We start from the raw sequence: 144,179 nt of genomic DNA, 5'->3' as shown, positions 1-144,179 counted from the left end.
ATATATATATATATATATATTAAAGAGGACTTACTATGTTCATTTTATTCTTGATCAGCTTGATGTCATCCATGCTAACAGAGCGATACACAAACCTCTTAGGCTTAAGATCAACTCCAAATGCACCTTTAAGAGGAGTCTTTGTGTCTTCCAAGAAAAAAATTGTTGCAGCAAACAAAATCATATCCACCAAACTGTTCCAAATCAGTCTCAAGATCTTCCAAATAACCAAAAAAAACCAACAGAACCCATCTGATGAGGGGCTAGTGCTAGAACCAGCCCTTCTTTGCTCAGGAATGCTAGGCAGTGCTTCAGGATCAGAGGTTTTCCGGGTACAAGCTAGGAGAAGAGACATTAGAGAAGCACCATCACCAATGGAATGGTGAATCCTGAAGACCCCAATAGCTTCTGCATCTGATGTTTTCAGGTTGAGGAGATGAACTTCCCATAATGGCTTGCAAAGGTCCATAGGTATTGTGGTGAGATGGGAAATGTAGTCTTCAACAAATTGGTCAGGGGATTCCATGTTTGGATCCAATTTTGGAACTATAATGTGGTCTTGCAGATTTACTATTGTTGGATTCCATTTCATTTTCCTGCCATCTACCACCTTTTGTTCATATGTAAAGGAAAAAAAAAAGGGGTGAAATCAAATCAATACACTATATCTCTTGCAATTCAATAGTAAAAAAATATCTAAAGTGAGTGAATTGGCACATAATAATAATTATATAACTATAAAAAGAAAGTGTTGCATCATTATCAAAGCATCTCACTTGTCGTAAGGTATTATATCTCAATCAAATTAATATCAATCTATATTAAAGCAGATGTATACCAAACAATTTTTCTTGTTCTTTATTTTCTCTAATAAAGGGCCAAACAAAACTTAATTGAATGATAAACACTGGGCCAATGCGAGATGATTTTTTAGTAGCTGTTCGTCAGTTTTCTATTTAATTTAATTGCAATTTATCTGGTTTTTTTTTATTTTTTTATATATATGATAACAAATTTAATCCCTCAAAATTTTATTATTTTTATTAATAATAGCATATGAAGTTGCTGATATATATATATATATATATATATATAGAGAGAGAGAGAGAGAGAGAGAGAGAGAGAGAGAGAGAAGTACACTAGATTAAAGACCAGCCAACATCCATAGGCTAAAGCAGAAATATTTGATGTATTTACTAATTTAAAAATTTGGTCAAATTCATTCTTGCGTGATCTTTTATCTTTGCATATTAAGTCATTATTTTATTTTATTTATTTACTTAAAGTCAATGATATTAATTGGGATAATTATTTATTTATCTTCGAATTGGATAGATATTCTGGTGAAGCGAAACAAACAAAAGCACAAACAAGAGCCAGGCATGAAAAGTCTTACAAGTTTGCTAGAAAAGCGAGGATGCTTAATCAAAGTATGCTCTAATCCAAGCTTCAAAACGATGGGATCGATGCCGGTCTTGCAACCCATAATCGCTATTATATGACAGTTGAAACGCGGTGCATGAAACAACCGAGCTGTTGGACTCAGCATCACCACCTGCTCATCAGAGCTTGAGCCTGTTGCTGTTTCCATCTCTCTTTCTCTGTTGGCTTTTTAATTTCTCTGCTCTTCAAAGGTCTGTACCTGTCATGGTAGTTTAATATAGAGTCTAGTGTTGTGGGCAGGAAAGAAAATTTTCAAGAGACTTGAGGGTTTTCTGACACGCAACTGGCTGCTTTGATTTGAATTTGTTTGTATTCTTATTTCAGTCGCTAGCGATACTGCCGCAGGTTTCGGGTCAAACTTTTTTCCTTTTTTTTTTTTTTGTTTTTTTTTTAAGATACGCCCTGAGGTTTGGTAAAACGACATTGTGGCCTGAGTCTCAAATAGGTAATATAAATGTTAATATGCCGATTAATGTGATAAAAATATTAATTTTTTATATATTATTATTGATTTAACAGTTGATGTTGTATGAATTTTAATTTTTTTTATATCATTATTGACATTGTTTAACTTTAATAATAAAAAAAAAATAAAATTTTTAACTTTTATTAATTATAACAAATTATATAGACTTGCTTTATTTATAGTTAGTCAATTAATTTTGACTTAATTTAATCAATAATTAATATTTTAATTTTTAATATAATTATTAAAAATATAATAAAAAAATATAAATTTTTTCTCTCTTCTTATTTTTTTATCGATATTTATATAATTTATTTATTAAAATATATAAATTTTTATTTATTAAAAATTAAAAATATCTTTCTATCCAAATTCTTCCCTAAAAATATCACTATATCCATCACACTCTCTCTCTCCCTCTCCCTTTCACTCTAATACACATTCACCCATATATTGATTATTATTGTATATGTGCTAAAATGATAATAATTATTATTATTTACATTTTTACATGAATTTTTAATTTTTAAATAAATAAAAAATGTTATTTATTTTCAAAAATAATTTTCATAAATACAGAAAAAAAATATAAAGGGAGAAAAGGGAAAATTTATTATTTTTATTATATACACTAAATAACATAAATATTTATTTTTTTATAATTGTATTAAGTAATAAAATATTAATGTTTGATGAAGCAAAATTACTTGACTGGTTACAAATGAAACAAATATAAAATTAGTTATAATTAACAAAAGTTGAAAATTTTGATCTTTTTTATTGATAAAGTTATGCCACATTATCAATAATATATAAACCATATTATCAATAATATATAAAATATCAATATTTTTACTATATCAACAATATAATAAAAAATTAAAGTTTATACTACATCAACTATTATATCATACTACATCAGCTGTCACGTCAATAACAATATATAAAAAGATTAATATTTTTGTCATCTTAATCATCATATTAACGTTTACTTTACTTAATATGGGATTCAGACTATAATTAACACAAAAATTACAAAATTAAACCAAATTGATAATATATATATGTAACACCCCAAAATTTTAAATTTTATGAGCATTTTTGGTATTTTAATTTTATTTAAATTTTAGGAATTTTTTTTGAGATTTTTCGGATTTTAAAAATCGGGTTCGATTTTTCGAAAATATAAACTTTGATGAATTTTAAAAATTAATTTAAAGACCACGTGGCAAAACTAAAAATATATTTGAAGTCTACGTATTTTTTTGAGTTTTCTTGAATTTTTTCGAAATTTTTGGACCTCGTTTTCGGTTCCGAGGCAGAGTAAAAATTCAAAATTTTGTATTCTGAATCGAACCGATCGAATCGAACCGGACCGGATCGGACCGATCGAATCGGACCGGTCTTCTTCTCTTTTTCTCCTCCCTCCCGCGCGCGTCGACCCTCTCCTCTTCTCTCTCTCTTTTCTCTCTCCTCTCCCCTCCCCTGCCGCCGGCCAGCCGCCTCCCCTGCGTCCCCCCCTCGCCGGCGCCGCCTCCTAGCTGTCCCAGCCGACAGGCCGCCGCCCCAAACGGCCGGAAACGCGCGCGAACGCCCCTCCCCTATGCGCGCGGCGTTTCGGCTTCTCCGGCCAAAATCTGGCCGATCCGGCCACCAATTGGACCGAGTCTTGTGTCTAAAATCATCTACTCGGCGAGAGCTTTCCATAGACACCAAGAACGCCGAAATCCATTGAGCGGTTTGTCCGATTTTTGCTTGGGAAGATTTTAGCCCATTTCGACTTTTGGGCTAGATTTCTTGAAAACCGTGAATCCCACGAGAAAATCGAGGCTACCAGCGCGCTCCACTCCTCGAGAGCTTCGCGGCGACATAAATTTCGAATTTTTCCGACACCGTTTTTCGGTGGGTCCCACGGAACTTCGCAATGTTTTTCCGAGCATTAAATGAGTTTAGAAAATTCTGAAAAATTTATGTACTAACCCCCGTGTTATGGGCTTCGTGAAGGTATCCTCGATTCACGGAAATTCGACAGTTGACCGGGTCTGCAAATTTCGGGCCAGACAGATCCGTTATCGGAAAAGTCTTCGAATTGGACCGAGGTTTTGGCTAGCGCCCCATTGTCAGACGTCCCGAGTTTGTCCCCGAAGTCGGAATCGGCAAAGGTAAACCCGAACCTTGCTTTTTCGTAATTTTCTAGTGCTTAAATAGGATTAAAAATCCATAAAATATTCGTGGTAGCTTAGAAAATTACGATTCTTTTTGCAATAGCTTAGTAATATTGCTAAGGACCGCGGGGCAAAGTTTTATAATTTTTAGAGCTTGTTTGGGCAGTTTTTGCCAAAAATGATCAATAATAAGGACTAAATTGAAATTTTGCGTATTGTGATGGATGACTGATTTGATAGGCCCAGGAGGAGCTGTGTGATATGATTGAACTGTGGATATATGGATTGTGAATATAGAAGTGTGTTTTGAGCCATTTTGCAGGTTGGGTAGGTCCTAGGTATAGGGGAGACTCTGCCGGATTTTCGGCACGACTTAGGACGTATTTGGTCTTTTTCCTTGTTTGTATAGAGTCAAATTTCTTAAATGATTGTACTGTAATTGTCAGGTGAGCCGGGACAGCCTTCTTCCTCCGCCCAGCCGCCACAGTGACCATTGTTAAGTCTGTGAGTAGAATATTAATTTTAATTGTAATTTCGATATTATTATATGTTCAAGCATGCCCATGCATCACTTATATGCATATATTTATGTAGTTAAACTCTAGGCACGATTTTGTTGCATTCATAACTGTTGATGTGCCATGGATGTTGTTGTGGTAATTTGGAGCAGTGTGCGTGCGTTGGCGTGCGTGTGATGTGGTGTGGACTATGGATAGGACGGGGTAGTCACGGCTTGAGTAATTCGCTGGGACCCGATCCTTCGAGGGGTAGTCACGGCTTGAGTTCTTCGCTAGGACCCTCGATTTTGTTATTAAGTGGAAGTCCGAGCTTGAGTAATTCGTTGGCACCAGGTTGGATTTAAGAGAGCTGTATAGGGGATCAGCTCTCATATGTTATGATTGATACTACAGGGTGTGTGAGTGCTCCAAATTACCTTTTTGATGCTATGATGTGAATTTATTGCTGATGTTGCACTTCATTCCACAGGTTGCATTAGTTTTAGATAGTTATAGAGATTATGGTTAAAATTGATATTTTACTCTCTGAGTCGAACGCTCACTCCTGTTCAAAAAATTTTACAGGCCACAAGAGGATATTTTTTAAGGTTAACCTGCTTTCTCCCTCGCAGGTCAATTATTACTGTTTGTATAAACTTGTTAAGTCTTAGAATTTCCACATGTGTTAGAAATGTTTATTTGATTTGGGTCTGTAAACTAAATTATTATTTTGGGACCTGTAAACTTATTATGCTATGCATGTTTGATGGATTGGATGAGGGAGCTGAGCTCCCATTTATTATTATGTTGATGAGTATGTGGAGGGTGAGCTGAGCTCCCCAATTGACTATATATTGTGTTTACAGGTCGGGTGAGTCGAAAACTCCCCGTTGGTAAGTCCATTTAAGTAGGACTCTGTCAGTTTGTTTTCTTGAAATTAGGCCCAAATGGGCCTTAGAGTTGGGTAAATGAGCAGTTAGGCTTACTACGGGCCTCGGGGCTTTAGGTGGCCTGTGTCCTAGTCTTGAGTCCGGCCCATAGGTTGGGTCGTGACAGATGTGGTATCAGAGCTTAGGCTCCAGATTCATAGGGAACAATTGTCTAAAGTGTTGGGAAGAGTCTACTAGGAGTCACATGCGGAAAAATAGGGTCCACATTCGTCTTGCATTGTCGTCTTTGCTTCTAGTTTCTGCTTTATATATTGTGTGTAAATATGAGTCTATAGAGCTGTGTAATGTGCAGTTTTGAATTTTATGGGCTAATGATGCTGAATTTCAGGAAAATGCGTAGAAGGTGAGAGCCGCCATCGCACTGCAACGGATGTGCTGATGAGGTGTCGGACAGATGAGGCGCCGCCAGGAGGCGGGTAGGAGGCCTAGAGCTGCTCAAGTAGAGGAGCAGCTACCCCGATCTGAGATCGATCCTTTATGGCACAGGGTCCCATGGACCCCATGGCAGCTACTCTAGCTGGTCTGCAGAGAACCATCGACATGATGGCGCAGTATATGGTCCACCCTCCACAGCAGCAGCAGTCCACCGCACCAAGAGAGGAATCTTACAAACAGATCATAAATTTTAAGAAGTAGGTGCCTGGTACTTATGATGTGTCAGACGATGCATATCGGTTTTTGGATTCCTGCAGACAGGCAGGAACAGAATTATAGTTGACTGATAGAAGACTGATAGAGTGTATGCAGCATGTCATGGGGCCTATGCCTAGACAATGGATGAATGACTACGTGTTACCCCGGATGGAGGGTTTGACATGGGCTCAGTTTGTGGAACTTTTCATCAATCGGTTTGTGCCAGAAAGCTTCAGAGATCAGAAACAGTGGGCCTTTGAGGCCTTAAGACAGAATGGCAGGTCTGTAGATGAATATGCTACAGAATTTTTGTAATTGAGCAGATATGCCCCTACAGCAGTATCTACAGAGACTATGAAGGTGAAAAGATTCCTAAAGGGGCTTGACAGGAGGTATGCGAACCTGGCCATGATGTCGGATCAGTCTTTTGATGTGGTGGTTGATCGAGCCAAACAGATTGAGATTAGCTATGCTATGGATGACAGCGGAAGAGCAAAGAAAAACAGAGCAGAGGGTTCTTCAGGTGTTCCCCAAATGGGCACTCCGGATAGTGGTGGCCAGAGTAATTACAGAGGAAAGAGTAGGAACAAGAGAAGTGGTTTTAGACACAAACCACGAGGATTCAGACCAGGGTACGGATCCAGCAGTGGTCACAGTTCGGGGTACAGCAGTTCTGGGTCTGGTTCAGGATCCTCTTTGGCACCGTGTGCACAGTGTGGAAGAGGACATTCAGGACCTTGTTTGATGGGGTCAGGAGTATGCTTCAGGTGTGGCCAACCAGATCACTTTGCTAGAGAATACCCCGTGTTCAGCGAGCCACAGATGGGGTCACAAGGTTCTGTTGCGAATGTTCCTCGACAATTGTATTCGGGTGCTTCCAACATGGCGTGATCGATTCGATGGCCAACATTGTATGATAAGGGGCGTGGATTTGGAGACGGTCGGGAGGTAGAAGTCGATATCAAGGTTACGCCACTCGGGGTAGGGTCAAGCTCGGGTTTTCACCCGACCCACCAGGATGCTCGAGCTTCCAATGCGGTTGTGGCGGTATTCTTACAGTGCATTCTTATGAGGCTCGTGTTTTGATAGATCCGGGTGCTACGCACTCATTTGTCTCCCCTGTGTTTGCCATGAGGTTGGGTAGAAACCCTACAACTTTAGAGTACCCTTTGTCAGTAGCTACCCCACTTAGTGACAACATAGATGTAGATATGGTTTTTCCGGGTAGCCCAGTGGTAGTGGATGGAAAGATCCTCCCAGCAGACTTGGTTCCTCTACCGGTAATGGATTTTGATGTAATCCTGGGGATGGATTGGTTGTCAACTCACTATGCCACTTTAGACTGCAGGAACAAAAAGGTGTATTTCCACATACCTGGTGTGGAAGAGTTTAGCTTTGATGGTGACAGGAGCGTGGCTCCATATAATTTGGTGTCAGCAATTAGTGCTAGAAAAATGTTGAGGCGTGGATGCCAAGGGTATTTGGCATTGGTGAGAGATACATCTGTAGAAGGTGTCAGCATGGAAAATGTTCCTGTTGTCAGAGAATTTATGGATGTCTTCCCTGAAGAGCTTCCAGGGTTGCCACCAGAAAGGGGAATAGAGTTCTGCATTGATGTTGTTCCGGGTACAAACCCCATATCCATGCCACCTTACAGGATGGCACCAGCAGAATTGAAAGAGCTGAAGAAGCAACTACAGGAGCTTTTGGACAAGGGTTTCATACGTCCGAGCACTTCACCTTGGGGCGCTCCTGTTCTATTTATGAGAAAGAAGGATGGGTCATTGAGGTTGTGTATCGACTACAGACAGCTGAACAAGGTGACTGTGAAGAACAAGTATCCACTTCCTCGGATCGATGATTTGTTTGATCAGCTCCAAGGAGCTAGATTCTTTTCCAAGATAGACCTGCGATCAGGCTACCATCAGTTGAGAATCAGGGATGAGGACGTGTCCAAAACGGGTTTCAGGACAATGTATGTTCATTATGAGTTCTTGGTGATGTCTTTTGGACTCACTAATGCACCAAAGACCTTCATGGACTTGATGAACAGGTGTTCAAGCCATTTTGGACCGTTTGTCATCGTATTCATAGATGACATTTTGGTATACTCGCATCGAGGAAGAACACGTGTGGCACTTGAGGATGGTGTTGCAGACGTTGAGGAGCACGGCTATATGCCAAATTTTCAAAATGTGAATTTTGGCTAGAAAGCATCTCATTCTTGGGACACGTGGTTTCTAGTAGCGGCATTCAAGTGGATCCCAAGAAAATTGAAGTCAGAATCGATTGGCATAGGCCTACAACGATCCACCGAGGTGCGAAGTTTTCTGGTTTAGCTACTATAGGCGTTTTGTGCAAGATTTCTCGGGATAGCGGCTCCCTAACTAAGTTGACCGGGAAGAATGTTCCATTCATTTGGACGGATATTTGTGAGGTGAGTTTCGAAGCTTAAGGAGTGTCTAACCACTGCCCCTGTGTTGACACTACCTGTGAGTGGTGAAGGATACACCGTGTATTGTGACGCCTCCAGAGTTGGCCTAGGGTGTGTTTTGATGCAGAGTGGAAAGGTAGTGGCTTATGCTTCAAGGCAGCTGAAGAGGCATGAGCAGAACTACCCCACCCATGATTTGGAAATGGCGGCTGTAATCTTTACACTTAAAATCTGGAGACACTACCTGTATGATGAAGTGTGCGAGATATACACCGACCACAAAAGTTTGAAGTACATCTTCCAGCAGAGGGATTTAAACTTGAGACAGAGGAGATGGATGGAGCTTCTGAAAGACTATGATTGCACCATCCAGTACCACCCTGGGAAGGCCAATGTTGTAGCAGATGCCTTGAGCAGAAAATCTTACAGCGATTTGGCGCACATTTGATGAAGAGAGAAGAGACCATTGATTCAGGAGGTACATGAGTTGATGGATCAATGTTTAATCCTAGATCTTTCAGATGAGGGGGTATTGTTGGCTCACTTTTCAGTGAGGCCAGACTTGAGGGACAGAGTTAGAGTTTCCCAGCACATAGACCAACAATTGATGAAGATCATAGAAAGAGTACAGCAAGGTGAAGGTGGTGAGTTTGGATTTGCCAATGATGGTGCCCTAGTACAAGGTTCTAGGATATGTGTGCCCGATGTAGACAACCTCAGGAATGAAATCATGCGAGAGGCACACTACACACTGTACAGCGTCCACCCAGGTTCCACCAAGATGTACCATGATATGAAAGATAGCTATTGGTGGAATGGCATGAAGAGAGACATAGCAGACTTTGTGTCCAAGTGCTTGACTTGTCAGAAGGTGAAGTTTGAACACCAGAGACCGTCAGGGAAGCTGCAAGAGCTCCCTATCCCAGAATGGAAGTGGGAAATGATCACTATGGATTTTGTGGTAGGTTGCCTCGTACCACGCGAGGATATGATTCGATATGGGTAATTGTAGACCGCTTGACCAAATCAGCTCACTTCTTACCTGTGAAGACTACATATTCTGTGGCACAGTATGCCCGGCTCTACATTCGAGAAATAGTCAGATTGCATGGAGTTCCGACTTCCATAATATCGGCGAGAGGCCTGATTCACTTCTCGGTTTTGGAGAAAGTTGCGAGGCACTTGGCACCTGATTGAACTTCAGTACGGCTTTCCACCCTCAGACAGACGGACAGTCCGAAAGGACAATCCAAACACTGGAAGACATGCTTCGCATGAGTGTTTTGGATTTTGGAGGTCAATGGGATGAGCAGCTAGCTTTGGTGGAGTTTGCCTACAACAACAGTTACCATTCCAGCATAGGGATGGTACCCTATGAGGCACTACATGGAAGAAAGTGTAGGTCTCCTCTGTGTTGGACAGAAATGGGGGAAGCGAAGGTGCATGATATAGACCTAGTGCAGTACACTTCAGAGGTAGTTCCTTTAATCAGGGAACGACTGAAAACAGCCTTCAGTAGACAGAAGAGTTATGCAGACCCCAGACGAAGGGATGTGGAGTTTGCAGTGGGCGACTATGTATTTCTGAAGGTTTCTCCAATGAAGGGAGTCATGAGATTTGGAAAGAAGGGCAAGTTGGCACCTCGGTATATTGGACCTTTTGAGGTTACGGATAGAGTTGGAGCAGTTGCCTACCGGTTGGAGCTACCACCCAACCTTTCTCACGTTCATCCCGTGTTTCACATCTCCATGCTCAGGAAATACATTCCCGATCCTTCTCATGTACTGCAGCCGGATGTGATAGAGCTAAAAGAGAACTTGACATTTGAGGAGCAGCCTGTAGCCATAGTGGACTACCAAGTGAGACAGCTGAGATCCAAACAGATCCCTATGGTTAAGGTTTTGTGGAGGAGTCAGTCAGTGGAAGAGTGCACTGAGTCGAGCGGGACATGCGTAGCAAGTACCCTTATCTGTTCAATGTATAATCATGTGCTTTATTCTGCCTTGTGTAAAATTCGCGGACGAATTTTCTGTAAGGGGGGAAGAATGTAACACCCCAAAATTTTAAATTTTATGAGCATTTTTGGTATTTTAATTTTATTTAAATTTTAGGAATTTTTTTTGAGATTTTTCGGATTTTAAAAATCGGGTTCGATTTTCCGAAAATATAAACTTTGATGAATTTTAAAAATTAATTTAAAGACCACGTGGCAAAACTAAAAATATATTTAGAGTCTACGTATTTTTCTTAGTTTTCTTGAATTTTTTTGAAATTTTTGGACCTCGTTTTCGGTCCCGAGGCAGAGTAAAAATTCAAAATTTTGTATTCTGAATCGAACCGGCCGAATCGGATCGGACCGGTCGAATCGGACTGGTCTTCTTCTCTTTTTCTCCTCCCTCCCGCGCGCGTCGACCCTCTCCTCTTCTCTCTCTCTTTTCTCTCTCCTCTCCTCCTCTGCCACGGCCGCCTCCCTGCGTCCCCCTCGCGGCGCCCACCCACTGTCCCGGTAGTAGGCCGCCGCCAAACGGCGCGAACGCCCCTCCCCTGCGTGCGAGGCGTTTCGGCTTCTCCGGCCAAAATTCGGCCGATCCGGCCACCAATTGGACCGAGTCTTGTGTCTAAAATCATCTACTCGGCGAGAGCTTTCCATAGACACCAAGAACGCCGAAATCCATTGAGCGGTTTGTCCGATTTTTGCTTGGGAAGATTTTAGCCCATTTCGACTTTTGGGCTAGATTTCTCGAAAATCATCAATCCCACGAGAAAACCGAGGCTACCAGCGCGCTCCACTCGTCGAGAGCTTCGCGGCGACATAAATTTCGAATTTTTCCGACACCGTTTTTCGGTGGGTCCCTAGGAACATCGCAGTGTTTTTCCGAGCATTAAATGAGTTTAGAAAGTTCTGAAAAATTTATGTACTAACCCCCGTGTTATGGGCTTCGTGTAAGTATCCTCGATTCGGGGAATTCGGCGATTGACCAAGTTCGCAAATTTCGGGCGAACAGGACCGTTCTGGAAAAGTCTCCGAATTGGACCGAGGTTTTGGCTAGCCCCCCATTGTCAGATGTCCCGAGTGCGTCCCCGAAGTCGGAATCGGCAAAGGTAAACCCGAACCTTGCTTTTTCGTAATTTTCTAGTGCTTAAATAGGATTAAAAATCCATAAAATATTCGTGATAGCTTAGAAAATTACGATTCTTTTTGCAATAGCTTAGTAATATTGCTAAGGACCGCGGGCAAAGTTTTATAATTTTTAGAGCTTGTTTGGGCAGTTTTTGCTAAAAATGATCAATAATAAGGACTAAATTAAAATTTTGCGTATTGTGATGGATGACTGATTTGATGGGCCCAGGAGGGGCTGTGTGATATGATTGAACTGTGGATATATGAATTGTGAATATAGAAGTGTGTTTTGAGCCATTTTGCAGGTTGGGTAGGTCCTAGGTATAGGGGAGACTCTGCCGGATTTTCGGCACGACTTAGGACGTATTTGGTCTTTTTCCTTGTTTGTATAGAGTCAAATTTCTTAAATGATTGTACTGTAATTGTCAGGTGAGCCGGGACAGCCTTCTTCCTCCGCCCAGCCGCCACAGTGACCATTGTTAAGTCTGTGAGTAGAATATTAATTTTAATTGTAATTTCGATATTATTATATGTTCAAGCATGCCCATGCATCACTTATATGCATATATTTATGTAGTTAAACTCTAGGCACGATTTATGTTGCATTCATAACTGTTGATGTGCCATGGATGTTGTTGTGGTAATTTGGAGCAGTGTGCGTGCGTTGGCGTGCGTGTGATGTGGTGTGGACTATGGATAGGACGGGGTAGTCACGGCTTGAGTAATTCGCTGGGACCCGATCCTTCGAGGGGTAGTCACGGCTTGAGTTCTTCGCTGGGACCCTCGATTTGGTTATTAAGTGGAAGTCCGAGCTTAAGTAATTCGCTGGCACCAGGTTGGATTTAAGAGAGCTGTATAGGGGATCAGCTCCCATATGTTATGATTGATACTACAGGGTGTGTGAGTGCTCCAAATTACCTTTTTGATGCTATGATGTGAATTTATTGCTGATGTTGCACTTCATTCCACAGGTTGCATTAGTTTTAGATAGCTATAGAGATTATGGTAAAAATTTATATTTTACTCTCTGAGTCGAACGCTCACTCCTGTTCAAAAAATTTTACAGGCCACAAGAGGATATTTTTTGAGGTTAACCTTCTTTCTCCCTCGCAGGTCAATTATTACTGTTTGTATAAACTTGTTAAATCTTAGAATTTCCGCATGTGTTAGAAATGTTTATTTGATTTGGGTCTGTAAACTAAATTATTATTTTGGGACCTGTAAACTTATTATGCTATGCATGTTTGATGGATTGGATGAGGGAGCTGAGCTCCCATTTATTATTATGTTGATGAGTATGTGGAGGGTGAGCTGAGCTCCCCAATTGACTATATATTGTGTTTACAGGTCGGGTGAGTCGAAAACTCCCCGTTGGTAAGTCCATTTTAAGGCCGGACTCTGTCCGTTTGTTTTCTTGAAATTAGGCCCAAATGGGCCTTAGAGTTGGGTAAATGAACAGTTAAGCTTACTACGGGCCTCGGGGGCTTTAGACTGGCCCAGGTCCTAGTGCCGGTCCGGCCCATAGGTTGGGTCGTGACAATATATATATATATATATATATATATATATATATATAATTGATAAAACCAGTTTTTGTTTTTTACGATTTGGCCTATTTTTTTTATCTTATTATTATTTTTCCATTACTGATTGTTTTTATATTTTAAAATAATTATAAAAATATTAACTTAAGTAATATTAGTATTTTATTGTATTAATATGCATTTACCAAATGGACCAAATATTGATTCAATACATAATTTGTTGAGATCAAAATAAAAATATAAAGATCAAACATGTCATAATATATATAAATTGAAGGGCCATAAAACTTTTCAAATAAAATTCTAATAACAATTTGTGTATTTGATATTAAGTAATTAAAATTACATAAAAGGGTGCAATTATTAGTCAATAATATAAAGGCTAGCTAAATTACATATCAATTAATATTCTGTCATAATATTTTTTTAATTAATTTTAATTAAAAATTTAAATTTAAAAATTTAAAATCATAAAAATAATTTCAGTACCACTAAAATTAAAACTGATTGATTTCGTATACTCATCTTTTGCGCTCATGCTGATATGCATATATTTTCAGAGCTTTGCTCCTCCTAATCTACCGAAAATAAAAGGCCAATTTTATATTGCTTCACGAACAAAATATTTCTGGCAAACAAAAATGTTTGGAAGGATGGGACTTGTGGCGGGGGTGTAGCTCATATGGTAGAGCGCTCGCTTCGCATGCGAGAGGCACGGGGTTCGATTCCCCGCACCTCCATGTCTTATTTTAAAGCTTTTTCTTCTGATTTGGTCCATTCCATTGTCAGATCCCTTTGGCCCACTAAAACTTGCCTGATCGAACAAAGCTCATTCACTGCTTCTCCCATCTCCATTCCATGCTAATTCTCAATTCAATACTATTACTCTTAAAGGGTCACCAGGCCTCCATAAAAAAATTTTTAAAAAAAAGGCCCTTTTTTTGTCGTACATACCTGGTGGCTTCCTTGTCTGATTGCGAATCCAGCCGATACCATTTGCCAAGAGTACATTGGGCATTTTAGCACATGAAGATGGAGGAGATTGGAACTGGGAAAAATTAAAAGATTAGAGGCTCAAAACTCTCTTCAGAGCCATTGGGTCTAATTCTACGAGCATATTTGACTGTAAACGTTAGTGCGTCTCCAAGTTATCAGCAAGCTCATGGAGTCCTATTTCAAAATTATATGGAGTCCTATTTCAAAATTATAGTTATGACAAATAGCAAATTATTAATCAAACATATCATTTAATTCTATTTATATATATAAAAACTTCTTTAGAAAATAAAATCTTTATATGTAGCACATTAAATTAATTATAAATAATAGAAAACTTTCATTATAATATTAACAAATATATATATATATATATATATATATATATATATATATATATATACATATGTTCTCAAGATAGTCATTCATTATTATTAAACCAATACATGGACTAAAGTCCAGATATAAGAGGCAATACAAACGTATCTAGTAGGTAGAAATTCTAATTAAGCCAAAGCTCATATAATAGTTTCAAACTCATGACTTAAAAAAAAAAAAAAAAAGGCTAAAAACTCAGAAAGTTCAAGCCCATACCTAAACCTAGTTAGGGCAAGAGACGTAAAGAAGAAGCAACTGTTGGCCTATCATCCCCATTACCACCTGTGGGCAATCACTGGGAATCTTAAAACGCTGATGAGAGCAGAGACCCAAGTAAAGTCGAAGCCAAATGAAGGGGACATTAAATCAACTAGTCTAATAACAAACGGCTTGCTAAATCTTGAGCTCCATCAAATTAAGAGAAAAGCACAAATTCACAGAAGTGCCAAGGAATAAAAAAAGAGAGAGGTGATGTAGAGCTCTTAAGCTTCTTTCTTACCTTTGAGAGTAGGCCACTGCATTGTTGGTGTGTGCTCTAAAGATTACACAGGTCAAAGAAAAGGGAACCTTTTGGAATCCAACACTAAGAAACCACAACCAAAAGAGAAACACCTAATTTCAGCCGTTACAACCCAATATAGCTAGAGGTATTGAAACATAAAAAACAAGCCAATGTGTCGGATACTTATTTCTTTAAGCTCTCACTTTGCACAAAACTAAGATGAGTGTAACACCCCTAATTTTTAAATTTATTATTTTATGGGTAATTATTAATATTTTATTTTATTTAAATTTTGAAAAAATTATTTGAAATTTTTCGAATTTTTGAAATTGGGTTCGATTTTTCGAAAATATAAAACTTTGATGATTTTTAAAAATTTATTTAAAGACCACGTGGCAAAACTAAAAATATATTTAAACTCTACGAATTTTTCTAAGTTTTTTTTATTTTTTTTTGGAATTTATGGGACTAGTTTTTTATTCCAGGGCAGAGTAAAAATTCAATTTTGAGTATCTTGAATCGGACCGACTGAATGGAACCGAATCGGGTTGGACGGGCCCTATCTTTTTCTTCTTCCTCCCGTGTCGCGCTGACCCTCTCTTCTTCTCCCCCTATTTTCTCTTTCCTCTCTCCTACTCACCCCCGGCCACCGCCACCCAGCCCTCCCCCACACGTCGGCACACCACCTTCACCCTTCCTCGCCACAGATCGCCCTCCAGATCGCCGAAAAACTCTCCCTTTCTCCCCTTACGTGCGTAGCGCGTCGCTTCGACTTCTTGGGCCGATTCCGGCCAATCCGTCCACCAATCGGATCGGGTCTTATCCCAAAACACATTTACACCTCAAGAGTTTTTCATAGACACCAAGAACACAAAAATCCATCAAGCGGTTTGTCTAATTTCTGCTCGGGAAGTTTTAGCCCATTTTGACTTTTGGGCTAGATTTCTCAAAAATCGCAAACTCCACCAAAAATCTGAGAGTACCAGAGTACTCCAGTCGACGAGAGCTTCGCGGCAATACCCATTTCAAATTTTTCCGACACCATTTTTTGGTAGGTTTCATGAAACTTCGCAATATTTTTTCAAGCATTAAATGAGTTTAGAAAATTTCATAAAAATTATATACTAACCCCCGTGTTGTGGGCTTTGCGTAGGTACATTCAATTCACGAAAATTCGATAGTTGCTCGGGTCTGCAATTTCGGGCTTGGCAGGCAGATTACTGAAAAAGCTTTAGAACCGGGTTGAGAGTATAGGCTACCCCACCATTTTCAGACGTCCCAGACGTGTCTCCAGGTTCGGAATTGGCATAGGTAAACCTGAACTCTCATTTTTCTTAATTATTTAGTGCCTGATTTCGATTAAAAATCTATAAAATATTCGTGGTAGGTTAGAAAAATATAATTCCTTTTGCATTAGCTTAATAATATTGCTAAGAACCACGAGACAAAGTTTTAGAATTTTTAGAGCTCAATTTGGTAGTTTTTGCAAAAAAGGGTTAATTGTAGGGACTAAATTATAATTTTTCAAATTATGCTTGTTGACTATTTGGGTGGGCCCAAGAGGGGCCATGTGATGTGATTGAGTTGTGGATGTGTGAATTGTGGATATAGAAGTGCATTTTAAACCCTTTTGCAGGTTGGGTAGGTTCTAGATATAGGGGAGACTTTGTTGGATTTTCAATATGATTTAGGGTGTCTTTGGTCTTTTCTAAACTTGTATTGAGTCAAATATATCAAATAATTATAATAAAATTTGTCAAATGAGTCGGGACAGCCTTCCTCCTCCTCCTCCTAGTCGTCGCAGTGATCTCGGTTTAAGTCTGTGAGTAAAATATTAATTTTAATTATAATTTCAATATTATTATACGTTCAAGCATGCCTATGTGTCACACCTTACCCCTCTGTTAGGCATAACATGATCCCATAGAATACCTAATGAACTACCGAACTTCACCTACCGATAACTCATTAAGTACCCTATAAGGGATTTTAAAACAATTTTCTTATTTTTGATAAGTGGTGAGCATTTCTAATAAGTATTTTAAACATGTAATTAAGTTGAAAGCTAGTTGGAAATTTTAGCCCATTTTATTTTTCCGTAAATTTTATAAAAATTTTGACAGAATTCTCTCTGTATTTTGAGAAAACAGTTCTTCAAATACCTGTAAAAAGCACTTCTAAAAATTTTCTCAATAACTGCTTCAATTTCATACGCAATCTCAATCAAGTTCTCAACACATTTATCAACTTTCAATTTCAAATCCACTATCCAATGATCATCAAAATACTAACAATCCATTTCATTCAAATTAAATAAAATAGTTCCATTCATATTTTGTTAGAAACAAAACAATTTAAATAGATCATTACAAAATTTACATTAAGAGAATTTCAAACTACAATATATATTACAACTTTATACAAATTTATACAAACTGCTCAAGACCCATTTTTATATGTCCATACATTTATGTGCAATATATATATCAAAAGAAATATTTACAGTTAGGGTATAAATTATACCCGAAGACTTCAAGCTGAATGATCCTCAATCTTCAAGACTCGATCGCTTCTTCTAGTCTCTAAATCATGACAAGAATAAAGCTATCGCTGAGTACTAGGACTCAGTGGTGCACAACATACTAAAATAATCTTTATGCAAAATTTAAATCACATTTATTCAAAAATTTGACTAAACCTAAGCATTAAACACAAAACATGAATTATGAAATTTTAATGCAAACCAAGTTCATTTCGAAGTATCAAAACACATTTCATAAAACCCACAGTTAGATCATGCCATTCGAAACAAATAGAATCTCAATAGCCAGAGGCTAAAGAGAAATCACATCACAAGGCTAGCTAGCTCAAATACATGGATATCCATTCACATCCTCTTCTACTGGCACACCTCAACACTTCTCCAGAGAAGGAATCAAAATTCAAAACTAATTAGCCCCACTAGTCGTGCTAGTGAGGTGTTCAAATATATGGTCATGACGCTGTGGTTTCAAAACTTATCTTAACAATTTGCTAAACATTGCTATTTCAAATATACACAATAACTTTCACAGTTTAAATCAAAACATCATAAATAATGTCACAAATAAACTTTCAACAATTCCAAATCACAAGTAAAATACATATTTCGTTCACTTTATCAATAAATTTTAAAGCATGGAGATGTTGTGCACAAACCTTAAGCGAGTCGTCCCTTAGCCTCGACTTGGTTCCTCGGGTTCCTTCCCGATATTCTTTTCAACTGAAACACATAATTTTACAATGTTTTAGTACTATAACTTAACACAAATCCAAAATAAAATTAGCTTCACATTTACCTAGTTCTAACGTGTTAAATTCGACGTTCTCGAAATTTTTGTGTTTCGGGTTACTATTCACTACACTATTCAAGTCAAATATTTGACTTTCTAAGGCTTAATAGGTATGGGAACTCCAACTTCACCCACATACCACATTTTGGTCATTAAATTTGTTGGTTTTGGTCATTTTCTCAAAGCTTAGGTCTTTTAGGTAAAATTGTCAATTTTCGGTTTTGAAGTCCTAAGTTGCACTGTTTCATTGGTCCTTTTACTGTTGGAATTTGGCAAACCTTCCTTCATAGAAAATGTTCCTCATTGCCTTAAGTGTATTCTCATTTTTGAATCACTCCAATTGGAGTTTTGTATCTCAAGTTATAGCCAAAATACAATTACTGTTCACGTGCACTGTTCATGCTGCAATTTTAGTTCTGGCAGATTTTTGATCCAACTTCGTGTAGTAATTTGATCAAGTTAAGTCCATAATTTGGTCTAATTTCCTTCATACAAAATGTTCTACTATGTCTTAGGTTTCCATTGGTTCAAGAATCGCCTAAATCGGAGTTTTCTAGAGAGAGTTATAGCCATTGGAACTTTACTGTTCAAATGGCAATTCTGCAGTTTTGCAGGTTTAGTAACTCAACTTTGCTCAATAATTTGATTAGGTTAATGGCATAATTTGAGTTGGTGTCCCTCATGAAATTTTTAGATCTATATCTTATCTAATTACTGGTAAAATTTCAGGTCATTTTGACCATCCTAGCTCGAGTTATGACCAAATGAACAATTACTGTTCATTTGGTCAGTTTGTGCAGTGGCAGCCTGCTCTCATTTCACTTTGGTCAATTGGTTCACTAAGTTTTGGTCAGTTTTTGGCCATGGTTCCTTAATGAAAATTGTGCTATTTTATGTCTATTTTCATCCCCAATTGGTGGCATATCAATTGGACTTGTAAAATTTCCGTTTTGGTCCTTCAAAGTTGGCTTGGTCATGCTGCCAGCAGCATGACCATTTGCCCTACGAATTTAACTTTCATTCTCACAATTTCCACACATCTCTTTTGGTCATTATTGACCATTTTTCAGCTCACAATAGACCAAAGTCATCATTTAAGTCTTTCTCCAAAATTTGGTTCACAAACCCTAACATTCAAACCCTAACTCATTCATCTCATGCATTTAACTACATTTAATGGTTTTAATGCTAATCATTCAACTAAGTAAGGTTTCTTAACTCATTCAAAACCCTCAAGCCATACAATTGATGTCCCCTCTTCAACAGGCTGAAATTTCAGTTTGTTCCTCCCCATATATTTTTTTTTTAATTTTAAGTTTATTTACAAGTAAATCAAGTTATAAACACAACTACTAAAGTTCAAATTTACAAATGGATGTGCTTACCTCACTTGAATTTGAATTCTCTATTTTCTCTCCTATTTTCTTCTTTCTTTGATGATCAATCTCCTTTTCAAGTAACTAAAACAAGTTTTTATGGGTGAATTTGGGGTAAGGTAAGATCAAATAGGTGTTTAAAAGCTTGAAGCAAGCTTTAATGGAGTTTCATCTATGGTGAGATGAGGGAGAGGGTTTCGGCTAGCTTGAGGAAGATGAGGGAAATGACTTTTTTTTTCTTTATTTTGGATATTTAACCTTTAATTGACTTAGTCAAAATATTAGGTAGTTAAAAATTATTTATGACCTCATAGGTGATGTCACCATGATGATGTCACTACCTTTTTAACTTTTCTTTTTCTTCTTTTTTTTTCTTCTATTAGTTCTTTAATTTAATTCTCAATTTTGAAATTTTCTTTTCTCCGATTTTATTTGACAGTTAGGTCAGGAGTCAGCTCTCAGGGTCAATTGACCAAATTGCCCCTCGCCGGTTCATCCCGGTTTGCAAATAATTCCATATTTCTTTCTGTTCCCTGACCTAATTATTTGACTGACTTAACAGTTCTTTTTCGTGATTTTCTCTTTTCCACTGTGTCCATAAGGGTCCTAAGGACCGCAACGTCACTTTTTACGGTTCGAAATTTGAGTTTAAAATGACTTCGCAGTCGTTCCCGAGAAGGTCACCCATCGCTGTGACTCTCGGCTCGTTTAACTTCTTATGTTCTGTTTTTCTTGTTTATACTTAACTAATTGAACATTACTAATTATTTGAGTTTATGGCTTCTCTAATTGTCTTAAGTGTGGTTCTAATCCCCTTAATTATCCGGACCGACACCGGTCACCGGAACAGTGAAATCTACCAGGCTATGCAAACGGGGTGTTACAATTCTCCCCCCCTTAAAATAAATTTCGTCTCGAAATTTTACAGTATCAATCTCTCGAGCATTGTGGTGCTGTCTCCTCATGTTCTCCTCTCATTCCCAAGTAGCCTCTGGCCCGAATGATGGTTCCACAACACTTTTACCAACGGTATCCGCTTGTTTCAGAGTCGCTTCACCTCATAAGCCAGAATCTCTATGGGTTCTTCTTCATATGTGAGGTCTGGATTTACTTTAATTTCCTCTACTGGTAGTACATGAGATGGGTCTGATCGATACCTCCTCAACTTAGACACATGGAAGACATTATGTATCTTTTCCAACTCTGGAAGTAGTGCCAACTGATATGCCAAAGGACCCACTCTTTCCAGAACCTCATATGGCCCAATGAAACGAGGACTCAGTTTCCCCTTTCTGCCGAATCTCATAATTCTTTTCCAAGGAGAAACCTTGAGGAAAACTTTCTCACCCACTGCATACTGAATATCCCTTCTTTTCAAATCAATGTAGGACTTCTGACGGTCTGATGCAGTCTTAAGTCGACCTCTAATCACCCTGATTTTCTCTTCAGTTTGCTGAACGATTTCAGATCCAATCATCTTTCTTTCACCCACGTCATCCCAACACAATGGGGTTCTACATTTCCTGCCATACAACGCTTCATATGGAGGCATCCCAATGCTTGATTGGTAGCTGTTGTTGTAAGCAAACTGAATCAAAGGCAAGTGTGTATCCCAACTGCCCTCAAACTCAATCACACAAGCCCGTAGCATGTCCTCCAAGATTTGAATTACCCTCTTAGACTGGCCATCTGTCTGTGGGTGGAATGCAGTACTGAAGTTCAATCTAGTTCCTAGGGCTCTCTGAAGACTACCCCAGAATCTAGAAGTAAACCTAGGATCTCTGTCTGACACGATAGATACTGGCACTCCATGCAGTCTTACTATCTCATCGATGTATAACTTGGCCAATCTTTCCAAACTATAATCCATCTGGACTGGCAGAAAATGAGCAGATTTAGTCAGTCTGTCAACAATGACCCAAACTGCATCATGACTCTTCTGTGTCCTTGGAAGTCCGATCACAAAATCCATCGTTATTCTCTCTCATTTCCATTCTGGTACTGGTAGTGGATGTAACAACCCAGTAGGTACTTGATGCTCTGCCTTCACTTGCTAACAAGTTAGGCATTTGGATACAAACTCTGCCACATCTCGTTTTATACCCATCCACCAGTAATGCTCCTTTAGCCCTCTATACATTTTTGTGCCACCAGGGTGCATGGCAAAAGGAGATTCATGTGTTTCCTTCAAAATAATCTGTCTCAAATTAACATTACTAGGAACACACATTCTGCCCTGGTGTAATAGTAAACCATCATCTCTGATTGAGAACTCTGGTTTCTTGCCCTGTCGGACTTCTTCCATCAACTTCTGATACTTCTGATCATTCTGAGCAGCCATTCTAATATGATCAATCAACACTGGTTGTACATGCCATGCAACTGCTGTCTGCCCATCATCATTAATCTCTAAACTGGCATGTAATGATCTCAACTCATGTACCAAAGATAAAGGAGTAACTTGTAGACTTGCCATAGTCTTGCGACTTAGGGCGTCAGCCACAACATTAGCTTTCCCTGGCTGATAGTCTATCAGACAATCATAGTCTTTTATCAACTCTAACCATCTCCTCTGTCTCAAGTTCAGCTCTTTCTGGGTGCCCAAATACTTCAAACTCTTATGATCTGTATAGATGTAGCACTTCTCCCCATACAAATAATGTCTCCAGATCTTAAGAGCAAACACTATAGCTGCAAGCTCCAAGTCATGTGTCGGATAATTTCTCTCATGCGGTTTTAGCTGGCGTGATGCATAGGCAATGACATTTCTATCTTGCATCAATACACAGCCTAACCCATTGTGAGAAGCATCACTATATACTGTATATTCTTTACCCGGAGTAGGTAAAGTCAGGACTGGAGCTTCAGTCAAACATCTCTTCAATTCATCAAAACTCTGCTGGCATTTGTCCGTCCAATGAAATTTTACATCTTTTCTAAGCAGCTTGGTCAATGGAGATGCCAACATGGAGAATCCCTTCACAAATCTACGGTAGTATCCCGCTAAACCCAGAAAACTACGAATTTCTGTGACATTTCTGGGTAGCCTCCAATTAAGGACAGCTTCAATCTTACTTGGATCTACCTTAATACCCTCTGCTGATACTATGTGTCCCAAAAAGGATATCTCCTTCAGCCAAAATTCACATTTCGATAATTTGGCATATAGCTTTTTCTCTCTCAAAGTCTGCAGTACAATCCGCAAATGTCTATCATGCTCTTCTACATTCCTCGAATAGACCAATATATCATCTATGAATACCACAATAAACTGGTCGAGGTATGGTCTGAAGATAGTGTTCATAAAATCCACAAAAGCAGCCGGAGTATTAGTTAACCCGAATGGCATGACTAGGAATTCATAATGGCCATAGCGGGTTCTGAAGGCAGTTTTGGCAATACTCTGCTATTGTACTTTCAACTGATAATAACCTGATTCAGGTCAATCTTAGAGAACACAGTTGCACCCCTTAGCTGATCAAACAAATCATCAATGCGGGGCAATGGATATCTATTCTTTATTGTCACCTTATTCAACTGCCGATAATCAATGCATAACCGGAGAGTGCCATCCTTCTTCTTTACAAACAACACTGGCGCTCCCCAAGGTGACACACTAGGGCGGATAAAGCCCTTGTCAAGCAACTCTTGCAATTGTACTTTCAACTCTTTTAATTCTGCAGGTGCCATTCTATATGGCGTTATGGAGATTGGGTCCACACCAGGCATAACATCAATCTCAAACTGCACCTCTCTTTCTGGAGGTAATCCTGGCAATTCATCAGGAAATACATCCGAAAAATCACAAACAGTAGGGATGTCCCTTAGTGCTGGACTCCCCACTTGGGTGTCTATCACATTTGCCAAGTATGCTTCACACCCCTTTCTAATCATCCTTCTGGCTAATGCAACCAAAATGATGTTTGATGGCAGTAAATGCCTCTCCCCATGTATTACCACATCACCGTACAAAGGGAGACCAAAAGTGATCGTCTTCGCCATACCAATCATGGCGTGATGCCTGGCTAACCAATCCATGCTCAAGATAATATCATACTCTCTGAAGGGCATTTCAATCAAGTCTGATAGGAAAACATGTCCTTGGATCACCAAAGGACAGTCTCTATAGATTCTGTTGACCCGGACCTCTTATCCTAACGGACTAGTTACTAGCACTTCAAAATCCATTTGCACACATGGAATAGCAAGTGAACTAACTATGCTAGCACTAACATATGAATGGGTTGAACCCGGATCAAACAACACAAATACTTCTTGATCAGAGATAGAGAATGTACCAGCTACCACATCAAAAGTCTCAGCCTCTTCTCGCTGTCTCATTGTATAGATTCTGGTTGAAGCACTTCCTTGTCCTAACTGACCAACTGTGCCCTGACTGCCTGAAGTAGTGCCTCTACCTCTACCTCTTCCTCTGCCAATTGACTGTGAACCTCTGAGAGCAGGACTCTGAATAGATTCCTCGGCAGTAGTAGGAGCTGGACTATATCTCGGAGCACTAGTACCGTCTTTAGCTATATGGCCCTTGCCATCGCAGTTAAAGCAGGCTCCAGTGGCCCAATAACATTCCCCCCCATGAAACTTGCCACAAGTCTCACAGGAGCGGGCAGAATGTGAACCCCTGCTCGACTGCTGACCAGACCTAGGGGGTCTCTGTCCGGAAAATCTGCCTCTACCAAATCTTCCACCTCAACCCCTGCTAGGTCCACTAAACTTCTTTTTCTTTCCAGAGGTAGCACCAAAACTCTGTTCAACTGATTTTTCCCCCTTGTCTTTTTCTGATTTCTCAGCTTTTTCAGATTTTTCTTTCACTGGGGTTGCTTCTGATTCAATTCTCTCCAGTTCAAGTGCTTGAGACATAAGCTCTGAGAAGTTGCTGTGTCGAAATCCCACAACTTGCATCCTTATACTAGACTTCAAACCCGTCTCAAATCTCTTGCATCTTGCCTTGCTGGTAGTAAGGAGGCTCCCAGCATAATGACTTAAGCGGGAGAACTCCCTCTCATACTCTGCCACTGATCTATTGCCTTGTTTTAGACTCATAAACTCTTGTAACTTCTTATCAATGTATGCATCTGGGATGTATTTCTGTCTGAACTCTCTGATGAAGTCATCCCAGGTCAGCACTGGTGGTTCAGCCAAGCTGTGGGGGATGGTCTTCCACCAATCATACGCATCCCCTTGCAGTAGCGACACAGAATATTCAAACTTCAGCTCATCTGGGCAGTGCAGTTTCTTAAACACTCTGTCCATTCTTTCAAGCCATTGCTCTGCCTCTAAAGGGTCCACTGTACCCTTAAATTCAGTAGCCCCATACTTCAATAACTTGTCATACTGTCTGGCTGGAGGCAATGGTTGTGCCACAGGTGGTTGTGGTGGAATTTGAATAGGCATACCCCCAGCCATTTGTTGAAACATTGCCGCCATCTGCTGTGCAAACTACGCAGGAAACTGCGGCATTTGCGGGGCTGGTGCTACTGACCCACTGACATTCAGTAAAGCTGGGGCTTCCTCTTGTGCCTCAGCTTCAACAGACTGCTCAACTGAGCGATCCCCTTCTTTCATTTCAGTCTGAAGTTAGGGTATCTTCTGAACAAGTAACACATGGAGATTTCCCTCCGTTAGTTCATATTCATGATGTAATGCACTGTATGTAACAATTATGGACATTGAGCAGTTGTACTTAACAAGAAAGACACAAATTTATATGTTAAAACATACTTCAAAATTTTTCTCTGATACCACTAAAACATGTCACACCTTACCCCTCTGTAAGGCATAATATGATCCCGTAGAATACCTAATGAACTACCGGACTTCACCTACCGATAACTCATTAAGTACCCTACAAGGGATTTTAAAACAATTTTCTTATTTTTGATAAGTGGTGAGCATTTCTAATAAGTATTTTAAACACGTAATTAAGTTAAAAGCTAGTTGAAAATTTTAGCCCATTTTATTTTTCCGCAAATTTTATAAAAATTTTGACAGAGTTCCCTCTGTATTTTGAGAAAATAATTCTTTAAATACCTGTAAAAAGCACTTCTAAAAATTTTCTCAACAACTGCTTCAATTTCATGCGCAATCTCAATCAAGTTCTCAACACATTTATCAACTTTCAATTTCAAATCCACTATCCAATGATCATCAAAATACTAACAATCCATTTCATTCAAATTAAATAAAATAGTTCCATTCATATTTTGTTAGAAACAAAACAATTTAAATAGATCATTACAAAATTTACATTAAAAGAATTTCAAACTACAATATATATTATAACTTTATATAAATTTTATACAAACTGTTCAAGACCCATTTTTATATGTCCATACATTTATGTGCAATATATACATCAAAAGAAATATTTACAGTTAGGGTATAAATTATACCCGAAGACTTCAAGCTGAATGATCCTCAATCTTCAGCAGCTCAGTCTGCTGCTCCTCTAGTCTCTAAATCTGCGACAGCAATAAAAGCTATCGCTGAGTACTAGGACTCAGTGGTGCACAACATACTAAAATAATCTTTATGCAAAATTTAAATCACATTTATTCAAAAATTTGACTAAACATAAGCATTAAACACAAAACATGAATTATGAAATTTTAATGCAAACCAAGTTCATTTCGAAGTATCAAAACACATTTCATAAAACCCACAGTTAGATCATGCCATTCGAAACAAATAGAATCTCAATAGCCAGAGGCTAAAGAGAAATCACATCACAAGGCTAGCTAGCTCAAATATATGGATATCCATTCACATCCTCTTCTACTGGCACACCTCAACACTTCTCCAGAGAAGGAATCAAAATTCGAAACTAATTACCCCCACTAGTCGTGCTAGTGAGGTGTTCAAATATATGGTCATGACACTGTGGTTTCAAAACTTATCTTAACAATTTGCTAAACATTGCTATTTCAAATATACACAATAACTTTCAAAGTTTAAATCAAAACATCATAAATAATGTCACAAATAAACTTTCAACAATTCCAAATCACAAGTAAAATACATATTTCGTTCACTTTATCAATGAATTTCAAAGCATGGAGATGTTGTGCACAAACCTCAAGCGAGTCATTCCTTAGCCTCGACTTGGTTCCTCGGGTTCCTTCCTGATATTCTTTTCAACTGAAACACATAATTTTACAATGTTTCAGTACTATAACTTAACACAAATCCAAAATAAATTTAGCTTCACATTTACCTAGTTCTAATGTGTTAAATTCGACGTTCTCGAAATTTTTGTGTTTCGGGTTACTATTCACTATACTATTCAAGTCAAATATTTGACTTTATAAGGCTTAATAGGTATGGGAGCTCCAACTTCACCCACATACCACATTTTGGTCATTAAATTTGTTGGTTTTGGTCATTTTCTCAAAGCTTAGGTCTTTTAGGCAAAATTGTCAATTTTCGATTTTGGAATCCTAAGTTGCACTGTTTCATTGGTCCTTTTACTATTGGAATTTGGCAAACCTTCCTTCATAGAAAATGTTCCTTATTGTCTTAAGTGTATTCTCATTTTTGAATCACTCCAATTGGAGTTTTGTAGCTCAAGTTATAGCCAAAATACAATTCATCGCTCACGCAATCGCTCATGCTGCAATTTTGGTTCTGGCAGATTTTTGATCCAACTTCGTACAGTAATTTGATCAAGTTAAGTCCATAATTTGATCTAATTTCCTTCATACGAAATGTTCTACTATGTCTTAGGTTTCCATTGGTTCAAGAATCGCCTAAATTGGAGTTTTCTAGAGAGAGTTATAGCCATTGGAACTTTACTATTTAAATGGCAATTCTGCAGTTTTGCAGGTTTAGTAACTCAATTTGCTCAATAATTTGATTAGGTTAATGACATAATTTGAGTTGGTGTCCTTCATAAAAGTTTTAGATCTATATCTTATCTAATTACTGGTAAAATTTCAGGTTATTTTGACCTTCCTAGCTCGAGTTATGACCAAATGAACAATTACTGTTCATTTGGTCAGTTTGTGCAGTGGCAGCCTGCTCTCATTTCACTTTGGTCAATTGGTTCACTAAGTTTTGGTCAGTTTTTTGCTATGGTTCCTTAATGAAAATTGTACTATTTATGTCTATTTTCATTCCCAATTGGTGGCATATCAATTGGACTTATAAAATTTCTGTTTTGGTCCTTCAAAGTTGGCTTGGTCATGCTGCCAGCAGCATGACCATTTGCCCTACGAATTTAACTTTCATTCTCACAATTTCCACACATCTCTTTTGGTCATTATTGACCATTTTTCATCTCACAATAGACCAAAGTCATCATTTAAGCCTTTCTCCAAAATTTGGTTCACAAACCCTAACATTCAAACCCTAACTCATTCATCTCATGCATTTAACTACATTTAATGGTTTTAATGCTAATCATTCAACTAAGTAAGGTTTCTTAACTCATTCAAAAACCTCAAGCCATACAATTGATGTCCCCTCTTCAACAGGCCGAAATTTCAGTTTGTTCCTCCCCATATAATTTTTTTTAATTTTAAGTTTATTTACAAGTAAATCAAGCTATAAACACAACTACTAAAGTTCAAATTTACAAATGGATGTGCTTACCTCACTTGAATTTGAATTCTCTATTTTCTCTCCTCTTTTCTTCTTTCTTTGATGATCAATCTCCTTTTCAAGTAACTAAAACAAGCTTTTATGGGTGAATTTGGGGTAAGGTAAGATCAAATGGGTGTTTAAAAGCTTGAAGCAAGCTTTAATGGAGTTTCATCTATGGTGAGATGAGGGAGAGGGTTTCGGCTAGCTTGAGGAAGATGAGGGAAATGACTTTGTTTTTCTTTATTTTGGATATTTAACCTTTAATTGACTTAGTCAAAATATTAGGTAATTAAAAATTATTTATGACCTCATAGGTGATGTCACCATGATGATGTCACTACCTTTTTAACTTTTCTTTTTCTTCTTTTTTTTTTTCTATTAGTTCTTTAATTTAATTCTCAATTTTGAAATTTTCTTTTCTTCGATTTTATTTGACAGTTAGGTCAGGAATCAGCTCTCGGGGTCAATTGACCAAATTGCCCCTCGCCGGTTCATCCCGGTTTGCAAATAATTCCATATTTCTTTCGGTTCCCTGACCTAATTATTTGACTGACTTAACAGTTTTTTTTTGTGATTTTCTCTTTTCCACTGTGTCCATAAGGGTCCTAAGGACCGCAGCGTCACTTTTTACGGTTCGAAATTTGAGTTTAAAATGACTTCGCAGTCGTTCCCGAGGAGGTCACCCATCGCTGTGACTCTCGGCTCGTTTAACTTCTTATGTTCTGTTTTTCTTGTTTATACTTAACTAATTGAACATTACTAATTATTTGTGTTTATGGCTTCTCTAATTGTCTTAAGTGTGGTTCTAATCCCCTTAATTATCCGGACCGACACCGATCACCGGAACAGTGAAATCTACCAGGTTATGCAAACGGGGTGTTACACCATGCATCACTTATAAATATGTATCTGTGTAGTTAAATACTAGACACGTTTTATAATGCATTCTTAATTGATGAAGTGCCATGGTTGTTATTTATGATAATTTGGAGTAGTGTGCGTGCATTGGCGTGCATGCGGTGTGTGGTATTGGATATGGATAGGATGGGTAGACGCGGCTTAAGAGACACTCGCTGGGATCTGATCCTTTATAGATAATTCGGGGTAGGCACGACTTGAGAGATACTCACTGGCCCTTGCATTTAATTTATTAAGCGAAAGTCCGGCTTGAGAGACACTTGCTGGCAGAGGTTAGATTAAGAGAGCTATATAGGGGATCAGCTCCCATATATGTACCGTTTGAATATTATTGGGTGTGTGAGTGCTTCAAATTGCCTTTTTACTTTTATGATATGATGTGCATAAAAATTTTGATAGTGTTGCATTCCACTTATTAGGATGCATTAGCTTTAAGTAGTTATAAAAATTATAGTTAAAATTGGTATTTTACTCCCTGAGTCGAACACTCACTCTTGTTCACTTTATTTTTTTCAAGATACAGGAGATTTCTTATTGAGTTCTAACCTGCCTCTCTCCCTCGTAGGTCATCCATTAATATTTATGATGTTTGTATAATTTTACTAACTCCTATAATTTCGCATGTGTTAGAAGTACTTATTTGATTTGGGTCTGTATTATAATTGCTGTGTTGGATCTGAAAAATTGTTAGATGTATGTTTGCTGGGATTGAATGAGGGAGCTGAGCTCCCAATTGAGTTTATGGCATTATGATTATATGGGGGGTGAGCTGGGCTCCCTAAATTATTATATATTGTATTTACAGGTCGGACGAGTCAAAAACTTCATGTTGTATGGTCCATTTTATGGCCGGATTCTGTCCGATTGAATTCTTGAAATTGGGCCCAAATGGACCTTAGGATTGGATTGAGGAATAGTTAGGCTTACTACGGGTCTCGGGGGCTATAGGCTGGGAAGAGTCTAATAGGAGTCACATGCGGAGAATAGGGTCCCCATTCGTCTTTGCATTATTATCTTTGCTTTTAGTTTCTACTTTATATAATTGTGTATAAATATGAGTCTATAGAGCTGTGTAATATGCTGTTTTGAATTTTTGTGGGCTAATGCTGTTGAATTTCAGGAAAATGTGTAAAAGTAGAAGAGCTACCACTGCACCAGAATGGGATGTGCCAGATGAGGTGTCGGCACAGGATGAGGCGCCTGCCCCGAGTAGGTGGGCCAGGAGACCTAGAGCTACTCAAGTAGAAGAGCAGCCACCACTAGTTCAGGAACAGTCTTTTGAGGCCCAGGGTCCTATGGACCCAATGGTAGCTACCCTGGCCGGATTATAGAGAACTATCGATATGATGGCACAATATATGATCCAACCTTTACAACAGTAGCAGCCCACTGCACCAAGAGGAGAACCTTACAAATAAATAATTAATTTCAAGAAGTTGGTCCCTGGTACTTATGATGTGTTAGATGATGCCTATCGATTTTTGGACTCCTGCAAACAGGCAAGGATGGAGTTGCAGTTGATTGATAGGAGACTTATAGAGTGTGTGCAACATGTATTGGGGCCAGTGCCAAGGTAGTGAATGATAGACTACGTACTACCTCGTATTGAGGGATTATCTTGGACCCTGTTTGTGAAACTATTTATCAATAGGTTTGTGCTAGAAAGCTTCAGAGATCAAAAGCAGTAGGTCTTTGAGGCCTTAAGGCAGAATGGCAGATCCGTAGATGAATATACTATAAAATTTTTAGAAATGAGTAGGTATGCCCCCACAGCAGTGGCTACACAAAGTATGAAGGTAAAAAGGTTCCTAAAGGGACTGGACAGGAGGTATGCAAACCTGGCCATGATGTCTGATTAGTCTTTTAATGTGGTAGTTGATCGAGCTCGACAGATTGAAATTAGCTATACAGGAGATGACAGTGGAAGGGCAAAGAAGAATAGAGCAGAGGGTTCTTCAGCTGTTCCCTACATAGGTACCACAGATAGTGGAGGCCAAAGTCACTATGGAGGAAGGAGTAGAAACAACAAGAAGGGTGGTTTTAAACACAGATCTCGAGGATTCAGACCAGGGTACAGATCCAACAGTGGTCACAATTCGGGTTACAGCAGTTCTGGGTCTAGTTCAGGATCCTCCTTGGCACCTTGCACTCAGTATGGAAGAGGACATTCAGGACCTTGTATGATGGGTTCAAGAGTATGTTTTCGGTGTGGCCAGCAGTGTCACTTTGCTAGAGAATGTCCCGTGTTCAGCGAACCACAGATGGGGTCATAGGGTTCTGTTGCAAATATTACTCATCAATTATATCCTGGTACTTCCAGCATGGCAGACAATCAATTTAGTGGCCAAAAAGGCCAAGGACAAGGAAGATGTAGATTTGGAGGCAGGTCAGGAGGTAGAAGTCAATTTCAGGGTTCTGCAGTACAGGGTAGGGGTCAAGCTTAGGTTTTCACCTTGACCCACTAGGATGCTCAGGCTTCTAATGCAGTTGTGGCAGGTATTCTTCTAGTCTGTTCCTATGAGGCTCGTGTTTTGATAGATCTGGGTGCTATGCACTCATTTATCTCCCCTATTTTTGCTATGAGATTGGGTAAGAACCCTACAACTTTAGAATATCTCTTGTCTGTAGCTACCCCTATTAGCGACAACATAGATGAGGATATGGTTTTTCTGGATAGCCCAGTGTTAGTGGATGGAAGGGTCCTCCCAGTAGACTTGGTTCCTCTACCAGTAATGGATTTCAATGTAATTTTGGGAATGGATTGGTTGGCAACTCATTATGCCACTTTAGACTGTAGGAATAAAAGGGTGTACTTTCATATACCTGGTGTGGAAGAGTTTAGCTTTAGTGGTGACAGGATGTGGCTCCATATAACTTGGTGTCAGTAATTAGTACTAAAAAAATGTTGAGGCATGGGTGTCAAGGGTATTTGGCATTGGTGAGACATGCATCTGTAGAAGGTATTAATATTAAGAACGTTCCTGTTGTCAAAGAATTTGTAGATGTCTTCCCTGAGGAGCTTCCAGGGTTACCACCAGGAAGAGAAATAAAGTTCTGCATTGATGTTGTGCCAAGTACAAACCCCATATCAATGCCGCCTTAAAGGATGGCCCCAGCAGAATTGAAGGAACTGAAGGAGCAACTACAAGAGCTTCTGGACAAGGGTTTTATCCGCCCAAGTATCTCCCCCTAGGGTGCTCCTGTTCTATTTGTGAGAAAGAAAGATGGGCCCTTGAGGTTATGTATTGACTAAAGACAACTGAACAAGGTGACCGTGAAGAACAAGTATCCACTTTATCGGATCGATGATCTGTTTGATCAGCTCTAAGGAGTTAGATTCTTTTCCAAAATAGACCTATGAGGATGTGTCCAAGACAGCATTCAGGACAAGATATGATCATTATGAGTTCTTGGTGATATCTTTTGGACTCATTAATGCACCAGCGACCTTCATGGACTTGATGAACAGGGTGTTCAGGACATTCCTGGACCATTTTGTCATCGTATTTATAGATGATATTTTGGTATACTCTCGGACCGAGAAAGAACATGCGTGGCATTTGAGGATGGTGTTGTAGACTTTGAGAGAGCACCAGCTATATGCCAAATTTTCAAAATGTGAGTTTTAGCTAGAAAGCATCTCATTCTTGGGACACGTGGTTCTAGTAAAGGCATTCAAGTGGATCCTAAGAAAATTGAGGCTGTAACTGATTGGCTTAAGCCTACAACAATCACTGAGGTACAAAGTTTTCTAGGCCTAGCTGGCTACTATAAGCGTTTTGTATAGAATTTCTTCAAGTTAGCAACTTTCCTAACTAAGTTAACTCGGAAGAATGTTCCGTTCATTTGGATAGATGATTGTGAGGAGAGCTTCCAGAAGCTTAAGGAATGTCTAACTACAGCCCCTGTGTTGACATTACAGATGAGTGGTGAAGGATATACCATGTACTGTGATGCCTCTAGAGTTGGCTTAGAGTGTGTTTTGATGCAGCATGGAAAAGTAGTAGCTTATACTTCAAGGCAACTAAACAGGAATGAGCAGAACTACCCTACCCATGATTTGGAAATGGCGGCTGTAGTCTTTGCACTAAAGATCTGGAGACACTACCTGTATAGTGAAGTGTGTGAGATATACACCGACCACAAGAGTTTGAAGTACATCTTTCAACAGAGGGATTTAAACTTGAGACAAAGGAGATGGATAGAGCTTTTGAAGGACTATGATTATACCATCCAATACCATCCTGGGAAGGCCAATGTAGTAGCAGATTCTCTAAGCAGAAAATCTTTTGGCAGCTTGGCCACATATCAATGGAGAAGAGACCATTGATTTAGGAAGTACATGAGTTGATGGATCAAGGTATGATCTTAGATATTTTAGATAAGGGGGTATTGTTGGCCCATTTTTCAGTGAGACCAGACCTACGAGACAAAATCAGAGTTTCCTAGCACAGAGACCCGCAATTGATGAAGATTATAGAAAGAGTACAGCAGGGTGAAGGTGGTGAGTTTGGATTTGCCAATGATGGCGCTCTTATGCAAGGTTCTAGGATATGTGTGCTCGGTGTAGACAATCTCAGGAATGAAATCATGCAAGAGGCACACTATACACTGTACAATGTCCACCCAGGCTCCACTAAAATGTACCATGATGTGAAAGATAGCTACTGGTGGAATGGCATGAAGAGAGACATAGCAGAACAAGTGCTTGACTTATCAGAATGTGAAGTTTGAACACCAGAGGCCATCAGGGAAGCTACAAGAGCTCCCTATCCCAGAATGAAAGTGAGAAATGATCACTATAGATTTTGTAACTGGATTGCCTCATACCACGCGGGGATATGATTTGATATGGGTAATTGTAGATCATCTAACTAAATCAACTCATTTTTTGCCTGTGAGAACCACCTATTATGTTGCACAATATGCCAGGCTCTATGTTCGAGAAATAGTTAGATTGCATGGAGTTTCTGCTTTCATAACATCTGATAGAGGGCCCTAGTTCACTTCTAAGTTTTGGAGAAAGCTACAAGAGGCAATTGGCACGCAGTTAAACTTTAGTACTGGCTTCCACCCTCAGAAAGATAGGCAGTCAGAAAGGATAATTCAAACACTAGAAGACATGCTTCGTATGTGTTTTCTGGATTTTGGAGGTCAATGGGATAATCAGCTATCCTTGGTGGAGTTTGTCTACAATAACAGTTATCATTTCAGTATCGGGATGGCGCCCCATTAGGAGCTATATGGCAGAAAGTGAAGGTCTCCTCTGTGTTGGACGGAAATGAGAGAAGCGAAGGTGCATAATGTAGACCTAGTACAGTACACTTCAGAGATGGTTCCTTTAATCAGGGAACGATTGAAAACAGCTTTCAGTAGGCAGAAGAGTTATGCAGATCCCAGACGGAGGGATGTAAAGTTTGCAGTAGACGTTTACGTATTCCTAAAGGTTTCTCCGATAAAGGGAGTCATAAGATTTGGAAAGAAGGGCAAGTTGGCACCTCGGTATATTGGATCTTATGAGGTTACTGATAGAGTTAGAGCAGTTGCCTATCGGTTGGAGTTACCACCCAACTTTTCTCATGTTCATCTTGTATTTCACATCTCCATGCTCAGGAAATACATACCAGATCCCTCTCATGTGCTACAGCTGGATATAGTAAAGCTGAAAGAAAACTTGACATTTGAGGAGCAGCCAATAGCCATAGTGGACTACCAAGTGAGCAACCAATGTAACACCCCTCACCCGACTACAGTGTAGCCGAGCAAGGCGTGCTACATTCGGTGCCGGAGCACCCTATCTTATCTTACTTTATTCCTTTAATAATTTAATCTCGTTATATTTTAATATCAATTATTTTTCTACGGAGAAACTAACGGAGTTTTCCATATTTTATTATCGTTTAACGTGTTTTACTATTCACCTGTTTGAAATTCGACATATTATTTTAAAATAAAAATCTCATCAATTATTCTCATAATTATCTCATATTTCAAATCTTATCCATATATTTCAATTTCATTATCATTTCCATACATTTCCATTCATACTCAATTCATATGTAAAAATTTTTAAATTATATAAATTTACATGATTTATAAACTAATTACACAAGTTCATAATTTACATAATATACAAAATATATAAAATAACTTATATGGGCCCTATCTACATGCATTGCTGAGGAGGTGACAACCTTGAACCCTTCAGACACTTCTGCAGATCAGAACTCCAAAATCTCTGTTTAATATTCGTTGGGCTTTATCTTCAATACCTGTGCAAGGAAACGAATCTATCGCGCTAAACATTGCTGCTTAGTGGTGCAAAAATATAACAAGAAAATAATATATAAATACAGATGGAAATAAAACATGATTCAGATAATTTAGATCTAATTATGCTTCAATAAGGTTTCTAAAATTTAATATCCCCTCTTTTTTTTTATCATCAGTCTAGTTCATTTCAATTATTTTTAGCATTTTATTAATCGTTTTCTTGATGATTTTGAGCCTATTTTTATTGTAATCATTCTCGTTCATTATCTTGATATTTAATCTCCTTAATTCCTTTAATAATCAATTTAATTACATTTATACTTTTCCATGCCCAAGTAATCTATACAAATTGACCAGACTGGATAAACAGGTAAACTAGCACTGGGTACCAGGTGCCTCGGGCCGTCACACCATCGGTCACAATGTGTCTCCCGGTATGCAGACAGAATGGCTAATAAGCCATAAAAGCAATAAGGCATAAAGCCATATATAACATCATAATCAGTATAGCCATAGGCTATCATATCACAAAATGGTATGGAGCCATACATCATACGCAGTACTGCTATCAAAACCCTATTGGTATACCAACCTATCCAAACCAATCACATTAGGCCTACTAGGGCATATTACAAAGTTATTTCTTGAATATTTGTACTTAACATGTAAGGTTACTATTCATTTGGTCATTTAAGTCAAAATATTGACTTTCTCATATATAATAGTTACATAAGTTTTAATCACATAGATTTACCACATTTTGGTTCCTAAAAGTATTGACATTAGTTGCCAATCCATACTTCTAACCAATGGAGAATAAATCAAAAAATTTCAGTTTTGAATGCTAGAGATCACTATTTCATTAGGCCATCCTACAGTGAGAATTTGGCCAAATGTTCTTTATCAAAGTTGTTCCTTATTGTGTCTAATTATATTTCACTTTTTGAATCACCCCATTTGAAGTTTTCTAGCTCAAGTTATGGCTATTGTACCATAACTGGTCGGATTGCCTTTACCCAAAATTTCTGGGCAATTTTTGGATATTGGCAATTTTTGTACACTGACTACATTTGAGTTTTTGGATAGGTTATGGTCAAAATTTGAGTTTGTTTTCTTCATGAAAGTTGTAGGGCTATGTCTCAGCTTTCTATCAGTATAAAATTCAGGTCAATTGGACTTTTCTACACTAAGTTATGACCAAATGAATGAATACTGTTCATTTGGTCATTTTCTAGGGAAAGCATATTGGTTACCTAGATTAGGTCAATTTTTAAGGCCACTTAGGTTAGTTTTCTGGGTAGGGTTCCTTCACCAAAGTTGTGGCATTATGTATCTAGTTTCACCTTTAATTGGCCTTACACCAATTGGAGCTACACAAGTTCAGTTAAGGCTCTTTAAACACACTGGACTCCAGGAGTCCAGACTGCAGCACACAAGGCAGCCTACCCTGTTCAACATTCAATGACTCAATTCACTTCATATTAAGTTTAAAACTTTCCAAATGGTCACTAATTGACCATTAATATGTTCATACACTATTGTATGAGCAAACCCTAATTTGGTTCAAACCCTAATTTGTTAAAATTATAAATCTCATGCAAGTTCATTCAATTTCAATTTTATTCATATATATACACTTTAAGTAACATAAATATACAAGTTTAATTTAATCAAATACTTCAAAACCTTAACCCTCTCTAAGGGACCGAAATTTCCACTTCCTCCTTAAACCTAGATTCCTTTCCTTTTTGATAAAGTTTTAACTTCCATCAACTCATTTGCAAGATTCAAATAACAATTTTAAAGTTTTATGGCACATACCCAACCTCTATTCCCTTGGCACCATTCACTCAATTTCCTCATGTCACTCATTTCTGGACCAGAAATGGGCCTCCACCTTATTAATTTCTACATATAACTTCATTAAATCAAAGCATGCTTAATCATTTTTCCTCTAAAATTTCCAGCTCATGTAATATACATGTTACTAGAATGAATAGTGCACTCAGTGCACAATCAACATGCAGAAATAGGGTGCAAAAATAATCACCATAATTTATAGAAATAAGATTTCAACACCATATTTTTCAGAACTCAACCTTCATATGTCTAACTCAATCTCCAATTGGAATCACATCAAAATCAGATCGGAAATTGCAGAACTAATTAAAAAGGTGCAACCTGTCTAGAATCCAGTACATGCAGGATAGTAGTAAGGAAATGTAAAAATATCACCAAGCAGCTACCACAATGAGCTCTTGGCCATAACTACAAGGTTTTAGAGCATTCAATAAGCGTTTCAAGGACTCAAGAATCACATCATTTCGAGTTTTGTGGCTCCAGTTATGATTTATTGAAAGTGGCTATCCTGTTGTAGGAAATCAACAGAACAGAGTCCACATCTGAGCAATAAAATGTTTTGTCCTCAAACCCTAACCTAACATTAGAATCAGGTCTGACATAAAACTACAAAGTTTTAGAACATTCCTTAAGGTTTCTTTTGACATAAAAATCACCCTGATCTTAGATCTCTAACTCCAGTTATGAATTTTTAAAATTTACTGTTCATGCATATATTGTACAGATTCCAGATTTTCACTCATCTGCAAGTTCCTATGGCACCTATTTGTAGGATTTACTAATTTTTTACATAAAACACAGAAATAAACATATGTTAAAGCACTAACCTTGGTTGAAAATCTAGCTAGTCACTCCCTTTTGCTTCTAATCTCTCAAGCTAGGTTAAAAATCAAGTTTTTGTGTTTGATGATTGAGAAAATATGAATGATTTTGATGGGAAATTGGAGCTTCAAAAAGCATCCATGGAGGAAAGCTCAAGAAGTGGTTCGGCTAACATGAACCAAATGAAGAAGATGAGCTGATTGGGTTCTATTTAATCTCTTTTTAATTGGGTTTTAGTGGCTTGTTGCAAGATGATTGGGTGGAAATGATTTAATGACATCATGTGATGTCAAAATTCATATTTTCATCCATTTTCTTTTCTTTTCATTTCTACTCATTTTCAATTCAATTTTTAGCAATATTTATTCATATTTTATGTCATAATAATTATTTATTTAACTAGACAAGTTGGTCAAAAATCATCTTTGAAGACGAAATGACCAAAATGCCATCCGTTTGGCTTATTGAGTTTTCATCCATTTTCTTTTCTTTTCATTCTACTCATTTTCAATTCAATTTTTAGCAATATTTATTCACATTTTATGTCATAATAATTATTTAATTAACTGGACAAGTTGGTCAAAAATTATCTTTGAAGACAAAATGACCAAAATGCCCTCCGTTTGGCTTATTGAGCTAAAATCATCTGTACAGATCGAAAAAATTTTCTAAGCCTTTTCTTGGCATTCTAATGCCATCAAAACCTTAATGACTCTTCTCTGGAGTCTAAAAAATTCTTTTATGAATTTTCTCCTAGGTTTAGGGCTACTAGCTGTGAGGACCGCAACTTCCCACTGGGTTACCCATCGCTAGGGTACCGGCACAGTTAACTTAGTTGTATTTTATTTCTAAAATTTTTCCTAAATTTTTCTTATTATTATTTGAGTTATTTAGGACTCCTCACTCTAGTCTAAATATTTTTCCAGATGTTTTAGCTGTCCAGACCGACATTAGTCACCGGAATAGTAGAATGTACGAAATTGCTACAGTGAGGGTGTTACAATAAAGGTCGAAATAGATCCCTATGATTAAGGTGTTGTGGAGGAGCCAATCAGTAGAAGAATGCACCTGGGAGTCAGAGCGGGACATGGGTAGCAAGTACCCTTATTTGTTCAATGTGTAATTTTGTTCTTTCATTTTACCTTGTGTAAAAATTCGAGGATAAATTTTCTGTATGGGGAGAAGAATGTAACACCCCTAATTTTTAAATTTATTATTTTATGGGTAACTATTAATATTTTATTTTATTTAAATTTTGGAAAAATTATTTGAAATTTTTTGAATTTTTGAAATTGGGTTCGATTTTTTGAAAATATAAAACTTTGATGATTTTTAAAAATTTATTTAAAGACCTCATGACAAAACTAAAAATATATTTAGACTCTACGAATTTTTTTGAGTTTTTTGAAAATTTTTCAAAATTTTTTAGCCTCGTTTTTTTGTCCCAGTGTAGAGTAAAAATTCAATTTCTGATATCTTGAATTGGACCGGTCAAATAGAATCGAACCGATTGAATCGGATCGGCCCCATATTTTTCTTCTTCCTCCTATGTCGCGCTGACCTTCTCTTCTTCTCTCCCCATTTTCTCTTTCCTCTCTCCTCCTCACCCTCGACTGCTGCCACCTAGCCCTCCCCCACACGCCGGCGCACTACCTCCACCCTTCTCCGCCACAAACCACCCTCCAGATTGCCGGAAAACTCTCCCTTTTTCTCCTTACGCATGCAGCGCGCTGCTTCGACTTCCCTGGCCGATTCTAGCCAATCCGGCCTCTAATCGGATCGGGTCTTATCCCAAAACACATCCACACCTCGAGAGCTTTCTATAGACACTAAAAACACAAAAATTCATTCAGCGGTTTGTCTAATTTTTGCTCGAGAAGTTTTAGCCCATTTTGACTTTTAGGCTAGATTTCTCGAAAACCATAAACCCCACCAAAAATCTAAGAGTATCGGAGTGCTCCACTCATTGAGAGCTTCGCGGCAATACCCATTTCAAATTTTTTTAACATCGTTTTTTGGTGGGTCTCGAGAAACTTTGCAGTATTTTTTTGAGCATTAAATAAGTTTAGAAAATTTCGTAAAAATTATATACTAACCCTTGTGTTGTGGGCTTCGCGTAGGTACATTCAATTCGCGAAAATTCGACAGTTGCTCGGATCTGTAATTTTAGGCTGGACAGACAGACTACTAAGAATTTTTCAGAACCGGATTGAGAGTATAGGCTACCCCACCATTTTCAAACGCTCCAGACACGTCTCCAGGGTCGGAATTAGAATAGGTAAACCTGAACCCTCATTTTTCTTAATTATATAGTGCCTGATTTCGATTAAAAATGTATAAAATATTCATGGTACGTTAGAAAAATATAATTCCTTTTGCATTAGCTTAATAATATTGCTAATGACTGCGGGGCAAAGTTTTAGAATTTTTAGAGCTCAATTGGGTAATTTTTGCAAAAAGGGGTAATTATAAGGACTAAATTATAATTTTTCAAATTGTGGTTGTTGACTATTTGGGTGAGCCTAGGAGGAGCCATGTTATGTGATTGAGTCATGGATGTGTGACTTGTGGATATAGAAGTGCATTTTGAACCCTTTTGCAGGTTGGGTAGGTCCTAGGTATAGGGGAGACTCTGTCGGATTTTCGACACGACTTAGGGTGTCTTTGATCTTTTCCAAACTTGTATTGAGTCAAATATATCAAATAATTGCAATGAAATTTGTCGAGTGAGCCGGGACAGCCTTCCTCCTCCGCCCAGCCGCCGCAGTAACTTCGGTTTAAGTCTGTGAGTAAAATATTAATTTTAATTATAATTTTAATATCATTATATGTTCAAGCATGTCCATGCATCACTTATAAATATGTATCTATGTAGTTAAACACTAGGCACATTTTGTAATGCATTCTTAATTGATGAAGTGCCATGATTATTCTTTATGATAATTTGAAATAGTGTGCGTGCATTGGCGTGCGTATAGTGTGTGTTATTGGATATGGATAGGATGAGTAAGCCGCGGTGTGTGTTATTGGATATGGATAGGATGAATAGACGCGGTTTGAGAGATACTCGATAGGACCCGGTCCTTTATGGATAAGTCAAGGTAGGCACGGCTTGAGAGATACTCGCTGGCCCCCGCATTTGGTTTGTTAAGCAAAAGTCTGGCTTGAGAGACGCTTGCTGGCAGAGGTTGGATTAAGAGAGCTGTATAGGGGATCAACTCTCATATATATACTGTTTGAATATTATTAGGTGTGTGAGTGTTCCAAATTGCCTTTTTGCTATTATAATGTAATGTGTATGAAAATTTTGATAGTGTTGCATTCCACTCTTTAGGATGCATTAGCTTTAAGTAGCTATAGAAATTATAGTTAAAATTGATATTTTACTCTCTAAGTCGAACGCTCACTCCTGTTCACCTTTTTTTTTTTTTTCCAGGATACATAAGATTTCTTATTGAGTTCTAACCTGCCTCTCTTCCTCGCAGGTCATCCATTAATATTTATAATGTTTGTATAATTTTACTAACTCCTAGAATTCCGTATGTGTTAGAATTACTTATTTGATTTGGGTATGTATTATAATTACTGTGTTGGATTTGAAAAATTGTTAGATGTATGTTTGTTGGGATTGAATGAGGGAGCTGAGCTCCTAATTGAGTTTATGGCATTATGATTATATGAAGGGTGAGTTGGGCTCCTCAAATTATTTTATATTGCGTTTACAGGTCAGGTGAGTCGAAAACTCTCTGTTATATGGTTCATTTTATGGCCGAACTTTGTCCGGTTGAATTTTTGAAATTGGGCCTAAATGGGCCTTAAAATTGGGTTGAGGAATAATTAGGCTTACTACGGATCTTAGAGGCTTTAGGCTAGTTCAGATTTTAATGTTGGTCCAGCCCATAGGTAATCGTGACAATGAGATAAAAAAAAAAAAAGGAAGTTAAAAAATGCCCTCCTTAAAATCGTCATACTTCAACTACAGTAACACAGCAAAAAGATTTCTACAACCCAACCGGAGTTGGACAGAGCAAAATCCATGTCGGATTGAGGAGATGCCATCCCTTGCTCAAAAGGGACAAGTGACAACCACAGAAAATCGACAAAAAGCAAAATATTAAGACCCCAATAAAACATTTAAAGAGAAAAACTTCTCTCTTAAAAAAAACTGAAAGAGTGAGAGGCTACAAGGTATTTTTATTCTTTTTTTTATATATATAAAAAGCGTACATAAATCATGGATTTTTATGTTTAATTTTTTTCTAATTTGCATAATATTTGTTAATCTATGTATAAAATAAAAGGATAATTAAAAAAAATAATATATTTTAATAAGTTTTTTTATTTAGTTTTTCTTAATAGTCAATATCATAGAAAAAAGTATTTGAGTTCAAATTGCAATAATTTTTTGAATAGAAATTAATTTAAAAATTACATTAAATTAACGGTTAATTTATAATTATTCCAAAAATAATAATTAAAAAAAAAAACTAAATGTAATTTGGGCTAATTTTAATGCAGCCAAACAGGCCGAAGACGAGTCCTCAATTTTCCCATAATTAGCAGAAAAATTTTTTACCCAGAACCCTAACAAAAACCTCTTTATCATTAAAATCCCTTCTCTTATATTCTCAGATCCTGCTGTGATTCTCTCTATGAAGAGTAAGCGACGATCAACAGAATCCATGGCCAACAATTCCACTGCTTCTCCTACTCTTCGCAGCCATGATATCATCAAAGACATCATCTCCAGGCTTCCCGTCAAATCTATTAAACGCTTCGAATCCGTTTGCAAAGCCTGGTACTTCCTCTTCAATTCCACTGAATTCATTTCCATCCATTTAGGTCGCTCTTCCGATCACCCCTCTCTTCTCATTCGCCGCTTCCATAACCCAACTGGGTCTAACTTTTCTCTGTCTTTGATCGATAATCGAACCTCAACTCCGCGCGAGATGAGGATACCGTTTTTGGGTTCTTTGATTCGATATCCGAAGATTATTGCCTCTTGCAATGGTATTATCTGTTTCGATATCTCGCCTTGCTATGCCTCCGCTTTTGTGCTATGGAATATTTCGACTAGGCGATTTAGAGGTCTCCCTCGACCCAGAATCAATGATGCCCATAAGCCAATTTGGATGGTCGCTACTGGATTTGGGTATAATCGCCAAAGTAGTGATTTTAAATTGGTAAGGATTGTGAATTTTCAGTGTAAAGAAGATGAATCGCCTGTTGTGAGGGCTGAAGTGTACTTGTGGAGTACGAGTTCGTGGAGGGTGTTGGATGGAAGAATGATTGAGGAAAGAATTGGTTTTTGTGTGATTCCTGAAGGCCAGCAGGCTGTGACTGTGGATGAGTCTATGCATTGGGTGGCTAATGGGGTTGGGAAGTTGGCAAATCACAAGTTCATCGTCTCATTCAACATGGGTAATGAAGAATTCAGGAGAGTACAATTATTAGATTTTATTCCCAGTGGAATTTGTGCTAAATTTGTAAGATTCAATGAATCACTTGCTTTGGCATTGTATCCTGCTATGCCTGTTTATCCTGGATATGGAAGACCCATCAATCGAATTGAGTTGTGGACGTTGGATAAAGATTATCCTACTGATGGTGATTGTAAGTACTGGACTAAACTCCATGCGATGGACTTGAATTCTTCAGGACTTGGTACTCCAATTGGAGTTTACAATGATTCAGAATTGTTAGTGAAGCGTGTGGAGGTACATTGTGTTACTCTATCCTTTTTTGATCCCTATAACAAAAGCATCAAGACTCTACCCATTTGCAGTTCTGACTATACATGTGAGTTCTATAGTTATGTCGACAGCTTAGTTCCAGTAGTAAATGCAGAGGAGTTGGAAGTAGAAGAGGCTCAGAAGTCAGAAATATGTTAGATGTTGAGACTCATAAATGGTTCATACTTTTGCTTAGTAGGATTCTGGTTTTATGGTACAAGACATTGCTGAGGAAGTTGGATCCTTTTCATATATAATATTGCTAGTAGGAATTAGTGCAAGTATTTTACTTTTGACTGTGAATTGAACCAATTTGAGTCTAACACCTACCTACTTATGTTTATATTGTTATTTAATGTGCAGTTGGCATACTCTTTATTTAATGCATTGTTTGAGCTTCTTGTATGCTTTCTTGATTTGGCGACTTAAATTTCAGCTAGTCAAAGGTTGTGATATTGCATAGTGGTGACCAAATTAAAGCACTGGACTTTGATTTCAGGTAGTTTTACCTATGATAGTAGGTTTTTGAGAGCTTGATTTTGACCTTGTACTTAGAATCAGGGCTACTTGATTTATTACCATTTATAGTGCTTATTTCCTACTGACTTTTGCCTTTTGATTGGTGTATGGTCTCCCACTCCTACCATTCATCCTACCATGTTATCAGTTTTGAAGATACTGCATTCATTTAAATTTGTACTGTTTAACTTGATTTCTAACTCAGCACTATTTGCTGTACTCTCTGTGGGTGTGCTTTCTTTTTTAAGGCAGAGTGAGCAAAATCCATTTCATGTCACTGGGTTAGTGCCCAAGTGTTGGATTACATACCTCAGTGTAGGAAATTTAGAATTCAAGCCTTGACAATCACCTTTCCTTTAATAATTTCCTAAGAAAAAAGGAGATCCATTCCTGATAAGCTACAAGAACTTTTCTTCTTCAGATCATATACAAATTACACAAAATGCTACGCATGCCTTCTGAATTCGAGTATCCATATCCATCTCTCATTCTAATTTTATGTGAAATCTTAGTAACAAATTGATTTTTTTGAAAACAGACACATCATGTGTCAGATTATTATAGCACAAGTTTATATTTTTAGTTTTATATATCTTCTTTTGCCCTTCAAAAAAAAGTTTTATTCAATAGTTTTTTAATTATCTTGAAAACCATAAATCCCAAATTTAAATTTTAATTAGAATTAAATGAAAATAAAATAACACAACAATTTAGTTTAATTATCTAGGGCACATTTTCTTTCGCCGACTTCTACTTGCTTCTTATGGCTTTTATGCGGATGGCTTAATTTGCCGGGCAGGTTCAGTGCAAGTTTGAAGATCAAACGTGCATGAGAATTTTCTTTCTTTACCTTTTTTTTTTCTAGATAAGCAAACAAGGGAAAGAAAGCGTCAATATCTGCTCTCCAAATTTCTGCCTATACAATGCCGAACCATAATTCCTTACCCTGTGATATCGTCATAGACATTCTATTAAAGCTTCCTATGAATTCCTTGATACGATTCGAGTCCATATCCACACGCTACTCCACTCTCATTTCATCCTCTTTCCTTGCCACTAAACACCTCCGCTTATCGTCAGCCCACAACTCCATTCTCCTCAGCCTATACCATCCCATCCCGCCACCCCTTGTGGGATATCATGCATCCATGACCAACAAATCCATGACTTATCCACGCCATTCACCTGCAACTGGAAAACTAAAATTGTAGGTTCTTGCTGCGGGATATCACTGTTGATAAGATATTGGTTGGGTTTGGTTTTGATCTATCTGTTAATTATTTCAAATTGGTGAAATTTGTTTATATGAGATGCGATGAGACAAATGCATGCATTGTTAAAGTTGAAGTCTTTGCTAGGAACAGAGGTTCTTGGAGGGAAATTTATGTGAAGAATGCAATTGTGGGTTTTATATTACAAAAGCAAATATTCGTTCGCATTGCCCATCAGCTGTGTTGAATGGAGTGATTTACTGGGAGGCTATTGGGAAAGGAATGTTGAGAAGAAACTACATTGTTTCTTTTGATGTGGGTGATGAAATGGTTAGGAAGATACCCGTGCCAAGAGATTGCGACAATTCCTTGTCTTGGAACCTTATGGCATGGAGGGGATCACTTGCAATCTTCTTGTGTGGAAGGAGAGGATTAAGCCTTCGATTTGATATTTGGCGAATGTATAATCAATTTCACAGAGCCTGTAGTGAGCCTTTGACTAAGATTTTCACGAGTGCACTTTTTTCTGAAGTTACAGAGCCCATGGCAATTTGGAAAGGAGATGAAACGGTAGTGCAAGTACTAGAAGCCTGTGATGATGAACTGCTGTTGCATGATTATAACAGTGGGGAAATGAAAAATTTTGGAGTTAATGGAGCTCGTTATGATTATAAAGCTCATAATTATGTGGAAAGTCTAATCTCTGTCCACGAATCAAATGAAGTTCAGGAGTGAGAGATACTAATACTAATTCTGACCCCTTTCATTGCCAGTGTCTTTTGTACAGAGAACATTTAGATTTCATATCACAAGCTTTGGTTGAATAGTTTAATTTTCAGCCTTTGTCTGTGTTACAAGCATAATTAAACAAGTAGCTATTAGAAGTAGTATGTGTATTTCTTTTCATTCTGTGCATCCAGCAAGAAACTTCCTGACAATGACAATTGCTGGCAGAGTACTTACCGGGTGTTTGAGTTAATTGGTAATTCCTGGTTGTACACAGAAATTCAGATATATGAATTGTGGATGAGAATCAAATTAATTTGTATTAGAATGTGTCCAACAATTTGCAGCTTTTGTTGCTCCTACAAAATGCTGACTGAAATTTATGAGATTGATCCAAGACAAAGGAATCAATTGACCCATAATAATGGAGTTTATACAAGCCCAGCGTGGAAAGAGGTGGGTAGTTGTGGGCTGTGGGATTGGAACTCTCACAGTGAATTAAAATTCACCTAAAAATTTTCTATGCAGAGTCTCACCTCTCACACCCCAGCCTCAATGGGATGTGAAACCAACAGTTTATAAAACAAGCAGCCCAATCACTTGGTTGTGGTCATGCATTACACAAATATAGATAAGGACCGTGTCCTGCCAGGATCTTATGGTAATTAAAATCAACCATGCCAAATTGCCCAGCCAAGACGATTTTCCAAAAACCCATTATTGTTAGGGCAGGGTCCCAACAACCCAATATAGGGTTGTTTCTAAATGCTCCACAAGGGTGTGTACTTAAATGTACAAGAATATTTCATTAGTATAATCTTTAAATTCTCAACCATATTTAATTGATGCATTTAGCCCATGCTTTTGGCTAACTATGCTCTCAACAACTGGACCAAACCAGGTGAGTGATATGAAGAATTTATATATATATATATATATATATATATATATATATATATATATATATATATATATATATATATTAAATTTTATTAATGAAAAATATATTTTTTAAAGAAAAATAATTAAATTAATTGATTTAATCGTTGGCAAATTAAATGCACATGAATGACAAAGCAACCAATTCTACTGGCCCATAATTTATATATGGCCCTCTCTTAATTTCTCCCTCTTCCATTAAAAATTAAATAACTATAGATGGTGAGAGATGTAATTCCTAGCAATAAACAAGTGGTTAGAAGTAAATTAATTAATAATGGACTATGTAGCTGGAATGTCACGATTGAAAGAGGGTTGCCTGCAGTTCATGTATAATGTGGTCCATCTATATCAAACATCCTTCACATCTCAATGTCGGTTATGAATCCACCGCTCTTCTTTGCATGAAATCAAATGATCATTTTCATATTCAATTCACCTCTTTAAATTTCACCTAAAAAATTAAATCTTTTGTTATCTAATCATTAAAATGTTACCTTTTGTTAGGTAACGGTGATGAACTTATTATGGTGAAAAAAAATGAAATCATTTTATCATAAAATATATATATATATATATATATATATATATATATATGTATAAAGCTTTTTAATTAATAATTACCTTAGAGAGCACATTCATTTATTATTCAATCATGCTTCCCATGAAGTCAATTTCTTTGTTCTATATCACTTTTGTCTTTCCTATTTTGTCAAATTAGAATTGAAAGCTTGGTCCGTACATTTTTCATCCGATTAGTTAATGTGATTTGAGGTGTCTAATGACATTATTGCCTATTAATTATGTAGACACCATATTTTAGCTGACTTTCGAAGGCAAGGATCTCTTAAAATTGAAACTTTATTATCCGTTCTCGACCGATGTCCCAATCACAAGTAGCTTTTCTGAACTCACTGATCGCTCGTCCTTTGAACAAATCGATTTTACGCTCAAGTTAGATTGTTTTCCGATCTCTTGGTCTTTATCAGATGAGTTTGAGTCAATATTGGGTCTCCGGACCATCCAATCTTGCTTGCTGTTATTCTCCAATCTCTCTATGTACAAATATCGCAGAATTTTATTTGACTAATGTTGTGATCGGGCTTCTTGCTCGAATTGCCCAGATATTCCTCAAAATGAAGTTAAGGTTTTTATCCGGTCTAATAATGGTTCTGACCTTAAAAGTTCAAGTCAGTGTCAAATCTTTGTAATTCTAATATTCTAAAGTTCCATTCGATATTTGGTCATGGCTCCGTTTGATCTCATGTTCGCGTGTAATGTTTTTCCAATCTCTTGGAGTAATTTTATATCTTTTGATTAATAGTTGCTCTCAGGTTTAATGTTCAACTACATTCAATCAATTAAGTACTCAGACAATTTGGTTTGGGTGCTTCCCGATCTTATCAAGAAATTGAACATAAAAAGACTTCAATTCATTCCAAAAATAAAATATACAAGTCAATTAACAAGGGGGGTTTTCTCTGCCCTGCTCCCTGTTTACATTCCTCTCTCTCTCCTCACCCTCGTGCTCCTCATCGCTGTCCTCTTCGGCCGCTGGGATGAGTTGATTCATCCAGGAAAAGTCCTCCTCAGGATAACGCTTCTTTAGTTCGAACAGAAGGTCGTTATAGGCGTTCACATATGCCCCAACCTCTTTTGTAATGCTCTCCTCCTCCTTTGCTTGGAGCTCCTCCTCCTTCGCCCAAAGTTTCTCAGAAAAACAAGCGAGATCGGCAGATCGACCAGCCTGGGAGACTTCAAGTTCCCACTCCACTTCAGCTATCCTCTCTTCGCAATACTTCACTTGATCTTCCAGTTTAACGATGTAATTATTGGCAGTGGAGAGCTGAGCCTTTGCAGCTGATGCCTCTTGGACCGCCTTAAGAATCTCCTTCCTTAAGACGCGAGCTTTTTCTCTGATCATGTGCTGGTTTACAATAGCCTCCAAGCCCAAAGTCATTGTTTGAGTTAAAATATCGTCAATACTCTCCTCTGCCAATCGATTCCGATCTTCTTGGAAGCAGATGAAAGCGCCTATGACTTTGGCTAGACCAGGATTCCCTCGGGTGAAACGGTTTCTTTCTAGCGATTGGATAAGGAGTTGAGCTCCTCGGGAGAGCATTCTAATAGTAGGGCCAGAAGACTCCCCTTCTACATTGGAAGAGATCCGAGGAGGCAGATATTCAATCTGCTGAGATGGAAAGACGACGACCTCTACTTTCAAGATCAGCTGCTCCTGAGGTCTAGGAGGGGAGATTGGTACTTCTACCAAGTCTCATTGAGGTGTCTAAGCAGTGGTGGCAGTAGCCTTTTTCATTGCTCATACCTTTCGGGAGACCTCCCCTTTCGCTTGCGGCTCTCTTTGGAAGCGTCACCACCCGCCATACCTGCACAAAGAAGAAGTCAGTGAGTTCGCTAAAATTGAGATACTAGAGATCTGGATTGCACCGGTAGGAAAACCGAGGTCAGAAAGCTAAAGCTCGTAATCTTTGTCAGAGATCAGCTGCATCATCCACCATTTCAGTTCGGCCATGATCGCATCTAAGCACGAATATTTATGGGTGGCCGCTTGAGTTTTTAATTCTTTTACCATGGCATATTCTTCTTTATTTAAAGTAAGCTTCTTAGGGACTTGGGGGACCAAATAATTCCAATTACATGGGATCCCCTCAAAGCCGTTTCGATCCTTGCTCCTAAGGATGAAAAACCGATCCTTCCAGTTCTTCAGCGAAGAAGGGAGATCGGTGAAAAGCCCATAGTTCGGCTTTGGCTGAAAGAACCAGAATTTGTCACCCTTTCTTTGGGCAAGCCTATGTAGCTCAGCAAAGACCTTAACCATGGGCTCCAGTTCCTTGGCTCGGCAGAGGCCTCTGAAGGCTACTAAAATCTGCCAAAAGTTCGAATGCACTTAAGCTACCGAGACATGGTGGAATTTTAGGACGGCCTTGTAAAATCCATCCAAGGGAAAACGGAGCCTGGACTTCAGCTGCTTCTCGTACACTATGATAAGATCGCCTTCTTCAAAGAAGTGATCGACCCAAAGATCGCCATAGCATCTGATCAGTTCAAAAGAGTCGATCCGCAGATTTTATTCTTGACTTATGGATTGCAGATCAGTTTCTCTAAGGACTGACGGTAGTTCATCAACTGGCAGGTTCTCCTTTCTCGAAGACATTCCTCGCTTTGGTCTGGTAGCAGGACTAGTAACTAGAACGATGGCTGTGCTAGATCGTTCGCCTAGTCTAATCGCGTTGCCTTCTTTCGAGGTCCACGAAATATGGATGAAAGGCAAGCTCGCAGCTCTCTGACCCTCAGTACCACTCATTTTCACAAAATAAAAAGGAAAATTAATCGAGAAAAGATCAAAACCCTTATTAGAGTGTGAATCGGTGCCTAAAAACTTTAGAAAGCGAGATGAAGTGCTGAAATCGCTAGGGGAAGGTCGTAAAATGAGATAAGGAAACAAATGACTCACCTTTCCCCTATTTATACCCGTCTGAGCATTAAATGCTCACGAAGTCCCAAGTGACGCATCGTTTAGTGGGACCCGACCACCTCTTGGACACGTCGCAAGAAGGTTCCAGAAACATATTAAAAAAATTGGATAAGTGAGATCGGTCAACTAAGGTCATCAGATTGAATAAATTTCCAAACCCACGAATCTGCGAATGGCGATTTGTCTAGGGATCAGAATGAGTACACTTATCAGAGATCGAAAAAATAACCAATGCAAGTTAGATAGAGAGGAAAGATCAGGAATGAGAGAGATCAGGAAATAAGAGAGGACCCGATGCAAGAAATAGAGATCGAAATAATGACCCAAAAGGAGGATGGTCATAATGGGAAGGTCGGAAAAGCAAGGAACGACCCATAAAATGGCAGAACTCAGGGAGTTGAATAACTACTGATCATGGCTTTTAATTAGCTTCCCCCACTATTAAATCCGAGTTAGTTAAAGCATTGCAGGCATGATCAGATCCTCACCGCGCATCTCATTCGCAAGGACACCCTCCTAGCAGCCAGATGCCAAAATAGTTAAAACAGCCCTATACATCCTGATCTACACCATTGAATATAATTGTAAGGATGGATCTGGAGCCCTCAGATCAAAAGCAGATGACAGATTCAGCGCCTTTTATTCCCAGCCTTTGGATCCATTTCGTAAGGCGAGACCCTTGACCGTTGGATTAAGGGGAGAAAGGACAGATATTCTGAACCGAATCCCGACTCTCCATTTTGATTCTCTTTAATTCTCAGACATCAGATTATGTCCTTTTGAATCCCAGCCTTCTGTCTCCCCCTAATAAGATCCTGACCCTTCATTTTGGACACCCATTCCCTATAAATACCTGCATGCAACACTGTAGAAGAAAAGAAGGTGGTGATTATCGTGGAAAGACTCTGAACTTTGATTCAGTCTTACTACTTGTCATTAAGAGTTTTCAAAGCATTGAGAAACTTTAGAAACCAGTTTTCTGAAGTATTTCATCAAAAGGAGCTCTAAATCCTTAGATTTTCATTTTCAGTACCTATGCATTACCCTATGAAACCATCTTCACCCCGCCTCATTCCCACCACCCTAGTATCTGTGCATTACCCTCCAAGCTAAACTTCATTCCAATCCATTCCCATTACCTTGGGTAAGCTCAAGTCCTTCAGCCGTCAGCTTTCACCTCTCTAAGATTTGTGGATACCGGGGTCAGCTCGCCTGTCTCTTTAACTTTTCACAGGTAAGCGTCTAAACTGTCATTTTATTGAATATCCTTGGTTTGTTCTCTCCAGTTTTCTTTTAAAGTTTCTTTTGTATCCAGTCACACTAAATCTCATAATAGGTTATTTAGGCCGTAGTTATTTCTTGTGCCTCCTTTTTTTTTTTTATTCATTCGTAAACTCCATTTATTGTTACTTAGTTTTCATTCCTTTCGAGAGTAGATGTTCGAGTAATCGACGACTCATAAAATACTCTAAAGAATATAGGTAGGAGTACTTTAACATGAGAGTTTTTGATCTGAATAAATGAAAAATGATAAAGGAAGATAGGTTTAGCAAAGGTCGAATAGGTTGGAAACAAGATTAGGTCAAAAAAATAAGTTATGAGAACGGGTCTTGGATCGAACCTAGGCGATAAGACAATAGATCAGGAATCGAGATAAGTTCGAATCCCGGGCGAGCGACTAAAAAGAGATCGGATGTCGAAAATTAAAGAGTTCTGATAAAGCAATCATGGGGAAGATCGGCAAGGAGTTCGGCCTTTCATCCACCATTTAGTTATAAGGTCCCGTAGGCTAGGAAAAGTTTTACACAGGGGTTTTCTGTGTGTTCGGTACTTCACTCCCATAAAAATGGGGTAAAGAAGGACCCTTTACCCGAATCCTTAGTTCAAAGTTCTTATAAAATGCCATTCTAATAAATATATTAAGAGATCGGGGGAGAGTTCTTACCTGAACTCAGCCTAATTTTTTAACGCAATATATTAAGATATCGGGGGAGAGTTCTTACCCGAACTCAGCCTAATTTTTTAACGCAATATATTAAGATATCGGGGGAGAGTTCTTATCCGAATTCTCAGCTAGAATATTAATAAGGTATATAGAGATCGGGGGAGAGAGTTCTTACTTGAATTCTTGGCCAAAATCTTAATAAAATATGTGGATATCGGGGGAGAGTTCTTATCCGAAATCCGCTAAAATTTTAACAAAATACATTAAGATATCGGGAAAGAGTTCTTACCCGAATTCTCTTAGCTTAAATTCATACTAAAATATACTAAGAAATTAGGGGAAGATTTCTTACACGAAGCTCTCAAATTAAATTCTTAATACACCAAAGGATGGGCGGGAGAGGTCTTCCCAAAGTATCCCGAATACTAGGTTGAGGCCCGATGGAAAGTTCTCCTCAAGGCACTCATATTTATAGGACAAAAATTCCCCCCTGAGGATATCACAACTTCAGTATTCAAATTAACCCCCAACAAAAATCTATTACACAGCACCTATTCACTGAAGGGTCATCTCATGTACTCGTGTTCTTGGCCAACCCAAAATAATGAAATATTAAATATTCCTTTTATCCGTATAAAGGATTAACATCATCATTCTAACCCCTAAATTATCAATTTATAAAGAGCATAACATTAAATCTGCTTACCCTCATTGAGGGACCAGGTGGGGTGCCTAACACCTTCCCCACCTGTATATGGACCCCGAACCTAGAATCTCTGTTTTCAAAGTGGATTTTATTTTTTTTTTTTACAAATGGTTTTCTTTAATTTCCCTCAAAATTAAAGTGGCAACTTCTCACTTTTCCCACTTCGGTGAGAATCGTCCGGCGACCACAAAGTCCTTGCGACAGCTTGGCGACTCCACTGGGGACTTATCACTTTAACCCTGGTTTAGAGGTACAAAAGTAGATTTAATTTTATGCTCATGTAAATTAAAACCGTAACTAGGGGGCCTAACGTACAAAATTCGAAAGTCTTAATATATTGATTATTGTTATTCTTTCTAACCATTTTGCTTATTTTGATTATCTTATTTATTACAGTAGTCTTCGTTTAAAACTTCCCCCGTACAGGGAAGAGGTAAATATGTCCCTTCACACACTAATTACTTACACGATGTCCTCACACACTTCAGCCCTATACCTGGGCTTTCTTACCCTTTTAGGAAATAGGAGAGAGTTATGTAGCGGTACCCGTGGGTTTTACCCCGTTAGTATCCGTGAAGGCTTCTGCTCAAATTGGAACTTGTTCCATCTACTGTGATACCCATGGAATTCTCCCGTTAGTATACAGTAGGGACAATTTGGGAACCTTTGAGCTTTTAGAAACTCAAGCTAAACTATCACATTACCTAAAAGCCATTGCAAACTACCTCGTAAGATAATACTATCCAATTAGATAGTACTTACCCGGTATTAGGTCTCTCCCTATTCGTAGGACAAAAGGGACATAATTGCTCTTACTCCACTCCCTCGTTTACTTTTTAATTTTCTTATGTAATTTAAAGATAATTTTGAATTATATTGATAAGATAATCTGTACACCTTCCTACCTTGTTAAGTGTAAAGATATCATCACCTTAATTCAAAATTACCTAAGTTTATTTTGCTGACCTACTTTCTACAGTTATTGTAAACGGGAGTCTGTAAAGGATAAATAGAAACTTTAAAATGGCATCCTCGAGTCAGTCAACTGAAGGAGTTTCAAGGGAGGAACAGAATGGTAGACAATGATCCAAACTAATCCATTATTCAAAGTCCCTACAGATTGATGACATAGGGGCAGACATTGGCCCATTACCTCCATTGCATCCAAGTAAGGTTGAGGTTAGAATGACTGGTCTTGAGGATTTATCTAGTAGTTGGAAATCACTTCCCGATCATGTCAAAGTAAAGTTTGAGAAAAAGTATGGGAGAATTGCAACTTTGATATAGGTCAGAGTACAAATTCCTGCATTAAAGGCCATGCTATCAACTTGGAATCCCAGGTATAGGGTGTTCTCCTTCAACGATATTGATGCAATTCCCACTATAGAGGAATATCAGGCGCTGCTAAAAATCCCTTATGTGGCACAAAATCGAATTTATCTACACCTCGAGCACAGGCAGACCTGGAAACGGTTAGCGCATATACTTGGAATCTCTGTAGAGGAAGCAAAAACAAAGGCAACCGTTAATGGAAGCACACATGTTTGGTATTGCACTTACATCAAAAAGCATTTGGATCTGCATATTTAGAGCAAGCAATGGGAACAGGCTTCGTTGGCACTAGCTTTGGGAATTTACAGCCTGATCTTGTTTCCCGGGTCTTTGGGAGTTATAACTTACAACGTCATGGAAATATTTTGGGTGGTAGAGAAGCAAAATGTCAACCAATACCTGCCATCCTCGCAGAAACCTTTTTGACTCTAACGTATTACCGATGACAGGGTAAGGGAACCATCAAGTGCTGTTCCCAATTGCTGCATCTTTGGATCCTCAGCCACATCTGGTATCCCGACCAGCCTCTCATAAAAAAAATGGCTAGACTGGCAATAAGTCCAAAGAATGAACTACAATGGCAAAAGCAGATTCTAAGCTTCAACAGTCACAACTATTGCTGGAGGAAGTTATGGACTATGGGCCAGCCCATTTTGTTCAGTTCAGGGGATAATCACTCGGTACTTTTGATAGGACTGACTGGGTGTAAAAGTTACATCCTAGCTTTGGTATTGAGGCAATTCGGTTCAACCCAGTTCATGCCCAATGTTAAAAGGTTTCATCAAGCTCATTTTTATCATGAACCCGGCAGAGAGGAAGAATTGAAAGCATTTCGCAAATCCTGGGAAAAGGTCACCATGATTGAACTGTTGCCTAAAGGGCCAAGCGCCACGGAAGATTACCTTAGATGGAGTACAAGCAAATACCAGGGATATCAAGTTTCTGAACTAGTAGAGCCCAAGGAAAGCACGCCTCATCGGGAAGTTCTTTCAGAAGAAGTTAGTGTCAAGTTGGTCAACTCTCTACAGAATTCGAGCGCCAAGAACCAACAATTGCAAGAATGTATAAGGTAGTTAGAAGACCAACAATAAATCCTGAAAAAGAGGGTAAAAAGGCTTAGGGAAGAAGTGATAGTAGAAAAAGTTGAATTTGAGGGACAGGAAATACAGTGGGAGAAAGAAAAGACCTCGCTTCAAAATGCAGTGAGAGAGCCCGAAGTCCAGAATGGCAAATTACAGGAGAAACTGGAATATCAAGAAATACTTATGGAAGAGTATAAACAGGAAAGCAAAAAGAAAAAGCTTGAATTGAAGGAGTAGGCACAACTTATTAATGACATTTTGAAAGAATGTGCCAAAGAAAGGAAAGAAAAGGAAAGGCAAGCAACCCTTTATCAAGAGCTGAGAGAAAATGTTGACCATTTAGAAAGAATGATAGCACAAGGGAAACAAGAACTGCTGCTAGAATCTGAGTACGCCTTGAAAACATTCAATCCTGTCTGACAAGAAGAAAGACTCTATGAGTACCTCAAAAGATGTCATTGTATTTTAAAGAGTCTTCCTGGACCTAGGCAATAACAAAGTATGAACGGATTGTTAATGAATTATTTGAACTATGTTTAGCAAAATATGAATGAATAGTGTAACTCCCGTGGGAACTATCCTCGTTAGGGTTATACGAAAAGACGAATGCATCATATGGAAAAGTATCATAGACACGCATATGATCTCGTCATTCACTGTTGGACTATCGAGTGATGCCATGATAAAGTTGACACAATTCACTTTCAGCAGACTCCATTTTGGCGGTTATCTGCCACCGTATCTTTTGTCTAGTTAGGATCTTTAACTCTAATAGAATTTAAAACTAATATCAAAACTTTCCACAGGAAATCAACATTGCTCCAAACAAAGCAAATCCGATCGAGCAAGTAGTTCAACCAAAAAGAGTGTACTTAATAAGGTCTCGAGCAAAGAAGATAATAGAAGACCAGGAACAAGTTTAGAACCTACAAGGACAAGTTTCAGAATTGAGAGACCAAGTCTCAGAGTTGATGAAACTGATGAAGGAGATGTCCCAGAGTAAAGAAACCATTCGACCTACACCAGAACCAAATTTACCAGTACCTCCCCCACTCGTAATGACGGTTGATTCCCATCAAGCTTCAACTTCTTTCACCTTCTAGCCTCCTATTCTTGATCTGACAATAACTGTCAGTCCAACATTTCCAAATAATGACTTACCCTTTTCTTATCATCCAGCTGTCTCAAACGCTGAATTTCACCCTTCCATACCAATCCCTTTAGTTTATCCTGAAACTAATTTCCCAACCAGAGGCATGGCTTATGTAGCAGGGAGTGAAAATAAAGAAAAAGACAATGAGAAGTTATATGCTCTAGAGGAAAGACTAAGAGCTATAGAAGGTTTGAACATGTATGGCTTAATTGATGTATCTTCACTGAGATTGGTACCAGATGTAGTGGTACCACCTAAGTTTAAAGTTCCAGACTTTGACAAATATACTAGAAATTCAAACCCCCGCATCCATTTGGCCACTTACATAGCTAAAATATCCGCCCTCACAGAAGATGACAGACTTTTAGTCCATTTCTTTCATGAAAGCCTTTCCGAGGCAGCCTTGCGATGGTGCATACAGTTGGATAGGAGTAAACTATGCTCCTGGAAAGATTTGGCTGATGCTTTCCTCAAGCAGTATAGATTCAATTGCGATGCCTCCTCGACATGAAGAGACCTTCAAAATCTGGTGCAGAAAGAGAAGGAGAGCTTTAAAGAATATGCACAGAAATGGAGAGAGAAGGCAGTTGAGGTATATCCTCCAATTACTGATAATGAGCTTTGCTCTCTATGCATCGAAACCTTGAAGGCCATGTATTTCAATTTAATGATCAAAAATACATCCAATAGCTTTTCTGACATTATCTAGGCTGGCGAAAGAATTTAAACTAACCTCAGGTTAGGAAGGTTGCAGGAGTTGACTGGAGAAAACTCTGCAAGGAAAACAGTAAGTTTCAAAAAAAAGAAGGAAGGTGATGTACACTCTATCACTAGACAAGCTCAACCACCACTCTGTCAAAATAATTTTCAACCATACCCTCCAATTCAGGGTCCAATAATAGCAAATGTTCCGCCCTCTTTTCTAATTTATCCTCACCCTCGCCCACAATATCCGCCTCAAGCTGCTTACCACCCCAAACCGTCTGCTTAACCTATTCAGTTGAGACCACCTGCTCCTCAAACCAACCCAAGACCACCAAGGAATCCTGATCCACCTTTTCCCCTTCCGCTCAGTGAAATCTACCGATACCTATTGAGTATAAATCAGATAGTACCCATCCCCCTGGACTCGGTTCATCCACCGTATCCTAGGTGGTATGATGCTAATGCTCAATGTGAATATCATGGTGGGGTAGTGGGGCATTCAACTGATAATTGTGGAGCTCTTCGGGGAAGGGTACAAGCTCTGATCAGGAATGGATGGCTAAAAATTGAGGGAAATGGCTCTTTTTCCAATGTCACTTCAAACCCATTAACTAATTATGGTACAGGCAATGGCGTGAATGTGATTGAATCTTGGGATGAAAGATCAATTTTGGAGGTAGATCAGCTGATTTCACATTTTAAAGAGATTTTGCAATTGCAGTAAGAGAGGGATATCTATGCCCTTAGGGATCCTGGTCAGGAAGTGATCAGCATAATCCAAGATGCCCCTACCACAAAGGAGCAGCCGATCATGAGTTGCACAGCTATGATGAATTTAGGTAGAACGTTCAGAGAATGCTATCACTCAGAACTTTGAGATGTCAGCGGAGGTCGAGGATAGAGGGTGAAGTGAACACAGCCAGGTTCAACCGAGATGCCTCTATCTCCAATCCAAGAATAGTCTTTTCTGCTCCTAACACACCAACACACCAATACCACTAATAATGATTATCCAAACTCCACCTTAACTCCCAGTCACTAATACCCATGCAGTACCTTGAAACTACAACCTCCAAGTATTTACTCAGGGCGCATCCAGCAGCACTTCAATTCCTACCCTCAATCATACCCACACTCAACCCATCACCTCTCCTAAGCCATGCTTCGCCGCGCACGAGCATTTCAAAATGACCTACACAGGACCCTCCAATAATACTACTCCCCAACCAAACCCAAAACCTGTCACAACTAGTAACTCGCTCCCACAGGATCAGGAAGTAGAATTTATAACCAGGAGTGGGAGATGTTACGAAAATGATAAAGCAGAAAAGAAGAAGGGGAAAGTAAAAATGGGAGAACCACAAGAAAATATGAAGGAAGGGGGTGTAAGGGTTGAGAAAGGGGAACCTAGTGAAAAGAAAGAAGAAGAGGAACTGCTACTACAGATTATGAAACAAAGTGAATATGACGTCATCGAGCAATTAAGAAAGCCACCCGCTTGAATCTCCTTGCTGTCATTGATTTTAAGCTCGGAAGTGCATCACCATGCCATGCAAAAAGTTCTGGACCAGGCCTTTGTGACCCCGGATATCACACTGGGGTAATTTGAGAAAATAGTTGGGCAAATTCAAGCGTCCAATTTTGTCACATTCTCGGAAGATGAAGTAGACCCGGCTGGCTTGGAGCATACCAAAGCTCTGTATGTGACAATCAAGTGTAAGGGGTGCATAGTTGCTAAAGTCCTGATTGATAATGGATCTGCCCTCAATGTCTTACCTAATGTCACTTTGGCAAAACTACCTGTTGATCCATTAGTCGTACGCCAAAGTGCCATAGTAGTAAGAGTCTTTGACGGTACAAAGAGAGAGGTACTAGGAGACATCGATTTGCAGCTTCAGATCGAGGTATGCACTTTTAACGTCACGTTCCAAGTAATGGATATTGAGCCAGCATACACCATATTGTTGGGGAGACCCTGGATGCATTCGGCAAACGTAGTACTTTCAACTTTACATCAGAGGATCAAGTACATCATGAGCGGCAAAATCATCACAGTAAGAGGGGAGGAAGCCATGCTAGTCACTAAACCTCAATCGATTCCTTATGTAGAAACAACCGAAAGATCCTTGGAAAGTTCTTTCCAAGCACTAGAGTTACAAGGAACTACTCCAAAGGATGAAAGGGCTGCAGCAATGGTTGCAAAGGTGATGTTGAAGAGTGGCTATGAAAAAGGCAAGGGTTTGGGAGCCACATGATAGGGGATTGTCAAACTTGTACCAGCTATTCAGAAGATCGATCACTTTGGCTTGGGGTATGAAGAAGATGTTTTAGTGGATGGAAGATTCTATATGAGGAATATGCTCAGGGATCAAAGGTTTGATAGAACAGTCGGGAAAGTAAAAGTTGTCCCGAAAATCACAGATGTTTTCACCAAACCAATCATCGAGAATCCAGAAGAAAGTGAAGAGTCTCCTTTAGAACCATCCATCGATGTTATACAACTGGACTCCATGTCCAAGGCGCTGATTTCACCAATCGCTGAAGGGCAAGAGTTTGATAATTGGGAAGCAGAAGATATCCCTGTGCTTAATCTCGAGTAAAGTATATATTGTTATCAAAACTTGATCATTCTGTCCTTGATAACAAGTGTAATGCTGTAAATGGACCCTCTATTTATGATAGAAGTATTAATAAATTAATAACGTATTTTGTGTCCAATTCTCTTTTCCTTTCGCCATTAAAATTCATTTTTTTAATATACTCCACTTTCATTTCTTCAGGACCATTGACCAATCCACACCTAATAATTCAATTCACTCTGAAGTTCCTTATGTTAACTTTGAAACTCCCATAACTACCATTGGTTTGAGTGATTCTGAAGAAGAGTCTGTAGAAGAACAGGGCGAAAGAGATGAACCTTCCCTGGTGCCTTGTGGGGATGAAATGCACACCATAAATCTAGGTACTAAAGAAGTGAAAAGGGAACTTAAGGTCATGGATAATGAAGAATTAGAAAGTATGGTCAGTTTGCTCAAGGAATTTATTGATGTATTCTCATGGAGCTATGATGACATGCCCGGATTGGATCCTCATATAGTAACTCATAAAATCCCTCTGATTTCTGAGACAATTCCAGTGAAACAGAAGTTGAGAAGAATGAATCCCGACATGCTACTCAAAGTTAGGGATGAAATCAAAAAGCAGTATGATGCTGAATTCCTGGAAGTGGTCAAGTACCCCCAGTGGATAGCTAATGTTGTCCCTGTAATGAAGAAGGATGAAAGAGTAAGGGTATGTGTTGATTACAGGATCACAATAAGGCAAGCTTGAAGGATGATTTTCCTCTCCCACACATAGATATGTTGGTAGACAATGCTGCAGGGTTAGGAAGATGTTCATGTATCGATGGGGCATCGGGGTATAACCAAATCCCCATGGATGAAGGGGACAAAGACAAAACTGCTTTTGTCACCCACTAGGGGGTATTTTGCTATCGGGTGATGCCCTTTGGATTAAAGAATGTCGAAGCTACCTACCAACGTGCCATGGTCACATTATTCCATGACATGATATATAAAGAAGTAAAAGTATGTGTAGATGATATGATTATCAAATTCAGAGAGGCAGAAAGTCACGTACAGGTGTTAAGAAAGGTGTTTGAAAGGCTCAGGAAGTATTAACTGAAGCTGAACCCAGCTAAGTGTGTGTTTGGGGCCAGGTCGAGTAAGCTATTGGAATTCATAGTAAGTGAGAAGGGAATAGAAGTGGATCTAGACAAAGTTCGAGCCATTCAAGAAATGCTGTCCCCAAAGACAGAAAGGAAGGTGCACAGTTTCCTGGGAAAACTGAACTACATTTTGAGATTCATTTCCAATCTCACTACTAAAGCTGAGCCCATTTTTAAACTACTCAAGAAGAATAACACTGCCCAATGGGATCAAGTTTGTCAAAAGGCTTTTGAAAAGATTAAACAGTACCTATCAAATTCGCTAATATTGATTCCTCCAGTGATAGAAAGGCCGTTGATTTTGTACATGGCAGTTCAATAAAGTTTGATTGGATGTGTGCTCGGACAGCATGATGACACAGGGAGAAAGGAAAGAGCCATTTACTATTTAAGCAAAAAATTCAATGAATGCGAGTCGAGATACTCATTCCTAAAGAAAACTTGTTGCGCATCGGCATGGATGGCAAATAGACTCAAGCACTACATGTTGAATCATGAAACGTGGCTCATCTCTAGAATGGACCCAATCAAGTATGTATTTGAAAGCCCATTCGTGCCAGGGAAGATAGCAAAATGGCAGGTCATACTTTCTCAATATGACATTGTCTATATAACCAGAAAGGCAGTGAAAGGAAGTGTGATTGCTGATCTCCTAGTAGAAAACCCGATCTAGGATTATGAAGCCTTAGATTTCGAATTCCCCGATGAGTATGTTAATGAAGTCAGTAGCGATGACAAAGAACCGAATGACGTATGGCAAATGTATTTCGACGGAGCGGTCAATTTGTCCAATAATGGGATTGGAGCAGTTTTGATATCCCCAGATGGAAAACACTTCCCAATAGCTATCAAGCTAAGGTTCGACTGCACCAATAACATTGTAGAGTAGGAAGCCTGTGTGATGGGTTTACAGGCTGCTATCGAAATGAAGATCAAGAAATTAGAGGTGTACGAAGATTCGGCCTTGACCATTTACCAAGTCAAAGGGGAATGGCAAACTAAATACCCGAAACTGATCCTGTATCAAAAGTATCTCCTAGAATTAATCAAGAAATTTGAAGAGATTTCCTTCACTCACCTCAACCGTGATAAGAACCAATTCGCCGATGCCTTAGCCACTCTAGCTATCATGACTCAGATGGAAGAGGGACAGACAACACAGGTGTTACAAATCAAAGCAAGGAGTGAGCCAGCGTACTGCTTCATGGTCGAAGAAGAAACAGATGGTAAACTCTAGTATCATGACATCCAGGTCTATATCAAAATCAGGGAATGCCTTCCCGGGGTAAGCAGAAATGAAAGAAGAATGATCAGGAGATTAGCACTAGGATACTTCCCAAGTGGGGAAATTTTGTACAAAAGAAGCTCCAATGGCGAATTGTTGAGGTGCGTGGATGCAAAAGAAGCAAGGAGGATCCTTTTTGAAACTCATGAAGGGATTTGCACTACTCACGCTAATGGGCATATGATGGCCAAGCAAATCATGAGACGGGGATACTTCTGGACTACTTTGAAAAAAAACTGCATTGAGTACTTTTGAAAGTGTCATAAATGTCAAATTTATGCTGATCCGATAAATGTCTCTCCTCATCAACTTTTTAATCTTGTCTCACCTTGGCCTTTTGCAATGTGGGGCATCGACGTAATCGGTCCTATTAATCCCAAAGCATCCAATGGGCACAGGTTCATCTTGGTGGCTATTGACTACTTTTCCAAATGGGTTGAGGCAATGTCATATGCTCATATCACGTAAAATACATTCCTCAAATTTTTCAAGAATAATGTTATCTGCTGACATGGTCTTCCTAGCGAAATTGTCAGCGACAACGCTAAGAATTTGAATGGCTCAAAGATCCAAAGTTTATGTGACTAGTACAAAATTCGGCATCTCAATTCATCACCATACTGTCCCCAAATGAATGGAGCGGTGGAAGCCGCTAATAAAAATCTTAAGAGAATAATCAAAAAAAGACCGTCACTTATAAAGATTGACATGATATGCTTCCCTTCATCCTTCATGCTTATCGAACCTCCATAAGGACATCGACTGGGGCAACTCCATATTCATTGGTCTACGGAATGGAAGCTATTTTATCTATAAAGGTGGAAATTTCCTCCCTGAGAATTCTAAAAGAGTCAGGAATCGATGAGTCAGAATGGATTCAATCGAGGTTAGATCAGCTGAATCTAATAGATGAGAAAAGACTAACAGCAACTTGTCATGGGCAATTATACCAAAGGAGAATGGCTAAAGCATTTAATAAAGACGTTCACCCGTGCGAATTCCAATCAGGAGATTTGGTTTTGAAAAAGATCCTCCCAAATCAAAATGATCCTCGGGGCAAATGGTCACCAACTTACGAGGGACCCTATGTAGTTAAAAAGGCATTTTCTAGCGATGCACTGATCTTGACTCATATAGATGGTGAAGTCCAGTACCCGTGAATGCAGATGCTATAAAAAGATATTATGCCTAAAAAAAAAATGTAGGAGTAAAAACTCGAAAGGGCGCTCCTAGCAAAATGTGTGAAAGAGGGCGAAAGCCCATAAGGGCACTTTCTACAAAATGAGTAAAGGGTGAAAACCCGAAAGGGCATCCTGAAAAAGTGAGCAAAAAAAAAAAAAAAGGATCATCCCCTAGGGGTGAAAACCCAAAAGGGCACTCCTAGGACCAGAAATAAGGAAGGGGACCCAAGACCAAAAGAGGTAATAAGTCACCGCCCAAGACTAGAAGAGGTAATAAGTCACCACGGCACGAACATTCGTTGGAAGATTACTTGAAATAGTGGCAGTTAAGGGAATTCAAAGTTAGCTACAAGGAACTTGTGAGATCTATTCTTATACCCTTTTCCTTTGAAATTGTACCTTTGTTTTTAAGCCATAATAAAATTGTTCCTTCACTCTAATTTATTTTTCTTATATACCTTGATTTATGCGCTATTAATTCATTAAAACTTTATTATAAGATCATGATTTGAATATTGATAACCTCATATACTTTGCTATGAGATTTGCAGGGGATAAACGATGGCTAGGCGATTGGCAAAAAAAAAAGAAATGTATGAGTAAAAACCCGAAAGGGCACTCCTAGCAAAATGTGCGAAAGAGGGCAAAAACCCACAAGGGTGCTTTCTGCAAAATGAGTAAGGAGCGAAAAACCGAAAAGGCATCCTGAAAAGTGGGTAAAAAGAGGAAATTATAGGCCAAGCCTTGAGACTCATTCTGACCCTCTCCATTAATCATCTATCTTCGAAACCTTGTTAAGTACACTTTGATCGGAGGAACATCTTGTGTCAGGTTTACTTTGTGATCATTAAAGGTACAAACACAATATTTCATACCCTTAACCTCACAGTTGATTTTATTATCCTGTTATCAACCTCTGGATTCAAGATCCAAGTTTATTTTAATTTCTAGCATTTATTTTCCTGCCATTAACCTCTGGATTCAAGATCCAAGTTGATTTTAATTTTCAGTATTTAAATTCCTGTCATCAACCTCTGAATTCAAGATCCAAGTTGATTTTAATTTTTAGCATTTTAATTTACCGTTATCAACCTCTGGGTTTAAGATCCAAATTGATTTTAATTTTCAGTATTTATTTTCCTGTCATCAACCTCTGGATTCAAGATCCAAGTTGATTTTAATTTTCAGCATTTATTTTCCTTCCATCAACCTCTGGATTCAAGATCTAAGTTGATTTTAATTTTCAATATTTTAATTTCCTGTTATCAACCTCTAGATTCAAGATCCAAGTTAATTTTAATTTTCAGCATTTATTTTTCTGCCATCAACCTCTGGATTCAAGATCCAAGTTGATTTTAATTTTCAGCATTTATTTTTCTGCCATCAACCTTTGGATTCAAGATCCAAGTTGATTTTAATTTTCAGCATTTTTTTTTCTGCCACCAACCTATGGATTTAAGATTCAAGTTGATTTAAATTTTCAGTATTTATTTTCCTACCATCAACAAAAATGGGGAAAGAATTAAATTGAAATTTCGGGAAGCTTGAGAGGAGTGTGGTTTGCATGAATATGATGCAATTGAGTGAGTTTAGAAGCTTTACTTAGTTAAATGATTAGCATTAAAATTATTAGAAGTAGTTAAATGCAAGAGTTAGTGAGATTAGGGTTTCAATGCTAGGGTTTATGAACCAAAAATTGGAGAAATGCATAAATAGCATGTTTAACCTATTGTGACAGGAAATAATGGTCAATTATGACCAAATAAGTTGTGTGGGAATGGTAGGAAATTAAACCAAATTCGTAGGTCAATGGTCATGCTGCTGGCATCATGACCAAACCCACTTTGAAGGACCAAAACTCAAATTTTACAAGTCTAATTGATATGCCACCAATTGGAGATGAAAATAGACATAAAAGAGCACAATTTTCATTAAGGAACCATGGCCAAAAATAGACCAAAACTTGGTGAAACAATTGACCAAAGTGAATTGATTGCAGGCTGCCACTGCACTAAACTGACCAAATGAACAGTAACTGTTCATTTGGTCATAACTCGAGTTAGACAGGTCAGATTGACCTGAAATTTGGCCAGGGGTTAGAGGGCATATAGATCTAAAACTTTCATGAAGAACATCACTCCAAATTATGCCATTAACCCATTCAAATTATTGAGCAAAGTTAGGTTACCAAACCTGCAACTCTGCAGAATTTTCAGTGAGCAGCAATGTTTGGATGGCTATAACTCTCTCTAGGAAACTCAGATTTAGGCGATTTTAAAACCGATGGAAACCTAAGACATAGTAGAACATTTCATATGAAGAAAGTTAGACCAAATTATGAACTTAACTTGATCAAATTATTGACCAAAATTGGATCAAAATCTGCCAGAACCCAAAAGTGCAGTATGAACAGTGCACGTGAACAGTAAATTTATTTTGGCTATAACTTGAGCTACAAAACTCTGATTGAGGTGATCCAAAAATGAGAATACACTTAAGACAGTAAGGAACATTTTCTATGAAGGAAGTTTTATCAAATTTCAACAGTAGACCGACCAATGAAACAGTGCAACTTCGGAGAACCAAAACCGAAAATTGGCAATTTTGCCAAAATGACCAAAGTTTTAAACAAATGACCAAAACCAACAAATTTGGTGATCAAAATGTGGTATGTGGGTGAAGTTGGAGTTTCCATACCCATTAAACCTTAGAAAGTCAATAATTTGACTTAAATAGTATAGTGAATAGTAACCTGAAACACAAAAATTTCGAGAACGTCGAATTTAACACGTTAGAGCTAGGTAAATGTGAAGTTAAGTTTATTTTGGATTTATTTTAAGTTTTAGTACTGAAAATTGGAAAATTTCGTGTTTCAGTGGAAAAGATTACCGGGACAGAACCCGAGGAGTCGAGTCAAGGCTAACAGGCGACTCGTTTGAGGTTTGTGCACAACATATACTTTTATAATCATCTTTTGCATATCGATTTGAATAATATGAAATATTGGATTATGGCATTCTTATGATATTTGATCTAAATTGTTGAAAGTTATTTTGTATATTTGAAAAGACAATGTTTAGCAAATTGTTAAGATAAGTTTTGAAACCACAGTGTCATGACCACATATTTGAACACCTCACTAGCACGACTAGTGGGGGTAATTAGTTTTGAATTTTGATTCCTTCTCTGGAGAAGTGTTGAGGTGTGCCAGTAGAAGAGGATGTGAATGGATATCCATATATTTGAGCTAGCTAGCCTTGTGATATGATTTCTCTTTAGCTTCTGGCTATTGAGATTCATGTGATTTCTCTTTAGCCTCTGGCTATTGTTCTATTTGTTTCGAATGGCGTGATCTAACTGTGGGTTTTATGAAATGTGTTTTGTTACTTTGAATTGAACTTGGTTTACATGTAAAATCTTACAATGCATGATTGTATTTAATTTTCATGTTTAGCCAAATTTTTGAATGAATGTGCTTTAAGTTTTGCATAAAGATTATTTTAGTATATTGTGCACCATCGAGTCCTAGTACTCGTGATAGCTTTATTCTTTGCAGATCTGAGAGACTAGAGGAGCAGTGAGATTCTTGAGGTGTGTGAAGTCATCAGCTTAAAGCTTTCGGGTATAATTTATACCCTACCTGTAAATACTTCTTTTGATGTATATATTGCACATAAATGTATGGACATGTAAAGATGGGTCTTGAGCAACTTGTACACAAATCTGTATGAAGTTTGTAATAAAGTTTAGTTTGTGTTTCTTTTGATATAAATTTGTAAGGTTGTGTATAAATTATTTTGTTTTTAATGAAATATGAATGATATTGATTGACAGTATTTTGAGAACTATTGAACTTGTGAATTTTGAGAAATTGACTGAGTTTGATTGTGAAACTGAAGTAGGGGTTGAGAAAAACTTTTAGAAGTGCTTTTTACAGGTATTTGAAGAACGGTTTTCTCAAAATATAGAGGAAACTCTGTCAAAATTTTTATAGAATTTGCGGAAAACTAAAATGGATCAAAATATTAACTATTTTTAATTTCAACTAAATGTTTTAAGTACTTACTAGAAAATGCTCACCACTTGTCAAAAATAAGAAAATTGTTTTAAAATCCCTTGTAGGGTACTTAATGAGTTATCGGTAGGTGAAGTTCGGTAGTTCATTAGGTATTCTACGGGATCATGTTATGCCTTACAGAGGGGTAAGGTGTGACATTTTAAATCCTGTCATCAATGTCTGGATTCAAGATCAAAGTTGATTTTTAATTTTTAGTATTTTAAATTCCTATCATCAACCTCTGGATTCAAGATCCAAGTTGATTTTTAATTTTCAGTATTTTAATTTCCTGCTATCAATCTCTAGGTTCAAGATCCAAGTTGGTTTCAATTTTCAACATTTATTTTCCTATTATCAGCCTCTGGATTCAAGATCCAAGTTGATTTTAATTTTCAGCATTTTAATTTTCTGTCATCAACCTCTAGGTTCAAGATCCAAGTTGATTTTAATTTTCAACCTTTTAATTTTCTGTCATCAACCTCTAGGTTCAAGATCCAAGTTGATTTTAATTTTCAGCCTTTTAATTTCCTGTCATCAGCCTTTAGGTTTAAGATCCAAGTTGATTTTAATTTTCAACATTTAATTTCTCGTCATCAACCTCTGGGTTCAATGCGCAAGTTGATTTTAATTTTCATCATTTAATTTCTTGTTGATATTTGGTTCTAATATCCCAGCCGCCCAAAATATGGTTCCGAATCTTTACATGATTTCTATTCAAGAGAATTTCATTCTCTTTAATAGAAATTATGTAAAGAGGGGCAGCTGTAGACACCATATTTTAGCCAACCTTCGAAGGCAAGGATCTTTTAAAATTGAAACTTTATTATCTGTTCTGGACCGATGTCCCAATCACATGTAGCTTTTCTGAACTCACTGATCGCTCGTCCTTCGAACAAATCGATCTCATGCTCAAGTTAGATTGTTTTCCGATCTCTTGGTCTTTATCAGATGAGTTCGAGTCAATATTGGATTTCCGGACTATCCAATCTTGCCTGTTGTAGTTCTCTGATCTCTCTATGTACAAATATCGTAGAATTTCATTTGACTAATGTTGTGATAGGGCTTTTCGATCGAATTGCCTAGATATTCCTCAAAATAAAGTTAAGGTTTTTATCTGGTCTAATAATGGTTCCGACATTAAAAGTTCAAGTCAGTGTCAAATCTTTGCAATTCTAATATTCTAAAGTTCCATTCGATATTTGGTCATGACTCCATCCGATCTCATGTTTGCGTGTAATGTTTTTCCGATCTCTTGGAGTAATTTGATATCTTTTGATTAATAGTCACTCTCAGGTTTAATGTTCAACTACATTCAATCAATTAAGTACTCAGATAATTTGGTTTGGGTGTTTCCCGATCTTATCAAGAAATTGAACATAAAAAGACTTCAATTCATTCCAAATATAAAATATACAAGTCAATTAGCAAGGGGGGTTTTCTTCGCCCTGCTGCCCGGTTACATTCCTCTCTCTCTCCTCACCCTCGTGCTCCTCATCGCTGTCCTCTTTAGCCTCTGGGATGAGTTGATTCTGAAGGAACGGAAGAGTGAAAAACACAAGTTTATACCATTGAATCCAAAAATTTTCACCTAGGGTCACATGCATCATGCAAGATTTATTTTTATCTATTTGATTTCAATGATAAACAACATATTAAAACTCTTTTAATATGTTTTTGGATCTGTATTTGCCATTTAAGATTTTAAAATTAATCAGATTAATTTTAGAACCCTAGATTAAATCAAGAACGATTACACTAACCTCTTGATGCACTGCAGCGTGTCTGCGCCTTTGAGATTTGTCTTCAGGACACCAAATATTGTCCCTCTAGCTTGTCCACACCAAGAACACCTATGGCAGCCCTTGAATAGCTTCTAAAGCTTTTTCTATTAATTAGAAATTCAAGTTCTGCCTTTTAAGAGATTAAAGATGTAAACAGGACACTAGAAACAATTTCTAGTATTCTTAATTCAAGAGATTGATGGCTAATCTCTTTGAATTGATGAGAAATGAAGAAGAAGAGAAGAAAACCCTCAAAGTGGCGTGACAAAGGAGTGTGGCTGCTGGTTGTGTTTTATTTTCTCATAACAACACTTAAATAGCTAGGTTAACACATTAAACCCTTGCCACATGTCACCCTTTGATTAGCTCTAGGTTTAAGTGACCCAATCACATTGTGCCAAGTGTCAAACCTATATTTAATCTTGATTTTAATCATCTTACATGATTAAAAACATTTGGCAAGCTTATGTGTAATCCCATGTGTCACCATCTCATGGTGCCACGTGTCACACTGCAAAATGACCAAAATGCCCCTGTGTCTTAATTTTGAGTTCTCAACCCAAAATAATTATTTTTCTTCTTCTAATTAATTTATATCAAATATAAATTAATTAATTAATCTCTATTAATTAATTTCTCATTAATTAAATTCATATTTAAACACTTTAAATATAAATTTAATTTATACTACACATCCAATAATCTAGATTTGGTTTCAAGTCATGCTAGGGACTTTGCAATTTAATTGCAAACCAAACCTATTTAATTAATCAATTAAACTCTTTAATTAATTAATTAAATCATATTTAAATAGGTGATAACTTGTGTATGTGTGTGACTTACTAGGCTCATCACTAATTGGCAATGAGACATGATATCAACTCTTAATATCATCAGAACTCTTTCTTACCATAAATGATTTCTCTAAATCATTTTATGAACCTCATAGACCATGGTTAACACCTAGCATAGCATGCCATGGCCACCCAATTAGTAATAAGGTTTACCTTAAATGAACCTATAATCATATGTTACCATGCACTAGAATCTCTCGGTTACAAAATCCCAACTCAAGCCGGAGTCATGGTTTATGTCAAACTCCATTTCCTATGAATATTATGTTCTCTTTTAATTCCAGTTCTTGATTAAAAAGATTTTCTCATCGTAAACTCTTTCTCAATAAATCTATCTGTCTGCCAGAACTTGAAACATCAAGAACAATTAAATGAACATAGGATTTTATCTCTATTTACTTAGAGGAACAGATTCCATCTTGATCAACACCTACCTCCATATATAACTAGTAGGAGCCAACACATGCCCATATACCCATACACAGTACAAGTATGAAAGCAGTATCAAACTCAAACTACCTATATACAAGATAACTGTGCTATCTCAGGTCTAAAGATTATATGCACTGATATGATTTATGACAAAACATTGACAAGAGTAAACTCCATGTGCTTGTCATAAGTGTCACTGGTTCGGCCTACTTATCATTTATAAGTGCCTATCATGTTTGTCATATGGCATGAGACTCACCATTCCATCTTATTTATATCTCATATAAATAACTTGGGAACAAACATGAATACAATCTTTCTGGATAAGTCATGTCCTTATTATGAAGTATCCTCGATTGTGAACCTATTTATGATACTTTGTGCTAGAAATATTGTCACTCATATTCTTAACAACTTAAGAATAATATTTCTAACAAAATATCAATGGACCTTTTCTGTAATGGCCCGGCCCACTAGTGATATTGTCCGCTCTGGGCCAAAGCCCGCACGGTTTTAAAACGCGTCACTAGGGGTTACAAACCACCAACTTATAAACCCAGCATCTCTCCCGTGTTTTGTCGATGTGGGATTTGCCTAGGGTGTTACATTTTCTATTACACATAAATATATTATGTAAACGGAAAAGTGGAAATGCCTTTTATTAATAAAAATATATACAAGATACATACTAAATGATATGCTCTAGGGCATACTACTAACAATCTCCCACTAGCACTAGAGCCATTCATTACAATACCTTAGACCCATCTTCTCAAGATGTCGATCTAACTGAACTTGTGACAAAAGCTTAGTGAATGGATCAGCAGGATTTTTCAGCTGATGTTATTTTTCTGCATGGCTATATTGCCTTGCCCAACTATATCTCTGATAATATGGTAGTGCCTTTCTATGTGTTTGGATTTTGGTGAGACCTTAGTTCCTTAGCTTTGTATGATCGCTCCATTATTGTCACGGTGTAGTGGAACTACTGACTCAATGGAAGGAACTCTTGTAAGTTCTCACACGAACTTCTTTATCCAAATAGCTTCCTTTGCAAAGATCTCGATGCAAAGAATATACTCACGTAGTGGAATCTGCAATGTGCTCGCTTGGAACTCTTCCAACCGATTGCACCTCCATTACAAATGAACACATATCCAGAGGTAGACTTTCTATCATCGATATCCGATTGGAAATCGTAATCGATAACCATCCAATTGCAAGTCTCCACTCCATAAATCAAGAATAAATCCTTAGTTCTTCTCAAGTACTTAAGGATATTCTTGACACTATCCATGTTCCAAACTCGATTGGATTGATACCGCTAGTCAAACTAACAGCATATGCGATATCCGGCCTAGTACACAACATTGCATACATTAAACTTCCAATAGCCGAAGCATATGGAATCCTGGCCATCTTATCTCTTTCTTCAGGTGTCTTTGGCGACATCTCTTTAGAAAGATGGATACCATGTCTCACTGGTAACAATCCTCTCTTGGAATCAAGCATGTTAAACCTCTTTTACACCTTTTTCCAAGTATAGACTTTGGAATAAACCAATTATTCTTTTTGCTCTATCTCTATAGATGCGAATCCCAAGAATATAGGTTGCCTCCCCTAAGTCTTTCATGGAGAATGTATTTGACAACCATACCTTTATAGTCGTCAACATACCTGTGTCATTACCCATCAATAGTATGTCATCCACATATAAGACAAGGAAAGTGATAGCACTGTCACTAACCTTCTTATATACACATGGCTCATCCTCATTTTTGATAAAACCAAAGGATTTAATGGCTTCATCAAAACGGATGTTCCAACTCCTCGAAGTTTGTTTCAACCCATAAATGGATCGCTTTAGCTTGCATACCTTGGAACCATCTTGGGATTCAAATTCCCTAGGTTGTTCCATGAAAATGTTTTCTTCAATGTATCCATTGAGAAAAGCTGTTTTGACATCCATCTGCCAAATCTCATAATCATAGTATGTAGCTATTGCTAGTAAAATCCTAATTGATTTAAGCATGGCAACAGGCGAGAAAGTCTCCTCATAGTCGATTCCTTGCCTTTGGCGAAACCCTTTCGCTACTAGCCTTGCCTTATAGGTCTCTACCTTTCCATCAGAACCAATTTTCTTCTTGAAAACCCATTTATTCCCTATAGGTATAATACCTTCAGGTGGGTCAACAAGATCCCAAACTTGATTCTTATACATTGAATCAATCTCGAATTTTATAGCATCAATCCATTTTGAAGAGTCTATATCTGATATAGCTTCTTCATAGGTAAGTGGATCATCTCCATGATCTACTTCCTCATGAGTAGACAACTCTTGTTCTTCTTCATGAAGAAAACCATATCTCACTGGTGGGTGAAATACCCTGGTTGTTCTACGAGGAACAGCTGTAGATGTTTCATCAACGGGTATAGGTTGACTAGATGGATCTATATCCATCTGATCTATTGGTTGGTCAGAATTCTCCAATTCTAACTCTATTTTCCTTCCTTTGCCTCCTTCTTGAACAAACTGTTGTTGAAGAAATGTGGCATCTCTTCTTATCACAACCTTTTGTGAAGTAGGCAAATAAAAATAATATCCAAAACTATCTTTTGGATATCCAACAAATCGACCTTTTACGATCCGTCTCCAATTTATCGTTGTTCAGCTTTTTGATATAAGCTGGACAACCCCAAATCTTAACATGCTTAAGACTTGGTTTTCTTCCATGCCATATCTCATAATGTGTGGAAGAAACTGATTTTGATGGAATCCTATTCAGAATATACAAAGCTGATTCTAATGCAAATCCCCAAAAAGAGATTGGCATATAAGTATAGCTCATCATACTACGTACCATATCCAATAGGGTACGATTTCTCCTTTCAGATACACTATTCAGCTGTGGCGTTCCTGAAGGAGTCAGCTGAGAAACAATGCCATGCTCTCTCAAGTATTCATCAAATTTAGTACTCAAATATTCATCTCCACGATCTGATCGAAGAGCTTTAATACTCTTTCCTGTTTGATTTTCTACTTCAGATTTAAATTCTTTGAACTTTTCAAAAGATTCATGTTTGTATTTCATCAAATACAAATACCCAAACCTTGATTTATTATCAGTAAAGGTAATAAAATAATGAAAGCCCCCTCTAGCCATTTCTTTAAATGGACCACATACATCACTATGTATTAGCTCTAAAATATTTTCAGCTCTTAGCCCCTGTCCAACAAAGGGTGATCTAGTCATTTTGCCCTGAAGGCAAGATTCACAAGTTGGAGTAGGCTCAGAGTCCAATAAGGATAGAATCCCCATTTTCTCCAATTTTGTAATCCTATCTTCTGCAACATGACATAACCTTAAGTGCCAAATATATTTTGAACTTGAGTTGGTTTTCACCACGGCATTGTATTCATTTAGATTGCTATACTCTGGCCAGTGGAAACACTTTCTTACTGGCAATGGAAACACTTTCCTTTGCCTTCATCAGCTTTAGTCTTCCTTTTCTGTTTAGCTATTTTCTTAGAAGGACCAGGAATCTGAGGTTTCTTTTTCTTATTGCCCTTCTTCTTGTTGGACTTTCCAGCATAAGAAGATGCAACCAAAGCTACCTCTTTTCCTTTATTGCCTGGCATATTCTTTTGAGCAATAACCAGCATGTTGAGTAAACCAGCTAAGGTGCATTCCTGTTTGGTAATATGGAAATTTGTCACAAAATTCCCAAAAGACTCAGGAAGGGACTGAAGGATTAAATCCGTCTGTAGTTGGAAATCCATCTTGAAGTCAAGATGTTCCAACTGCTCAATCAGCCGAATCATCTTGTGGACATGATCCCCAACATTCTGTCCCTCAGACATCCTCATACGGAATAGCTGTCTAGATATCTCATACCTAGCATTCTCTTTGTGCTCACCATACAACTCTTGTAGGTGAAGGAGGATCTCACTCGCACTCTGCATGTTCTCATGTTGCTTCTGTAACTCATTACTCATGGAAGCAAGCATGTAACACTTAGCTCTCATATCATGCTCCTTCCACTTGTCCAAAGTTTCATGTTCCTCTTGTGTGGCCTCTGGAGGTAAGGGGACCAGGAACATTTGAATCTAGAACATATCCTATATGTTCAAGGTTCAGGACAAGTTTCAAATTTCTTGGCCAATCATACAGATTAGGTCCTGTCAACCTATTGTGATCAAGTATGCTTGCAAGGATATTGGATGGTGGTGGTTGTTTTGTGCTCATTTTTATCAGAAAATTAACTGCAAAAAATAACCAGATTAATTAGTAAATGTATCACGTAATTAACCAAAATGATTATGGTCTTTTAATCAAATTGGTCCTCCCACTAACTTAGCGAATCCTACACTTCCAAAGTAGAAAACGAAAATCCTAGTTGGATGGATTTCTAGTGGGTAATTGAATTCTTATAATTCTATTGATCATCCTCAGGTACATCCATTATTGGAATTACAATAAACTATAAGTAAGTAACTCTTTGCCCATCACATCTCATGTGAGGTTCAATCCTTTACCTAGCCCCTAATGCTCAAAATCTCAGGTACATCCATTATTGACTTATCTTGCATTAGTTAAGTTGATCCCATTGAGCCAGTAATTATGCAAACCAATATTGGCCACTAAACCATTTACATATTTACAACATATCATGCTTAACAATTATTCTTAAGAAAATCTCTTAAATAAATTGCATCTTATGCAACTATTTAAAATTTCTTAAAATAATTGCCCCAATGGAGGGCCTATGTTATAATTACTTTAATTATAGCATTTCCAACTTAATCATTTGTTTGGAAGATTTTATGGTCATTCTATTTACTATTAAGGTCTCACTTTGCACATTATCCATTTAGCATGCATATATCATATAATTGCATACATTCCCATACATCTCATGCATTCATGGATAAGCAGTAAATTGGTATGATCATGGACTTTCTAAGGGATTCAATTCTGAGCCACCAAGAATTGAATCAGGGCATTCCTAGGTGCATTTCATTCATTCATTTTACAAGAGTTGCTGAAGGAGTACATAATCAACACTTGATCTTGAATTCCTCCCACTGGTCTTACCAATGCTCTTGACCTCCTTGAACTTCTTGCAATCCAATATTACATAGTAATCCTTGGCATACCAAGGCGAATTTACAAGAACTTAAATAAATGAAATTACAACCCAAAAATTATTACAAACTTAATAATACATGCCCAAAATAAATTAAAATAAATTAATTAATTTACAATCCCAAAGAAACATAAAAGAAATAAATCCAATCACATTGGTATTTTATAGTCCATGATCATCCATCATGCATATCACTATTTAACAATTAAATAAAACATACATACTTAAATTAAATTGAATATCTCATATTCAACTTAAAAATCCAGATTTGAATATGATTCAAATAAATTTAAAAATTCAGATTTGAATCTCATTCAAACAAATTTAAAAATTCAGATTTGAATCACATTCAAACAACTTCAAAAATTCAGATTTGAATCACATTCAAATATTTTTTAAAAAATCAGATTTGAATCACATTCAAACATTTTTTAAAAAATCAAATCTGAATTTTATTAAATCAATTTTAAAAAATCAGATTTAAATATGATTCAAACAATTTTAAAAATTCAGATTTGAATCACATTCAAACAACTTTTAAAATTCAGATTTGAATCACATTCAAACAATTTTTAAAATTCTGATTTGAATCATAATTTAATTATGTGATAAAAACTACTAATTAAACACTTTAATTAGTCAAAGAATAGGCCTTAGATCATACAACAATTGCAGAATTAAAAGCCAAACCTTAAACCACCCATGGAAGCCAAACCATGCGCACCATTGATGGTGTTTTTTCAAGTATGCCGCCAACTTGCTTTGCAACCAGCAATGAACATTTGATCTCATGATCAAACACACAATTAAATCATATGATCAACAATCTAAATGGCAAATATAGTGGCTCTGATACCAATTGAAGGAACGGAAGCGTGAAAAACACAAGTTTATACCATTGAATTCAAAAATTTTCACCTAGGGTCACATGCATCATGCAAGATTTATTTTTATCTATTTGATTTCAATGATAAACAACATATTAAAACTCTTTTAATATGTTTTTGGATCTGTATTTGCCATTTAAGATTTTAAAATTAATCAGATTAATTTTAGAACCCTAGATTAAATCAAGAACGATTACACTAACCTCTTGATGCACTGCAGCGTGTCTGCGCCTTTGAGATTTGTCTTCAGGACACCAAATGTTGTCCCTCTAGCTTGTCCACACCAAGAACACCTATGGCAGCCCTTGAATAGCTTCTAAAGCTTTTTCTATTAATTAGAAATTCAAGTTCTGCCTTTTAAGAGATTAAAGATGTAAACAGGACACTAGAAACAATTTCTAGTGTTCTTAATTCAAGAGATTGATGGCTAATCTCTTTGAATTGATGAGAAATGAAGAAGAAGAGAAGAAAACCCTCAAAGTGGCGTGACAAAGGAGTGTGGCTGCTGGTTGTGTTTTATTTTCTCATAACAACACTTAAATAGCTAGGTTAACACATTAAACCCTTGCCACATGTCACCCTTTGATTAGCTCTAGGTTTAAGTGACCCAATCACATTGTGCCAAGTGTCAAACCTATATTTAATCTTGATTTTAATCATCTTACATGATTAAAAAACATTTGGCAAGCTTATGTGTAATCCCATGTGTCACCATCTCATGGTGCCACGTGTCACACTGCAAAATGACCAAAATGCCCCTGTGTCTTAATTTTGAGTTCTCAACCCAAAATAATTATTTTTCTTCTTCTAATTAATTTATATCAAATATAAATTAATTAATTAATCTCTATTAATTAATTTCTCATTAATTAAATTCATATTTAAACACTTTAAATATAAATTTAATTTATACTACACATCCAATAATCTAGATTTGGTTTCAAGTCATGCTAGGGACTTTGCAATTTAATTGCAAACCAAACCTATTTAATTAATCAATTAAACTCTTTAATTAATTAATTAAATCATATTTAAATAGGTGATAACTTGTGTATGTGTGTGACTTACTAGGCTCATCACTAATTGGCAATGAGACATGATATCAACTCTTAATATCATCGAACTCTGTCTTTCCATAAATGATTTCTCTAAATCATTTTATGAATCTCATAGACCATGGTTAACACCTAGCATAGCATGCCATGGCCACCCAATTAGTAATAAGGTTTACCTTAAATGAACCTATAATCATATGTTACCATGCACTAGAATCTCTCTGTTACAAAATCCCAACTCAAGCCGAGTCATGGTTTATATCAAACTCCATTTGCTATGAATATTATGTTCTCTTTTAATTCCAGTTCTTGATTAAAAGATTTTCTCATCGTAAACTCTTTTCTCAATAAATCTATCTGTCTGGCCAGAACTTGAAACATCAAGAACAATTAAATGAACATAGGATTTTATCTCTATTTACTTAGAGGAACAGATTCCATCTTGATCAACACCTACCTCCATATATAACTAGTAGGAGCCAACACATGCCCATATACCCATACACAGTACAAGTATGAAAGCAGTATCAAACTCAAACTACCTATATACAAGATAATCTGCTATCTCAGTCTAAAGATTATATGCACTGATATGATTTATGACAAAACATTGACAAGAGTAAACTCCATGTGCTTGTCATAAGTGTCACTGGTTAGGCCTACTTATCATTTATAAGTGCCTATCATGTTTGTCATATGGCATGAGACTCACCATTCCATCTTATTTATATCTCATATAAATAACTTGGGAACAAACATGAATACAATCTTTCTGGATAAGTCATGTCCTTATTATGAAGTATCCTCGATTGTGAACCTATTTATGATACTTTGTGCTAGAAATATTGTCACTCATATTCTTAACAACTTAAGAATAATATTTCTAACAAAATATCAATGGACCTTTTCTATTACACATAAATATATTATGTAAACGGAAAAGTGGAAATGCCTTTTATTAATAAAAATATATACAAGATACATACTAAATGATATGCTCTAGGGCATACTACTAACAGATTCATCCAAGAAAAGTCCTCCTCAGGATAACGCTTCTTCAGTTCGGACAGGAGGTCGTTATGAGCGTTCACATATGCCCCAGCCTCGTTTGTAATGCTCTTCTCCTCCTCCTTTGCTTGGAGCTCCTCCTCCTTCTCCTGAAGTTCCTCAGAAAAACGAGTGAGATCTGCAGATCGACCAGCCCAGGAGACTTCAAGTTCCCACTCCACTTCAGCTATCCTCTCTTCGCAATACTTCACCTGATCTTCCAGTTTGACGATGTAATCATTGGCAATGGAGAGCTGAGCCTTTGTAGCTGATGCCTCCTGGACCGCATTAAGAATCTCCTTCCTCAAGACGTTGGCTTTTTCTCTAATCACGTGCTGGTTTGCAATAGCCTCCAAGACCAAACTCATTGTTTGAGTTAAAATATCGTCAATACTCTCCTCAACTAATCGATTTTAATCTTCTTAGAAGTAGATGGAAGCGCCCATAACCTTGGCTAGACCAGGATTCTCTCAGGTGGAACGGTTTCTTTTCAGTGATTAGATAAGGAGTTGAGCTCCTCAGGAGAGCGTTCTAACAGTAGGGCCAAAAGACTCCCCTTCTATATTGGAAGAGATCGGAGGAGGCGGGCATTCAATCAGCTGAGGTGGAGAGACGATGACCTCTACTTCTGAGACCGGCTGCTCTTGAGGTCGAACAGGGGAGATCGGTACTTCTACCAAGTCTCGTCGAGGTATCTGAGCAGCGATGGCAATGGCCTCTTTCATCGCTTATACCTTTCGGGAGACCTCCCTCTTTCACTTGCGACTCTCTTTGGAACCGTCACCACCCACCATACCTGCACAAAGAAGAAGTTAGTGAGTTCGCTAAGATTGAGAGACTAGAGATGATTGTACCGATAGTAGGACCGAGGTTAGAAAGCTGAAGCTCGTAATCTTCATCGGAGATCAGCTACATCATCCACCATTTCAGTTCGGCCATGATCGCATCTAAGCATGAATATTTATGGGTGACCGCCTGAGTTTTTAATTCTTTTACCATACCATCTTTGTTTTTATTTAAAGTAAGCTTCTTCAGGACTTGGGGGACCAAATAATTCCAATTACGTGGGATCCCCTCAAAGCCATTTTGATCCTTACTTCTAAGGATGAAAAACCGTTCTTCAGTGAAGAAGGGAGATCAGTGAAAAGCCCGCAGTTCGGCTTTGCCTGAAAGAACCAGAATTCGTCATCCTTTCTTCGACCAAGCTTATGCAGCTCGGCAAAGACTCTAACCATAGGCTCCAATCTCTTGGCTCGGCAAAGGCCTCTAAAGGCTACTAAAGTCCGCTAGGAGTTCGGATGCACTTGAGCTACTGAGACATGGTAGAATTTTAAGACGGCCTTGTAAAATCCATCCAAGGGAAAACGGAGCCCGGACTTCAGCGGCTCTTCGTACACTATGATAAGATCGCCTTCTTCAATGAAGTGATCGGCCTGAAGATCGCCATGGCATATGATCAGTTCAAAAGAGTCGATTCGCAGATTGTATTCTTGACTTATGGATTAGAGATCAGTTTCTCTAAGGACTGATGGCAGTTCATCAACTAGCAGGTTCTCCTTTCTCGAAGACATTCCTCGCTTCAGTCTGGTAGCCAGACCAGTAACCAGAACGATGGCTTTGCTGGATTGTTCGCCTGGTTTAATCGCATCGCCTTTTTCTGAGGTCCACAAAATATGGACAGAAGGCAGGCTCGCAGCTCTCTGACCCTCGGTACCACTCATTTTCACAAAATAAAAAGGAAAATTAACCGAGAAAATATCAAAACCCTTACCAGAGTGTGAATCGGTGCTTGAAAACTTTAGAAAGTGAGAGGAAGTGCTGAAATCACTAGGGGAAGGTCATAAAATGACATAAGGAAACAAATGACTCACATTTCCCCTATTTATACCTATCTAAGTATTAAATGCTCACGAAGTCCCAAGTGACGCATCGGTTAGCGGGACTGGGCCGCCTCTTAGACACGTCGCAATAAGGTTCCAGAAACATATTAAAAAATCGGATAAATGAGATCGGTCAACTAAGGTCATCGAATTGAACAAATTTCCAAACCCACGGATCTGCGAATGGCGATTCGTCTAGGGATTAGAACGAGTACACTTATCAGAGATCGAAAAAATAACCAATGCAAGTTAGATAGAGAGGAAAGATCAGGAATGAGAGAGATCGGGAAATAAGAGCGGACTAGATATCAGAATAATGACCCAAAAAGGGGATGGTCATAATGGGAAGGTCGAAAAAGCAAGGAACGACCTGTAAGATCGGAGAACTTAAGGAGTTGAATAACTATCGATCATAGCTTTTAATTAGCTTCCCCCACCGCTAGATCCGAGTTAGTTAAAGCATTGCAGGCATGATCAGATCCTCACCGCACATCTGATTCACAAGGACACCCTCCTAGCCGCCAGACGCCAAAATGGTTAAAGCAGCCCTGTACATCCTGATCTACATCATTGATTATAATTGTAAGGATGGATCTGGAGCCCTCAGATCAAAAGCAGATGACAGATTCGACGCCTTTTATTCCCAGCCTTTGGATCCATTTCGTAAGGCGAGACCCTTGACTGTTGGATTAAGGGGAGAAAGGACAGATATTCTGAACGGAATCCCGACTCTCCATTTTGATTCTCTTTAATTCTCAAATATTAGATTATGTCCTTTTGAATCTCAGCCTTCTGTCTCCCTCTAATAAAATCCTGACCCTTCATTTTTGATACCCATTCCCTATAAATACCTGCATGCAACACTGTAGAAGAAAAGAAGGTAGTGATTATCATGGAAAGACTCTGAACTTTGATTTAGTCTTACTACTTGTCATTAGGAGCTTTCAAAGAGTTGAGAAACTTTAGAAACCAGTTTTCTGAAGTATTTCATCAAAAAGAGCTCTAAATCCTTATATTTTCATTTTCAGTACCTGTGCATTACCCTGTGAAACCATCTTTACCCTGCCCCATTCCCACCGCCCTAGTATCTACGCATTACCCTCCGAACTCAATTTTGTTCCGATCCATTCCCATTACCTCGGGTAAGCTCAAGTCCTTCGGCCATCAGCTTTCACCTCTCCAAGATTTGTGGATACTAGGGTCAGCTTGTCTGTCTCCTCAACTTTCCACAGGTAAGCGTCTAAACTGTCATTTTGTGCGAATATCCTTGGTTTGTTCTCTCTAGTTTTCTTTTAATTTTCTTTTTTATCCAGTCACACTAAATCTCAGAATAGGTTATCTAGGCCCGTAGTTATTTCCTATGCCTCCTTTTTTTTTATTCATTGATAAACTCCATTTATTGTCACCTAGTTTTCATTCCTTTCGAGAGTAGATGTTTGAGTCATCGGTGACCTGTAAAATACTCTAAAGAATATAGGCAGGAGTACTTTAACATGAGAGTTTTTGGTCTGAATAAATGAAAAATGATAAAGGAAGATAGGTGTAGCAAAGGTCGAATAGGTTGGAAACAAGATTAGGTCAAACAAATAAGTTATGAGATCGGGTCTTGGAACAAACTTAAGCGATAAGACAATAGATCGGGAATCGAGATAAGTTCAGATCCCGGGTGAGCAACTAAAAAGAGATCGGATATCGCAAATCAAAGAGTTCTGATAAAGTGATCATGTTGAAGATTGGCAAGGAGTTCAGCCTTTCATCCACCATTTAGTTATAAGGTCTCGTAGGCTACGAAAAGTTTTACACAGGGGTTTCCTGTGTCTTCGGTACTTCACTCCCATAAAAAAGGGGTCAAGAAGGACCCTTTACCCGAATCCTTGGTTCAAAGTTCTTGTAAAACACCATTCTAATAAATATATTAAGAGATCGGGGGAGAGTTTTTACCCAAACTCAGCCTAATTTTTAACACAATTTATTAAAAAGATCAGGGGAGAGTTCTTACTTGAACTCAGCCTAATTTTTTTTAACGCAACATATTAAGAGATTGGGGAAGAGTTCTTACCCGAACTCAGCCTAATTTTTAACGCAATATATTAAGAGATCGGATGAGAGTTCTTACCCGAACTCAACCTAATTTTTTTAATGCAATATATTAAGAGATCGGGAGAGAGTTCTTACCAAAACTTAGCCTAATTTTTTAATGCAATATATTAAGAGATCGGGAGAGAGTTCTTACCCGAATTCAGCCTAATTTTTAACGCAATATATTAAGAGATCGGGGGAGAGTTCTTACCTGAATTCTCGGCCAAAATCTTAATAAAATATGTGGAGATCGGGGGAGAGTTCTTACCCAAAATCCGCTAAAATTTTAACAAAATACATTTAGAGATCGGGAGAGAGTTCTTACTCGAATTCTCTTAGTTTAAATTCAAACTAAAATATACTAAGAAATTGGGGGGATATTTCTTACATGAAGCTCTCAACTTAAATGCTTAATACGCCAAAGGATCAGCAGGAGAGGTTTTCCCAAAGTATCACGAATGCTAGGTTGAGGCCCGATGGAGAGTTCTCCTCAAGGCACTCATATTTATAGGACAAAAATTCTCCCCCCGAGGATATTACAACTTCAGTATTCAAATTAACCCCCAATAAAAATCCATTACACAGCACCTATTCACTGAAGGGTCATCTCATGTGCATGTGTTCTTGGGCAACCCAAAATAGTGAAATATCAAATATTCCTTTTATCTGTACAAAGGATTAACATCATCATTCTAACCCCCTAAATTATCAATTTATAAAGAGCATAATATTAAATCTGCTTACCCTCGTTGAGGAACGAGGTGGGGTGCCTAACACCTTCCCCACCCGTATACGGACCCCGAACCTAGAATCTCTATTTTCAAAGTGGATTTTATTTTTTTTTAACAAATGGTTTTCTTTAATTTCCCTCAAAATTAAAGTAGCGACTCTTCACTTTTTCCACTTCCGTGTGAATCGTTCGGTGACCGCAAAGTTCTTGCGACAAATTAATTTGATATTGACTTGTTTTCTATTTATTTTTAGATAAATTATATATATATACCTGATCTCATATAAAAACGAGTTTAATAACAATTACATCAAATATTTATATTGAAATTTATATAAATTAATTAAAAAAAGGAGTACATCTAATATAAGCTCGAGTTTATATGATAATGACCTTAACAATTATTAGATTAGATACTTGTATTGAGATATGTACATAATTAATTAAAACATATATAATTTTATTTTCTTATGAGTTCGAGTTCTTTATAAACACATCCATTAAAATATTTATAAAAAAATAAATGAGATTTAATTATGACAGCTGATAAAATGTGAAGGTTGATCATAATTATAAATTTGAATAAAAGTTTAATTTATTTGAAGGATTTTATCAAATAGATTGAACTAATTATTGGGGGTAAAAATTGTTGTCACTGTAAACAATCTCCATTATGTTGTATTTTATATAGTGATGGTGCCGTTTTGGTTTGTTAATGGAAGATCCATTGTTAAAAAAAGGGGAGAATAATTAAGTAGTCAAAATAATGTAAAATATTCAAACATTCATAATGATATGAAATGATGACATTTAAGTTTAATCATATATCTTTAATTGGTAAATGGATAAATATATTTACTAAAAAAAAAAAAAAAAAACTCTCTGGAACCTTTATATTATACGTAGGAGATAAGTAAGAAGTGGTTTGTCCTATTGTGTTTCCAGCAAATAGGCATTATCTTGAAGTTCATGATGACCTCAGCCTCAGCCCTCACCCCCTCAGTGGCCACCTCATACTCTTATTTACAATCAATGCCCATTCCACTAATTGTTGCAAAAATTAAGCTTTGCTTAATTACTAAGTGTTTTTGCACACCTTCACTTTCATTTCTTCAGCTAAATAATGCAACCATTTATGAACTCAACTAATAAAATGTACCTATTATTACTATTCAAAGTGAAAGCAATAGCTAGTTTACCAGTTGACCATAAAGGAAACCCACATGCAATGGTTTGTTTCTGCAGGAAAAATCAAATGGTTTTTAAAACCCATATCGCCTTAAGAATGAAGATTCAGATGATTCCAAAATTGAAGAAAGTGAATGTGCAGAGAAACAATAGACACAAATCATGTAGCACAACATGTGATGGGCTATGAACTCTTTAGCCTGTGTTCCCTGCCACCATGGAAATACCCACATGCTCATCTATTCATGTTTTTCCTTACTTCTTTCCATATGACCCAGCTCCCTTTTTATTCCTTGCTTTTGCACTTCAATTCACTTCCTTTTCTTTGTCTTTTATCTTCTTTTCTCTTCTGGCCTAGATTTTCTCTTTAGAAACCATTCATTTTTTTTTTTCTTGTCTGGATGATATTGAGAATTGAAATTCAGATTTTATAAATTGACAGACAACTCAATTTTATTAATTTAAAATATAATCTACAAATCATAGAGAAATGATTATTCTCAAACACACCCAATGACTCTTATATTTAAGAATAATATTTCTCTAATTTGTGAATTTTTAAATTATTACTCTCAAACACCTAATTAATCATATAGCACTAACTAATAATAAAAAACAACACTCTCTAAGAGAGAATTTTTCTTTATTTATTGGGTATTTCTACGACGAGAATTGTCATTTCTTGCTACTTGTTAGAGGCTTCCCTTGCTTCTGTCGTGCAAGGGGGCTCCTCCCCAACCAGTCTAGTGGGTTTCACCCTTTCCTCATCGAGTTTGAGCTGTAGGAGTGCTGCCTTGCCTCCCTATTGAGCTCCCAAGACCTTTCCTTGGCTTCAGTTGTTTTAAGGCTTGTGAATGATTTCTGTTGTGCAAGGGATTTAGGCCTAAAATGGGCTTAAATGAACCTTCTTGTCTTGGTGGCGTGACCCCTCTGCCTATGCTTTTGAATTTGGCAAAGTGAGCTCAAGTGTCCGTTTGATTGATTACACGGTGTGCTAGTGTTGAAGGTGCTTACTGCTATCGGATTAGATCTTATGGATCAAATCCAGCTAATTATTTTAGAATAAATTAATAATATTTCTCTTATATTGACCTTTAGGGTATTATAAAGAAGCATTAACTTATCCTATATACAAGTCTCGGAGAAACAACCTCAATTAATAATTGATATTATTTTTCATATCGTCATTATCCGTTTAAACATGGAATGTTATTGCTAGCACACTCTTTGGTGAGTCGATGTATGTTATTTATGTATACAAGTGAACGTATACTCAAATTCCCAGAGTCGGATCCACATGTAATTGTCCCCCCTCCCTCCACCTTTGAAAATTTATTTAAGAGTTTGCATATGTGTTACAGCGTTGGCCCTCCCTCAAATTTTATCTTGCCCTCCCAATATGGACTCAAAGATTACGAATTACATTTCACCCTCCAGATCTCAATTTCTAGTTTCGCCCCTATAAATTCCCATATACATAAAAGCAACTCTCATGAGGTACTAGCATTACAAGGCTAAATTATAAACCACAAATGAATTTAAAAAAACCAAAAAAAAAAAAAAAAAAAAAAGAAGTTGAAAACGATGAAACAAGTATTAATTCATGTTGTATATGGCATGTTGAGTGGCTGTCCTCGTGCCATTTCCTATTATAAATGCAAAATACAAATAATTTTTAACTTGTCACTGCATGCAACCCGATTGACTGCTCTATAAAAAAAATGCTAAAAAAACATACATTATTTGATTAGACAGAAAGTGACATTGGCACGTTACGTTTTTGGGTCTAAATGGGGACCCTTCACAGTTTCCCCCCTTGCCCTACTCCTCCTCGTCTCCTCAACCTTTTGGGGCTTACCAACTTTTTGGTAGCTTAATGATGCCTTTAGGCTGGACGGTGAAGATCAATGATTAGACTAGCAGATTTGTAGGTATCTTCCTTAATTTCAGAGATCCTTTAACCCATTTGGATTCGTTGTTCCTAAGTAAATATATAATGGCAATGCAATTTCTTATCCATTTAAGTCCTTTTCTAGCTTTTCATCAATTATGTTATCCTTTTCTTCTAATAGTTAAATTTCATAGACCATATATTTAACTTTCTCTGTTAAAAAGGTTAATGACTCATTTAATAGAGTCTAATCAACATAAAAGCAATCACCGACTTTTAACTTTTATAATAATGAAGCACAAGATATCCAACAACAAGAACTCTCTTGGCTTGCCCAGCCCCAAGGGAAAATATAGTGAAGAAATTATAAATTTACAATTAAATTTTAAAATTTTGATTTATTAATAAATCTAAATGAGTGATATGGGTCCAATGAGCATATTTACAGACAAAATTGCTAAGTAGTTAGAGAATGTTAAAAAGGACAAGTTAATATTGTGGTGTAGATGCAAGTATTGCACATAAAATTAATTACCCATCAAACTAATTCACTTCTCTGCTAAGGCAGCTGTAATGTCAGCAATCACCATGAAGGAAGATAATGGAAAGTTTCTTTGCTTTTTCTAAGATAGAATAAAATTGGAAATCACAATGAGATTACTCAACTACTTAAATTTAATATTTTATATGTTTGCTTTATATTTTTTAGTTTATATATTTTCTCAGTGTATAACACTAATGAAATTATATTTTTATATTTATATAAATATAAATAATATAAAAATAATTTAATTAATTAACTTAATTTATTACAATCTCTCTTTTTAAAAAACATTTCACATCATATTATCATAGGATCCCAAATATCTTTTTCCAAAAATTTCCTGCTTTAATCCTCCAAAACATACTTCATTAAACCTGATTTCATTTTTATGGCAGTCACCTTCTCGCATGTCTCTTTCTTCTCCAACTGTCTTAGCAAATTCGTTTTATTTATAATTAAAATTCGAATTTAATATCCAACAACTCTAGAAATAATTTTAATACTATTTAGCAAATCTACTTTAATGAAATCAAAAGATGTTTTATGCATGAGAATTCTGACAGCCACATATGAGGAAAATATCTTTACAAAACAAACAGACCGACCTAAGAAAAGAAAGAAGGAAAAGTAATTGAATGAGTTGGAAAGAGAATGAAGAGAATCTCAAACCCTTTGGTCGCATAATTGGAAATCAACCTTATGATAATTATGGCTTAAACTTCTAGTAAATAAAACATGTCTTCATTAATTATCTGTCCATATGATTCCCCTTGTGTTGCCATGCAAAGTTTACATTTATCACATTAATTCTTACCAAATAGCTTGATCTTTTTAATATTTAAAAACACTGCTAATAGTGAGTCTAGCCTTGATAATTTTTGGTCATGTAATAAATGATTGTGTTCTAATGCCCCTGGTGACACGATTTATGAAACAACTTGCCTCTAGGAAAAATCACAAGTCGTGAAACATTTGGTAGGTATGTAGGGCAGCTTCTAATTTTTATGAAGAGGAAGATGCTTCGTGTGTGGCTTACAATTCATTCCTTGGGTCAATATCTCAAACTTGTCAATTAAAATTCAATTTCTTTTGATAATAATTTTACCATTTAAATTCGTTTTAAATTTGATTATTATATTAACATCCATATTATATAATTAAAAGTATTTTAATTAAATTTAATTAGATCATATATAGGAGAAAAACCAATATTAATTTTAATTATCACATAGCTAGGAAGGCCTGCCTAAATAATGTGAAAAATGTGTCAATGATTATACTTCCCTTTCACGCTAGAAATGTACCCAAAAATGAAAAGAACAAGGAAAGGAAGTTATTGACGATTCCACAGTTGAGTTGTATGCCATATACTGCCGGAAAATAAGGTCTTTCAGAGGGCAAAAAGGCTACACGTGGCAGCCGTGTTTTTCTTGATGAAGACAATATATGCCATGTACTTGAAACTGATGGTAAAAGAAAGAGTCCAAAGAATGAAAGAAACATGGTGAACCCACTTAACAGGAAATGAAATTTATCCAATAAGAAAATAGCTATTAATTAGACAGGAGATTGAAAGTGAGACTCAAATTTAAATTTATCAAGTGAATAATATATATTTTTAATTAATAAATTAAGTCAAATTAAACAGACTCAAGCTATTAATAAGGCCAAAAATTATTACTCGACAAGAGGTTGTGAATAGTAGAGGTGATCGGCGTATATATTGGTTAATTTGTGAAATGGAATTTTGTAGCGAGTGGAGGAAACGCGTGATTGATATCCACAGCTTTATTGTCAAACGGTAACGTTTCTCTTGGAAAGGGACTACAGTAGTCCACCGCCTAGTTTTAGTAGATGACCTGTTATGCAACCTTTTGTGCTTAGCTAATAAAAGAAATATTTTTATAATAAAACAATAATCAAATGATTTTCATTCATTCACAGTCATGAATGAGTACAATGAATATATTTCTTTAACTAAGCTTTTATTCGATTTGCAGAAAATATTTTTTATTTTTTTTAATATTTAAAGCATTTAAAATATTAAATAAATTTAATAAAAAAAATTAAATCATTTTAAAATAACTAAAATATGAGCGATAGCGATAGGCATAGTTTCATTATGTTAGACTTAAGTTCAATTTTAATTTCTATACAAAGTTAAAAAAAAAAAAAAAAAAAAATCTATACAAGTCAACCTTCAAAGTTGTTTTAGGTACTAAGCCAAACCCAGTACAAAGATTCGTAAAAAAGAAAGAAATATGCATAGCGTAGACATCACGCAATGCAATAGTGGCTGTTGTGAGGACCAAGTGAGCAGCAGTGTTTCTTCGGGCCAAAGTTTCTATATTCGCACAATGTAAAGGATAGGATGCATTTATGCTAATAGTTAGGATAATTTAACATATCTAGATATCTCTTAGATTAAGCAATATGGTCTCTTTCTCAGTATAATGTGTTCAATCCTTTTTAAGTCTTCAATATGCTTTTACTAGTTTAGTGTCCATTCAGCTCACAACAACTCTAACTAATAATTGGGATTCATTCAATTGGTAGGATATATATATATATATTAAAGACAACTACGTTTACAATTCTTTATAATATATTCCTTATATTGGAATGGATTTCATGTATATATATATATATATTAAAAGAAGCTTCTTTTTTGTTTAGGCATAAAATGGATTCTATGTATAAAAAAGTTTGTTATTATTATAGGTATAAATGAAAAATCAATTATTTATGAATTGTTGGTAATTAAGTGGCAAAATATTTTAACCATGGAATTATTTGGGAATTTGCAGAAGGTTCATAGTCAATCAAGTCTAGCAGAAGCACCTAGGAACAAAGAAATTCTACACTAAATCCCTAGGTTACTGTATCATTATATGTATTATATATTAATAAAAATAAAAATAAAAAAAATTAAAAGAAAAGAAGGTAGTGGAAACGAAGCGTTTGGTTGCATGTGCGGAAAACAATTGGCTGGAAGGAAGAAAATAAAGCGAGATTGACCGGAGAAAACAGAAAAGAAGATTTTTTTTTTTTTAATTTAAAAAGAAAATAAAAAAGTGTGGAAAGAAATTTTATTATGCATAATAAAACTATAAAATTGCCCTTTTGCATTTAAAGTCTTTTTAAGAAAATATAGAATAAAATTATAAATTTATCAAAAATTTTCTTTTTTTTTATTGTTTTACTTTTTTAAATAAGGAAAATAATTTTTTTTCTTTGAAATAAAAGTAAAATATATATATATATATATATATATATATATATATATATAGTGCTTTGTTTGTTTATTTTCTTTCCTTCATCACTTATGTTGCCAAACAAAGCACAAAAATCTTATGTTTCCAAACAAAGCACAAAAGAAGAGAAAAAAAAAAAAAAAAAAAAAAGCAAACAAACAAGAAAAGGAAAGCAGCACAAGCATAGGCTTGCTCACACACTCGTTACTTGCATCCAATGGGCAGTGGTAGAAGTAGAGGCCAGCTATTTTGGCTCTCGATATAGACTTTACACCAACCTCCATTACTGCTTCTACTTCCACCCCCTATCGTACCCTCTCCTCTCTTCTCCACCTTCACTCCTTACGCCCACCATTCTTCTATTTATATAATCCCAACTCCTCTACGCTCTCATACTCTTCTTTATATATACATATATATATGCACACACTCGCATTCTAGTCTCCACTCTCTTCACATTCTCTCTACCTTCTACTCCCACTGAAATGAAACCCCTAGACTATGGCAGGCTCGGACCCTCCGAACCCGGCGGATCGTCCCGCTCTCTCGACCCACCAGAACATACCACCTCAAACCCTTCCCGCAAGAGGAAGGTAATCCTCCTTTCCCTCCTCTCCGTCGTCTTGATCATCGCCTCTGCCGTCTCCGCCACGCTTCTAATCGGGCTACGCACCCGGGCTTCAGGCCATCCCAGCCCAGTTGTGGCCAGGAAGCCCACCAAGGCCATTTCTAAAACTTGCAGCAAGACGCGCTTTCCGACTCTCTGTGTTAACTCGTTGCTGGATTTTCCTGGTTCTGAGACCGCCTCCGAGAAGGACCTCGTCCACATTTCTTTCAATATGACTCTGCAGCACTTTAGCAAAGCTCTGTACCTCTCTTCAGGGATCTCTTATCTTCAGATGGATACTCGTGTACGGTCGGCCTATGAGGACTGCCTTGAGCTGCTTGATGATTCCGTGGACGCGCTTTCGCGCTCGCTCTCCATCGTCGCGCCGTCGATGGACGGGAACACTGCAGGACAGGTACAGGCTGTCGGGTCCACTGAAGACGTGGTTACTTGGCTCAGCGCCGCGCTGACTAATCAGGACACATGTACGGAGGGATTTACAGACTTAAGTGGAGCTGTAAAGGATCAGATGTCTGATAAGTTGAGGGACTTATCCGAGTTAGTGAGCAATTGCTTGGCAATTTTTTCGGCAACTGACAGTGACGATTTCTTTGGCGTTCCGATACAGAACCGGCGGAGATTGATGGACGCCGAAATCTCGAAGGAAAATGCCGATGATCTTCCGAGTTGGTTGGGGAGGAAAGAAAGGAGACTATTGAACATGCCGGTGTCGGCTATACAGGCCGATATAATCGTTTCGAAAGACGGGAACGGAACGTACAAGACGATCACGGAGGCGATTAAGAAGGCACCGGAGTACAACAATCGGCGAACAATAATTTACGTGAGGGCAGGAAGGTAAATTCATATATGAAAAAAAATAAAAAGGCTTGAAAAGTTACAACTTTTGTTAGCCTTTCCTTACGAAGTGACATAAATACCCCCACCTTGTGGGAAACTTTCCAGGTAGTGGTGATTACTAATTGACTTTGATTATAGCAAATCATGAAACTACAATTATTGACGTAAGTTGGATGCCAATTTGAAAATTTTGTGCTCATGCCGCATGCAAATTTATTTAATTATTTATTTAAGAAAAAAAAAACCTGATCTTTAAAGAGAAAATCAAGAAATGGCTATAAATTATTTGATTTGTGTGATATGCAGATACGAAGAGAATAACTTGAAAGTGGGAAGGAAGAAGAGGAATTTGATGTTCATAGGAGATGGAAGGGGTAAAACGGTGATTTCAGGAAGCAAAAGCGTTTACGATAATGTAACGACATTCCACACTGCCTCATTCGGTAAATGAAAAATTCCTTTTACCCTTTTGTTTCTGCGTGTAGAGTCTACTACTAACCATCTTGCCATTTTAGCTTTAAATACTGTGGCCTGTATGATGACGTTGCATGAAAGCTGGCTGTTTGTCTTGCACGTGGCTTGCCTCTTTATTTTTCTTTCAAAGACGTGTGCTCTCATACCCTTGTATGATTTTAGCCAGCAGCTCATCAAATTTCTTGTTCAATTAAGCTTTTTTTTTTTTTTTTTTCAGATAAAATTAGGGAACAACAGTTTTTATATGGGAAGATCCTGTCCAATGACTTTAGTTTAATAAATTAGACGTAAATTTAATATCATTCAGCAAAGTTCATTGAATTGGGTACCAATTAATGTAGTTTGTGTGGATGTAGGCATTAAAAAAAGGTTGGATACTTAGCGTAGCTTTAAACTTCACTTTGTGCCCTCCAAAGATATTATAAAGTTGTCAATTCCCTGCGTAAATCCGACTGCAAATTATGCACTTGTTGTGAAATAGAGACTTTTGGCTAATGCCCTTCTCAAATTCATCAATTGATGGCTAGAATTTAAAGAGAAAGAGAATCGCATTATTGGAGGTGGGTCATGATCATCACATGACCAATAGCTATATTCTTGGCGGTAATCAACAAGGCATAGTTGGATGATTGAAAATTTTGAAAGCTACTTCTTTCTCTTTGTTTTTTTATACGTATACTCTAATTGTTTAATACCAATTACTCCTTGTTCTTTTTCTGTCACTTATGTCAATTTATTCCACAGCTGCCACCGGAGCTGGTTTCATTGCTCGTGACATGACATTTGAGAACTCAGCTGGTCCATCCAAGCACCAAGCTGTGGCTCTCCGGGTTGGTGCTGACCATGCTGTGGTCTATCGTTGCAACGTCACTGGATATCAAGACACTCTCTATGTGCACTCGAATCGCCAATTTTACCGGGAATGTGGCATTTATGGTACGGTTGATTTCATATTTGGTAATGCGGCTGTAGTGTTTCAAAATTGCAGCATTTACGCTCGTAAGCCTATGGCTTTACAGAAAAACACCATCACTGCCCAGAATCGTAAAGACCCTAACCAAAATACAGGCATATCTATCCATGCCTGTAAGCTCTATGCCACGCCAGAGCTCGAGGCGGCCAATGGTAGCTTCCCAACATATCTAGGCCGTCCATGGAAACTCTACTCAAGAACTGTCTACATGTTAACATACATGGGTGATCACATTCATCCAAGAGGTTGGCTAGAATGGAATGCAACATTTGCACTTGATACGCTGTACTATGGTGAGTACATGAATTTCGGGCCGGGAGGGGCAGTCGGGCAACGGGTAAAATGGCCCGGGTATAGGGTCATCACATCAACTACTGAGGCAAGTAAATTCACAGTAGCAGAGTTTATTTATGGATCATCATGGTTGCCTTCTACTGGAGTGGCATTTTTAGCTGGATTATCAGTTTGAGTAGCATTGTCATTGTGTAGCATAAATAGACATTATAAAGTTCCTACCACGTCCTTAATAATTGTATGCAAGCAATTTTTTTTTTTTTCGCATAATTTAATAGCCATTATTGTAACAGTGATTGTGCCGCCTTCTTATATAGTTGTAACTTGTAACCCATGAGATGCTATAGAAAATTAAAGGAAATGTTCTCTCTTCCATTGATTCAAAATTGTTTTCTTCTATTCATGTCAATTTTTATGTATTGATCACTTTAATACCATAATGTGTAGAAAAAATATAAATAAATCAGGTTATAAAAATTAAAAATGTTGACTTCGTAACAGTGGTTTCTTGTGAATAGAGGGTGGGTGAGATGGCCGGTGTGGTGAGGGGAGGCTAATTTATTTATTTTATTTTATAGAATGTGATGAGAGGCTACAAATGGATGTATAATTTAATGGTGTCGGTGGATTTAGCAAATAGTAATGAAGAAAACCAACTCAAAGGTGACCCACATTCCCATTGATTTTAATGGTCATTAAAGGCTAAGCCCAATAGCTTTAAACTTGGCCCAACCCTAATTTTTTTGCCTACCACCGACACCTCTCCCTCTGGGGTCCAGTTGGACTGTATTATCTATAAGTGGACCCAAAATCGGATGGTTTTGTCCCCTCCCTACCAGAGGATACCTAAAAATTAATCAACTGCAGTTGGATTTGAATTGAAGTCGATAGGTTTTAAGATGGTACATGTCCAACGCTGCCTATAGTTTGTGTATTGTATGAAACTGAAAACACACTCACATTGTCTGATTTGTCAGAGTCGGCCAATAAGAACGCACATGGCCAGCGCTGGTTTCCTCATCTTTTATACAGCTTATATAAGTTGCATATGGAAATACAACTAAATAAACTTAAGTATTGTAAAATTCAATACCAAGAAAAAGAGAGAAAATTCTTTCCATCCTCAGTCTCAGCTAATACAATTTTAACAGAAATATCCATCCATCTTTTATCTCTTATTTTCTTTATTACGCTCCATTCTTCAAATATCAAATTTATGGAATCATTAACATAAACTTGAAAATTAAAGGCCTTGGAAAACAAAATTCAAAAAATTCGAAGGTTTAGAAATGGGCTTTGCTTAACTTCATTCAGAAATCCATAAACCAAGCAATGAAGCGTACGGACGTAGTATTTGCATTTGGATGAACAAGGAGCAAAGATCTAGGCAGAACCCAGTAAACATTAGTCTCCAAAAGTACATCAAAACACAATCATGTCTAACATGAACATGAAACCAACAATATCACATGAAACACGACATTTAGATGAAAAAATACACGTCTGTATCATTGTCAACACAAGTACCACAACTAACATCACGAGAACATCCACATTACAACTTCCTTCACTCACTCCTTAAAATGCCATTTCCATGTAAAAGAGGAAAGGACAGACAAGTTCAGATGCATCAACAAGATGAGTCCGTTGATGGGATTACAAGTTCCAAACACCAATCAAGATTGCACAGAACCCAATAGCAATACCATCAAAACACGAATACAATATGTTATCTTCTATAAACCATACACGAGCATGACGACAATTCCACACATATTATATATCTACAGAATTTTACTGGAGGCTTACTGGGATAGCTCATCAAGATGGCGATCCATAATTGATGATACAGCTTCAAGAAATGCAGCTTCGCTACTTCCCGTGAGCACAGCATCCCGGGCTTCTTGAACAATCTGCTCAATCACAGATTCCTTCTTAACTGTTTCCCTACACATTATGCTTCCAATGGCAAAGGGAGTAAGTCCTCTCTCTACTCCTTTCTTCAGAAGCATAGTAGAAATGCGAAGGGTGCGAGCACACTCAAGCGGCATGTCCCATCCATGAAACTTCACAAGTGCTATATCATGCTCAGCATCAAGTGCTTTGATATAGTCAACAGTGTCAGGTGAATAAGGTTCCTGAGCTTGAGGCCAGTAAAGCCAGTCAAAAGTGCAGTCTTCAAACTGCAGACACAAAGCAGTAAATGTGAGAAGAAACGACAGCCATAAATCCATGTCCTAGCGAAAGAACTTCCAATGCTACCATAAGAAAATATACCATAGAACATAAATAATAAGCTAAATTTGTTTGCAAATCAAAGTCAAGTCTTGCTTAGCAAGACTATGGAAAAAGGCTCCTATGCTTACAAAAATTAATATGTCAGTGGCAACTGTTGTTATTAGCAGGACAGGAAGTCAAATGATTCACAAGGTTTTCCAAATGGGTAGAAACATTGCAAATGACTAATTGGAAAAATTAAAAATAGAATCCAGAAAATGGCAAACAACAGAAAAAGCAAACATATACAGCCTTATCATATGATACTAGTTCTATAATAAAGGGAGAAAATAAAAAAGCTTTGTCCAAAAAGCAATACAAGGACATCCACTCAAGTAGAGAAAAGACAATTATACGGCCAGCGCAAGGAAAAGTAGATCATCTCACAATGCCAGAAATTTCTCATGCATATTTATGGACAAACTAACATCTTGCTTTATTGCTTCAGTGTGTTTCTTTTTCTTTTTCTACAGGGAAGGAAGATAACTTAGTACAAACGATCTGTGAAAGTATCATATTTTGCTTGAATAAGCTTGCTCAAAACAATGAACCAAATTGTCAACATGGGTTAAGCCAAAACTTTGTGTCCCTACTAAAGGGACCAAAGAAAGAACACGAGTTAAGAAGCATTAAAAAATACACAAACAATACTGATTAGTATAATAAAACTAAGAGAATAACATAATTAAAACCGAAAAGACATATAACAAATATACAGAGATGGAAATTAAAACTTACATTATCAGGCAAGCAGTAACCATGATCAATTGGAATGAGCACATTTCGCCCTTTCTCACCATCTTTGCTTACCAGTATATTCCCAGCATGCCTATCAGCATTTGCCAACCTTATATCCAAGACTGAGATTTTGTGTACCTCATCCACAGGGAAAGCACGAGGGCCCATATCCTCACAACTTCCATCATTTTCCACAAACATCTGTAATGAACCAATCTTTATATTCTTTGTAGCACATTCATAACCTCCTGGATGGTTGAAACCTTTGTGCAAGCACTTGATCATTACTGTGGGTGGAACACCAGCAAAACCCTTCTGATCATCCAAAAATAAGCGTGGCCCACTCTTTGGATGATCCAATATGTAAGCTGCAACTTCCCGCAATGCTCCCCCTCCTACTCGTGTGCCTTTCTTCAAACCTTCACCATTCACTGACAACGGTAGCCCCTGAGGGTTATTCACAGCCATTGGCTCCTCATCAATTGGCTTAAAAATAGAAACATATTTCTGACCAGATGAATCTTGCATGAAATATGCTCCTCCAGATCCCTCAAATGATCGAATTGGTTCATTGCCCTCCTCTAACCCATTGAATGTAGAATTGATCAACTCTTTGATTATTTGAGGCAGTTCAATTTTGGAATTAATAATTAGAGGCTCCAAAATGAAACCTCTAAGTAACTGTTTCCCCTCTATAACCCTATGTGCCACAGATAATGCCCTGCTTTGATGCTTTCCTAATACACCATCCCCCTTCTCAGTCAAATCTAATGCTTCAATAGATAATTCCAAATCTTTCTCAACAGGTTTGGCCCTTACTTTGGCAGATTTTCGAATGAGCAAGTGAATTGCAGCATCATTATTCTTGCAGATATCATTAATAAGCCTTTGGTCTTCTAGCTCCTCGCCATCAAATATCAATTCCTGGTCAATGAGATCAAACCCTTTCCCCTTCCTAGCAATCTGTTGCTTTACATAACCTACATTTCTGCCCCTTTCAACTTGAAACTCAAACTCTTTCCCACAAACAGTCCAAACTGTTATAGCTTGGAGATCTGAAAGCCTGAGCACCAAATACAACACATTCCCATTGGCAATGCCATAGTCCTTCACACAAGAATTGTTCCGTGCCAGTTCCCTACCTTCAAAAACCAATGTTTGCTTCTTCTCAAAAAAACCTTTGGAAGCCTGAATCCTCAACTTCACAGAAGCAATAGAATCCGACTCCATAATACGCATGGGAATCATAGACCCCGCAACAGATAGCAAAATCAAGATTGGGTCATTTAAGCGTGGACCATTCTGTCTGATAAAGCTTCCATGGATATCTAAAGGCCCTTCATGCAAAAGACTAAGAGCTACGCTAGCCATTGCTATAGTGAATCCAGTATATTTGTGTCTATTTCCTCAGCCAAATATGGGACTTCTAAACCCTAAATCCTACTACAAATAATTTTCATGACCTCAGCAGGGTAGGCCCACCAAATTCAAGCCTATCACCAATTACACCTCAAAAAGGCACTGGGAAAAAAGCAGACCAAAGAACAAAATCCTCATATTCTGCATACACAAATCTGCGTCCTATACACTGCCAAAAACATCTGAACTAATGTTTCAGCAATGCCTATCAAATATTCCATGATGCACGAAATTATATTCCATAGCCCTCAGGTTTCTCTGAAAAGGTTGATGCCTTCATCAATAACTCGAATATGATCCCCCTGAAATACACAGAAATATCTCCAATTAGACTAAATAAATATCATTTCACACTGTTTAAATATGGAGAAAACAAAAAAAGTTATTCGAATCAGATGTTACAGGCTAAAACCCTAACTCTGAGATAGACTCAAATCAGAAGAAATGAACGAAGAGAACAGATTCCTTTCTTTTTCCGTGTTCATTTGCTCATTAAAAAAAAAAAAATGAAAGCCCCATCAGACTAAGGTGAACAGTCCAATGAGATTCAATTGATCAGAGTTCTCAAAACTCGAGAATTCTGATTTAATCTATTCTCATTTTCTCCGTAACCAAAACAAAGTAGAAATGCGAATGCCTTACTGAAAGATCAAACCTATGCAGCCCTGAACATGAGATTTTATCAAAATTAAACAAATTTAAACTTCAAATGAAACCAACAGAAAATATTTCCATTTACATAACCTCTGCCAGAATTTCCCTTCACATTTCTCGGCATCTAAGCAAGCATATTACATACACGAAAAAAGCAAATCTGAAAATAATTCCTTTGATCAAAAAAATAAAAAAAATAAACGGAAAAAATTACCTGAAGCATCAAGAATCGAAGGATAAATTCCAGTTAAATAGCCATGAAATGAAGAGAAATTGGAAAATTGAAGAATTCGAAGTTGCTCTCTTTTATTTACCCAATTTCGAAGCTAAATGGGAAAATCTTTGGTTTCTTCCCCGCTTGACTCTCCACAGAGTCACAGACAAGCAAGAGTGAGACTTGAATGGCGTTGAACCTGTAGGACACTTATAGCAAGTACTCATGACTTTTTGAGGTAATTTTGGCAAGGGTATTGACGGAGTTTGAGCTAAACGGCGTTATATTTCAATTTTGACTATTAAATTAATTCACATATTAATTAAAATAAATTTAATGCTTGTAGTTCTCATATTTTATTTGAATTAATACTTAAATTCTTTGTTATTTCTTTTAAAAACTTGCAAAATAGAATATATTGAAATAGTTTATTGGTTCGATAATTATAGAATTTTATAATTATTAAATATTAAATTTGCAATAATATAAAATTAAAATTTATCATTGAAATTAATAAATTTAATTAATGTGATTTATTGATGGCTCTATTTTTATACTAATTATAAAATTATAATTTTTCATTATAAAAATACAATTACTTATATAAGTTTCGCAGTTATAATCAATTTATAGGTCCTAAGTATATAGGATAAAAAAAATAAAAAATATAAAAAAGAAGAGAACATTTTGAATAGTGGAAATGTAAGGTGTTCCACAAGTTTCTAGAACATCAATTTTCCAACCAAGATAAAGGTACCGTATAAATAATTGTTACCTATAAAGGACATTAATGTACGGACGAACGTTTGTACTTAACGACGGTTAAAAATCTCACGGGAAATGACGCTCCGCTCCTACCTAGTCCCTGCACCCGGGGAGGGGGCATAGCGTCAACCCTTTATTTTCTCTGAAAATAATTGGAAAATTTTAGGACAACATAAATTTAGCATAAAGGGTTTTCCACGAAATAAGGGTTTAAAAAAAAAATTTGAAAGTAAAATTTTTAAAAAATTTAATTAATTGATTTTTTTATTAATTTTTATATTGAAAATAAAAAATTTTAATTCTTTTTAATTTAAAAAAAATTATTTTAAAATAAAATTTTTTATTATGCTGGACTCTCGGCCAAATGGAATTATCAAAGTGGCTGAAGCATGATAAAGAGTGTCTTTGATTGGATTGGGTTAAGTTGTTGCGCCCGTTTGTTTCTATCAAAAAAAATTTTCTATATTAAAGGATATAGAAATTAATTGAATTTTTTTTATAAATGATTTATTTTAAAGAAAATCTTAAGAAAATTAAAAAAAAAAAAAGAGTTGTGTTAGTTTTATAAATGTATAACTTAAAAATCATTTTTTTTTCATTTTTTTAAATTTAACTAAGAATTAAAATTTTTTTAAAGTTATTTTCCACTTTTTCCTTTATAACATAAATTTTATTTTTGAAATGAAAAATAATGACCTTTTATAACTAAAATTATACTATAATTTTTTTATAATTAAAATTGAATAATAATTTAAAATAATAATTTTAATGATAAAAAATTGATAATATTATTATAGAATAAAATAATAACACAATAAAAAACTTTAAATAAAATACGTTTTTAAATATATTTTATAATATTTTTAATTAGGAAAGATATTATATTTTTTAATTAAACAAATATTTTTTTATTATTTACAAATGAATACATTTTTTCATTTTTTATAAAAAATAAAAAATTATTTTCCACAAAGCAAATATGCTCTAAACTTCTGATCTAAGCCCTGTTATTGAAATTCAATATATTTATTTTTTCATGAATCAAAAAATTTTAATATGGATATAGAAAGATAGCTAATTCCATATATTTGTGTAAATTGTCAAGTTGAATTTAATATATTTAAATTTATAAATATATTTAAATTTATATATCAGTGTAACGTTCAAAATTGTATTTAGACTTACCTTTGACAATCAATATGTTTGGTTTATAGTAAAACAAGCCTTCCAATTACTTAAATTTGATCAATTGGACTATGCGTTGCGTAAATTTTATTGCAGAAAAAGAGAGTAGCAAAGACAACAATATTGCAGAGGAGAGGATGCTTAAGTGTAAATTGCATTTGCAGTTGCGATTACTCTCTCTCTTTAGTTAATTAATATTTTTTAGCAGAAAATGTTTTGAAAATTTATTTATTAATTCCTGGTTGCATCCATTTATTGAGAGATAGCTATGATCAATACTGATTTGTTGTCTCTTACAAACAAGGTTTTGCTAAGATTAGTGCAACCTACATATTATACACAAGCATACAATACAAGCACGAGCGCAAAGGACTGACATGCAAGTGTCAATGACTTGCCAATAGAACGTCACTCACTAGTTTGCTGAAATTGATAGAGGATGAACCAAGAGAGCCAATGGCTTCTTCTGCCATATTCTTCCATTCCATAGCCTTTGTCTTCATCTTCTTACCTTTATCTGTCACCATCAACTCTCTCAGAAGCTTCTCTACATCATTCTTATTGAAGTTATTATTTAGCTCCATGCCTATACCCCATTCATTGCAGCAATTTCTACAGTTTACAAAATGTTCTCCAAAAAATGGCCAACAAATCATGGGTATTCCACTAGAAATGCTTTCAATTGTTGAGTTCCAACCACTGTGGGTTATGAATCCACCAATTGATGGATGGTTGAGAACTTGATCTTGGGGACACCAACTGGCTATGAACGCTCTGTTTTTAGTCTCTAACAAGAACTCATGAGGCAAAAAAGTTGACTCACCCATCACCAAATCAGATCTAATTATCCATAAGAAATTGTGCATACTATTAGCTAGTCCCCATGCAAGTTCAACTAGCTTGTCTGATGTAGAAACCATAAGGGTTCCAAAACTTACATAAATCACAGAATTGGGTTTCTTAGAATTAAGCCATTGGATGCACTCAACCTCCTCATTCAATGGATTGCATGAAATGGTCAAGCAGGGGCCTTTTGGGATGTGGTTAAGAAGCAAATCTAGAGGGCCAATGCTGTAAACTTGAGAAAGCATTGATGAGAGAGCATCTAACTTGTCTACCTCTAAAGCTTCAAAGGTATGGCATACATGGGCAGATGCTTTCTTTATTCTCTCCAATTCCCCAGTGCTGGAATCCATCATGAAGCTAATTGGATCCTTAGTTTGGATTAGGTTGGGGAGATCTCTAAAAGTAATTCCTTCCATTCCCGGAAGCCATTCTACAATCGTATCCATATACGACGCGTCGTTCTTGTCATGATCTTCACCTGTAAGTATATATGTAGCTCCATCATTAGTTAACAATGGTTAAGAGTTTGAATTCATGACCTTCCACTATAGTCCAGTGAGACACAGAAGGGTAAGGTTTAAAACTAATTTAGCTCTAAGCTTGAATATAATGAGAACACGCACATACCTGTGAGGAGTTTAACGCATTTAGCCATAAGCTGGCGATATTGAATATAGCTCAATAAACCAGAGGCACTAACATTCCAGCAAAGAACACAAGGAATTCCAAGTTCTTCAGCAGCTATAACAGCAGAGCTGAGAAATCCATCTGCAATTATGCAGGTAACAGGAGGTCGGTTATTAAAAAAAGCACAATCACTCTTTAGTTTCGCTAAAAGACTGCGAAATGTAAGCAAGAAATTGTCTGTAAATTGGAAACGAAGAGACGAGAGTCTTTGAAGCACATTTGTATTAGAAGGAGGATGATGATCAATGGGTAAGGTCTCAAAGCAAAAGTCTGGCAACCCATCAAGGGAATTAGGGCCCTTTGATTCAAGAATGTGTTTGTGATTAAATTCAGTGTTCACAAAGGTGATATGAAAGCCATTGTAGTGAAGAAGTTTTGCTAGTTTTAGTAAAGGGTTTATGTGGGTTTGCAGTGCAAATGGAACACACACTGCATGGGGCTTGTAATTAGACATCTCTCTCTCTGTCTGAGTGTGGCTGCTTTGCTATACCTAATGGCAAAGCCTAATGTTCCCTCCTTATATAGCAATAAAATTCACCTTTAGACAAGTAATTTAGTGGTTCTAAGTGGGTAAATTATTTTAAGGGCAAATTATTTAAACTCCTTTTATATTAAGTAAAAATTTACATTTGCATCTTTATTTTTTGAAATTTGAATTAATAAATAGTACTTGAGTTATGAAAAAATATATATATATATACTCTTAAAAATTCTTTTATTATATTTTAGTCTCTCATCTCTTAAGTAAAAACTTTTATTTTCCTTGTAGATAAGTATTCAATTAATCGAATCGAATTGAATCAAAATTTGAGTTAATTGTATTTTTAACCTGAACCTAAAAATACTAATTGAATTAAAACTGAAATTGATAAGAAATAAAATCTTACCAAAAATAAAAATATTTGACAGGTTATTATTGAATTAACAGAAAAAAAATAAAATATATATTTTATATTATTAACAATTAATTAATTATTAATAAAAAATTTTAACCATTTTTATTTATAAAAATTAATAAATATAATTTAATATTAATAAAATAATAATTACAAATCAAATATTATTAATTAATATAATTTTAATTACTTTGATTACCAAGTTAAAAGTAATTAAATTAATAATCGAAAATAAAAAATATTTAAAGTACTAATAAATCGAATTGAAATTATTCTTTAAAAAAATAATTAAATTTCATTAGTTTAATTTAATTATTTAATTATAATTGAAAAATTAATGTACACCCCTAATGGTCCCGTACTATAACATTTTAGTTCCTCACTAATTTATCTTTTTACAAATGTAGTGTAATTTAAAATAAAATTTAGAAATTAAAATATTATTTAATATTTTAACTGAATGGCGTAAGTGTTAAAAAATTAAAAAGCTGAGAAATTAATTAATTCAATTTTAAAAATATAAGAATGAAGCTTTGAAAATCAGCACATATTAGTTTCTTAATTACCCTTATTTTAATGATTATTAATTTTTATTGTAATCACAAAATTTTTTCATTTGTTGCAAGTTGGTCACCAAATTTTAATTTTATTCCAATTAGAGCATTTACCTAATTTCACTAAATTCTAATGTAATGTTCAATTCAGAACTGATTTTAATTAAAAAAAAAAAACAGAATTAAAATTATTTAAATTTGATAGTTTGTCTACATCTTATTTCAGTGATATTTTTTAAAAAATATATCAGGTCTGACTTGCTCTCAAATGTTAGCTTAAGAGGAGAGGATAGCCCAAAGTCATGTAAGCGGTACATTACTCTATCCTAATGGACAGAGAATTAAAATTATTTAAATTTGATAGTTTGTCTATATCTTATTTCAGTGATATTTTTTAAAAAATATATCAGGTCTGACTTGCCCTCAAAGGTTAGCTTAAGAGGAGAGGATAGTCCAAAGCCATATAAGCAGTATATTACTCTATCCTAATAGACAAAGAATTAAAATTATTTAAATTTGATATTTCGTCTACATCTTATTTCAGTGATATTTTTTTAAAAATATATCAGATCTAACTTACCCTCAAAAGCTAGCTTAGGGAGAGAAGATAGCCCAAGGCCATATAAGCGGCACATTACTCTATCCTAATAGACAAAGAATTAAAATTATTTAAATTTGATATTTCGTCTACATCTTATTTCAGTGATATTTTTTTAAAAATATATCAGATCTAACTTACCCTCAAAAGCTAGCTTAGGGAGAGAAGATAGCCCAAGGCCATATAAGCGGCACATTACTCTATCCTAAATTATTGTGAGATCTTAATCGATATAATAGACTGATTTATATTATGATAAGTTATATGCTAGGTTCTAATGAGATTAGATGCGTACAATGCAATCGTTAAACTGACAAACTCGATCAAATTGAATAAATTCAAACAAAAATTAGTGATTTTATATATTTAAATATGGATTATGGTTTACAAATAACTATAAGCCAAACATAATAAAAGTTTAATCCAAGCCAAACCCATACCGAAAGTATATATATATATATATATATATATATATATATATATATATATATATATATATATATTAAAGAAACATGTGAATAACTTTTTTTATTCTTATTTATTTTTTACTGGTTAATATATTTTAAATTAATATTTATTTTTTAATTAATTTATAATAATATGTACATGTAAAAGATTCAATAAGAGTGAAACGGTGAAAATCCGTTAAAAAAGTAAAAATTATGAAAATTTATTTTAATTTGATTAATGTGAAACCAAATATACATGATTTTATAATTTAATTTATTAGTTTCGATTTGAATACAGTGAAAATTGATTTTGTCAATTTAATTTAATGATATACAATGAATCAGCCAAAACTAACCCCATATACAGCCCTAAGTGAGATTATTGCCAAGTCTCATTAGGTATCTCTATCTCTATATAATATAATACTACGAGCAGTAATTAATAATAGTGTTTGGAACCATAGACCAATGAGATGAATGTCAAACCTCACATTTCTTTTTAGATACATTAATGTTTAACTAGGAAAGTTAATTACCACTTTTTTTTTATTTATCGGAGAGATTGAGAAATTAAAATTTTAAATATTTATACTTTATGTCGTTAAATTAAGTCAGATTAAATAAATTATTAAAAATTAATTAATTATCACCAACGTCATGAAAAATATAATTTGGTGTATACAAAGTCAGCGGAATATAGTTACTACTAATTAAGTCTTCCATTCCATCTCTGTCATTTTAATTTCTTTGGAAATGGACATCTTCCACACATACCCCTTCTTTGAATTCTTCAAAAGCTGGAGATTGGAATTACTATTTTACGTTTGATTCAGTCAATTACATATTTGTTAAAATTATCCATACTTCTCTATTATCTGAATATTTTCTTGAATGGGAGGCCTGGGGAATTGGTCATAATTAGCAATAAATTATTTATTACTAATAATTTATTACTGTGTTGACCATGTAAACTGGCCTTTAAAAAAATATATAAAATTGTTCAGTGGAAATTGAAAAATGTATTATTTATTACTGTATTAGAATAAAAATTTAGAATATTTGCTGTGATTAACATATATGCAAAATCATAATTTATATATATAAAAAAAGATATACATTGTGAGTACCAAGGGAGGGTTTGTATTGGGTGAGATCACTAAAAATTGATTAGATACATATAAAATGTTTTTTTTTATTTAATTCAAACTTAAAATCGAGTATTTTTAAATATATGATACTATTTTTTATAAGTACATATGACAACTCAACTCAACTCAACTAAGTTTTTATCCTAAAAATTTGGGGTCGGCTATATGGATTCGCTTTCTCCACTCTAAACGATTTTGGGTTAAATCCTCAGAAATGTGTAATACTTCTAGGTCATGTTGTATTACTCTCCTCCAAGTCAATTTAGGTCTACCCCTTTTTTTCTTTCTATCCTCTAACCTAATGTGCTCTACTTATCTAACTGGAGCCTCCGTATGTCTACGCTTCACATGACCAAACTACCTCAATCTCCCTTCTCTCAACTTATCTTCAATTGGCACCACTCCTACCTTTTCTCTAATACTCTCATTACGGACTTTATCTAGTCTAGTATGGCCACTCATCTACCTTAACATTCTCATCTCTACAACTCTTATCTTAGATGCATACGACTCTTTCAGTACCCAACACTCACTACCATATAACATAGCTGGTCGTATGGTTGTACGGTAAAATTTTCCTTTCAATTTATTGGGAATCTTACGATCACATAAAACTCCTGTGGCACGTCTCCACTTCAACCATCCGGCTTTAATCCTATGATTAACATCCTCCTCACATCCCCCATCTACTTGAAGGACTGAGCCTAGATATTTAAAGTGATTACTTTGAGGCAGTATCACTCCATTCAAACTAACTCTTTCCCTATCACCAGTTTAGCCTTCACTGAATTTGCAATACTTATATTCTGTTTTTGTTCTACTTAACTTAAAACACATTGACTCTAGAGTACTTCTCCAAAGTTCTAGCTTTCTATTGACTCCTTCTCGTGTCTCATCTATCAGAACAATATCATCTGCAAACATCATGCACCAAGGAATACTCTCTTGTATATGTTTCGTCAGTTCATCTAAAACTAATATAAAAAGGTAAGGGCTTATGGCTGATCCTTGGTGTAATCCAATTGAGATCAGAAAATCTCTTGTGTCCCCTGCCACTGTGCGCACAATAATAGTTGCTCCTTCATACATATCTTTTAATACTTGTATGTATCTAATAGATACCCTCTTTTGCTCTAACACATTCCATAAGACCTCTCTTGGAACACTATCATAAGCCTTCTCCAAATTAATAAAAACCATGTGTAGATCTTTCTTCACATCTCTATATTTCTCCATCAAGCTTCTAATGAGAAAGATTGCTTCCATAGTTGAACGACCGGGCATGAAACCAAATTGATTGAGAGAGATAGAAGTATCATGACGTAGTCGATGCTCCACAACTCTCTCCCATAACTTCATAGTATAGCTCATGAGTTTAATTCCCCTATAGTTTGAGCAACTCTGTATGTCTCCCTTATTTTTAAAAATAGGTACTAAAATACTCTTCCTCCATTCATCAGGCATTTTCTTTGAGTTTAGAATCTTATTAAATAATTTAGTTAATCATGCCACTCCCATATCTCCCAAATACTTCCACACTTCAATTGGTATTTCATCGGGTCCACAGGCTTTACCCACTTTCATTCTCTTAAGTGCTTCCTTCACTTCTAAAGATCTAATCCTTCTAGTATAATTCACATTCTTTTCTATTGTTCTATAATCTATATTCACGTTATTACCATTTTAACTATTATTAAAGAGATCATTAAAATAATTTCTCCATCTTTCTTTAATGTCCTCATCTTTCTTTAATGTCCTCATCTTTCACCAACATTTTTCCTTCTTTATCCTTAATGCACCCAACTTGATTGAGATCTTGACATTTCCTTTCTCTCCTCCTTGCTAATCTATAAATATCTTTCTCCCCTTCTTTAGTTTCAAGTTTCTCATATAACTTTTCAAAGGCCTGTGTTCTTGCTTGACTAACTGCATTTTTTACCTCTTTCTTTGCTATCTTGTACTGTTCATATGCCTCATTATTATCACATTTAGGTAATTTCTTATACCATTCCCTTTTTCTCTTCACTGCCTTTTGTACTTCCTCATTCCACCACTATCTCTCTTTTGAGGGTAGTCCATGTCCTTTAGACTCTCCAAGTACTTTTCTAGCTACTTCTCTAATCTTTGATGCCATCTGTATCCACATATCATTAGCCTCCATATCCAGCTTCCATACTTCGGACTCGAAAAGCTCATTTTTGAACTTCACTTGCTTTACTCCTTTGAACTCCCACCACTTTGCTCGAGCTACACTATTTCTTCTGACTTTACTTGAATTGTTCCTAAACTTGACATCAAAGACCACCAACCGATGTTGACTTGTTAAAGCCTCTCTTGGAATGACCTTGCAATCCTTACATAGAGCTCTATTTGTCTTCCTAGTTAAGAGGAAGTCGATTTGGCTTCTATGTTGCCCACTTTTGAAAGTCACTAGATGTGACTCTCTTTTTATAAAGTAGGTATTTGCTAGTATTAGGTCGTATGCCATAGCAAAATCCAGGATGCTTTTTCCTTCCTCATTTCGACTGCCAAAACCAAAACCTCCATGAACATTCTCATAACCTTGTCTATCACTTCCTACATGCCCATTCAAATCTCCACCAATGAAAACATTCTCTTCATTCGGTATGCTTTGCATTAAATCATCCATATCTTCCCAAAACCTTTGTTTACTCTTACTGTATAGTCCTATTTGTGGGGCATAAGCACTAACTATATTTATTGTTTCTCCTTCTAGTACTAGCTTTACTAGTATAATTCTATCTCCTACTCTTTTCACAGCTATTACTGCGTCTTTCAATGTCTTGTCTATGATTATGCCCACTCCGTTCTTATTTCTCTCCTTTCCAGTAAACCACAGTTTGTACCATGAATTACCCACTTCCTTACTTTTCTCTTCTATCCATTTAGTCTCCTAAATGCAAGCAGTATTCACCCTTCTCCTTTCCAAGGTATCCACAAGCTCCATTAATTTTCCTGTAAGTGATCCAACATTCCAAATACCAAACCTGATCTTTCCTAATTAGTCTCCTTCTATGATATCTTCTATTGTTTTTTATGTCTATCTTGTGTTCTATTTCACTATTTATTCTACTATCTGTCCTATGGACTAACTTCTTTACCCACACCTGTACATGATGTGGGAACCCTTGCTCACTTAACACCACACCTAGGCGTCGGCATCGCGCGTCGCTTTCGGTGAACGCCCTACACCCTTGTATATTTCTCACTACACCCGGGCTCCGATGTAGCGCGTCGTTAGTAGAGGACGCCCCAACGTTTATATCATTTGAATCTATATCATAGGGTGTGACGAAATTTTTACGCTGGTTGTCACCTACCACAACTCTACTCTTTTATTCGGGCTTGGGACTGGCTAAGCGCAAATTACTTAGGCGGAGTTTATAAGTACATATGACATTTGAAAAGAAATTAGAATTATTTTTATGAGAAAATATATATAAATTCATATTATTTTTAATTTTATAACATATATTTTCAATTAATATAATATTAAGTTTTAAATCATTTATCATACAATTATATCATAATTTTAAATTTAAAATATAATTTTTTTTATAATTTAATTTTATTAAAAAATATTTAAATTCAATTGAAAATTTTAATTATATTCATAAACTTCGATTTATAAAATTTAAGTTTAAATTATTTTTTAACTCACTAATTAACATATTTAAAAAGTACCTTTTTGAATAGCAGCTCTAACAGCAATAGCGAACAAATCCTTAGACTAGGAAGTAGGCAAAGCAAAATTTAAATCCTGTCACTTGCATCCTTGGTAGATAATTGGAAATTTAATACATGGGCATTATTATGAGACCTAGTGAAAAGGGTACTGGTCCCAAACATATTATACAATGTAAAAGAAATTTTGAAGTGAACCCAGAATATCTTCTCCACAACAGCTGCTGTTTACATGACTGACTCCAACCTGTGATCTTCATCTTCCCCCCACCCGCAAAGGATCTTTTCCCCGACTCCAACTGGTGACCTTCTAGTCACAAAGGAGCAAACTATTGTCGCACCAAAGTGAACCCTCCCTTATCAACAACCTACAAGCAATATTTTACTTCACGATTCACAAACTCCTCTCGACAAATTCCCAAACCCTTTCTTCCATGTAAACTCGGTCTCTGTGCCGGCGTGGCATGTGACGTTCATCTGGGAAGATTAGTAGCTCGTAGGGTTTTCCAGCTGCCACTAGCGCATTGATAAGCCTTGCTGTGTGCCTAAAATGCACATTTTCATCAATCATGCCATGCACCAATAATAACTTCCCTTTTAACTTGTGCACATGATGCATCACAGAGCTGTACTCATAACCAGTAGGATTCTTAGAGGGCAATCCCATATACTTCTCAGTGTAAAATGTGTCATATCCATCCCATGACGTCACAGGCGCTCCAGAGACAGCACAACGGAAGACATCAGGAAACCTGGCCAGCATCATAGCTGACATATACCCCCCATAGCTCCATCCGTACAACCCAATATGGCCAACTTTTGCTAGCCCTTGTTTGACAAGCCATTCAGCTCCAGTAAGCTGATCATCAGCATCAATATGGCCAGCATTGTATTTGAGGGCACCTTCAAACTTTAGCCCACGTCGAGCACTTCCTCTATTATCTAACTGTAAAAGGTGAAGCAAAAAAAAAGACAAGTTCTTTAAAAACCAATATATGGATGTGATTTGATATGTTAACGGGAAAAGCAAGTTTCTTTTTGTGTCATAACTCATTAGGTGTTTAAGCTACTTACTATAATGCATAAAAGTATAAATGTCTCCAAAAATGCATCTGAAATTATTTTTTTGACATTCAATTGCCAAACATGTTTCTTTCTGTTGCAGGAATATTCAAGCATGAAAGAACATGAGATTTCAAAATGAATGTGCCTAAACAAGCACCTACCAAAAAGAATACAAACAAATATCCAGAAATGTGAGTTTCCATTGTTCCAATGACAGAATAGATTATGATTAACACAATTATGAACACACTGAAGTCGGTATTCAATGGGCAGCTGTAACACATTTTTGGACAAGCTAGGTGTTTGGGAGAAAAAAGTAACACAGCATTCTAAATAAACTAAAACAGTTATCAAAACCAAGTGAACATTTCAGGAATCTGAATTGAAAAGACTAACCTTCCATACTAGAATGCCTTTGCTCCGTAGGTATTGAGCTCTCATGTCAACTGTATTTAACCAAGAATCGCAGACATATTGTACACCTGGACCACCATACACATTGATCAAGGTTTTGTATGGTGGTGGTCCAAATTTTGTTGGGTCAGGCTTATATAAAGCACCATATAATACGGTCCCGTCAATTGCATGAACCTGAACTATCTCTGGAGGCTCAAGTTCAAGCCTCTTAAATCGAGGAATGGCTAATGGCTGTTCATACAGAGGCATAATTACACTTCCATCACGCAAGGAGCACAGCAAAACCCTAGGAGGACAGTCAAGGGAGTCATGAATATCAACAAAATTGCGCATGTGGTGATCAAGTACAACCACGTGTTTCCCCTTACCATGCGTTAATCTCAATGGGCCTAGCGAGTTCTGGTTGCCATCTGGGTACAGTTTAGCACAGTAAAGGTTAGATTCCAAAGGTCCATCTAGAGTTGCAGTAAAATACACAAGCCCTGCAGCCTCATTTATGCCAGCAATTTGCTCAACCATCCATTCACCTTCAGTGATAGGTGCCAAGCATGTGCCATTTGCGTCATGGAGATACAAATGTCTAAATCCTGTTTTTTCACTTGCCCAGATAAATCCTCCAGCGTATTTAGTAACACCTTTATCCAAAGGAGTGAAGCAATCATGTAAGTTAACCCATGTATCTTGTTCTTCCACCAATATAACTTTTCTTTGCCCTGTCTTAATATCCAACTTCAGGATCTTTAATTTGGAGTGAGACCTGTTCAGAACCTGAGCTATGAGGATATCTCCATGCATCCAATTGACTCTGGTCAAATATTCCTCCTCATTGTCAAGTTCTCCTGTTCCTCCACAGACAAGATCCAACCATGTGGTAGGACCACCGGCAACTGAAACTACCCCAAGGCGAACTTTGACATTTGAAGCTCCCGCAAAAGGATAACCATGGTCTTCCTGTGCCTCTACACCAACAGAACTTTTACCTTGGTGCATTATTCTAAAAAGAGGTATCTCAGATGAATCAACTTGTGTGAATGCAATGAATTTGCTGTCCAGTGACCACCAGTATCCATTTTTCCTATCCATTTCCTCCTGCAATCGATAAAATTAAATACCAGAGGAAAAATATAATTCCACCCACAGAGGAATAATAATAGCAGCGGCAGCAACAACAACGACAACATCATCAGGCTATAGGATCAATTTTTAGCAACTTAAAACAAGTAAAACTAGAATGTTTGCATCAAAAGGAAAAATTAGTAAAAGCAATTTCACACAGACAGAAACTGGGTTGTCAATCTGTAATCTAGAATATACGCTTTAGGAAACTTCAGAGAAAAAGTTACCAACAAAATTTGCAAAATCAAAATAATCAATAGACAGATTCCTTTTCATGCATAAATAAAACATATAAATTCACTTTATTATATAGTTGTCTAGATGTATTTATCCTCAAGAACCCTTAAATCTAATTCTCTCTATGTTATGGCATCCAAAACCTCCTCACAATGAACAATGGAATAAGACGTCCAGTCTTTAAGTATTATAACCCCCATTTCCAAATTCTCTGAACGGAGTATGGACTTGGTTAATCCAAAGAGAGATTAACAAAATACCATAGAGTTTTCACCCACTCATAAAGGAGCAAATAATTAATCATCCCCTTTGTTAAAATGCATCTATTAACCAAAAACTCCCTCTCTCCATTAATTTGACCATCATTAAAATTCTCCCAAGAACCTCCTTGAGCAAACATGACTCTTTTGAAAGCTGAAAAGGAAAACCATTTGCAAAACAGAGAATATCTAATTTAATGCATACATGGAGAAGGAAAAAGGAAATAACTGGATATGGTTCTCACCTGAGCTATATATTCAGCAAGGCCATGAGTCTGCAGGGGGGAAAAATAAGTGTGTCAACTTCAAAGCAAAAGAACAATAATAGAATGTCAAGAATTTATTCACCTTAAGTTAAAGTGTCTATTTTATTCCCAAAATCTTATGAATCAACAGAAAATTCAAGACAACCTATCCTATAGCCTCAGCGATGCAATGCCATGCCACAGACCCTGATCTAAAAACCCACCTGAATTTCAATATTACACAGAAAACATAAAATAAAACAAGAATGAAATTGTCAATGCCCAAAACTAAATTCCTGTACCACATTCAGACAAGTGCTCCACAGGTTCTACCATATCATGGTGGCCCTGGTTAAATTCTGACACAACCTAAGGGAACAAGTAATGAAAAATTTAGGATAAGATGAGGAAGGGTATGAACACAGTGTAGTAAGAACATCTTGATTCCTTACCTTTTATAACATCTACTATCCTGCATATTTTTAAATATCAGGCATGGTGGACACAAAAAGAACCAAAACTGGAAAACATACTACCATACTGGCCCAACATATAATGGGCAAGTTGGATAGTGATGAACTAATTGACAGTGATTTATTGAAAATAGGGCCCTGTATAGAGCTGCAGATTAAAGAAGAAGCATGAAGCAAAGCACACCTAGTAAGGATTTTAAATGCATGGTGAATTGATTATAGAGCTGCATAAATTATATGCTTGATAACATAATTTATTAAAACACCAAGACAGTTTGAGAAAATATTATTTCTTTCAACCAAACTACAAAATATCGTTAACAAAGAATAAAAAGACACGATATATGTATGTCAGTCACTAACATCATGCATTACTTGAGATGAAATCTATGCTTATAACACATAACATCCAATGGTAATCACAAAGATCCAACCTTGTACAAATATCAGTTAGTTGAAACTTACCACTACATTTCCCTGGGCACCGTGTGTTAGTTGTTTGGGTTCATTGTACAAGAGATTTAAAACATGCAGCTCACTATCCTTTACATAAGCAAGCATGGTACCATCAGGGGACAGATGTGGATCAATAATTGGTGAAAATGGTGAGCTAGGAAGTTTAAGCTCTGCTTTTGATGAGAAAAGTTCCTGGAAATAAATCTGTAAACACGTAGTAAATAAACCATCAGCAGAGCTTATGAATTCAAATTTGTTGTATTACTGTATTAGTGTACACAAACACACAAATAAATGAGAATATTATAATGATAATAAGCAAAGTTAACACTGGTAAGCCATCTGGCAAATTTACAAACGAATCAAAGGCTGAAAAAATAGAATGATCAATGGTGAGATTATTATGATCATCAGGGTACTGTGGTCATAACAAGTTATGGTGTAAGATTAAAACCAATGGGATTCAAATTACAAAAGACATAACAAAGAACTGGGATTCTATTCCATGGATTTTGCAAAATCATATTACTAAACATTAACTTAAAGGAATACTCTATAAACTTAAAAAATAAAAAAAGTTCAAATTATCAAATGCAGTTCTACCAGCTGCAAAACATGGAATGGGATATAAGCCAACTTTGTAATAATACCACCAGCAAGAAGTACCAATGAGTACACACTTTATTCCTTCACCTTGGTAAGGCAATTGAATTCCATGTGTATTATGTAAGGGAAAAACAGATCACAAGGCTAGAATTCCGAAAACAATCTCAACAACTATTATAAATTACAAGAAATGAGTGAACAAACCCCTGCAGGCAAAGGCACCATAATTTCTTTCGTCTTTGAGCTTGTCTTCACCCATTCATACCGTGTCACTCCCAGTCCACGTTCCCTGGACCTCTCCCTTCTCAACTTCTCTTCTGGCGATATATTACTCTCATCAAGTCCACCATCAGGGGGACTAAAAAACAATTCCTGCTTGCCAGTCTTGAGATCAAAAGCAAACACCTTTCTATTCAAAGTTTGATCAGGACTAAACAAGCAAGTTATTAAAGTATCATCAGGACTGAAACTAATTGAAGTGGGTGCACCGCATCCTGGCAATGGGGATTGTACAATCTCCTCAACAGGGAAAAAAATGCAGTCATCAAGATTTTGAGGGGTGATGGTGTCAGTCACAGGCATGTCGTTACTGAATGGTCTCAAACGCTTCAATTTATTGTTCTCGTTCTCGTCAAACGATTGCATTACAAGAGAACTAAACGCTAACAATTAAATTGCTAGAGAGCATGAGCCAAACCCTTCAAAAGAAAAACCCAGAAGAAATAAAAGATTAAAAGCTATATTATCTGTGTAAGATTACAAACTTACAGACATTTAAATAAACTTAAACAGCATTAATTATAATATCGATCTTTTCCCTCCATTTCTCACCAATCAAAAGTAAAAAAAATAAACCATTTTCAAAAAACTAAAAAATTTCTCTCCAATTCGTGTTGATTTTGCTTCAAACAAACTAAGGAAACAAAGAAAACAGCGTATTTACCTGCTAAGCACCTCCAAGGATGAGTTCACTAGGAGAAATAATCAGCAGGATCCGATCGCAGAGTATTAAACTGCATCGACTCCGCAACCAAAACCATTATTTTTTATTTTTTAAAAGAGGAATTGGATTCGAAGAATAAAAACAGACTGCTATTACGTGAAAAGGCAATGGAAATGATCGGCCATGAAAGGGAAAGAGAGATTCCTGGGCAGATCGAATTGTTGGATTGAAAATCTGAAATAGGAGAGGGAGAGGAATAAGGAATTGGATTCTGAGCTTGAAGTGGAAGGGATCTGTTAAAAGCTGAGTTCTTTTTTGGAGGTTTTTTGTTGAACTTTTGGCTTCGGAACTTGAAATGCGTTGAACTTTTAACCAAATCCAAACTCATATGCGAATGACTGAATTCTGTTCCACTTCTTTATTTTGAGCATATTTTAATCTCTACAATTTTGTTTTTAAATTATTATTTTAATTTTTCTATTTTATTTTTTCAATTAAAAATTTATCATTCAATATTTTTCTAAAAATATAATTTCATCAGTGATACGATATCTGAAATAATCATATAATATCTATAATTAATAATATTTCTATTAAAAATTTAGAATCTAATCCTATAATTAATACAAATATCTTAAAATAAATATAATTCCTTTGATATAATTCTTAAATTATTTTAATGTTTTTAATATATTTTCGAGTAAAATTCTGTATTGCATTCAAAATCAATATACAGTTATTCAACCTGTGTTTGATATTGAGATTCTAAATAAAAAATGTTTATTTTAAATTTATTAAAAACAATAATTTAGAAAATTATTTTGTTATTAAAATTTTTTTTATAATTAAAACATATTAAAAAAAAAAAAACTATGATGTTGCTTTCAATTATTTTCTTTTCTAGGGCAACAAACATAGTGCTTTTCTCTTCCCATTATCCAAATCTCCTGCTCAAATCCAGACAGATTCGGATCAGACTGTATGTGGGGCTATTCTCCCCTTTCCATGCCCATCACTGTCCGCTCTGCTATATAGTCACTTGGCAGCTCATATTACCCACAGCCACAGGCCACAGCTTCTACTTCTGATAAAGATCATCGTGCAAAGCATAAAATTCTTGCTCCTCATGAGAGTTGAGACCTTCTCTGTACAAAGACTTCGGCTTTCCTCGATCCATGTCGAGGGTGTAGATGGGATGGGGAAGAGATTGCTAAGCCTAGCCAAGGCCTGCAGGCTGCAGCCGTATGATTGAGGATTAGTTGGGAACTCGCCAACTCGGCTCAGATGTTGAAAAAGATGGGCCAGAGGCCCAACTTAAAACTTCCATTTTCCTACAACGAGGCTGATTTCTTTCTTTTTTTTTTTTTTTTTTGAAATTAATAATCTTTAAAGTTGGTCTCTAAAAAATTTCTGACAAGTGATTCTTGATATTTGTGGCTATGGGATCTTTATTTCAGAACTCATTTCTTATGTTATGATCCTAGTACTCAAAAATTGTCTCAAATAAGCCATACACATGTGCCCCTCATCTTTGGTGATCCATTTACTTCAACCATTGTTGGCGTTATTGGGAACAAATTTGTGCTTTAAGTTTACTTGACTTCAAGGCTTAAAACATTTGAAAAATATCCCCTGAAAGCTCAAACTTATTGGTGGAAGTATAACATTTAAAATTTCAGTTTTCAAAGAGCTAACCAACCTAAGAGCTCGAAATTAGACAGGGTTTTTTCATGGAAATTTCTTGCCACAAAATCTCAGTTAATTTAATGTACATATGCAAAATGGATATGCTTGTAACCTTTGCCAAGCTCCCACTGGAGGAATATGTTAAGAAGTTGATAGCAAGATGAAGTTGCACCATGTAGACTGGATCTTAGTTGCAAAAATTGCTGTGGGCTGGAGGATGCAGGATTTCAAACTCATGTTTCTAGCCCTTGCACTAAAGCGCACCAATGAGTATCATCGCTGATTCCAACTCCTCTCCACAAGCGTACCATCATCAAACATGATTGAGTGCTTTTCAATGTATGTGCAAGCCTAGATTTCTGTATCTTCAACTTCAGAACTTAGAACAAAGCTGGGAAATGCCATTGTTATATCCCTGCATGTTGAGTGTTACTTAGCGACTATATCAATGTACCTAAATAATCATCAAACAAAAGCGTAAAGGGATGACGTTTCTAACTTGGAAGCTCCAACCCAAAAGTGAAAAGGGTTGCCAGAAAAATGCAGTGTATAAACAAACCAGATTGAAGTTCTGAGTTTCTTTAAAGATTGATCTTATATTCTTATTCTTATGCCAGATTGTAAAGTACCAGTTCCACATTGAGTTATTGACCGAGTTAGAGACGGTACAACTGTGATTGGATTTTGCTACTTACTTCAAATATGGTAGGGTCATATTCTTCAAAAGAGATGGATTCTTTGACACAAGCTCCTTCCACTCTTCCAGATCAATTTTTCCGTCACCATTTGTGTCTGCATCCTTCCAAGTCTGCAAACAATTTTTAGAACAAGTCAGAATATGTAGACCAAGTAAATAAATAATAGCAGAATCTGACAAGATATATTGGATCAATTTGTACATTATCTACAATCATTTCAACTTCATCATCTGACAAAACCAGCTCCGATTCATGCAGAAGTGCCAACACCATCTCCTTTAACTATCAGACAACAAAAAAATAATAACAATAAAAATAAAAAAGCTTGGAGAATATACTATTGAAGACAAATATTTCCATAGAAATCAGAATCTCGTGTTTGCCCTCATATGCCCTCATGTAGCAAGTTGACAGTCAGTGTAAAATTCAGTATTCTCTCAATGTTAGCTGACCCCAACTAGTTTGGGATTAATATGAAATTGAATTTAGCAACAATCTACAGGAAAAGCGAAGTAGAGAGTAGAAAGTGAAATGTTGATGATTTTGAGGAATGTAAAAAGAAGAAATGGTAAAGGAAAGAATTTGCAGTGCTCACCTCTTCTCGTTCAATAAAACCAGTTTGCCTCAGATCATATAATCTGAAAGCGACTGCAAATGATTACTTTCGAGATTAATCTTACATCGGAGGAAAAAGAAAAGGAAACAATATTTATCTAAATAGATTTTGTAGGCCTACAAGAATTTCCAGCTAGAGAAATCAATCTTACATTTCATCTTGTCTTCCACTAGTGCATTGGGATGAAAGACGCCCAATGATCGAACAAATTCTTCAAAATCAATTACTCCATTGCGCTTGATATCAAATAAATCAAAGATCTACAAAAGTACCCAGATAGATGCATGCAGCTTAGAAACAAAAGTGTAATTGCAAAGCGTGACAGCTTTATTAAGCAAGTATTTGGGAGCACCATGACCAGTCAGAACCAAAACAATACCAGCAAGATTTATGAAAAAGTTACATCTACAAGCAAAAAAGAAAAATTTTACACACCCTGTCTGCAAAAAGATTCCTTCTATATCTATTCCTGAAGAGTGCGAGCTGAAATTCTTCCTGATAAAAGAAAGCACGCGCAGTTGCAACTAAAGTTAAAGTGAATGGCCATATAAGAGAGAAACAGATGCCAAATTATATTAACAATAAGCATTGAATCATGCAATCTGAATCCCATACCTTATGAATAAGCCCATCGTTAATTATTGAATTGCTTAATTTCTTAAAAAGCTCATATAAGGCCTTTACTTCACTAACCGTAACTGCATTCATATATCCAACAGTCAATAAAATGGCTGCATCCTAAAATGCTGTGACCATAAGCAACACCTTTAGAAAGATCACTTTGACGCCAAGTTACTATCAATCATGCTTAGCTAGAAAACTATGCGGAGACAAACTGCAGCATGGTCATAATGCAAACTCACAAGGTGTTTCAGCAGCAAGAACACTGGGTTTTTCATATCCTGGTGTTTGTTTAGGTCTCTTTAAGGAGAAGCAACCTTTGAAAGCAGCGAACATGATTCAACCACAGAAGTTTCTGAAAATCAGCACCTGCTTAAAGAACATTAAGCAATGTTGGGTTATACTCTACTTATTGTAGGCATTGATCAATGTAGTTTGCTTAAAGAACATTATATTCTAACCCCATCAAAACAAGGTAAGGGAAGCAAATCTGGAGACAGTCCAACCATTTAACATCTTTACACTAAAAGCCCACTTGGCATTGCTTTTGAAACTGCTGATAGAAAATCATTTTTTTAAATATACTAATTAGAAAATATTTAAAAATAATTAAAAATTAAATTTGATAAGTTTTAGTTTAAAGAACACTAGAATAACAAAACAGTTTTTCCCAAACTGTTTTTTTCAACAACATCTAAAATGGTGTTTTTATTCAGAAAAGCTATTTTGGCCTTCCAAACTCAATGCCAAACAGGATGTAAGTATGAGCACAGTCCGATATCAAATCGGAACTAGAATTGGTCCTAAAGGTTGGGGATGCGGAACGAGTTGAAGGATTACCTCAATTCTGATCCGATTTAATTCTATTTGTTCAAGTCCGACCATCAACATTTTACTAAATTTTTTAAGTGAAAAATCCAATTTTGATTCAAAATCAAACCAAATCAGTCAAAATCAATTTAGTCTTATTCGAGAGTCAAGACTTTTCTGGTTAAATTAGGGTTTAACTGATTCTAGTCCAAACTCAAACATCTATGCCTACTTTATATTTGAAGCGGCTACTTTCAAATAAATGTGAGGCGAAGTTCACAGCGTTGGGAATCTAAGACCGAAACGAAGAGTAAATATCACATGTGGTCATTGTTTTTACAAAAACTACTGAATAAAACTCATTTAATTTTAATTTAATTTCATAAAAGTTAAAAATTTTCATATTAATTTATTTACTTGTAAACTATTTTATAAATAAATTTATTTTATTTTATTTATTTAAAAAAAAAGAAAGTAAGATACATAAAACACATTCAACTACCCCTAATTATTAAATCTCTCCCTTTTCTCTATTTTTTCTTTACTAGCAATCACTAATTAGGTAATTTTATTTGTAGAATAATTGATAAATCAGGAAGTTAACCTATGGTCACAGTGACTTTTATGAAATCAAATTAAAGTTCAGTGACTTTTATAAAAGAAATTAAAGTTCAGTGACTTTTATAAAAAATTTCATAAAATTAAGTAACAGCGTTTAAAAATTACCCCCAAAACAAAAGGTGCTCATTGGTTCTTGTTTCGGTTCAATTTCATTTTGGTTTGTTCATTTGGTTCAATCTGGTTTGATCAAATTTAATGATAAAAAATTTTTAAACTTTTTAAAAAGTGAAAATTTTGATTTTGATTTGAAATCGGACCAAACTAATTAAAATCAATACAATCAGATTCAAGTCCAATTCAAAATGATTCTAATCAAATCTAGGTTTGACTTGATTTCAATTGAATTCCAATTTGATTTTAACCAATTTGGTTCTAATGCAAACCTAGACCAGGACATGTCTAGGGATGATAACGAGTAGAATACTAGTGAAAAATACTCTACCGGAACCTGAATCCGATTAATATCTTCAATACCTTAACTCATCTCAAATCTGATTAAAATTAATCATATATTACCCGAATCCATCTCAAATCTAATTATCATTATTTGAAAAATACCCGAACTTATTTAATTTTAAATATTTTAATTAATAATATACATAAAAAATATTTTTATGAATAATTTATATTTTAAAATTTTAATAATTTTTATAAAATATTTAAATTTTATTTATTTAATATATACTACATAAAAATTTATACATACTATTACAAAAAATATATATTTTATATTTAATTAATTATTTATGTAAATAAGTTTAGGTAATAAATACTCAATATATAAAATCCGAACTTGACATGAGTATTATTCCTCAACAAACTCAAATTTATTTCAAACCCTGTTATATTACTCAGTTCACATACCATAGTTCTTGTTAGAGACACTAAGTCCTTAACAGCACATATATATCTTTAGTGTTTGAATCTTTGTGCTTATGATGGAACATGCACACACAATAAGGTCGTATCTATGAAAAACTAAGGAGAATAAGTCTACAGGTCTTGCAAAAAACTGACACATCTAATATTGTAAATGTTGCTAGAAACCTTTTATGAAACCTTAGAAATCACAGGCACAGTTCTCATAGGAAGGAGACAGAACAGCAAAGCTGTGATTCTCTCATTTACATTTACATACATAAAAATAAAAAAAAATAAAAAATAAAATAAAAAAAAAATCTAATCCTGATGCATTATGTATCAAGACACGACATTATAAGTATCACTTATTTTATACATGCATTATCATCCATAATATGTCATAAATTGAATATATGTTGGAATTTTTCTTCATGAAAATAAGCAAAGTAGCAATATAGAAAAATACTTTGCTAATTTTAGTCTATCATATATTTAAAACATAAATATATGATTTTATCTATTTTATATATGGCATGTTGTGTCTCAAGTCAAAAAATGTTTACATATAAATCCCACCTGTTATATATTATTAATTAAAAAAAAAAAAGTCTTACGGGACGGCACATCTACGATAAGTACTGACCCGGTTGAAATATATTAATTTTTTATAGGGAGCAAAAGCGAAACTTCAAAACTTTCATTTTATGGTCCTCTATGAGTTTTTCCTAGCAACTAAAGGGAAAGAAAATTAAGCTGGTCAAAATGACCATGGATGTATATACTTCCAAGACTCATTTAATTCGAATGCCAAATTCAAAGATGTGGATCCGAAGTGAGAGTGATATTAAGGAAAATGATAATTCATATCAACTTGAAACAATGAAACAATGAAAATGACATATTTTCATATCAACTTGAAAAGTGATAATTAATTGACTAAAGTGTGAGAGAGGTGGAAAAAAAAAAAAAGAAAAGAAAAAAGAGAGAGATTCCTTGCTGATTGAAAATTGAGACTAAATGAAAATGAAACATTCACCGTTTGGTTGCTGAGAAAATGCAAGAATGAGAAAGAAAACATGATTTTAGGAACATCTAGTTGTTCCTCTCCATCTGCCCCTCAGCAAGAAGAAGGGAAGAAAATTCAAGAAAACCCAAAAAAAAAATACAAAAAAAAAAATCTCCTCCAAGTCCAGAAAATGGGTTAAAAGATGCCAAAAAAAAAAAAAAGGAACTGGGTAACAAAAGAGAAAAAGAAAAGAGACCAACCTTTCTGAGAGTGTGTCTGTAGTATGGAAAGAATGGGATGATTTGATGTGAGCTCTGCAGTTGTGTTTATAGTAAGAAAGAAGAAAGGAAAATTGGATTTGGATGTTTGTTACTTAGCTTTCTGCGTCGTAAATTAGAGCGACTTTCCAAAAGAGATGTGTTTCAGTCGTCATTTCTTCTGGGTGTCTCAGGATCGCATTTCATTTCCACACTCGCCTCCTCCTACTGTAGGGAAATTTTGTAGCCGACGGTATCTACTGTACTTCATGTGTAACATGCGTCAAATAAAATTAATGGTGCATTTAATGCATGTGAAGTTCCACTCAGAAAGAGACACACATCCCCTTCTTAAATTTATGATTTTTTTAAACTTTTTTTTTTTTAACTTACTTTATTTTTTTGCTACTTTTCTTTTTAAAATAATAATTTATTTATTTATTTATTTATATATCTCTATTTATCATATATATAAAAAAAATTATTTACTATAAAAATAACTTAATAACATAAATTATTTCACTTTTTAATGAAGCAATAAAATTAGAGAATATATTTCAAAAACATTAAATACAATTTGTTCTGATTAATTATATTTTTTTAATTTATATAAAAATAAAATTAAATTTATTTTTATAAAATGGAAAAAATATTATTTTTTAGTGGTCCATAATTTACCCTTTATTTTTATTATTATTATTAAAAAATAAATACATCAATATTTATTTTAATTTTATTGAAATAATGATATCTCGAAAAAAATTATATATTATATATTTAAATTTATATTTAATTTATTTCATAAAAATTTTAATTTAATCATTCCAATTTATTTAATTTAAAATATAAAAGTATAAAGTAATGACATAAATAAATTGCATAATAGAAATTTATTAATATAATATAAGTAAAATATAAGCTTAGGGGTGGGTCGGGTTTTGCAAGAGTTTAGAACGTTAATAGATTATTTTGATAAAATTCAGATATGCATTTATATATTAAATAATAAAATAAATATATAAGATGATGTTTTATTTATTATTTTTTTAATTTATTTATTGAGTTTGAATCGCAACAACATTAAGTTTTTCTTTCTTTTTTTTTTTGGTTTAATGAGCCTCTAAATGATATTATTTGAAATTATCAATTCAAATATTAATTAATAGCTTTTATTTTTAAAAAAAATAATATAAAAAAAAAAAAAAATAAGTTAGACAGCTCCTATTAGTATCTTTAATAAGTTGACCGAGAAATCGAGATGATGCTAGCAAATTGTTATAATTGAATAGTTTAGCAAACTAATATCCATATTATATTACCCAATTTCACAAAAGCAACTACCCCTTCTAATTTATAAGAGAATCCACAAAGCCCCAATGGGTCTAATTGTTTTGTTCTTAATTACCCACTTATTAAAAAATGTTGTCATAGAAAAGCCAATTCAATGCTTAATTGCACATCAAATTGTGTTTGTCAATGCCTTTAATTATTATGATTATTTTTTAACACACGCGTATATATAATTAATTACAAAATATTCAATTTAACCCTTATTAGGAAATTTTAATTTAGTTAAATTTTAACTTTTTATCTAAATTAACTTAAAAATTTTAATTTAAACTCAATTGAATTTAAAAATTAAAATTTGTAGGCTAAATTTATTGATTTAAATCAAAAGATTTAATTTCTTAATTTTTAAACTAAATTTCTTGAATTCTTAATTTAAGCTTAAAAATTAAGAAAATTAATTTATTAAATTTTTTATTTTTAAGCTAAATTGAATTTAAATTGAAACTTCTAAGTTAAATTAGATAAAAAAAATTAAGAATAATTAAATTAAACTTTTTTAATAAATATAAAGGTGTAATTGAGTTTTAAATCTATAATTTATAGGTGGTATGGCCCAAAAAGAAATACGAACACAATATTTAATCATTTTAGTATTAGGATTATGCAATTTCAATTTCAGTTCAAATCTATCAAGAAATCAAAATTAAATCGAAACTTCAATTCGGTTTTAGTTTAATTTTTCGTTATTTCGATTTTGGTTTGATACGATTTTATATTCTTCACTTATGATTCAGTTTGGTTTTCAATTTTTGAAAGAATTTTATGTAATTATTTTTATAAAATGTCAATACAATAATTAATATTTATATTTTAAAGTAAGTTATTAATATATATATTTTTTAATTATTTCAAAATTATATTATATTTAATTATAAAGTTTATATAATTTTGAATTAAACATATTAGTAACAAAAGTATATTATAAATTATATTTTTAGTTATTTATTAATTAATCATATCATTTTAAATTATAAGATAGGATAACAGCATATTATAATTGAAAATTATAAGGTAATTTAATATATTTATAACTAAAATTAAAAAAAATATATGAAAATGAAATATAATATTAGATTATATTTAATACATAATTATAAATTATGTATAATTTTATTAAAAATATATAATATATTTAAAAAATATTTAAAAAAATATATGTATATATTTAATTTTTAATTTGATTTTAATTTATATAATTTTGATTTAATTTTATTATAATTTTAATTTAATTTTTAATAAAAAATAAAAACCAAATTACATCATCAAAATAATTCAATTTGATACATTTTTTTTATTTAATTTAGAGTCAAGAATTGTAGGCAGCCCTATTTAGCATACAATAAATTGGATGTTGTGTGGCCAAAAAAGAAACACGGAACACAATATTTAGAAAATGTGGGGACATTTTCACACACAGACACGTGTATATATATATATATATATATGTGTGTGTGAGAATGAAAAGGTCCACATCACCTTTGCATTTGAAGTGAACGTTTTGGGTAAAATTAGGAAAAAAATATATTAATTATTTAGGTAAACTATACATTTCAACTCTTGTTTATATATATATACAATGACTGAAGGCTTCTATTGATCCAACAAGCACATCACTGTGCATTTGAAGTGAACGTTTTGGGTAAAATTAGGAAAAAAAAATATATTAATTATTTAGGCAAACTATACATTTCAACTCTTGTTTATATATATATATATTATGATTTCAGTCGGTTTGATGGTTGAAATACCAGTGGATGGATTCAAGATATTTAATAAATTATTTTTTAAAAGTAATGATTTTTTAAAAGTAAATTATATTTTTAAAAAATATATAAAAAAAAATTACAACTTATATATAGGTGCTCAACCATTCCAGCTCAAGTTTTGAAATCAATTTCTATAAGTTTAAAAGCAAAACCTAAAAAAGTGTCAGACATAGTTCAAAATTTTGGCAAGATTCACATAATATGGACGCTGAAATCAAATCTTTGAATGAGTCTGGAAGTTCCTGGAAAAATAATCTATACAATAAAAATATTAATTTTGGTGATTCAAATTATTACAATAATAAATTAAGTCTTAGAGAGTTTTATTATCAGCGTATATTATAATTATTTTGTAGGCTCAATGGACTGGATGATGTTAATATCAAAAATACGTATATTATCTCTTTCCCTGAATAAATATAGTCTGATTTATATCGAACAATTCAAGCAATCGAGAGAATTAACACGGACCTAGAGAAATTCACCCTGTCAACATAAAATTTTTTTTTATGTAATATTTATATCATTTAAACCTAACAGTTAGATTGATATATAAATAAAACATATCAAATTATTTTAATTAAAAAAGTATAAGATTTATATTACAGAAAATAGTTTTCAATATTTATAATTAATGAATATATAATTATAATTATTAGAAAACTTACAAGTAAATATATTTTGTTGAATGAACATTTATTAATTTAGTGTTTACAGCTAATAAAATTTATTTAATTTATATACATTTATATAAAAATAATATGTTGTTAAAATACAATTATATATGAATAATTTTTATTTATATGTAATTTTTCATGCTTAATAAGTTTGTTTTGACGAATAGTATTATAATAAATTAATTTGCATATAAAACAATATTTTTTTAATAAATATTTTTTTAAAAAATTACATATCATTAAATTACTAATGCCATGTTTAATATGGCGTTATCAAAATTATAACGTAATCGTAATTACATTGTATATTTGATTACAATACTTAATAACATAAAAAAAAAATTTGATATAATAAAATGAAAGGTATATAATATAATTAATTATATTTAAAGTAATACAATAATTATTGCATATAATAAATAAATATAATTATAATTACTTATTTTGATTTATTTATTTATTTTTAACACTTTCAACACTATTACCAACATTCAGTCGCCATTATTACTATCACCACTATTTCGTCACATCACTACCACCACCAGTTTATTACCTTTATTACTATCACCACTAAAATTACTTCGTCATCGCTATCACCATTTAATCATTGTCATTTCTGCAATCACTTGGCTACTACTATCATCACTACCTCATATTGCCACCACCACCACTTAATTACTATTGTCGCCGCAACCGCTGCCACCACGACATAATTACTACTATCATTCGACTACTAATCACTATAACTATCACTACATGTTATTAATACTATAAATAAATTAAATATTAAAATTATCTTTACATTGAATTATTTAGATTTTTATAACTAAACATAAAAATATAACATTATAATTTTAATTATATTATATAATCGATTACATTATAATTTGTTCTATCAATATAATCTAAAATACTTTATAATTAACTGTAATTATTGGTGGCAAATACAGAAATCAGCCTTTTATATTTTCACACAGATCAAAATCCATTACAGAGATTTGGGAGTCCCACCATCCAACATTATTTGAGTTGTTGGCTGTCGTGAATCATGCTTTAATGCTCATGCCAAAATTTATTTGTCAATGTAAAAGTAATTCATTAAGCATAATTTTTGGGCAAGGTTGTTTTGTTTCTTTCTTTCCTTTTCTTACTTTAATTTTTTTTTTTCCTTTATACTTTAATTTCCTTATCTCTTATTTGAAAAAAAAAATTCATAAGAATTTAATTTAATTAATTTTTATATTTAAAAAATAAATTATTTTTTAATTTAAAAAATTATTTAAAAAAATATAATTATATAAAAATTCAAATTGTTTCTTTTGCTCCGAACGATTTATTCTAAACGATTTATCCCAAATGAAACATATAATCTTTCACATCAAGAATTAGGATATTGATAGGAGTCTCTATTATTGGCAATCTGGCATTGTAAAAATTGAACACTGTTTTTTTGACCAATTTGATAATGTCACCTTTAAAATAAATATTTAAAACTAATTTTCACAATAAAAGTATATAATTCATTCAACTTTGTCCATATAATAATTTAACTTTGTCTATGAGATGAGATTATAATGTAAGTATAATATAAGTTTAGGTGGTGTTATTTTCCTCTTTTGCGGTAGGATGATGGATTTGATGATTGGATTTGTATGATAAAAATGGAAAATATTAAGTGTGTTAGTTAATCGCTATCTGATACTTAAATCAGTAATGAGAGCTGAAATGTAAATAAATAAGACTAATTAAGAGAATCACATTCATACTTGATGGTTTTTATATTGGTTTTTTTATATAAATTTCTATTAAGATTTAATAAATTGTGTCTGATTGGGACTCGGAGTTTACACTATTTGCGAGTCCTATGAGTCTGTGACCGTGGTGACTGTCTCAACATCCTTATCCAAGTATTTAGGAATATGCTAGGCAAGTATCACTTATTCGATTGTCTTAAAGTGAATGTCCAAGCAACATATATTAGATTGGATCCAAAGTCAGACATTACTACTCGTTACTCGGTCACTCGATAGTTATTCATAAGTATCATTTTGATAGTTTTGGTAGATAGGTCTTTTTGTTAAATACACTTGAGGGACATAATTGTCTCAAACTAAAAATAAAGTTACAAATGGTAGTAAATTTGGACGAATAGATTATTTTGTTAAAAAAATTAATATATTTCACTATAAAAAAAGAGTAATTAATTTATAGTTTTTAAGATGCTCTAGAGAATAATTTATGAGTTATATATATATATATATATATATATATATAGTTACTTTGTTAAAATAAAATAAAATTATTTTGTTACGATTAAAAATAGGATGATTTTAATAAAATTTTATAAATTTTCTAATTAAATTTTTATGAAATGATTTTTTTTAAATAGTCAATTATAAAAATTTTATTAATTAAAAAAAATCTTTAATATCTTAAATTATTATATTTTTCTAATATCTTAAATTTTAATTAAAATAATAAATATTAAATATAAAATACTAAATAAATATATCTTATTTAATTTTATTTATAATATTTTTTAACATTATTGAAAAATATTATGTATGTTATTTTATGTGAAAAATTTTTTACATTTATTTTACTAAGAAAAGTATTATTTCATAAAAATTTAATAAAATAGATTGTAAAATTAAGTTAAATCACATTATTTTTTATAATAAAGTAATATTTATTTTATTATATATATATATATCCCAAACACTATCTATTTTAAATTTAATTTGTAGTGGTTAAATGGTTGATCTTCCTTTGAGTGGCCACCGCTGCTAACCTTTTTTTTAATAACTCCTAAATTTATATACGTTTGCCATAAATTTTCAGATATATTTTTAAATTTATTATTATTGTTAAATTTTAAATGAATAAATAATTAAATATATATTTATTGATAAGTTTTGAGTTTTTATTGTATTTTTTTACTTTTGCATTTTTATTATTGAGATATTTTATTTTTTTAAGAAAAATATTCTATATATTATGTATATTACCTTTAATGAAAAATTTAAATTTAAAAGTCATTCGATGAAACACAAAAAAAATTATAGAATTAAAAAGTAAAACGTGCAATTTATTTATCAATTAAATTATATATTTTTTTAATATTATTAAATTTTTTAAATTATTTATATTTTTTTATGAATAATTAATTTTATTCATAAAAAAATATAATATACTGATTTATATTTTTTTTACTATATTTTTAACTAATGAAATATATTTTTCATTTCTATAAAAAAAAAGTGAATTCAATGCTTAATTGCACATGGAATCGTGTGTTTATTATCATGGCTTTAATTATCATGATTATTTTTTAATATGTAATTAATTAGATACTTATATGGCCTAAAAAGAGACACGCAACACAATATTTAGAATATTTGGGGACCTTTTCAAGCTTACCAAATGCCAACCACCGGAGGCTTCGCTTTACATAACAAAATCACTTTTGCATTTGAAGTTAACATAAATTTTATATAATGATTTCAGTCTGTTTGATGATTGAAATACGAACGGATAGATAGATTGATATATAAATAAAATATATCAAATTATTATAATTAAAAAATATATATAAGCGTGAGTATATATAATTTATGTTATAGAAAATATTTTTCAAAGTTATAATTATTAGAAGACTTAAAAAAAAAATTGCTTGAATGAAAATTTAATAATTTAGTATTTACAAGTAATAATTTTTTTTAATTTATATGTATTTATATAAAAATAATATTTTTAAAATATAAAATTGTGCATAAATAATTTTTATTTATAAGTAATTTTCAAGTTTAATAAGTTTCTTTTGAAAGATAATATTATAATTTATATTAATTTACATATTATAAAGCAATTGTTTTTATAATTATTAATTATTTATATAATATTTTAAAATAAAAGTATTTAATAAAAATAATTTTTTAATTAATTATTAAATATAAAAATAACAATATTATATTATTAATATTAATCAAAATACTTTTTAAATCTTTAAAAATAAAAAAATTAAATTTTATTAATTTTTAAATATTAGTATGTATATTATATTATTAAATAATATAAATAAAAAAAGATAATATTTTATCTTTGATTGAAAATACTAAATGTTACTTTTTAAAGCTGCCGTTGAATAGGGTTTTACTCACGTGACAAATTTTACTTCCCAATGTAAAAGCATTTCATCTTGCATAATTGTGGGGCAATTTTGTTTTTTTTTTTTTCAATTTCCTTGCGATCTTTCACATCAAGAATAGAATATTGATAAGAGTCTCTATCATTGGCCATATGATAATGTCACCTTTAAAAATAAATAAATAAATAAATATTTAAAAATAATTTTCACCATAAAAGTACTTTATTCATATAATAATTCCAAAATTTGTCAATGAGATGGGATTATAATAAAAAATTTTCAGTTACCATAACATGTCATGCTTCCTATAAGCTATTCATGATTCATATAATTATTTGCTATATTTCATTTAAAATAATAAAAAAAAAGATATTAACAATTTAAAATATAGTTATTTTTTTGCATTATAAGATAAATTTTCAATTAATGAGCTACTATCTAATATCTTAATTTAAAAAATTAATGACTTAGCTTCTCTTTTTCCTTGTTATTTGGGCTTATTTTACTGATTGGCTTGCATAATATAATATTTCTTTTTCTTTCTTTATTCACCAAACATAATATAATATTTCTTCTTTATATAAAAATTAAAAGAATTTTTAATTATTGGGCAATTTCCCCTTTCTTGATTTGGGCTTTCCTTTTTATTTTACATGATTTTTTTTTTCTACATACATATATAATTGTTGACTTTTTTTTTTCCAAGAAATTGTTGACTTTGAAAGATATGAGATGCATAATTTTCTGTAAGAAAAATAATCCAAATTTGTTTTTAAATATTTTTTTTTATTTTAAAAAAAAAAAACCATGCTACATACAAGCAAATATCTAGTGTTATTAGTTGAATACTGAATATAAAATAAAGAATTTTGTCTTATTTGGCTGAAAAAGAACTCTCTTTATAGATTTTATCTAACTTAATGGATGAGCCATTTATTTCTTATAAATAATAAAATACTATGAAATTTAATAAATAAAAAAAATAAATGATAATTTAATTAAATTGATAAATATTTTATAATAATTTAATTACTTTATTAATCACTATAAAAAAATCTTAAACCATATATAAAAATGAACATAAAAATTAATTAATATCACTATTTTTATGTAAATTAGAGCTAAAAAAGAACCATCAAGAGACTTAAATGGAAAAAAAAAAAATACAGTCAATAATTTTTAGATGAACATTATTATAGTCTTTTTACAACTATAAGATTTTAAATTAAAATACCAATTGAAATTATTTATAAAAAGATCGTAAATAATTAATTCCCAATAATTAAGCAACTATCCCTATATATATATATATATATATATATATTTTTTTTTTTTTTTATTTACTGTTATCTTCATCTCAATAACCTAATCATTAAATATTCATATTGGGAAACTAACGAATTTTAATTATCTGATATTGGAGTTATTATCAAACCTGCAAGATTTTGAATTAAAATTAAATAAATAAAAAATGCAAATATAAGAGTTTTGTTATTTAAATGTTGATATTTTTTTTAAAAATAATTTTTAATGTAAAAAAATTAATTAATTAATTAATTAATATTATTCAATCTTGATTTCTTCAATTTTGACGCATAGTTTCAATCCGCTTATGAAAAAAAAAAAAGAAAACAACAACAACAATTTCAACCTTCATCTTTCAATTCAATAATAATGATTAATTCCTTCCTTAAAAAAAATAATGATTAAGATTATTTATAAAATAGGCATTGAAGTATGTTAAAATATACATAGCTTATTTCTTTTTTACTTTTAAAATTATTTAATTATATCTTTAATATAAAACTCTTTGACGGTATGTATAAATAGAACGTATCAAAACTTCTTCAATCCATTAATTTAATAACTTCATTTGAAATAAATAATTTTAAGAAAATATTTTATTAAATTCTTATATAATTATGCTTTATTTTTTTATTTTTAAATGAATTTTTTAAAGTTAAAAAAATTTAATTTTTTTCATTTCAAATATAAAAATTAACCAATCCATTAATTTAATGGCTTCTTTGAAAAAAATAAATTTTTAAAAAAATTCAATTAAATTATCACACAATCATTATTTATTTATATTTATTTTAAAATAAATTTTTTAAATTAAAAAATTAAATTATTTCTTTTCAAATATGAAAATTAATAAAAAATAATTTACTAAATTGAGTTTTTATAAAATTATAGTTTTTAAATGTGGGAATAGATTAAAAATGTAACACCCCAAAATTTTAAATTTTATGAGCATTTTTGGTATTTTAATTTTATTTAAATTTTAGGAATTTTTTTGAGATTTTTCGGATTTTAAAAATCGGGTTCGATTTTTCGAAAATATAAACTTTGATGATTTTTAAAAATTAATTTAAAGACCACGTGGCAAAACTAAAAATATATTTGGAGTCTACGTATTTTTCTGAGTTTTCTGAAATTTTTTTCAGAATTTTTGGACCTCGTTTTCGGTCTCGAGGCAGAGTAAAAATTCAAAATTTTGTATCTTGAATCGGACCGGTCGAATCGAACCGGATCGGATCGGACCGGTCGAATCGGACCGGCCTTTTCCTTCTTCTTCTTTCCTTCCCCGCGCGCGTCGACCTCCTCCCCTTCTCTCTCTCTTTTCTCTCTCCTCCTGCCCCTGCCGCCGGCCAGCCACCTCCCCCTGCCACCCCAGCCGACCGGCGCCGCCACCCAGCCTCCCTCACCGGCCGCGCTAAACGGCCGGAATCGCGCGAATTCCTTCCTCACAAGTGCGTTTTCCCGCCAAAATTCGGCCGATCCGGCCACCAATTGGACCGGGTCTTGTGTCTAAAATCATCTACTCGGTGAGAGCTTTCTATAGACACCAAGAATGCCGAAATCCATCTAGCGGTTTGTCCAATTTTTGCTCGGGAAGTTTTTAGCCCATTTCGACTTTTGGGCTAGATTTCTCGAAAACCGTGAATCCCACGAGAAAACCGAGGGTACCAGCACGCTCCACTCGTCGAGAGCTTCGCGGCGACATAAATTTCAAATTTTTTCGACACCGTTTTCGGTGGGTCCCACGGAACTTCGCATTGTTTTTCCGGGCATTTAATGAGCTTAGAAAATTCTGAAAAATTTATGTACTAACCCCCGTGTTATGGGCTTCGTGTAGGTATCCTCGATTCGAGGAAATTCGACAGTTGACCGGGTCTGCGAAATTCCTGCCAGACAGACCCGTTACCGGAAAAGTCTCCGAATTGCACCGAGGTTTTGGCTACCCCCCATTGTCAGAAGACCCGAGCGCGTCCCAGAAGTCAGAATCGGCAAAGGTAAACCCAAACCTTGTTTTTACGTAATTTTCTAGTGCTTAAATAGGATTAAAAATCCATAAAATATTCGTGGTAGCTTAGAAAATTATGATTCTTTTTGCAATCGCTTAGTAATATTGCTAAGGACCGCGGGGCAAAGTTTAGAATTTTTAGAGCTGATTTGGGCAGTTTTTGCAAAAATGGTCAATTATAAGAACTAAATTGAAATTTTACATATTATGATGGATGATTGATTTGATGGGCCCAGGAGGGGCTGTGTGATGGGATTGAGTTGTGGACATATGGATTGTGAATATAGAAGTGTGTTTTGAGCCCTTTTGCAGGTTGGGTAGGTCCTAGGTATAGGGGAGACTCTGCCGGATTTTCGGCACGACTTAGGACGTATTGGTCTTTTTCTTTGTTTGTATTGAGTCAAATTTATTAAATGATTGTAATAAAATTGCCAGGTGAGCCGATGACCTTCTTCCTCCGCCACCACTTTAGTGACCATCGTCAAGTCTGTGAGTAAAATATTAATTTTAATTGTAATTTCGATATTATTATATGTTCAAGCATGCCCATGCATCACTTATATGCATATATTTATGTAGTTAAACTCTAGACACGATTTATGTTACATTTATAACTGTTAGCGTGCCATGGATGTTGTTATAGTAATTTGGAGCAGTGTGCGTGCGTTGGCGTGCGTGTGATGTGGTGTGGACTATGGATAGGACGGGTAGACACGGCTTGAGATCTTCGCTGGGACCCGGTCCTTCGGGGTAGACACGGCTTGAGTTCTTCGCTGGGACCCCGATTTGGTTATTAAGTGGAAGTCCGAGCTGAGTTATTCGCTGGCACCAGGTTGGATTTAAGAGAGTCAGATAGGGATCACCCCATATATTATGATTGATGTTACAGGGTGCGTGAGTGCTCCAAATTTACCTTTTTGATGTTATGATGTGAAAATGTTGTTGATGTTGCATTTCACTCTACAGGGTGCATTAGTTTTAGATAGTTATAGAGATTATGGTTAAAATTGATATTTTACTCTCTGAGTCGAACGCTCACTCCTGTTCAATATTTTTCCAGGCCACAGGAGGATATTTTTTTGAGGTTAACCTGCTTCCTTTCCTCGCAGGTTGTTTATCAATATTTGTGTAATTTTATTTACTCCTAGAATTTCCGCATGTGTTAGAAATGTTTATTTGATTTGGGTCTGTAAACTAAATTATTATTTTGGACCTGTAAACTTAATATTCTATGCATGTTTGATGGATGGGATGAGGGAGCTGAGCTCCCATTTATTTTTATGCTGATGAGTATGTGGAGGGTGAGCTGAGCTCTCCAATTGAGTATTTATTGTGTTACAGGTCGGGTAAGTCGAAAACTCCCCGTTGGAAAGTCCATTTTATGGCCGGACTCTGTCCGTTTGTTTTCTTGAAATTGGGCCCAAATGGGCCTTAGAATTGGGTAAATGAACAGTTAGGCTTACTACGGGCCTCGGGGGCTTTAGGTTGGCCCAGGTCCTAGTGCCGGTCCGGCCCATAGGTTGGGTCGTGACAAAAAACAGTGGAGATTTTACAAATTGTGAATCCTCTAAGACCTCATTAAAAAAAAAAAAAAAACTCCAAAAATTTATGTTATTTAAAGATCTTGCTCCCAAGCGCACATTTAATCCTCCCTCTTCAAGTAAACAAACAAGCCACCAATATCACTTTTAACAATTATAAGAAAAAATTTATTATTTAGCTCATATATTTTAAAGTTAATAATTATTTGATCATTTATTTGGATAAATACATTAATTAATCTTTTTTTTTTATTTACTCTTTAGTCTCTTTGATCATTTAAAAGCTAATTTAAATTTTATTCAATTTCTATAATTTGAAAAATATAACAATATATATATATATATATATATATATGTTTTTTTTTTAAACCCTGAACTCTTGTAACGAATAATACCTCTCCCCTTTAAATGCATTAACTGAACTTGGTTTTGAGGGGTAGTGGAGTTTTTGGGGTTAGCCTTGGTGTGTGGCTGCTGTACCCAAAACATGGTGTTGATTTTTCTCACCTTACGCTCAAATCGATTTCCACGAACATGGTGAAGGGTGGAGGATGAGGATGGGGTTGGAATAATGATGGGAATGCAAATGCAAGGTGCTCTGTTTTCATGGTGGACTGGAGGTTATAGAAGGAAGGAATTGATCAAAGGTGGGCATCAGGCAGAAGCTAAAAATGAATATGTTAAAGGAAATAATTATCTTTTTATATGTAATTCATGGAATTTTTTACTTTTTTTGCTAGAAGTCATTTTCTGTGAACTCTCAGATATTCAAGAATTGATTCTTGTATCTTGATTTTATTCATCCTTTTTAATCTTGATAAAAATGATTCCTTTCAAAGTTCACCTCAGAGATTAAATTGACGGCCGTGTTCAATCACAATTATGAACTATGCAGAATGGATTCAATAAAGCTGAATATTTCTGAATTTTGCATACCAGGGATAATAGAAAGAGAACATTAAAAAATAGGACAACTACCAACCTCAACTGAGCATGTGCAACTTTCACATGCTATAAAATCTTCACCTATCAACTTTCTTGAGCTATGATGTACGTAATCCATGATTGACAAGCAAATTAACCCTTGTATTGTCCACAAGAATAGAAACAGAGTCCTAAGATTCTCTCAATAACCCAGTTTTGGCTTGGCTAGTTTGAGATAGGAGAAAAATGGTAGTGAAGGTGTATGGTGCAGCCTGTGCTTCTGTCAATCGTGTCTTGCTTTGCCTTATTGAGAAGGGTATTGAATTTGAAACTGTACCTGTGGATCTTAAGAAAGAAGAAAGGAGAGAATAAAAGCCCTGATTATCTCAACTTACAGGTTTCTATTTTTTCCTATTTCTTTTGTATATTCATTCTGGCCATGATTTGCTCTGACTTTGCTTCTATTTCCTGTCAATTCAAGCCTTTTGGAGTAATTCCTGTAATTCAAGATAGAGATTACACTTTATACGGTAATTGCTGATTAACAATCCTATATTAAATTGTAAGTATGTATTTTCCTTAACTGGACCTGATCTTGATGACAATTGGTTCAATTCAATGTGTAGAATCACGAGCAATCATAAGTTATATTGCAGAAAAATACAAGTTCCAGGGGACTGATTTGCTTGGAAAGAGCAATGAAGAGAGGGGCCTGGTGGAGCAATGGCTAGAGGTGGAGGCACCGAACTACCACCCCCATGTTTACAACTTGGCCATTCACGCATTATCTGCCTCAGTCTTGGGATTTCCTCCAGATGAGAAGCTCATCCAAGAGAGTGAAGCAAAGTACTTAGCTGGGGATTTCTTTAGCCTTGCTAATCTTAGCCACCTTCCCTTTATGCACTGCTTGCTTGGCCCCCATCAATAAGGAGCAGAAAGTTTGTGAGTTCTTGTTGGGATGATATTAGCAACAGGCCATCTTGGACGTAGGTCCTCCAACTATGACTTTTGGGTATCTAGATCAATGTTGAAGGGCTTTTATTTATCATTTTTTTTTTTGGAAAATTTCTTCCCAAGTCCTCTACCTTTTTGGGTTTTATTTAGGGATAATGGCAAAAAAATCCCAAACTTTACTATTTTTACAATTGCACATTGATTTTTTTTTTTTTTTAACTATGATCCAACGGTAGCATTTTAATAAATTTTTAATAAAAAAGGCACTATTAAGATAACAATTCTGTTAATTTCTAATAGTATGATTAACAACGTGATATAATTACACCGTTATCAATAATTTATGATGTAATTATTAAAAAAAAATTCAGACACAATTATAAAATTGTGTAAAGTTTGAAATTTTTTTTTCTATCATCTCCCCTTTTATTTACTGAGCCTTCAATTTTATTTATTTATATTTTTTTTATCTACGTGAAACCTTAAAATTCGATTAAATATTGAACGGGTGAATTGTATTCATAATTAACTCCCGTGTCAGAAATTTATTGAAATTAAAGAACCTTCCAACTTTTTTAAATTTATCTATTGAATTCTTGAATTTTTATATATATCCCAACGCATAAAAATGGGGAGTTATAGAGAGATTTTAAAATTAAATAAAAAAAAAAATTAATGATTTCATGAGTGAAAAGATTTTTAATATTTATAAAAAAAATCTAATATTTTAAATGTTTATGCATATTTTTTTCACGATGATGTAAGATTTAAATAAAATCAAGAGCATTATTTTATGCATTCTAAAATATTATATAATTTCTTTATGAAAAGAAATTTATTGCTAAGTCATCCTTTCTTAATTTTAGGTTTGATGTTTGGGAATAGGATCACAATCAATCACTTTCTTTCCATTTGTTTAAAAAAATTAGCTTATTTGTTAAAAAAAAAAACATTTAAGAAAACTTAAATTTATTATTTAATTATAATAAAAAAATTTCACAAAATAAATTTCTGATGTTATGATATTTTAAAATTATTAATTTCTTTATTTTCAAAAAAAAAAATTAATTTCTTTTAAATATTTTATTTATTAAATATTACATTTTCTATTTATATCCTTATCACCTCCCCTTTTTTTAATGCCCTTCTGGGGGAAGGATTTATATAAATTCTGATTTTCATTCGAAGGAGATTTGTCAGCCATTTGGCAATCCAGCAATTTTTCAATAATTTACTCTTCTTTCTTTAAGATTCTCTTATTCATTCACGCATACGCTTCTGTTCATTTAATTGTTCTCATGATTAATTTATTTACTTATCATTTATTTTATTGATATTAATTATTATCGTAATCGCTTGATGGCTTTTCCTTTCCCTAAAAAAAAAAAAAAAAAAAAAAAAATACACGAATGTGCAAGGAATTTGCCATTTTAAAGATTTTGGCTCTCAAACTTAGGTTTTCACAAACACAAAATACTCTCAACCACACAAATCTTGAAAGTGTTATCAAAATCACATGTTTAGCTACAGACGTTTGGTATGCACACAGAAGCTTCAGGACTTTGTTGTTCCTTCCATATCCTTCCAGTAACTCTAAGCTTTAGTTCTTTCCTATCACCTCCAGAAAAGAAAAGTGCCATGTTTCGTTGAATAATCAGACCATCATGACTATCCCTCACCTTCCGATGGCTATCTCGGATGCTTCGTGGGGAACCCTCCCAGATGAGTTTCCTGCCATTTGCCCCAACCTCAAGGCTATAGCTGTATCTACGAGCCTCCGTCTCATCACCCATGAAACGAAGGAAAGCCATGTAAACGGGGGCCATACCAAGCTGAAAGGCCTCAAAGTGAAGGCAGAAGTATCGGCCAAAACAATGAAAGACCTAATAAAAATGGAAGCAAGACACCCACATTCAGGAATTGAGACGGTAAAAATAATATATAAGCCACCGATGCATGCAATTCATGGTTGTTTATCCAAAACAGCGGCTATGTATTCAACCCAGTTTTATACAGACAAATGCTTGCACACATATTTAATTTTTCAATGGACCCCTAAATTAGTGATCAAACCATATCCTCTCTCTAAGTTTTGTCCCTGTATAGCCTATTTAACCATGTTGTTTAGCCAACGCAATTGATCCTGCCTATGTGCTTAGGAATACATCAAAGTTAATTGTTCTGTCACCAGAATATTCCCAGTGATGAAAAAAGACACCACCATTTATAATGGAAATGTCCTCATCAATATTTAATATTAGCACTAATTATTAATATTTCCTTAGGTTTAATGTGAATCTAGTATCATCTTTCCAGTTTCAAAAATATATAGTTTAGCTTATACGTTACTAATAGAACATACCTGGTATTTTATTATAGCATTGAAACTTAAGAACTATATGTGCAATCAAAATTTTAAACTGCAGGCTAAATTTCAATAAAATTTTTAAAGTTGAGGACTGAAAGTATAATGCAGTTTTATAATATTATCCCATAAGGAACAAAGTCTCATCAGCGAACTATAAGGAGTAGCATACATGTGTGTCTGTGTGCATTTGCGTGCGTGTGTGTGTGTGTGTGTGTGTTTGAAATGGAAAGGTCTCTTGTGTTTTGTCACATAAAACCTAAGGTAGATATTGCAATTAACCCTTAAAAACACTTCATCACACGTTTAAACTTGACATTTCATCAACATACACATGCATCATGGCACAACACAATATTGTTCTTTGCTGCAAATACATTATAATCTAAAAAGCAATGGTAAAATTACCGTCAGCATCCAAGTTGCATTCTCCACCTCGTGGGGATTTGACTTAACATATCGATGGTTGAAAGAGCATCCTGTGTGCATGTCCACCTTGTGATCGTCCCTCAAATGAGAAACAAGGAAAGGAATATCTCCAACAATAGAGCATTCTGATCCAGCATATGGGCAATTATATGGTCTGAAGTTGCAAACTACCTCATGCTTGAGTTTACTGTAATATGGGAATATCTCCGGGCACCCCAAGTTGCAATATTTGCATGGCAATTCAAGTGACTCAGCCACCTTCTCTAGAGCTAAACACCTAATATCCCCGAGCTCCTGCCGACAAGTGGGGCACCTATTGTGTACCCTTGTTTTACAGGTAGAACACAGTGTGTGCCCATTATGACACTGTAAAAAAGCAAAATAGTTAAAATAGACTCTAGAAGAGGCACACGCACAGGCATGCTTTAGTCCACACACACCTACATTTTCATTCATCTAATTGACAAGAGGTATATTAGTATTGTTGCATGCATTCGAAGAGAAGACCAAACAATTGATTGGAATACTCACATAAGAATATTGACTAACCACTCATGAAAAAGAAAAAAAGGCACAATCAGCTAAATTCTTAAATATCCCCAAAAATCTATATATTGTATAACAAATATTAAAGTACATTAGGTATAGAATGGACAAAAAATGATAATTAATGGATAAAAAGGGCTAATCTTATTCCTTAGTATTCTTAAATCTATATGAATTTCTATGTGAACTAAATTTAGAAGGATTCTTATTTGAAGATAAAGTTGTAGCCCTAAAACATGACTAATTCCTTAGCTAGCCGCGTCTTTCGAAACTTCTAACCAAACATAAGATATTAGAGTACTGTTTTTAATGTATTATACTTGAGTTGGATGTCTATGGGAAGATGTTGCAAGAAATTTCAATTGTCTCTCAACTTGTTAAATTCATTTTGATAAGAAAACTTTCATTTAATAATTTTTGTTAATCCAACTCTAATTTTATATTCCAAATGAAGAACATTCACTAGAATCCAATGAGAATGTAACTGGAATCGCTTATATGTCCTCCACATCAGCCATTTTAATCCCAATCAACAAGGAAAACCCAATTTTAAAGTTTATAGTAAAATGAGGTTCTTATCGCTAATTTTGAAATAATAAAAACCAAAATGTACATTAAAGAAAGCCATAGGGGTTCTATTGCAATTAATCCTTGATCCTAATTAGCAACATTGAGCTGCAAAGTCAAAAGAAACAAATCTACCTCTCTCTCTCTCTCTCCCTCTCTCTCTCATACTTATGTTTGGCTTACTCCTCCTCTCACTCGTTCAATCTCAGAATGAAAACAAAAAGTTTGCCTTTTTTATAAGGAAAAAAAAAATTCTCATCTATGAATGAAATCAAAATATCTTAGTAAGGAAGACATTATCTTGGATTGAAACTGTCTGAGATTATTATGATCCAAAAAGTGTTCAAGGGGTTCTTGGTGAGGAAAAGCGCGAAGGAACTTGCAGCTATTGAACCAAAAAATCTAGTAATTAATATTATTCAATAACACAGTGCATCACAAATTAACCATTGAGCAAATAAACAAAATCTATAAACATGCACATGAGAAGCATCATCCATGTCTTAAAACCCAGTCATGAAAATCTACTCCGACCCATTATAGACTCATTGAATTCAAAAATAATGGCCAAGACATAAAGAGGGGAAAAAAAAACAAACAACATTAGATTACGATATATCCATGATAAGATACCTGATGGATGGGTGGGTACATAGAATTGGTGCAAACAGGGCATTCTAGCAACTCATGGACGCTGGTGGCTGGAGCGATTCCAACGGGACCGACGACATTGTTGATGTTATTGTTATTATTGGCGCCGGCATTGTGAGGCTTTGATGAAGAAAATTGATGGCGGTGATGATGAAGATTGTGGTGATGGATCTCATCCTCATCCAACCCATCAGAGGATGACACACAGTCGATACCATCCAACTCCATAATAGCCCAGAAATTCACAATTTCTTTTTCCAATTTAATACAAACTCAAAAAAAAAAATCTCAGAATTATTTTCCTTCTCCCTTTCTTTTTGTCTCTCAAAATTTCCTGACTTTCTTCGCTCTTCTTGCGTTTTCTAGGTAAAGTTTAACGAGAACAAAGAGAAGAGAAAGAGGGGAAGACAGAGATTCCCAGGAACCAAACAACTCCCTTCTCTTTCTTCTTTCTCTCTCTTTCTTTCTTGTCGATAAAGAGGCCCTTTTATTCGTTGTTTTTTTTTTTTTTTTTTTTTCAACTTTCTCTCTCTTCAAAGCTTTTGTAACAAAAGACTAAAGAGAGCGGGAGATGTATAATTAAGGCTGACCCTCCAAGCTCATAACTGGACCTCCCTATAAATAAATTATTATATTTTCATAAAAAAAAAATTGATGAATTTTTATATAAAATTAATAGGAATAAAATTCAATTTGCTAATTAAGTTATTTTTAATTTTTATTTAATTTAAATCAAAAAATTATGATTTATAATTAATTTAGCCTAAAATAAAAGAATGTGTAGAGTCATTCTTTATATATATATAATATTAATTATTTAATTAATTATTTTTTAATATTAATTTAATAATTATTGCTAATTAATTTTTTAAAATTTTACTTTTTAAAATAATAATTAATAGCATGGAAATATAAAAATAATATTTTTAAATTCAAATAATTAAAATTAATTATAATCATAATATATGAAAATATAAAATAATATTTTTCATATTTTCATTAGTTAATAATATTAAATAATAAAAATAATATTTTTCATATTTTCATTAGTTAATAATATTAAATAATATAAATAATATTTTTCATATTTTCATTAGTTAATAATATTAAATAATAAAAATAATATTTTTCATATTTTAATTTAATTAATTATAAATTATAAAAATAACATTTTAATATCAAAAAATAAAATAAAATAATTAAATATTTACAAAATGGTATGTGTAACACAGATGAGGGAAATTCAACATAAATAAAAAATTTTAAACTAAATTAGATCAAAAATTGAAAAATGAGTTAAATTAGAAATCCCAATAAATACATTTATTTCAAAATTAATATGATATAAATTTTAATATTTTATTAAAAATAATTAACTACACTTGGAGATGTATGTTAAAAAAAAAACTATAGTTAGAATTGTATTCTTATTAAAAACAAAATATCACACCTAATAATTTTATAAAATGAAAGCAAAATAAATTATCACAATGAATGAAATAAAATAAATAAAAATTTATCGATTAAAGCATATATAAGTAAAGGCACATTTCTTAAATAAAAGTATATACACATAAATTTATTTAAAAAATTTAAAAATTATTCAAAATATATAAAATAAAATATTGAAAAATAAGAAAAAAAAATATAAAAAATGAGGAGGGGAGGACACTCCAACCCAATCATATTCTGATTATGCAAGTACATTCTCATTTAAGAATTTTAATTTTATTTTTTTGTTTA

The 144,179-nt window shown here is 35.0% G+C and overlaps 9 protein-coding genes, 1 long non-coding RNA gene and 1 other non-coding gene across 13 annotated transcripts in view; 4 read left to right on the top strand and 7 right to left on the bottom strand.

Annotated features, from left to right (window-relative positions):
• Window positions 1-1,717, bottom strand: part of LOC110634380 (wax ester synthase/diacylglycerol acyltransferase 11-like) — a 3,501-nt gene extending 1,784 nt beyond the window's left edge. Inside the window, exons 1-2 of the mRNA XM_058138324.1 lie at window positions 1,397-1,717; window positions 35-610 (exon numbers count right to left, since the gene is read on the bottom strand). Of these exons, the coding sequence (XP_057994307.1) occupies window positions 35-610; window positions 1,397-1,591 (771 nt within the window). The 5' untranslated portion in view covers window positions 1,592-1,717. The remainder of the gene's footprint in view (window positions 1-34; window positions 611-1,396) is intronic.
• Window positions 1,718-13,920: 12,203 nt separating this feature from the next.
• On the top strand, window positions 13,921-13,993 carry TRNAA-CGC (transfer RNA alanine (anticodon CGC)). The gene has a single exon. It is a non-coding gene; the product is annotated as a tRNA-Ala (tRNA).
• Window positions 13,994-42,831: 28,838 nt separating this feature from the next.
• On the top strand, window positions 42,832-44,445 carry LOC110662953 (putative F-box/kelch-repeat protein At3g17280). Its single transcript, XM_021822128.2, has one exon. The coding sequence runs from the start codon at window positions 42,961-42,963 to the stop codon at window positions 44,197-44,199; it is 1,239 nt and encodes a 412-aa protein (XP_021677820.1). The 5' UTR covers window positions 42,832-42,960; the 3' UTR covers window positions 44,200-44,445.
• A 46,629-nt stretch (window positions 44,446-91,074) lies between these two features.
• On the top strand, window positions 91,075-94,469 carry LOC110662954 (probable pectinesterase/pectinesterase inhibitor 34). Its single transcript, XM_021822129.2, has 3 exons — window positions 91,075-92,339; window positions 92,649-92,785; window positions 93,561-94,469. The coding sequence occupies exons 1-3, from the start codon at window positions 91,360-91,362 to the stop codon at window positions 94,256-94,258; spliced, it is 1,815 nt and encodes a 604-aa protein (XP_021677821.2). The 5' UTR covers window positions 91,075-91,359; the 3' UTR covers window positions 94,259-94,469.
• A 1,096-nt stretch (window positions 94,470-95,565) lies between these two features.
• LOC110662955 (phosphatidylinositol 4-kinase gamma 3) lies at window positions 95,566-99,591 on the bottom strand. The gene is made up of 3 exons (XM_021822130.2): window positions 99,386-99,591; window positions 97,099-98,819; window positions 95,566-96,266 (listed from the first exon to the last, which is right to left on the bottom strand). Exons 2-3 carry the CDS (start codon window positions 98,467-98,469, stop codon window positions 95,889-95,891), a joined length of 1,749 nt encoding a protein of 582 aa, XP_021677822.2. The 5' UTR covers window positions 98,470-98,819; window positions 99,386-99,591; the 3' UTR covers window positions 95,566-95,888.
• A 1,986-nt stretch (window positions 99,592-101,577) lies between these two features.
• Window positions 101,578-103,354, bottom strand: LOC110662957 (7-deoxyloganetin glucosyltransferase-like). The gene is made up of 2 exons (XM_021822133.2): window positions 102,809-103,354; window positions 101,578-102,659 (listed from the first exon to the last, which is right to left on the bottom strand). The coding sequence occupies exons 1-2, from the start codon at window positions 103,320-103,322 to the stop codon at window positions 101,722-101,724; spliced, it is 1,452 nt and encodes a 483-aa protein (XP_021677825.1). The 5' UTR covers window positions 103,323-103,354; the 3' UTR covers window positions 101,578-101,721.
• Window positions 103,355-110,325: 6,971 nt separating this feature from the next.
• LOC110662956 (uncharacterized) lies at window positions 110,326-116,459 on the bottom strand. Its single transcript, XM_021822132.2, has 6 exons — window positions 116,037-116,459; window positions 115,298-115,791; window positions 114,497-114,691; window positions 113,559-113,588; window positions 111,680-112,789; window positions 110,326-111,164 (listed from the first exon to the last, which is right to left on the bottom strand). The coding sequence occupies exons 2-6, from the start codon at window positions 115,736-115,738 to the stop codon at window positions 110,613-110,615; spliced, it is 2,328 nt and encodes a 775-aa protein (XP_021677824.2). The 5' UTR covers window positions 115,739-115,791; window positions 116,037-116,459; the 3' UTR covers window positions 110,326-110,612.
• Window positions 116,460-117,645: 1,186 nt separating this feature from the next.
• Window positions 117,646-123,515, bottom strand: LOC110662958 (calcineurin B-like protein 7). 2 transcript variants are annotated; one of them, XM_021822134.2, is made up of 9 exons: window positions 123,216-123,515; window positions 119,900-120,026; window positions 119,652-119,734; window positions 119,472-119,531; window positions 119,188-119,296; window positions 119,016-119,068; window positions 118,622-118,702; window positions 118,418-118,530; window positions 117,646-118,137 (listed from the first exon to the last, which is right to left on the bottom strand). In XM_021822134.2, exons 2-9 carry the CDS (start codon window positions 119,991-119,993, stop codon window positions 118,074-118,076), a joined length of 657 nt encoding a protein of 218 aa, XP_021677826.1. In that variant the 5' UTR covers window positions 119,994-120,026; window positions 123,216-123,515; the 3' UTR covers window positions 117,646-118,073. The 2 variants fall into 2 exon arrangements, with proteins under 2 accessions (XP_021677826.1, XP_021677828.1); XM_021822136.2 differs by lacking the exon at window positions 119,652-119,734.
• Window positions 123,516-136,906: 13,391 nt separating this feature from the next.
• Window positions 136,907-137,650, bottom strand: LOC131174486 (uncharacterized). Its single transcript, XR_009144798.1, has 2 exons — window positions 137,514-137,650; window positions 136,907-137,421 (listed from the first exon to the last, which is right to left on the bottom strand). It is a non-coding gene; the product is annotated as an uncharacterized LOC131174486 (long non-coding RNA).
• Window positions 137,184-138,006, top strand: LOC110655279 (glutathione S-transferase F9-like). 2 transcript variants are annotated; one of them, XM_058137981.1, is made up of 3 exons: window positions 137,184-137,321; window positions 137,406-137,454; window positions 137,551-138,006. In XM_058137981.1, exons 1-3 carry the CDS (start codon window positions 137,187-137,189, stop codon window positions 137,850-137,852), a joined length of 486 nt encoding a protein of 161 aa, XP_057993964.1. In that variant the 5' UTR covers window positions 137,184-137,186; the 3' UTR covers window positions 137,853-138,006. The 2 variants fall into 2 exon arrangements, with proteins under 2 accessions (XP_057993964.1, XP_057993963.1); XM_058137980.1 differs by having other exon boundaries at window positions 137,187-137,454.
• Window positions 138,007-139,290: 1,284 nt separating this feature from the next.
• Window positions 139,291-142,959, bottom strand: LOC110655313 (E3 ubiquitin-protein ligase SINAT5). The gene is made up of 3 exons (XM_021811573.2): window positions 142,419-142,959; window positions 140,652-141,038; window positions 139,291-139,761 (listed from the first exon to the last, which is right to left on the bottom strand). The coding sequence occupies exons 1-3, from the start codon at window positions 142,662-142,664 to the stop codon at window positions 139,399-139,401; spliced, it is 996 nt and encodes a 331-aa protein (XP_021667265.2). The 5' UTR covers window positions 142,665-142,959; the 3' UTR covers window positions 139,291-139,398.
• Between the last annotated feature and the right edge of the window lie 1,220 nt (window positions 142,960-144,179).

The sequence above is a fragment of the Hevea brasiliensis genome, chromosome 16, assembly GCF_030052815.1.
Source record: "Hevea brasiliensis isolate MT/VB/25A 57/8 chromosome 16, ASM3005281v1, whole genome shotgun sequence".
Taxonomy (NCBI): domain Eukaryota; kingdom Viridiplantae; phylum Streptophyta; class Magnoliopsida; order Malpighiales; family Euphorbiaceae; genus Hevea; species Hevea brasiliensis.
The sequence above is the reverse complement of the archived record's forward strand: the minus strand, read 5'-3'. Positions and strand labels throughout refer to the sequence as shown.

Bases quoted from the DNA above. Each gene is read 5' to 3' on its own strand.
- LOC110662954 (XM_021822129.2), top strand. From the start codon at position 91,360: ATGAAACCCCTAGACTATGGCAGGCTCGGACCCTCCGAACCCGGCGGA. The intron at 92,340-92,648 runs GTAAATTCATAT...TGTGATATGCAG, and splicing joins ATTTACGTGAGGGCAGGAAG to ATACGAAGAGAATAACTTGA. The intron at 92,786-93,560 runs GTAAATGAAAAA...TTTATTCCACAG, and splicing joins ATTCCACACTGCCTCATTCG to CTGCCACCGGAGCTGGTTTC.
- LOC110662953 (XM_021822128.2), top strand. From the start codon at position 42,961: ATGAAGAGTAAGCGACGATCAACAGAATCCATGGCCAACAATTCCACT.
- LOC110662958 (XM_021822134.2), bottom strand. From the start codon at position 119,993: ATGTTCGCTGCTTTCAAAGGTTGCTTCTCCTTAAAGAGACCTAAACAA. The intron at 119,297-119,471 runs GTGTGTAAAATT...GTACTTTTGTAG, and splicing joins GGAATCTTTTTGCAGACAGG to ATCTTTGATTTATTTGATAT. The intron at 118,531-118,621 runs GTACAAATTGAT...AATTGTTTGCAG, and splicing joins TTGAAATGATTGTAGATAAT to ACTTGGAAGGATGCAGACAC.
- LOC110662956 (XM_021822132.2), bottom strand. From the start codon at position 115,738: ATGCAATCGTTTGACGAGAACGAGAACAATAAATTGAAGCGTTTGAGA. The intron at 113,589-114,496 runs GTAAGTTTCAAC...TCCCCCCTGCAG, and splicing joins GTGCCCAGGGAAATGTAGTG to ACTCATGGCCTTGCTGAATA. The intron at 111,165-111,679 runs GTTAGTCTTTTC...CACCTTTTACAG, and splicing joins AAGGCATTCTAGTATGGAAG to TTAGATAATAGAGGAAGTGC.
- LOC110662957 (XM_021822133.2), bottom strand. From the start codon at position 103,322: ATGTCTAATTACAAGCCCCATGCAGTGTGTGTTCCATTTGCACTGCAA. The intron at 102,660-102,808 runs GTATGTGCGTGT...ATATACTTACAG, and splicing joins ATGCGTTAAACTCCTCACAG to GTGAAGATCATGACAAGAAC.
- LOC110655279 (XM_058137980.1), top strand. From the start codon at position 137,187: ATGGTGCAGCCTGTGCTTCTGTCAATCGTGTCTTGCTTTGCCTTATTG. The intron at 137,455-137,550 runs GTAATTGCTGAT...TTCAATGTGTAG, and splicing joins TAGAGATTACACTTTATACG to AATCACGAGCAATCATAAGT.
- LOC110655313 (XM_021811573.2), bottom strand. From the start codon at position 142,664: ATGGAGTTGGATGGTATCGACTGTGTGTCATCCTCTGATGGGTTGGAT. The intron at 141,039-142,418 runs GTATCTTATCAT...GCTTTTTTACAG, and splicing joins TGTACCCACCCATCCATCAG to TGTCATAATGGGCACACACT. The intron at 139,762-140,651 runs GTAATTTTACCA...CATTTTTATTAG, and splicing joins ATGCAACTTGGATGCTGACG to GTCTTTCATTGTTTTGGCCG.
- LOC110662955 (XM_021822130.2), bottom strand. From the start codon at position 98,469: ATGGCTAGCGTAGCTCTTAGTCTTTTGCATGAAGGGCCTTTAGATATC. The intron at 96,267-97,098 runs GTAAGTTTTAAT...TTGTGTCTGCAG, and splicing joins GTTACTGCTTGCCTGATAAT to TTTGAAGACTGCACTTTTGA.